Source organism: Peromyscus californicus, unplaced genomic scaffold (assembly GCF_007827085.1).
Source record: "Peromyscus californicus insignis strain IS unplaced genomic scaffold, ASM782708v3 Scaffold_3__1_contigs__length_106647218, whole genome shotgun sequence".
In the NCBI taxonomy this organism is placed as follows: Eukaryota; Metazoa; Chordata; class Mammalia; order Rodentia; family Cricetidae; genus Peromyscus; species Peromyscus californicus.
Genome location: NW_026294551.1, coordinates 70,860,739 through 71,002,814, shown reverse-complemented (window position 1 = coordinate 71,002,814; position 142,076 = coordinate 70,860,739). Strand labels below are relative to the sequence as shown.

At 48.5% G+C, this 142,076-nt stretch overlaps 2 protein-coding genes and 2 long non-coding RNA genes across 7 annotated transcripts; 2 read left to right on the top strand and 2 right to left on the bottom strand.

Moving 5' to 3' along the window:
* Window positions 1-32,266: 32,266 nt before the first annotated feature.
* LOC128122367 (uncharacterized) lies at window positions 32,267-52,964 on the bottom strand. Its single transcript, XR_008222413.1, has 4 exons — window positions 51,983-52,964; window positions 38,733-38,824; window positions 33,445-33,649; window positions 32,267-32,503 (listed from the first exon to the last, which is right to left on the bottom strand). It is a non-coding gene; the product is annotated as an uncharacterized LOC128122367 (long non-coding RNA).
* On the top strand, window positions 52,876-83,492 carry Vdac1 (voltage dependent anion channel 1). Of its 3 annotated transcripts, none has more exons than XM_052757879.1 (9): window positions 52,876-53,065; window positions 67,576-67,645; window positions 68,280-68,329; window positions 70,722-70,874; window positions 70,962-71,014; window positions 77,805-78,032; window positions 79,791-79,941; window positions 81,481-81,538; window positions 82,471-83,492. In XM_052757879.1, the coding sequence occupies exons 2-9, from the start codon at window positions 67,579-67,581 to the stop codon at window positions 82,560-82,562; spliced, it is 852 nt and encodes a 283-aa protein (XP_052613839.1). In that variant the 5' UTR covers window positions 52,876-53,065; window positions 67,576-67,578; the 3' UTR covers window positions 82,563-83,492. The 3 variants fall into 3 exon arrangements, with proteins under 3 accessions (XP_052613839.1, XP_052613834.1, XP_052613838.1); XM_052757874.1 differs by having other exon boundaries at window positions 53,020-53,065; window positions 67,579-67,645; XM_052757878.1 differs by lacking the exon at window positions 52,876-53,065 and adding an exon at window positions 67,358-67,464.
* Window positions 83,493-88,937: 5,445 nt separating this feature from the next.
* Window positions 88,938-99,277, top strand: CUNH5orf15 (chromosome unknown C5orf15 homolog). The gene is made up of 3 exons (XM_052757873.1): window positions 88,938-89,106; window positions 94,946-95,460; window positions 97,487-99,277. Exons 1-3 carry the CDS (start codon window positions 88,971-88,973, stop codon window positions 97,616-97,618), a joined length of 783 nt encoding a protein of 260 aa, XP_052613833.1. The 5' UTR covers window positions 88,938-88,970; the 3' UTR covers window positions 97,619-99,277.
* Window positions 99,278-99,312: 35 nt separating this feature from the next.
* Window positions 99,313-139,656, bottom strand: LOC128122365 (uncharacterized). Of its 2 annotated transcripts, none has more exons than XR_008222412.1 (3): window positions 139,038-139,656; window positions 101,332-101,560; window positions 99,313-101,228 (listed from the first exon to the last, which is right to left on the bottom strand). It is a non-coding gene; the product is annotated as an uncharacterized LOC128122365 (long non-coding RNA). The 2 variants fall into 2 exon arrangements; XR_008222411.1 differs by having other exon boundaries at window positions 99,313-100,214.
* Window positions 139,657-142,076: the final 2,420 nt, after the last annotated feature.

Here is a 142,076-nt window from a genome sequence, read left to right as displayed (position 1 = left end):
AGCTGCGGCCATAGAGAGAATCCTGAGGCCAAGGGAAGGTCTGTTGGCTATGGCCCTTACAGTGTCTGTAGAGACAAGGTAAAGACTTCCAAGCTTCTCCTGCATCTTAAGACAAACTCCCTTGGCTCTTGGTTTTATTGTAATGCTTTTAATGTAATGGTTTTAATGTCTGCTTTTCTTTAATTTTTTATTTTATTATTTTATATGCACAGATATTTTGCCTACATGTATGTCTATGCACCACATGTGTTCAGTGCCCACAGAGGCCAGAAGAGGGCTTTGGGTCCCCTGGAATTGGAGTTATAGACCATTGTGAGCCACCATGTAGGTGCTGGGAATTAAACCTGGTCCTCTAGAAGAGCAGCTAGTGCTCTTAACCACTGAGCCATCTCTCTAGCCCCACTTTTTTTTCTGTATTCCTTTTTTAGAGTCTCATGTAGCTTGGGCTAGCCTAGAACTCTGTGTATAGCTGAGGATGACCTTATATTCCTGATCCTCCTAAATCCACCTCCCAAGTGCCGGGATCACAGATGTGCACTACCATGCCAGCTTTATGTTGTACTGGGGATGGAATCCAGGACTGCGTTCATGTTAGCCAAACACTCTACTGAGCTCCTAACCAACCCTCATTTTTAGCTTTGCCTTGTGACCATGAACTCCAAGGATCCGAGCCTGAGGGGTTGAGGAGTGAGAGCCGCTTTAGATCAGAGAAATCAAGTCTTAAATTATATCTTGCTAACTGTGTGACTTTAGGTGAGTTACTTCACCTCTCTGGGCTTCAGCTTCGTTATCAGGAAAATTCAGGCTTCATAGTAAAAGCTCTTTAGATGTGAGTGCCACCGCCAAGTGATACAGTCTATGATTCTATGAACCGCCAGGATTTGCGTAAGTTTAATATCTTATAGGTTTCTAAGTGTTTTCAGATCGTTCAGCAGCTGCTTTGATCTCTGCCACAGAAGCTGTGGGTACTCAGGCGGGTGTGCCAAGCTTTCATATTCCCATTTCAGAGACAGGAAAATGGAGGGACAGAGAGATCAAGTGGCTAAACAGAGGAACGAACAGTGATAAGCTGGTCGATGAGGCCTGGGCAGACATATAGGGAGCTATGGACTCCTGTCTTATGGAGCAGCCCCCGGTACCACAGAGAAAAAGAGACAAAAATAAAATTTTGCTTTGGTCCTTGGCAGCTTCATGACTACAGGCATTTGGCTTAACCTTCTGAGCTGGGATTAGAACCTAGGGCTTTGAGCTGGATGGACAAGAGCTCTGCCATAGAGCCACACCCCAGCTCTGGAGCCTAGAATTTGAATTTCATGAACTTTATGATTTAACATCCCTCCAACCTACTCCTGCCTCTCCCTACTTAGCCTGGTTATTTGACCTTGAACTTTTGGCATCCTCTTGCCTCTGCCTCCCAAGTGCAGAGAGTACAGATGTGTGCCACCATATCTGGCTATGATCTGACTTTAAAAGCCCAAGGCTTTCTGTGGAGTTAGGAGGGTCAGAAGTTCAATAGCATCCTTGATTATGCGTCAAGTTCAAGGACATCCTGGAATACAAGAAACCCTTTCTCACGAGGCTGCTAAAATGGCTTCATGAGTGAAAGTGCTTGTCGCCATGCCTGATGACGAGTGTGACTTCTGGAACCCACAGGATGGAAAGGGAGAACTGACTCCCAAAAGCTGTCCTCTGATGTCTGCACATACACCACGGCATGAGCATGGCTCTTCTTCCCAACACACACACATTGGTGATAAAAATGAATTTTAAAAATTTCTCAAAGAAACCTGTCATTAATAATAAAATAAAATAATAATAATAATAATAATAATAATAATAATAATAATAAATGGAATGAGACATCAGCTCCCTCTGTCTGGGACAGGATAGGTACACAGTTAAGTGTCAGCTGCTGGTACCCCTGCACTTAACCTGTGTGGGTGCCTTACCTCTTCAGAGGCCTAGAAGTTTCTGTAGGGCCCTTCCTCGTTAATGGGTCTGAAGCTGGGAGAGGACAAGAGCTCCTGCCCCTGGTCCCTCAGGAAGCTTATGCATACACACACAGCCTTCTTGGTCCAGAGTGGACCCCAGACCTCAAATTGGGCAAAAGAGGACAACACCAATTTCCAAGGATGTTTTATGTGAATGGAGGCCCCTGGGGACTGTAACTTCAGATGCCCTCCATCTCTGATGCTTCGTCCTTATCGAGGACAACTAACCACAATGAGCAGCCTTCGAGAGGCCACAGCTCAAATGGCTTTGATGTCGCCTGGCCTGCGGCCTGCCTGCGTGGATGCATGGTTCCTTCTATACACCCTTCCACCCACTGGGCCCCGAGTCCCCTGCAAGCGACTGGAAGCCAGGCTTCAGAGCCACTGTGAGAAGCCCCACCGCAGGCCGCCCCAGCATTACTCACAGCTTCCAGTACCTGCCCAGGTTCAAACAGGAAGCCTGGGTTTTTCCTGTGTTGACGACAGCTCATGCTCTCTTTCTATTCAGCCTTGGGGCTCCCTGGTAGCGTGGGCTTCTGGGGATGAATGTTTGGATATCAGTGAGCTTTGGGGTCCTTCGAGCAAATGTCTCGGCAGAACCTCCTCCCCCAGGAAGGCTGGGCAAAGGCCTTTCTGTGGAGGTAGGAGGGTCAGAAGTTCAAGAGCATCCTTGACTACGCATCAAGTTCAAGGACATCCTGGGATACAAAAAACCCTTTCTCATGAGGCTGCTAAAATGGCTTTTCATGAGTGAAAGTGCTTGTCGCCATGCCTGATGACGAGTGTGACTTCTGGAACCCACAGGATGTGTCCTTAGGCCTGGAGGGTGACCTAGGTCATTAATTGCTTTGCCGGTGAAGGTGGACTCTGGTCAAGTACACAGTAGGCCTGCAATACACATGTGTTCAATCAGTCCACACTGAAGTTGCATGTACCAGACAAGCCAAGTTCCTGGGATAGCACCTGCTCTGTGGCCACAGTCTAGACACTGTGGAGGTATCACTTGGCTCTCCTCTTCCTCATTTCCTTCCCCAGTAGAGACAAGTCCATCTGTCTTTCTTCCTCGGTGTCCCCAAGTTCAACCCCTCCCCCTGCCATCTGTGAGGGTCTTCCTCCACTGTGTCCTCACTGCCCTGCCTCATCTTTCCACCCACAGACTGTATGGTAGTTAAAACATCTTCCTGGATACCTGAGGGACCACGTCACAAACGGACATCTTTGTTTCTCATCCTCACCCACCTTCTGTGTGGTGAGTCCAGAGCCCCTACTGTGGCCTCCCAGGCCCAGAGGAGCCTCTGTCCTCTTGGAGCTCATCCTTGTCTCTGTTTGTGTTGACAGAACCCAGCCCCTGGTGAGTTCCTAAAGAGGTCACAGTCTTGTTGGTTTCCTGAGCTCCATGCAGGGTTCCGACTGAGCCTGCTTGCCCCCATCTCTGTCCTAGCTGCCAACTCTTACCCTCTGCTGATCCCTATCTCTCTCCTCACTGTCCTGGACCCCTTGATCTCAGAGTCAGTCTCCCTCCTCTGATGCTGTTTGTTCGCTTGCTGGCTGGCTGGCTTTAAGATAGGGTCTCATGTAGTCCAGACTGTCCTCTAATTCACTGTATAGCAGAGGGTGACCTTGAACTCCTGATTCATCTGACCCTCCTTCCCAAGTACTGGGATGATGGTACATGCCGCCACACCAGGTCTGATCTCTTTTCTTTGCATGTGTGTAGTGACCATTCTACAAGCATCCTCTACAGGGGTCTCTGGCCTTAGAGAGCAGGGGTTGGATGCGGCTTCCTGTTTGAAGACCAGCCCCACCCTACTTGGTTAAGAGAGTCCTTCCCAGTTAGGGGTGGAGGGGGGAGGGTAGCACAAACCCGTACTCTGAGTATATATTGGATGACCATCTCTCTATGCCTTTCAAAACGTAAAGGGATCAAGCCCAGGCCCCAAGACCCCTCTGCCTAACTCCCTGTTGGAGCATGCGAATGCAACTCTCTCTCCTAAAATGAAGTCTCTCCATAGCCCAGCCTGCCTTGCTCTTAGCCAGATTTGGGCCTCCATGGAAACATAACATGGAGTTGAAGGAATAATCTGGCAAAAAACATTGCAAATAAGAGTCCCTCATAAATAACGTGAAGCGTTTCTTCTTTTAAGAGACTAAACATTCACCTTAAACCTCTTTATTTTCTCAATCGCAAAGTCTTCCTTCCTGGGCAAATGGGAAAATTATATGAGAAGAAAACTTCAGCCCTCCTTGAGCCTGAAACCAAATACTCCAAACACACCCAGCAAACTCCCATCCCTCCCCAGACATGGTCTTACATATCCCAAACCCGCCTCAAACTTGTTATCTTGTCAAGGATGGCCTTCAATTTCTGATCCTCCCCAGGACCCCAGAACCCCAGGCACACACCAGCCAGCCTGGCTTCGTGCATGGTTGGGGATCGAACCCACGGCTTTGTGCTCAGTGGGCAAACTCTACCACCTGAGATACGTCTCCATTCCCAACCAACCTACTAGGCACTTACTGGGTGCAGCCTTCACAGCACATCCTCACGAGAAAAAGGACAGAGTGGTCCCAAAGGTGTGGGGCCTTGTCTTCTCCGCACTGGGACTTGCACACTCTCTGCCATGCTGGTGTGCCCCAGGGTCCATACCTGTCACTGTCACTATAACATCAGAACCGACAGCCAGCCTGGTTACACGTGATGTCGTCACAACTCTCAAATGACTGACTGAGGCAGGAGGATAAGGCATTCAAGACCAGCCTGAGCAACATAGCGAGACCCTGTACCAAAAGAAAAGAACAGATGTGAGTCTCTGGATTTAGAGTTTTATGCACATTCTCTCAGTTAGTCAATGTTACAACCCTACCTGGCAGTCCCTCATCGAACACTCACTGTAGGGGACCAAGGCACAGAGAAAAACCAGGTCTCCTTTGGGCCTTCCCGGTACCCAGTCATCCTGGCACAGTGATGGTGGGGTAGGGAGCACTTTCTTCAGAGCCAAGGGAAATAAATGGAAGGTGGTTTGTCTGGGGGTCCCAAGTTGGCTGAGGCCAGATCTCCAGTTAATAGCAGAAAGGACATTAAAGGTACTCAATGAATGTCAGAAAAATTCACCCAGAAGGCCAGAAGGGACTCTGGCCGTGCTCCCATTTAAGGTTCCCATGAATTTAAGGCCATAGAATCTTCCTAAAGCAAGCTGCCAATCAGGGCCTGGTAGCACACTTCAGTCATCTCAGCCCTTGGGAAGCTACGGCAGGAGGCCAGGTCGGCTTAGAGTAGAATTCAAGCATTCCTTTAAAACAACCTGACCAGCTAGACATGGGGGTGTGTGCCTTTAATCCCGGCTTGCAGGAGGCAGAAGCCAGTGGATCTCTATACTACCTACATAAGGAGTTCCAGCCTAGTCAGGGCTGCAAAGTGAGACCGTGTCAAAAACAACAACAAACAAACAAGCACACTGGGTTGGAATTGGGCATGATGCCACATGCTTGCGATCCTAGCACTTGGGAGACAGAAGCCTGCAGGTTGAGGAAGGAGTTCAAGACTATCTTGGCTGACAGAGTGAGTTGGAGGCCAGCATTGTCTGTCACCTGGCAACAAGCTATGATACAAATCCTAAATCCCTTCCTCAGCTCCTGAACCAGACACTCGGAGTCTCTGGCTTCACCTCTACAGCTTTAAAAGCTCTCCAGATAGTTCTCATGCACAACAACGTTTGAGCATCACCAATGTGGAATGACATTTTATCTCTTACTTGAATGCCTTCTCCGATGGAGGGCTCATTGCTCAACAAAGCAACTAGCCTTTAGATGAGGTAGGCTGAGTTTAGTACAAGGACATCTGCTAGAGTGCTGTTTGTGATTGTGACAATCTGAACACAATGTGTGTATTAAACAGTGAGAGAGTGGGTACACACTTGGAATACTGTATAGTCATCTGCAAAGAGTAAATAATCCCAGCCACTTCGGAAGCCAAACAGGAGGACCCCAAAATCAAGTTCTGCTTGGCTACAGAGTGAGATGGGGGCTTACTTGGACAGTTTAGCGAGACCTTGTCTCAAATCAAACGTAAAAAGAAGGTTGGTGATATAGGTTGCTGCGGGCTGCAGGAATATATCATAAGAACTCAGCTGGTTATGGCAAAGTCACTACCTGGAGGAATCAGGGAATTCCTCCAGAGGAAGCCAAATCCCAAGGAGTTTTTGGTGTTACTTGGCTTGTTATATATCAGCTGTCTTCTGTTATGAAAATTATGTGTGCCTTCATAGTTTTCCCAATTGACTTTTCCCTAAGAAGGGCTAACAGTGTGGACTGATCACTCTCTCTGGACATACACATTCCAGGTATTTGGAGAACAGCCTCAGGAAAGGCTTTCTCTGGAGTCAGATATCTCCCTTGGCCGGGCGGTGGTGGCGCACACCTTTAATCCCAGCACTTGGGAGGCAGAGCCAGGTGGATCTCTGTGAGTTCGAGGGCAGCCTGGGCTACCAAGTGAGTTCCAGGAGAGGCACAAAGCTACACAGAGAAACCCTGTCTCGAAAAACAAAAACAAAAACAAAAACAAAAAAAAAACAAAAAAACAAAAAAACAGATATCTCCCTTGGCCACTTTCAAGGACTAGCAGTAATGACAGTCCACATGCAAGTCTCCTGATTTAAGGTAAATTCCACAAGGAGACACCGCCTAGGTCAGGTGGACGTTAAGGAATAGCTTTACACAATTCAGCTCGGACCCCTCTTTCTTACAGCCTTACTAACTTTATAGACCGCTAACTCCTTACCTAACCACTTCTAGGAATATTTAGATAACCTTCTGCGCTGACAGCTATGCTCAGCCAGAAGCCCAGTTCAAGCCTCCCTGTAATTATCATTATTGGCAGCATCCGGCCAGGTCCATCACCAGATGGAGGAAAGTACCTTATCAGAGATACCTCTGTACTCTGTAAGAACAGACTTAATCCAGGCTACCTGTCTGAGACGGCCTGGCGGATGTGCCAATTAAGCTTAACTTCCTCCTTTCCCAAATCTTACCTCCCTTTAACTATCACCAGAGGCATCTAGCTGTACACAGGTTGCCTAGCAACTGAGCACACTTTCCCCCACCCTGCAGAAAAAACGGCAGATAGCTTGGACAGATAGGAGCCACAGGAAAAAAGAAGACAGTTTTATTTTCTCCCATTGACCTAGCAACTTATAGATTCTTAACATTTTCTACCAATCACGTTTAAGATTATAGTTGAGCACATAAGAGCCCTCTTCTTAGATATTACCCGAATTTAGCCTTTAGTTAATTCATTTCCCCATTGGTCACTTCCCTTTGGGGTTGCAAATGATAATTAATGGTTATTGCCTCCCTATGTGATTCTTTTTTTTTTTTTTTTTTTTTTGGTTTTTCGAGACAGGGTTTCTCTGTGTAGCTTTGCGCCTTTCCTGGAACTCACTTGGTAGTCCAGGCTGGCCTCGAACTCACAGAGATCCGCCTGGCTCTGCCTCCCGAGTGCTGGGATTAAAGGCGTGCACCACCACCGCCCGGCCCTATGTGATTCTTATCACCCTTCCATTTGACCCTGGAAGCCTGGCTTGATATACCAGGACTTCCAGGGCACAGGGGGTCGGAGAAGAGAAAAGAGAATGGAAGAACTAGATGGGTAAGAACTTGAGAGGAACAAACTGAGATGGGGAAGAACTAGATTGAAGGCTAGAAGAGAGAACTAGAGGAACGAGATGGAAGATGAGGATGAGCCAGATGGGGAACAACAAGATGAGGAAGAACGAGATGAGGAGAGAGAAAGAGATGGGAGAAAAGATGATATGGGAAGGAACAAGATGGATGAGAACCTAGAAGGGGCAGAACTAGCTGAAGGAATTAAGACAGAACCTAGAGGGGACCGCAGACAAGTATAGAGAGAAATCAGGTTAGAAATGAGCTAAATACGAGAACAGAATATAAGCTTGTAGCTGACTCAGAAGAATAAAGTGTATGGACTAAGGAGTTTCGCGTACATAGATTCATTTCTTCTCATCAAAGATTAATTATCAGCTGGTTGTAGATTCTTCCCGGACCCTGGGAGGGGACTATCGAGGGGCTGGACCCCCTTAGTCCCCGATAATAGGTCAGTGGTAGAGTGCTTACCCACCAAAAGAGAGGCCTTAGGGTTAATTCCCGCTACAAGAAAGGAAGAAAGCTCAGTACTTGGGAGGCAGAGGCAGGTGGATCTCTGAGTTTGAGGCCAGCCTGATCTATAGATTGAGTTCCAGGACATTCAGGGCTACATAGAAAAACCCTATTTCAGGAAAAATTAAAAAAATAAATAAATAAAAGAAGAAAGGAAGAAAAGAAGGAAGGAAGGGGAAGAAAGAATGAAAGAAAGAAAGGAAGAAAGGAAGAAAGAAAGAAAGAAAGAAAGAAAGAAAGGAAGGAAGGAAGGAAGGAAGAAAGAAAGAACGAGAAAGAAAGAGAGAAAGAAAGGGAAGTGGGTGATCTTCAAGATGTGCCATTAAATGAACAAGGAAAGAGCTAGGCGCTGGAGAGATGGCTCAGTGGTTAAGAGCACCGGCTGCTCTTCCAGAAGACCTGGGTTCAATTCCCAGCACCCACATCATAGCTTACAACCATCTGTAACTCTAGTTCCAGGAGGTCTGACACCCTCTCCTGGCCTCCACAGGCACCAGGCATGCACATGGTGCCAGACATACATGCAGGGAAGGCACACATACACATAAAACAAAATAAAATTTAAAAAGAGTTGCTAAATAAATGTATGTAACTCTGATTTAAGGGCTCTGAGAATGTAGCCCCGCTGTGGAGTGCTTGTCTGGCATGCACCAGACCTTGGGTTCTATCCCCAGCACCGCAGACAAAACAAAAACTCTCAGGCTTATGCAATATTCTGATATATTAGGGTACAGTGTACTGCAAGCAAATCATCCATGCTGTGTACATGTGCATGTGTGTGTATGTGTGTATACATATATATACACATTATATATACAATGTAAAAAAAATGGTCCTGAGCTGACCAAGAAGATCCATCCATCTGGGGGCACTGGAGCTGGAGAGCTCCTATTTCTCTTGGGAGTTGCAATTATTTATGTATAGATTAGACGTCTATTTTATTTACAAGCCTATTCCTGGTCTACAGAGAGTGTTCCAGGACAGTCAGATCTACAGAGAGAAATTCTGTCTTGAAAAACAAACAAACAAAAAGCTTATTTTAGCGCAGGTGAGATGGCTCAGCGGCCCTTGCCTGGCAACCTGAATTTGATCCTGAGGAGCCACGGGAAGAGGAGAACTCACTCCACAAAGTTGCCCCCTGACCTCCAAGTATGTGCTTTGGCATGTGTGTGTGTGTGTGTGTGTGTGTGTGTGTGTGTGTGTGTGTGTGTGTGTGTACACAGAGAGACAGAGAGAGACAGAGACAAAGTCTATTTTATTATTTTGGTTTTTCGAGATGGGTTTTTCTGTGTGTAGCCCTGGCTGTCCTAGAACTCATTCTGTAGACCAAGCTGGAGAGATCAGCCTGGGAGTTAGCCACCACCACTGCCCTGCTGACAAAGTCTATTTTAAAGAATGTTGTCTGGGGATGGGGTGGGTGGGGGAGGAGGAAACAAACAACAATCCCCTCTCCAGTGGAGGCTTCAGGGTCAGCATGCCCTCTGTGCTCGCCACATGGCTGCAAGAGGTCACATTTCCCAGGTCCTTCTGATGGCTTTGGCAGCTACTTCTGCACCTGTGCAGGCACTAGCCCGAGGGTAGTCTGGTTACAGGCTGAAAGCCAGACGTGGGGTGCATTTATCTCACACCTTTGCTAAAGAGCCATGATGCCCTACCGCTCACCCGGGTCCTTGCCCCTTACTCTGTCCTTGAGCATGGGTGACCTGATCTTCAGAAAGAGGCTCCCTCTTTATTGCAGGTATCCCGCGGCAGGCTGGGTCACCTGCCACAAATGAAAAGGGAGGAGAGTTGCTCCAGTCTCCACCACTTGTGGGACACAGCTTGGATCCAGTCGTGATGCTAAGACAGTGATGTACCGGGGAGGAGGGGGGGAAACCCGTCTCTCACTGGGTTACATCTGAAGTCCTGTCTGTCCTGGATGATCTATACATGGGTGTGATCCCAGCACCTAGTTACAGACGCCTAGCAGACCCTGCTGAAGGAGTGAAGGAAGAGGTTAGGAGGTGTCTACAAGATGGGCTCAGCTGCGCAACCCCTACAAGTCAGGGCTACAAGGGACAGCCATTTAGGTACCTGAGACCTCCTTGTGCCCTACAGTGGAGGAGACTGCGTCTCATCCCTCGAAACAACTTCTGCATCCAGGCTTAACTTGAGACACACTAAGCCTCACCGGGGAAGGGCAAAGGCTTCCAGAGAGGAGTGAGGTGCGGTGGATCCGTGAGCATTTTCCAAGCCTGCTGGAGCCCAAGTTGTGTCGATACCGACTAAGGGAACGGAGGGGCTCTGTCCAGGATCCCACCAGACACCCCTCACCCACTTACCCCTCCAACTCTGCAGTAATATTGGAACTAGGGTGGGGGTGGCGGTGGCAGAAGATTTTAATCCTTTGTGACTCAAAAGCAGACTTCTCATTTCTTTCAAGACTCTCCTCTAACCCAATAGACGACAGCGGAGCTCAGGGGAATTCTGCTCAGTGGAAAAGCTTCAGGTGTTAACTTTTGGTCTGGGTGGTACAGGCCTCGGCCTTCCTTAACAGAGTGTCAGACTAAAAGCGCGCATTAGCTGGAGGGTCTGCGCATCCGACCCCAAAGGGGCTGAACCTGAGTAGATGGGGATAGTAGGGAGGGTACCCCTCAGCGGGGCCCAGGCTGGCCCGCTTCATCTGCAGTTCCCAAGTAGAAAGAGAGCTTTGAAGAGGCAGCTGCCCCAAGCTCCTCGGCTTCGTCAGCTTCAAACTGTCCGTGCCCCATCACCTCCTCCCCACTCCCCGCACCCCTCCCTGCCGCGCCAGCAGCTTTGGAGTAGCAGCCCGCGCTTTGCATAGGAATGGGTCGGCGACGCCCACAGGGCGCTCTTTGTTCTTTATGAATCCAAACCCTGGGAGTGGGACTAGGGGCTTCCCTGCAGAGTCTGCCTTTGAGTGTTAGGGTGTAGGCGTGTTCGTTTGGCATCTTTCTGGGGACCCAGAGGGGGAACTATTCCAACACACAAGGGTTTCCCTCTGGAGGAGTGGGGAGGTCTGCACAGGGCCAACGTCCCCAGATGGACCTGCGCTTGGCAGAGTGAGGACCAAGAACCGGTTTCTAGTGAAATCCCTGTGCAGACTTTTGACCTATGAATAACATTGCTGAGAAGTAAACACAGATATGTGCGAAGACGCTGAGAATATTGTTTAGGATTGGGAAACAAATTCCAGAGCAGGGGAAAGAGAGAAAATGGCTGAGCTCAGTAAAAATCACTTGGTATTAGGTTGGCCAACTTTATAAGCCTAAAGAATTGGGGTGGGGTGGGGTGATGGGGGCTTGGGGGGGTATAGACACCAAATGACTAGCAGGGGTTCTCTTTGGCTACTGGGTCAAAGAAGTCGGGACTGTTGTTATCTTAGGTTTTCCTGAAACCTTAAAAATATTTTATACCATACATTGTGTATTTGCATTTAGTTCTTTTACAAATGTTTCTCTTGTGTGTGCAGAGGTCAGCGGACGACTTTTGGGAGTTGGGTCTCTCCTTCCACCATGTGGGTTCTAGAGCTCAAACTCGGGCTAAGCACATAGGGCTCCTGCCCCCAGCCATCCTGCCGTCTTCTTAAATACTTTTTATTTCTTTCTATTTTATGTGTATGGATACTTTGCCTGCACGTATGTATGTGTGCCACATGCATGCATTGCCCAAAGAGGCTGTCACAATTACCTTGGACTGGAGTTATAGACGGTTGTGTGCCAGACATGATGTGGGTCCTGGGAGTTAAACCCAGGTCCTCTGGAAGCACAGCCAGGGTTCTTAACCACTGAGCCATCTCTCCAGCGCCCAGTTTATTTAAATAAAACTGTAGAGGCCGGAGTTGTAGATAAGTGATACCAAGCATGTGGTACACACACACACACACACACACACACACACACACACACACACAAGAAACTTCAGTTGTAGGAATAGAGGAGCTGGAGAGATGGCTCAGTGGTTAAGGGCACTTCCTGTTATTCTAGAGGAACTGGGTTCCATTCCCAGAATCCACATGGGACTTAAAACCATCTGTAACTCCAGTTCCAGGGGATTCAACACTCTCTTCTGGCCTCCTGGGGTACCAAGCATGCACGTGATCCACATACATACATGCAGGCAAAAAACTCATACACATAAATAAATCCTTAAAAAATTAAAAAGTTTAAAAAAAGAAGAGAAATAAATACCTGCCAGATTTCTTGATAACTTCTGAATTTTTTAAAATTATGTTTTGTCTGTATGTGTACCTGTGTGTGTCTGTATATGTGTGTCTGTGTGACCATGTGTGTGTGTGCATGCACATGCATGCATGCATACTACAGCATGTGTCTCTCTCCACTCTGTAGGTCCTAGAGACTGAATGCAGGTCATCAGGCATGGCCACCAGCAACTTTACCTACAGAATCCTATTACTTCTGGGTTTGAATGGCATCCATTAGAGACTCAGAACATTTTAGCATACTTTTCTATTTTATTCTTTGAAACAGGCCCCTAGAGTGAGGGGTTCAGTCTGTCTGAGGTTCAGTCGACTAGTATCTCCATTTTGTAGAAGGCTGGCTCCTGGCACTCCATCCTTCCATGGCTGAGTTCTTCCAGTTTGAGGGACATGGATGGCGTCATAGCGTGGAAGACAGGGAGAGGTAGGAGTAGAGCCTCCTGACTGGATTCCCCTAGGCTGTGCCCACTGCTCAGTGCCACTTTTAGGGCACGGCCAGGATCCAAGCATTCTTAGCTTCCCTGGTACCAACAGCACTCAGATGGCCTTGTCAGGAATGAGAGGGCAGTGACAGAGATCCACACTGCCAACCTCCTGGACTTTTAGGGACCTTGACTCAAGCCGAACCCAGGTTTGTGGCTTCGATGCTGAAAAGAATTTCAGGACTGGCCAGTTTACTGGGCTTGGCGACTTGATTAAATACATTTTAATGACTTTTTTTCTTTTTTTTTTTTTAAAGATTTATTTATTTATTATGCATACAATGTTCTGTCTGCATGTATTTCTGCAGGCCAGAAGAGGGCACCAGATCTCATTACAGATGGTTGTGAGCCACCATGCGGTTGCTGGGAATTGAACTCAGGACCTCTGGAAGAGCAGTCAGTGTTCCTAACCTCTGAGCCATCTCTCCAGCCCCATTTTAATGACTTTTTAAAACATGCATTTTATTGTACTGTGTGTATACTTGTGGGTGCTTGTGCTACAGTGTTTGTACAGAGGTCAGAGGACACACGGCAGGGGTTGGTCCTCCCTTTCCATCAGGTAGGTAGCGGGGATTGAACTCAGGATGGCAGGCTTGGCGGAAAGCACCTTTACTCAGTGAACCATCTCACTGGCCCAAAGCTGTTTTAGTATAGGCTTAAGCATGATTTAAAAGAGAGACATTCAGAAGAAAGTTAAGACATACCACATGGGTGGAATGCTTCCTAGGAAGAGGAGGGCGTTAAGTCAGACATCTCAGCACAAGTCCAAGAGAAAACAAATGGTTCATTGTTTTAGCAGTGGCCATATGAACCAACCCTTTTGGTAATTCTCAGGTTACATCCTCAGATGCTGCTAAGAACCACCTTCTCCTCTGCAACACGAATCTTAAAAGGTCTAAAAAAAAAAAACTGGAGCCAGACATTGAGGTGAAAGCTGAAAGATCAGAGAGACAGAACAAGTCAGCCACTAGCTTACCTCTACGAAATCCTCAGCCTCAAGAGAGTGAGTTCCCATTTCTTTATGACTTATATACCTTTCTCTGCCCTGACATCATTTCCTGGGATTAAAGGCAGGTGTGCTTCCCAAGCAAAGACATGAGACAAAGAACAGTGCCACCATGCCTGGCTCTGTTCCCCGTGTGGCCTTGAACTCACAGAGATCAGATCTCTGTCTCCTGAGTGATAGGATTAAGGGTGTGTGCCACCACTGTCTGGCCTCTATGTCTAATCTAATGGCTGGCTCTGTCCTCTGATCCCCAGATACATTTATTAGGGTACACAATATATCACCACATTTCCCCTTTTTTGTCTAAAATAATAAAAGTTTATAACTAATATAAGAAAAACTGTATACAATAGGTACAATAAGTATATATAATATATACAATCAAGAATTACATTAACGCCGGGCAGTGGTGGCGCACACCTTTAATCCCAGCACTCGGGAGGCAGAGGAAAGTGGATCTCTGTGAGTTCAAGGCCAGCCTGGTCTCCAAAGTGAGTTCCAAGAAAGGCGCAAAGCTACACAGAGAAACCCTGTCTTGAAAAACCAAAAAAAAAAAAAAAAGAATTACATTAACAATGTCTAATCCATTAACACTCCTCTCTGTTTTTTGATAAGAGAGAGAGACCCAAGATGGCCCTGGAGGTAACCTGGATGTGATTTCAATCTGATAAGGTAAAACCAGGTACCACTAGGGTCACACAAGAAGGTGGTTAGGACGCATCCTTTCCCTGTAAATGGAGTTTCTGGTGAAATTCCTAGAGAATTGAATGTTCACGGCTGGGAAGGGAAGCCTCAAGTACTTGTCAGTTAGTTGGGCTGGAGTTCTTGATTTTTCGTTGTTGTTGTTGTTGCTTTGTTTTTGTTTTTGTTTGTTTGTTTGTTTGTTTGTTTTTGAGACAGGTTTTCTCTGTGTAGTTTTGGTGCCTGTCCTGGATCTCACTCTGTGGACCAGGCTGGCCTCGAACTCACAGAGAGAATCTCTCTGCCTCTGCCTCCCGAGTGCTGGGATTAAAGGTGTGCGGCTGGGCAGGAGTTCTTGATCTTCTGCCAGCAAAGGTTTCAACTAGATTCCAGCTTGGCTGGTGGGGGTGGGGGGTGCCCCTGCAGGTGTCGGTCAGGGAAGCAAATGGAGCAAGGAGATGGGAATGGAAATCGGTCAGATTGACTCCATCAATCTGGGCCAGACCACGGGGCGTCTAATGCCAGGCAATTTCATTGTCAGCATATTTAAAACACAATACAATTTGGGAAAAGGTTTCCAGGCAACAATCATTCCCATTCCAGGTTTCCAGGCAACCATCTTCCCTATCCAGGTGCACGATAAAGCTTAAGGTGTGACAACTTGGAAACTCCTTTACAAAGTACATGTAGCCCTGAAGATGGGTTCTATAGCCAAAGGGCCTAGAATCTAGTGTGGTCTCTGACTGAGATAGGATAGAGGTCAGCAGGCCATAAAGTACATGTGACATCTCCTGTAAGGATGGGTAACAGTCCAGGGAGGGAAGAGACCGGGATAATCATTCTAGGGGATTTGGGTGAGGGCTGCCTCCAAAGGAAAAGGTGGGTGAGGTCTGCCTCCACAGATAGCGAAAAGGTCATTAGGTTGTTAACAAAGTCCACTCCTAGCCTTCTGGGTGGGAAAGCAGGTGTTTTATCTCCTCCATTGAGAGGAGCCCCTGTGTGTTTAACATTCCCTGTCTCCCTAGTGATCTGTGGGCACAAGGACCTTTGTGCCCCCAACACTTAGGGGCTTCTGCTGCTTCCCTACTTCTCACGTCCCCAAGATTTTCCCTGCCTTTGTACCCTGTCTCAGCCCCGGCATGTATCTTCAGAGGTGGAACTTTGAGAGACATGGTAGGAAACAAGAGTATATAACACCCCCGACTCCCCGCCCATTCCCAGCCAAGCCATCCTGTGAGACCCAGGGCTGGCTGTCACCTTTTCCCTCGTCTGCCCAGGAGGTGGTAGAACACTCCCCCATGAAGCGTCCCTCCCCAAAGGTGGTGGCTGAGCCGGCTGTGGCAAAACCCCTCCACCCTGTGAGGTCGCTCCAACGTTACCAATCCTGATTTTTAGGGGATGGTCAGTGGGAGAAAAGCATCTCCAGCTATGTTCAGAGGGCTTGGGCTACAGCCCATTACAACAGGCCCCTCATCATTTACCATAAGATTCAGAGGACACACACACACACACACACACACACACACACACACACACACACACAACCCCCTTCTCTCTGAAGCCCTGGTGAGCCTTTGAAGTGCAAACTTGGCAGTTTATTACTGTAAGTCATTCTAAACTTCTGATTTCTTTTACCATTCAGTTTTTACTTTCATCTGAGAGCAAGTAAAACCTAGTTGGGGAGATTGTGAGCAGGGGAGACTTGCTGGGGTTCCCAGGGGCACTAGAAGTAAAATCTGCTTTTACTAAATCTCTCTCTCTCTTCCCCTCTCCCCCAGCACACACACACACACACACACACACACACACACACACACACACACACACCACATACACCACACACACACCACACACAGAGACACATACATACACCACACACACACACACACACACACACACACACACACAGAGACACACACACACACACACACACACCACATATACCACACACACACCACACACAGAGACACACCCACACACCCACACACACACACCCCACACACATACATACACACAGACACACACATCCACACATACACCACACACACTCCTCCCAGGGAAGTTAATTTTCTCCTAAATTCACTTTGAAGGAATGTACCAATTAAGCCCAGAGGTTTGAGTGTGTGTGTGTGTGTGTGTGTGTGTGTGTGTGTGTGTGTGTGTGTGTGTATGTGTACATGCATTTGTTTTTTGGGACAGGATTTCATATTTTCTGGACTGTCCTCAAAGTAACAGTTCTGCCTCGGTCTCGTGAGTATGGAGATTAAAGGTCCGTGCCACCATGAAAAGATGGAGGAGAAATGAAGTGGTCCGCTTACATAGGTTGACAGAGTGCTGGATAATGTGCACAAAGGCCTAGGCTTGAGCCTCAGCATGAACTGAGTGTGGCGGTCCAGGACTGTACTCCCTGCTCTGGAGAGCTGGAGGCAGGAGGATTTTAGTTTAAGGCTTACATGACGACTCATCTAGAAAATGATTTTTTACATTTTTATTTCAGTGGGGTGGGGTAGGAGGGTGTGGGGGCCACAGCTCACATGCAGGTCAGAGATCAACTTTTTTTTTTTTTTTCAGAGCTGAGGACCGAATCCAGGGCCTTGTGCAAGCGCTCTACTACTGAGCTAAATCCTCAACCCCAGAACAACTCTTTTTCTCTCTCCTTCCACCAGGTAGGCCCCAGGGACCGAACCCAGGTCCCCAGACTTGCAGGCACTTTTACCCACCATCTTGCTGATCCAAATGGTTTTTTTTTGTTTTTCGGGAAAACATCAGGGGGAGCAACTCACTCCACAAAGTGCTTGCCTTGCAAATACTGGGACTTGAGGTGGATCCTGAGAACTCACACACAGGAGCCTTGTTGTCTCAGGGCAGAGGAACCTGAGACAGGCGGGTTTCTGGGGCTCAGCCTAGCCTAATCAGCAAGCTTATCTCCAGAGAAAGCACAAACAAAAGGATGTTCCCTACAAAGAAAGCACACGTAACATCCCTCTGTCAGTCACAAAAAGAGACCAGAAAGCGTCCTCAAAGTAAGAAGGAATCACCTCCTAAAGGACCACAGAAATGCGGTGCTGTTCCAGAAGAAGTGCCAGACAGACGTTTTTTGTTTTGCTTTGTTTGTTTGTTTTTGAGACAGGGTTTCTCTGTGTAGTCCTGGCTGTCCTGGAACTCACTCTGTAGGCCAGGCTGGCCTAGCCTCAAACTCAGAGATCCTCCTGCCTCTGCCTCCCAAGTGCTGGGATCAAAGGTGTGCACCACTGCTCAAACAGACATTTCTTTTTCTTTTTTTTTAAAAAAAGATTTATTTATTTATTATGTATACAGAAGAGGGTGCCAGATCTCATTACAGATGGTTGTGAGCCACCATGTGGGTGCTGGGAATTGAACTCAGGACCTCTGGACCTCTGGAAGAGCAGTCAGTGCTCTTAAACGCTGAGCCATCTCTCCAGGCCCCAGACATTTCTTAAAAAACAAAAACAAGGGGCTGGAGAAATGGCTCAGCGGTTAAGAGCACTGACTGCTCTTCCAGAGGACCTGGGTTCAATTCCCAGCAACCACAGGGCAGCTCACGACTGTCTGTAACTCCAAGATCTGACACTCTCACACAGACATACATACAGGCAAAAACAATGCACACAAAATAAAAATAAATAAAATTAAAACAAAAACAAAAAACACAGACATTCACAGACAGACTCACACAAAAACACCAATAGAGAACATTCCCCAGAAAGGTTAACTCTGAAGGTTGATGCAGGAGGATCCTATGTTTGAGGATACTACAACCCAGCTATGTAGTAAGGTTTAGAGAGAGAGAGAGAGAGAAGAAAAAAAAGCCGGGTGTGTGGCCCAAGTCTGTAATCCCAATGCTTAGGAGCTAACACAGGACTAGGAGTTAAAGACATTCCTTGAGTACATGAGACCGTATCTCAAGGAAAAGAGAGACAAGGCAGGGGTGGCAGGGAGAGTTGGAGAGATGGCTCAGCAGTTAAGAGTGTTTGTCTTGCAAACACAAGGACCAGAGTTCCAATCCCACCACCCACAGAACAATCCAAAATGGCCCATCACATCCCTATAACCCCAGAACTGAGTGGGGTGGAAACAGGAGGGTATGAGGTTCTGAGAGAGACTCTGCCTCAAAAGGACAAGGCTGAGAGATGGAGCAGGAACACTATGTCTTCCTCTGCCTCTGCACACATACGGCTACACACAGCAGCATACATGTGCACATACAGGTGCATACACCAGCATACATGTGTACATAGAGATGCACACACCAGCCTCTGCACACATACAGGTGCACACACCAGCCTCTGCACACATACGGGTGCACACACCAGCCTCTGCACACATACGGGTGCACACACCAGCCTCTGCACACATACGGGTGCACACACCAGCCTCTGCACACATACGGGTGCACACACCAGTCTCTGCACACATATGGGTGCACACACCAGCCTCTGCACACATACCGGTGCACACACCAGCCTCTGCACACATACCGGTGCACACACTAGCATACACATGCACAAACAGGTGCACCCACCAACACACACATACACATACAGGTGCACACATATGGGTGCACACACCAGTCTCTGCATACATACACGTGCACATACGCACTCTCCTACACGTGGAAAAAAACACAGAAGGGAACTGAAGTCTGAAGGGAGTGACATGGAAGACTAACGAGGAGGAGACAGACATGTTGGGTAGATCTAAGGAAGCCTCCTGTATTAAGCAGCCACACTGACAGCTTCTGCTTGCGAGGGCTGAAAAAAAGAAAGAAAGACGTCCAAGTAACTTCTAGGGAGAAGAAGTAACCATGAGGGAAAAAATGTAAAACATTTGTAAATTGGGGCTGGAATTACAGCTCAGTAGGACAGCACCAGCGTGTTGGAGGCCCTAAGTGTTGTGTTGTGTTTGGAGATCTCGTCTAGGCTGTGTGTGTGTGTGTGGGGGGGGGGGGGGGCAGGATAATCAAAAGCAAACCTCGGGCTCTTTAGAAGACAAAAGTCCAAGACAAACACCTAGGAAAATGGACCAATGGCCAAGGGAAAAGGAGTCACATTTGAAGCTAAGAAGTGAGTGTTGAGGCTGGAGAGAAGGCCCAGTGATGAAGAGAGCCATTGTGTCCCCAGAAACCATGTTGGGCAGCTCACAACTGTCTATGACCACAGCTTTAGTGGCATGGGAAGAACTGATGCCTTCCGGCCCCTGTGGGCACCTGCTGACGTACACATGAAAATGAAAATAAAGACAAATCTTTAAAAAAAGACTAAGTGTGGCCACACGGTGGTGGCCCACGCCTTTAATCCCAGCACCCAGGAGGCAGAGGCAGGTAGATCTCTGTAAGTTCGAGGCCAGCCTGATCTATAGAGTGAGTTCCAGGACAGCCAAGGCTGTTACACAGAGAAACCCTGTGTCAAAACCTCCCCCCCAGCAAAAAAAAAAAAGAAATTCTGTGATTAAAGAACCATTGCAACTCTTTTTTTTTTTTTCAAGTAAATTTGAAATGTCAAAGTAGTGTTTGAGAAACACGCAAGCCCCAACCCTGCTCATGATCTCTGAGGAGGCCAGTGAGCTGACTCAGGAGGTAAGAACTACACAAGCTTGATGACCAGACTTCCATCGCTGGAACCAGGAAACTACATCAACCTGGATTTGGGGATTCACAGTCTTCTGTAACTCCAGTACTGGAGAATCTGAGTCTTCTGGTCTCCTCAGGGATGTGCACATGCATACACACACACACACACACACACACACACACACACACACACACACACACACACAGTCAGACATACACATAAACAAAAATAAAATAAAAGATTTTTTTAAAAGACTGTACGGAAGAACAGAATAGTCCTATACCCTTTGTATTGATCATCTACTGCTGGGTAACAAGCCACACCCAAACACCATTCCACGTGCTTATGACTTGGGCTGGCAGTTCAGAAGGGCACTTTTGAATAGCTTGGCTGCTGTTCCCGGCTGGGGTCCTTGAAAGGGCAGCCACTTGTAGCATGTCACCCCCTCATGTGACTGGCAATTGTATAGGTCATTCCAGGCTGTTGTGTTTGTAGGAGGCCAGCAGGCCACCTATATGGCTGTTTTTAAAGCCTTGGCTGGTATCATGACTGTTAGTGTTTGATTGGCAAATTATAATAGTTCTTGGCCAAAGCAAGTCACTGATTCAATGTGGAAGAAATTGTGCATAGGATTGGGGGGTGGGGGTTGGCGTGGAATACCAGCCAGCTGTTGGGGCACACGCCTTTAATCCCAGCACTCAGGAGGCAGAGGCAGGCAGATCTCTGAGTTTGAGGCTAACCTGGTCTATAGAATGAGTTCCAGGACAGCCAGGGCTACACAGAGAAGCCCTGTCTCAATCCCCAAAAAAGAGGAGTAGGGTAGGAGGTCTTACTAGAGTATTAACCAAAACTACCAAATAAGCTAGAAAATCCACGTTGCTTCTGATACCAAAACAGGAAATGGTAGTTATTGGGAAAAGTGTTGAAATACCATCAGAGCTGAGTTCAGAGTTGGCAAGATGGCTTCATGGGTAAAAGCAGTTGTCACTGTCTGGAGAGATGATGACTCAGTGGTTAAGAGCGCTTGCTGCTCTTGCAGGGGACCCAGATTCAATTCTCAGCACCTACGCAGGGGCTTGAAACCGTCTGTAATTCTAGTTCCAAGGATCTGATCCTCTCTTCTGGCCTCCATAGGCACCAGGCTTGCCCGTGGTGCACATATATACAGGTAAACACTCATACATATAAAATACAAATAAATACGTATTAGTTAGTTGTGGTGAAACATTCCTTTAATCCTAGAACTTGGGAGGCAGAGGGAGGTGGATCTCTGTGAGTTCGAGGCCAGCCTGGTCTCCAAAGTGAGTTCCAGGAAAGGCTCCAAAGCTACACAGAGAAACCCTGTCTCGAAAGACCAAAAAAAAAAAAAAAAAAAAAAAAAGTGGAAGGAGGGAGCTGACACCACAAATACCACCTCTGACTTCCATGTTGCACCGTGGCACATGTCTTCCCCCACTGAGGAAAAGGAAGAATAGAAACCTTCAAGTGTGGTAGCCGGTTTCTGTAATCCCAGCACTTGGGAGGCTGAGGCAGGAGGATTACTGCCAACTCCAGGCTCGAACATCTGTAGTCCCAACACTGGGAAGGCTGACGGGATCACCTTGAACTGGAGGCTAGCCTGAGCTACATAATGAGTTCTGGGCCTGCAAAGTAAGACCTCTGTCTCAAGAAACAGAACGAAAAAAGGAAAGGGAAGGGAGAGGGTGTTACTTTGACGGGAGGGAGAAGGTGTAGTTTCCAGTTTTCCTGGGGGCACCCACCTCAGTGTTTAGTCCCGAGTTTCCTGAAGACCTCCCTGGTGCCAGGTACTGGCAAGTGCCTGGGCTGGTGTTTGCACTGGGATAACGTGAGTTGGGCATCCTGGCATAGAAGCCCTGGGTCAGCTGCCACTCAGTGGTGACCCCATTATTATTATGTTCATATCTCTCCTGATTTCTAAGACTTGGCACTGAGCTCTGTGCCGTGGGGGTTCAGGGCAGGCACTCTGTCAGCTCTGCTTCCTCGTATCCAAGGCACGCTCATTAGTCTGTGTTTGGCTGTTCCCTGTAGTCACTAAGGCCACCAGCCCAAGAGTGTAAACAAGTCATTGCTAGCAGAGGCCTGGGTGAGAGGGCCTCAGTGCAGCAGCCCAGGCCTTGGGGGGTCAGGAGGGAGCTTCTCAAGGAGACACACAGTCTCCCTGGGCCTCTGCCCGAGCCTGGCTTTGGTCCTCATTCCTTGCTGTGTGTGCCTTTCCGCAACCCTTTCAGCCACACAATCAAACATTTCTAACAAAAAGACAAGCTGAATGAGACAACAAATTCAGGGAATGTGTAAATTTGCTGTTGTGGAGAATGTAGTCCGGAGCTTACAGGAACATCGTTGGGGGTAGGATGCAGTTGGCTTCATTCTGTCAGCATGAAAATTCTCTGAACCTTCCAGAAGCCCCTGATGCCTTAGCTAAGCATGTGCCAGCGCTCAGAAGGCCTGCGGTGTGCCTGTTTGGCCTCAGAGGCAGTGCATTGGCCTCTGGCCTCCTGCTCTTGAACAAGGCAGCTCCAGGTCCCGGAGGCTCTTGAGGGGCGCTGGAGAGGACCTCCAGGGGCCACCCCCTGCAGTACAGAGCAGGCACTCTGGCATGGCACCCTCCGTAGTGGCAGTGGGGTAGGCGGCTCTGGCTTTGAGATTCCACTAGGCTCCGGTAAAGCCAGCCTCCTTCTGGTCTGAAGCCAAGGAAGTCCTGTGCCAGAGCATGTCCAAGGCTAGGCGTTGGCACTGCAGCCTGGTGGCTGGTAGGAGAGAAGCCGTAGGAGTGCCCTACAGTATGCAGGCCTGTCTGGGCCTTCCTTTTCCCATGGCCCCAAGCCTGGGGCTCCAGCGCTCCCTGCCAGCGTTGCCGCCTCACGGGCTGGCACGGCCCGCTCCTGTGGAAGGCCTATAATTTGTGACTCATGGCCTGTCGCCGACTAGGAGTTGGCAAGCCTGGTTTCCGGAAGTGCTGACTCACCAGGCTGGTCTGTTTCCTCAGCCTCCTTATGGGCTCCGGGAGTAGTCAGGTCCACCTGGAGCTGCTGAGAACAGCTGGTTCAGCCCCTGAGAAGGGCAAAGGTGAGAGACGGGACTGCCTGTGGGATAAGATGCCAGCCAGAGGTTCTTGTAGCCCGCATCATCGGTGCTGTGTCAGCCTCTGCCTCAGGAAGGTTCAGGAAGGCCTTTGAACCCAGGTGCCTGTGTTCCAGTAATAGTAAAATACTCATGAAAGGAATACTATTTCTTTATGGTCAAGACAATGGAAGTCTCTGGCCTGGGTTGAGATCTAACATTTAGTTAGGTAGGTCAGTCACTTGGCTATAGGGCCAACTCTCTGGAAGGTGGGGCCACCCATTAGGGAGGTAGATTTACCCTGGCCACGCTAAAGAGATAGGAGGAATAATTATGCCTTTAATGAGATAATGTGCCTTTTACAACATTTACTCTTTGATTTTGTGTATGTGCATGTGCATGTGCATGCTGCACCCAAAGAGGCCAGAAGAGGGCGCCAGATCCCTCTTCTGTTTTTTTATACATGTTGTGAGCTACTCCACTTGGATGCTCAGAGCCAAACTCAAGTCATACAGAAGAGCAGCAAGGGTTTTTAACTACTGAGCCATCTCTCCAGCTCTGAGATAGCATACTTTTCTTTCCCATAATTTTCCTACTTCCGAGTGCATTTGCTGAGGGCGCTGCAGCTGTGCCGCTGACTTGGGAAGCTGGCTGGATTTCCTGAATTACTCAGAAAAATGAACTTCCCCTTTGATCTCTTTCCTAGGCTTGCTTTCCAGAAGGGTTCGGCTTCACCCTTTCTCTAAGACTCCCTCCCTGCCCTTGGCTGTTTATCTGCCGTGTGGCTGACCGTGTCAGCCAAACTCAAGGAATAGTGTTTTTTCTCTTTATTCTCCCTCTTCTCCATCTCCCTCCTCTGGGCAGCTCTCAAGAGTTACCACTCACCTGCTTCAGAACTTTTCTTCTAAACTCAAATGAAATTGTCCTGAAGCTTCCTTTAGAGTTGGTTCTTTTGGGGGTGGGGTTGGGTTTTTTTGAGACAGGGTTTCTCTGTGTAGCTCTGGCTGTCGTAGAACTCACTCTGTAGACCAGGCTGGCCTCGAACTCACAGAGATCCACCTGCCTCTGCCTCCTGAGTGTGGGGATTAAAGGCGTGCGTCACCACCGCCCAGCTAGAGTTGGTTCTTAAATTCTTTAACTCCTGAGACTGAACCCTGAGAGTGAACCTGATTTCCCAATAACACCTGGGAACGGAAGTTCCTCCTCTTCCATCCCTCTGTGTCTGGAATGTACCGTGCCCAGTTGAGGCTGCAACACTGCTCTGCCCAAGACCTCTCAAGATGGCTTAGGAGTCAGTCACCAGCCAGGGGACATACAGCAAACTGAGCTGCTCCTGCCAGTCAGCCTCTCAGAGCATGAGCATGGAGGTCAGACCCCGAGGAACCCCTTTCTCTTTTCCTCCCTTGTTCATCTGCCTCTCTGACTGGCAGGGAAACGCGAATAAAGGACAAATGGTATCCAGCATTGAGAAGGGGAAGGGGGCTGAGTACTGTGGAGCCCAGACTGTATCTGAAGTGTCATTTGCCAAGATCTGTAAAACTCGAATTTAATTTTATTTATGTGTGTATTTATGTATTTATTTATAAATGTGTGTGTGTATGCGCGCATCTGTGTGTGCATGCACAACTGTGCACACACACTCACGCCATAGCATGTGTGTAGAGGTCAGAGGTCAACTTTGTGCAGTCAGTTCTCTGCCCTCACTTAGGTTTCGGGGATTGAGCTCAGGCGGTGAGGCGTGACCAGCAAGTGTTTCTACCTGACCCATCTTGCCAGCCCTTATTTTCATTTATTTTTGAGACAGGGTTTCTTTACATATTCCTGGATGGCCTGGAACTCACTGTGTAGACCAGGCTGGCTTCAAACACAGAGATCCACCCGAGTTTGCCTCCTGAGTGCTGGAGTTAAAGGTGTGTTCTACCACACCCAGCATAATTTTTATTTTTAGACTGAGTGAACAGGCTTTATTGAGAGGCTTAAAAGTTCAAGTCAGCATCAACTGCATAGTAAGACCCTGCCTCATAAAGAGAGAGGGCTGGGTGTCCTGCCCAGGATCCCAGCACTGGACGAGGGAGGTTGAGGCAGGAGGATCAGGAGTTTAAGATTCTCCTCAGTTATATAGCAAATTCTAGACCAGCTTGGGCTACATGAGATGACATCTCAAAAAACTAAAGGGGACACACACACACACACACACACACACACACACACACACACACACACGAGAGAGAGAGAGAGAGAGAGAGAGAGAGAGAGAGACAGAGAGAGACAGAGAGAGACAGAGACAGAGAGAGACAGAGAGAGAGACAGAGAGACAGAGACAGAGAGAGACAGAGAGAGACAGAGAGACAGAGACAGAGAGACAGAGACAGAATATGAATGAGTCATATAGGAGCACAGGCTCACCTTGAAGGCGCCAGGCTCTAATGCTACATCAGCCAGAGACTGGAAGACACAGCACAACATACTAAAGAGGACTAGAGTGAACTGGAGAGATGGCTCAGGAGCACTTGCTGCTCTCTCAGAGGACCAGAGTTCAGTTCCCAGCACGCCAGTTGGGTGCCTCACAACTGCTTGTACATCACTTCCAGGAGGGATGGAATGGGATCGCCTAGCTTCCATGAGGACCTGCAATTACATGTCACTGTACACAACAGGTTGAGTTACACACAACTCTCACAGATACACCCACAAATTAAAGAAGGGTAGGCTTGGTAGGGCACATAATCCCAGCACTTGGGAGGCAGAGGCAGTCAGATCTCTGTGAGTTCAAGGACAACCTGGTCTACATAACGAATTCCGAGACAACCTGGGCTACATAGTGAGACCCTGTCTCGTAAGTAATAAGGATAATAATGATGAAGATGATGGTGATGATGTCAATCAGAGTAAGAAAGAGGGAATGTGAGACAGATAATGCCAGTGGAATCTCTGACTCCTCCCATGTGCTCCAGTTCACAGGGTTTCTATAATAAACTGCCACTAACTGGTGGCTCGATGCTACAGGAACGTAGTGTCAATGCATTCTCTGAAATCTGGATGCTGGGAGACATCACCGCCCACCAAGACCTCATCGCGTCCCAGCAAGTCAGCCCCGCCTTGCCACCACATTGGCAGGACACCTTAAGCATTAGAAACCAAGTAATTGGTACTTCAGGGTAGCTTCATTCAGAAAATTACTGCGCTGATGAGGTGTCTCATTGAGAACCAACTTAATTAAAAGACACTTGGTGGATTCCTGTAAGAGGTGAGGATGGCGCTTTCCAGAAGTATAATGGAATGTTTTACTGCATATCAAGTAGTTATTAAATCCTTAATATCCTAATTCCTGAAGAATGCCATTGTTTCAGGGACAACTGCACACAACAAAGGAGTGAATTGTTCCCTCCTCTTGGCTCCAGAAGCCACAGGAAGTCAGAGGAGCCAGGCTCATCTGAGGTGCCCTTTCCCTGCCTCTGCTCTGAGTGGAGGAAATGCCAGCTCTGCTGGGAAACTGAGGTTTATCTGGGTATGGCAGCACACTGCTGTAATCCTAGCACTCTGGAGACAGAGGCAGGAGATCAGGAGTTCAAGGTCATCCTCAGCTACAAGATGAGTTTGAAGCAAGCCTGGGGTCTGTGAGACCTTGTCTTGAAACAACAGATTTAAAAAAAAAAAAAGTTGTGCATAATATGTTTCCTGCTTTAGGAGGATTCACTAGCAAACACTGTCCAGAGCACCGACAGTTTCTTCTCCCCCCTGTTCTTACCCAGCTCTGACACTGACTCTCTAACACACCCACTGACTCCCCAGGGCCCGTGACTAAGTTATCTTACTCGGCAAACAGAACTTGGAAGATGTAAGAAAGCCAAAGACCTAGAGAGAGGCCATTCCCGGATCATCTCAGTGACAGCCATTGCTGGGGTGAACGTCAAAAGAGACCCCGAGAGCAGAAGCTGAGTCTGAAGATGTGCTGGCCTGGGGACCAGGACGAAGTCATGAGCCGAGGAACGGCCAGCCGTGGCTTCAGGAAGTGAGGAAGGACAGTGAGAGGATTCTGAAAGGCCACTGCTCTGCTGGCACCTTGGTCCTCTTGTTACGGCAGGATGTGAAGCCAACACCCTGGGCTATACACAAATGCGCACACACACACACATGCTTGCGTATACATCTGATGGGGGTAGCATATGTCATGGTACACATGTGTAGGTCAGAGGACAACTTGCAGAAATCTGTTCCCTGCTTCTACCATGTGGCTCCCCGGGAGGGAACTCAGACTGTCGGGCTTGGTGGCAAATGCCTTTTCGTGGTGTGCCATCCTGCTCGTTAGAACCTGTAGTTTTACTCACTGTGGGCTTCGTGGGGGGTTTGGTCTGTGATCTGACTGAAGGGGACAAGGCACAGGGCTTTGCAGGGTGGACTTTGTTGGGAGATGCTGGACCCTTCCTGGTCCTGGCAGCAATTCACCGAAGCCCCAACTGCCCTCCAGTCTGGGTCTAGCCACCTGTCTAGAACAGCTGGGCTGAGCTCCCAGGAAGGTGAGCTCACAAGGACTCAGAGACCTATGAGGCTGGTCCCTCTGTGTGCTTAGATCCTGCACAGTGCCTAGGGAAGCGGTGTGGACTGGGTGGATGGAAGAGTCCCTGATGGGATGCAGTGTGGACCCCAGTTACTTCTACACACGCACACTAGCAGAGCTCAGGTACACACATGGAGTTCACACACATGAAAACACATACAAGCCGGGCAGTGGTGGTACTCTTTAATCCCAGCACTGGGGAGGCAGAGGCAGGTGGATCTCTGAGTTTGAGGCTGGTCTGGTCTACAGAGTGAGTTCCAGGACAGTCAGGGTTACACAGAGAAACTGAATCTTGGAAAACAAAAACAAAAACAAAAAAACCGGGGGCAGAGAGATGGCTCAGTGGTTAAGAGCACAGACTGCTCTTCCAGAGGATCCAGGTTCAATTCCCAGCACCCACATGGCAGCTCACAACTGTCTGTAACTCCAAGATCTGACACCCTCACACAGACATACATGCAGGCAAAACACCAATGCACATAAAATAAGAATAAATAAATTAAAAAAACCCACATACAGCTGGGGAGGTGCACACAACCTGCACAGACCATGTATACACACAAAACGGTGCACACGTAACTATACAGATAGTTGTGTAACAGAGATGCACACAGCCATGCACACTCTTGTGTCACAGAGCTGTGAGCTGAGGAAGAGAGGTGACTCTGTGTGCATTGTAGGAGCTAAGATGTCAACCAGCTGAACACGGCCTTGGAAGGCTTTGTGGATTCAGACACCTGGGGCTTCTCTGTGTGCCCAACAGCTGAGGACATAGGCAAGAAGAGTGCCTCAGGTCTCCCGCTGGTGGAGAGCAGGCCCCCGGATGTCGGCCGGCTGCGGTTGGTGGGGCCGTTAACACACACCTGTGTGATGGAAGCTGCGTGAGGGTAGGAAGGAGCAGAGCCCCCCCTGCAAAAGTCACCCCAGCAAGAGGGGGTGAGCCTGGTAGCTTAGGTCCCAAAGTACAACTCACATCAATCCTAGAGCCAGGCTCACAGAAGGGAAGGGGCAGGAATCTGGCATGTCAACATAATGAAGAGACAGGGTGGGAGGCAGAGAGCCCCTGCTTTGCGGTTGGAAAGGCACCATCCTGCTGCTTTAGCCTTTTTAGATTTTTTTTCTTTTTCTTTTACATGTTATTGTGTGTCAGGAAGCACACATGCCATGGCACATGGGTGGAGGTCAGAAGACAATTTTTTTTTGTTGTTTGTTTTTGTTTTTCGAGACAGGGTTTCTTCTAGCTGTCCTGGAATGGGCTTTGTAGCCCAGGCTGGCCTCGAATTCACAGAGATCCCCCTGCCTCTGCCTCCTGAGTGCTGGGATTAAAGGCATGTGCCACCACCTCACAGCTGAGAAGACAGTTTTGTGGAGTTGTTTATCTCCTTCTACCTTTATGTGGGTCTCGGGAATCAAATTCAAGACACCAGGCTTGGGCAGCAAACGCCTTTCTCCTCTGAGCCATCTCACCCACCTGCCGCTCTGGCTTTGTCAGCTCTGAAACGGGCTGATGAAGGTATCTCCCTTCAGGGATGCAGGGACGATTAGATGAGATTAGAGGAGAATGGAACTGAACCATGGTGGCTTCAGAAAATGGAGGCCTGTAACAAAAGCCTACCCACCCCCATCCTGGGCCAGCAGAGTAAGGGGTGTTGGTGAGAGTCCTCTGTAGTCCACCAGGCAGGAGCTACTTCCTGGCCCCGGAAGTGGTCCAGTGCTGAGCTGGCCTTAGCCTTGTGTCTGAGGCTGGCTGGCTGTGTGTCCTTCAATAACTCCCTTTGCCTTTCTGAACCGCAGTGGCCTCACCTTCTCCAGCTTAGCTAGGTGGGAAACTCAATGGAGATGGTGCATCAAAAACTATCAGCGAGGCCTGGAATCAGCTGGGAGCTGCCACTTGTTCAGGCGGTGTTGGGGTACCACTCCACAGCCTGTCACTACCCTTCAGACTCTGCTGTTCACAGATGCCGATGAACTCTGTTGATAAGCAGTCCCCACCAGCCTGTCTCCCACACCCACGCACTGTGTGTAGACCATGGGAGCCCCCAGAGGAGTGCTCTGGTCTCTGACCTACTGGGTGCACCCTCCTGGAGGCAGCAGGTACCTCAGGGATTCCAGTTTCACCAGGAAGCCCAGATCCAACAGGCTGGTGGGCAGGGCCTGACTGCACACTCCAGAGGCAGCCTGTCCTAGATGGGCTCTCGTCTCTCCCTTGGGGCAGAGCACCAGGCCCTGCACACCTAGCCTGGGCCTGGGAGCTAAGGGGTGGACATGAATTTGCACTAGGGGCCTGAACCAACCCCATCCACCCCACCTATGGTTAGGAAGTCTGGGGCCATTAAATGGGAAACCTGCCCCTCTCTGGGCCTAGCCACCCCCAATTCACATTACCTAGGGCGAGTGGGGGTGGCTGTGACCCCAGTCCCCAAAAGTGGTGAGCAGACAGCCTTGTTGCTGGGTCCCCAGCCCTGCCCTGACTCATCCAGAAAGCATGTGGCCGCAAAGAGCCTGTCCCTTTGCCTCTGGTTTCTGCTCCCCACTTAAGCAGCCTTGTTTTCAAATAAAAACCCACAGAGCGCTTTCCCTCACTCTGATCCCCCAAACAAACAAAGGATGTTGGTCTGTGTTTTGGTTTGTTTTGAAGCTGCCGAAGAGAGTGAGGGAAATGGGTCACCTCAGAGCTCCAGGGTTGGTGGCTAAGGGGTGTGTGGTGGCCAGGGTGGTGGTGCCTAGCCCCAGAAGACTGTTTGGCAAGGTCACCCTGGGTGGGCCCTAATCTTTAGGGAATGACTCACCCACCTACAGGATTGCTCTGACCTGCGGGGTGGGGGGTGGGGGGTCCTTGTGGAGGTCAAGGGCAGGGTTACATGGAGAAAGCAGTAGGCTGGGATCCTAGGCAAGGCTAAGAGGCCCTTTGCTGGGTGACATTAAGCAAAGTCTGTTTTTCTCTGCGATCCAGTTTCCAGGCTAGCAGGCTCAGCCCTGATCCTGAGCTGCAGGGCCTGGGTCCTTGGGCAAGCACTGTCAGGCCTGAGGCCAAGAGGGCTGGCTCTCCCATCCCAAACCTCCTCCTGCATCTCCCCACTGGTCAGAAGAGGCTGCCACAGTACTTGGGACCCGTGTTCCATGACTATGCCCCTAAGGGACCCGTGACTGTTCCTCAGAGGTGTGCAGGTCCTGATAGCAGTAAAGAAGAAAAGTTACAGCATTTACCTCTTTTCTTCCTGCCCATGCAGCAACCTGAATGGCAGCCAGCCCTTGGGGGATTGGTTTTTGAGACGAAGTCTCCAGGAACCAGGACTGACCTGAAATTCACTATGTAGCCAGAGATGAACTTGAACATCTGATCCTTTGCCTTCCACCATCCAAGTGCTGGCAACAAAGTCTTGCACTGTCATGCCCAGTTTAAGCAGTGCTGGGGTCCGAACCCAGAGCTTCGTGCATGTTAGGCCAACATTCCACCAACTGAGCTGCATCCCCAGCCATTTGACATAGGTCTTTCCATGTAGCTCAGGGTGGCCTTGAACTCATCCTGTTCCTCCTGCCTCAGTTTCTGCAGTGTTAGGCTTAAGGCTACCTCAGTGGTTCATGCTCAGCTCAAGTGTGTTTTGGCCTTTTCCGCTTCCTTAATCCTTCTTGTGAAAGCCACAGTCCCTCTTGTTGGGGCAAGATGCACATGCCTAATTTTGCACATTGTGTAGAGAGAATCACAGGCCTCCCGGCTTAGACCTCGGCCAGTTAAGGAAATGCACGCCTGTTTCTCATTTTAGAGTTAACACAGTCAATGCAGAGCTGCTATCAGAAGATCAAAAGATGAGGTGGACTTTGCGGGGACCCCTCCTCTGGGCCTTGTTTTGGAGTTTTCCTGCCCCCGGAAGGGCTGTGCTGGTACCATTTGCTTTTCCACTGGCCACCATAGGTATGTGGGAAGGTGCTTTGGGTGGAGAGGGCTCTGCAGCCTACCCACCCCACTGAGCAATCTAGAAAACACTCCTGGGTGGACATCTCCCATAAAATCCTGAGTGGGCGGGGAGTGGTGGAGCACCCCTGTAATCCCAGCACTGGGGGGAATGGAGGCTACATGGTGAGTTTGAGGTCAGCCTGAAATACATGAGACCCTGTCTCATAAAAAGCCAAATAGGGATGGTGAGATGGTTCAGCACACACACACACACACACACACACACACACACACACACACACACACACACCACAAACAAATAGTAATAATTAAATTTTTTAAAAAATAATTCATTTTTATTTTATGTGCATTAGTTTTTGCCTGCCTATAAGTCTGTGTGAGAGTGTCAGGTCCCCTGGAACTGGAGTTACAGACAGTTGTGAGCTGTCATGTATGTGCTGGGAATTGAACCCCAGACTCCTCTGGAAGAACAGTCAGTGAGTGCTCTTAACTTCTGAGCCATCTCTCCAGCCCCCAATAAAAATCTTAAAAAGCTAAACCAACCAACCAACCAACCAACCAACCAACCAACCAACCAACCAACCAACCAACTAACCAACCAACCAACCAACCACCCCCCCACCCATCCACTTCAAGTGGCCAGAGGCCAGGGCTTCCTTCCTTAATCTGAGGACTCCCACCTCACTGTTTCTTACCATTTTGGCACCAGGAAGAAGGGATCCCTTCTCTTTGGTCATCTTCTAGCTCCATCTGGTGGCTAAGTCTCCACATAGCAACCGAGCTTCCAATAGACTTGGCCAGAGGGAGCTTCAACAAATGCAGATAATCTCAGTCAAGGCAAAATGGTCTTTGGGGTAAAGGCCAGCGTCAGTAGCACTCCCCAGATGATATTAACATAAACCATGGTTGCAGAGTCACTAAGGCACCCATCCATTGGCTTTCTGTTTCTCTGCAAACTAGCAAGGAAGGGTGAGTGGGCTGGAGGGAGACACCCCAGGGGCCTTCCAAAGAGCTTTACTTCCCTGGTGTGGAATCGCCCTTCACTGCCTAAGGACTCAGAGGCCTGCAGATGAGCAGGCACTGACCACCAGAATGGAGTATGGTGCAGATAACCCACTGAGCCCATGACTGACCCTCACATCAATGTCTGTAGTGTTTCACTGAGTCCCAATTGTTTTGTGTCTTTATTTTTAGCCTAATGTCCTTTGAGTTAACATGTGAGTGTGCATGTGTGTGTGTGTGTGTGTGTGTGTGTGTGTGTGAGAGAGAGAGAGAGAGAGAGAGAGAGAGAGAGAGAGAGATTTATTTTGTAGCCCAGGCTAGCCTGTAACTGGTGGTCTTCTCCTTAGCCTTTTGAAGGCTGAGATAATCAATGATCTTTCCCCCCGCCCTGCTCCCCCGAGACAGGGTTCTCTGTGTAGCCCTGGCTGTCCTGGACTTGCACTGTAGACCAGGCTGGCCTCGAACTCATAGAGATCTGCCTGCCTCTATATCCCGAGTGCTGGGATTAAAGGCGTGCGCCACCACCGCCCGGCTCCACACTTGTTTCTTTATGCTGCTCTGAATCACCACAAATTTAGTGACTCAGAGAAACACTGGTTTGAGACGGGAATGTTGGTACAAACACACAATTCCACCACTCGTGAGACAGAAGCAGGAAGATCACCCCTCTGGTGTACATACTGAGTAGGAGCCCAGCCACAGCTACAGAATGAGACCCTGTCTCACCAAAACCAGACAATACTTACAATGCTACCAGCTAGGCCTGAAATGGCTTCCCTGGGCGAGAGCTAAGACATTGTCAGGCAAGCTTCCTCCCTGGTTCTTGGGGATATCCATGTGTTGTCTTCTCCAACCTGGGAGCCGCAGTTCCGGCTGTGTGTTCTCCTCCTCCCTCTCCAAAGCCAGCAGGTGACATCTTCTCTTGTTGTAGGAGCTTCTGAATAGACTCTCCTGTTTTCCAATGTGAGGACACAGTTGAGTATACACGACATCGGTCCCATAAGATAACAAGATAAAGAATTCCTATTGCTGCCGGGCGGTGGTGGCACACGCCTTTAATCCCAGCACTCAGGAGGCAGAGGTAGGAGGATCTCTGAGTTCGATGCCAGTTTGGTCTACAAGGCAAGTTTTAGGTCAGCCAGGGCTACATAGAGAAATCCGATCTCAAAAAAAAAAAAAAAATCCTGTTGCCTACAGGTAGTATATCACATGTAACACATCAATCCTGTCTCCATGGTGATGCTAGTGCAAACACACCCACTGCACCGCTAGCAATGTAAAAATAGAACATATAGGGGGCTGGAGAGCTGGTGTAACAGTTAGGAGTGCTCGCTGCTCTTGTAGAGAAGCCGAGTTTGGTTCCCAGCACCCACATCTCCTGCCCACACCCCATTACCTTTGTTAAAGTCCGCCCCTTCGATGTCATTCGGTCTTAGTCCTTCGGTGGACCCCACTACCACACCTTCCACCTTACAGAGATGTTGTCTCTCCCTGTAGCCTGATCTCCTGGAAGGAAGGCGAGGACTATGACATGCCCGGAGCCTCCAGGGTCCAGCGCAGAGGCCTGCCTGTGCCTCCTGCTCAGCACTGTCCCCTGATTCCTCATGGAGGTGGCTCTGAGGAAAGGCTGTGGGGATGCTGACGGTAAGGGAGACTGCGGAAGGCCTTTCCTGCACTTCACGGTTCACTGCTCTTGAGAGTCTGATTAATCGATGTCTCTCAGTCTTATTACTGTTGCCATTATGGGACAGACAATTCTTTGTCATGGAAGTCTGTTCTGTGCAGCCCTTTGGCAGCTCCGCTGGCCACGGCCCCAGTGACTCCAATATCTTAGCTATTTTTCCCAGTGCTGTGATGAAATCCCTCACAGATGACTGAAGGAAGACAAGGTTTATTCTGGCTAGTGATTTGAGGGTACAGTCCACGGTGCTGGGGAAGCCTTGGTGGCGGGAGTGAGAGGAGGCTGGTCACACTGATCTGCAGGCAGGACATGGGAAGGGATGCTGGCGATCAGCTGACTCTCTCCCTTCCCCCTCTTTTATCCAGTCTTAGACCCCAGCCATGGGATGGTACCACCCACATGCAGGGGCTTCCCTCCTCTGCTAATCTTCCGTGCAACCGCCCTCACAGACGCACTGGGCTGTTTCCAAGGTGATTCCGTACCCAGGCAAGCTGACAATGAAGATTAACTATGACATCCTCCTACTCCCAACCTGTGAGGATCAAAAATACCCCTAAAGGTTGCAGGGTGCTCCCCAGAAGCAAGGATTGAATTTCCTTCGGGACCGGGTCAGGGAACCATCAGACACTCCAGTGGGGCTGAGACCTTTGCATGAAGATGAGCTGCAGCTGTGAATCATTTTCTCCCCATCCCCACTTTCCTCATCAGTAAATATTGACTGGTGCAGATTCCCTGAAGGGAAATGAGAGAATTTACTTTTCAAGAGATTGCGTTGGCTTCCAAGTCATCAACCTGTGGGGGTGCTGCCACCTGTTGGTGAGTGGCTGGAAGTGCATTCTTGGATGATCAGTCCAGGAGGGAAAGCAAGTTGTCTCTAGGTGGGGTGGGCCGCCTGGTAAGGACCTTTGTCTAAGACTCAGCCAGGGAGCCCCAAGGAAGGCAGGGCAGAATGTGTAGAAAGCAGAAGAGCCAGCAGAAACAGGGCATTTTAACATCATGCTTGCTCAAATAGCGATGTTGAAAAGAAACCTGGTCTCGGTTCAACTCTTATTCCTGTGGTCGCGCACTAGGACCCTACTTCCTTAGAATCTCTGACTATAAGCTTGGCTCTGTTGTGTTCGCATCAGGGAAGGAGATGAGGAGGACGGCACAGTCAATGGCCATAGCCACCACCTTCGCTGGAACCCACCGGTCCTCCAGCCCTTCCAGCTCAGTGGAGCTGTAAACTAACTACAGCGTCAGTCCTTGAAGCCACGTCTAATCCGTCCGACCCACGGCCACCTTTGTCTTTGGGCCACTCGCATCTAAGCCAGAGGCTTCCCCGGGACTGCACTTTTGTCTCCCGTGATACTGGCTGCAGTGTTAATGGGGCTGCATTCATCTGGGAGTTTGGCTAGACCTAGAATCTTCTATGGGACCGCTATAGATTACGTACCTTGTAGCATCCCTGTTTGGGTGGAAATGGGGTTGGGAGGCTGCTGGGATCCTCTCCGCAGCTTCTTTTTAATTTTTTTTTTTTTCTTCTTGAAACAGGGTCTAATTGTATAACACTGACTGGGATAGAACTTGCTATGTAGACCAGGCTAGCCTCAAATTCACAGAGATTCACCTCTTTCTGCTTCTCAAGTTCTGGGATTCAGGTTCTGGGATTCAGGTGGGTGCCACTATGCCCAGCTAGCCCCCCCCCTTTTTTTTTTAAGATAAGGTCTCACATAGTCCAGGTCTCAACCTTTCTGTGTAGTCAAAGATGACCTTGAATTACATATCATCTTTCCTGTACTCCAGAATGATTGGATTACAGGCACATGACACCATGACCAGTCTTTTTTTTCAAGATATATTTATTTATTTAATGTAAGAGTGCTCTATCTGCATGTACGCCTTTATTCCAGAAGAGGGCACTAGATCCCACTATAGATGGTTGTGCATCACCATGCTGGGAATTGAACTCAGGACCTCTAGAAGAGCAGTCAGTGCTCTTAACCATTGAGCCATCTCTCCAGGCCCTCCCCCCCATGACCAGTCTTTGCATGTTATTTGTATGGCATTTTGAGTGAAGTCCATCTCGTCCTTTGATCATGAGGTCCATAAGGGAGGCAGCAATGTCTGCTTCTCCCACATCCCATTCTGACTCAGCTCTTAGTGCTGGGAGAGCAAGGCTTACACTGAAAACCAGGTGAGTGAAGGACCTCCGAGGGAGGGACAGACAGACAGAAGCTGAGGGGCAAAAAGACATCCAGGCACAGGTGTGCTTCCTCCTAACATGCGGGGCCCAGACCCTGAAGAAGATACGGGGCTGTGATGGTTTGAATGAGGATAGCCCCAATAGCGTGCGTGCGTGCGTGCGTGCGTGCGTGCGTGCGTGCGTACGTGCGTGTGTGTGTGTGTGTGTGTGTGTGTGTGTGTTTGAGACACAATTTATCCATGTAGCCCTGGTTGTCCTGGAACTCACTCTGTAGACCAGACTTGTAGTTGGAATTTTCTTTGGGTTGCCAGCCAGCTCCCAAATAAAGACATAGAGACTTATTATTAATTATGAATTCTCATCCTTAGCTTAGGCTTGTCCCACTAGCTCTTTTAACTTAATTTAACCTGTTTCTCTTCATCTACATTTTGCCTCCGAGCTTTTTTTTTACCTTTCTTTCATTCTGTATGTCCTAGCTTCTTGCTTCCTCTATGTCTGTCTGTCTGGCCACTGGCATCTTCCTGGTGTCTCCTTTTCTTTCTTCCTCCAGCCTAAACTCCTCCTCCTACTTACTCTCCCTGCCTAGAAGTCCCGTCTATGCCTCCTCCCTCAATATTGGCTATTCAGCTTTTTTTTTTTTTTTTTTTTTTTGGTTTTTCGAGACAGGGTTTCTCTGTGTAGCTTTGCGCCTTTCCTGGAACTCACTTGGTAGTCCAGGCTGGCCTCGAACTCACAGAGATCCGCCTGGCTCTGCCTCCCGAGTGCTGGGATTAAAGGCGTGCGCCACCACCGCCCGGCCTATTCAGCTTTTTATTAGACCAATCAGGTGCCTTAGGCAGGCAAGGTGAAACAGCAACACATCTTTATATAGTTAAACAAATGCAACACATCTTTGCATAGTTAAATATTCCACAATAAAGCTGACCTTGAACTTAGAGATCTGCCTGCCTCTGCTTCCTGAGTGCTGGGATTAAAGCCATGCGAACCACTGCCTGGCTTTGGCTCATATATTTGAATGCTTGGTCCCTAGTTGGTGAACTTTTGGGGACAAGTAGGCCTAGGTAGAGGAGGTGTGTCACTGGGGGTGGGATGTGAGATTTCAAAAGTCCATAGCCAGGCCCAGTCTCTCTCTCTCTGCCATGTGTTTATGGACAGGATGTAAGCCCTCAGCTACTCCCCCAGTGATATGGCTGCCTGCTGCTGTGCTCCCTGTCGTGATGGTCAGGGACTGAAATAGTAAGCAAGCCCCTTTTATAAGTTGCCTTGGTGATGGTGTCTGTTCACAGCACTAGAAAAGTAACTAAGACAAAGGTTATAGTTCATTGTTTGTCCTTTCCAAAAGTCAGGTTGAAACTTAACTGCTAAGGTGGCTACAGAGGCCACTAAGTCACGAGAACTGTGACCTCTTGAGATGATTAATGCCAGTGTAGCAGGAGCTACACTCTCTTGCTCACCCGACCTTTACCCCTCCATCATGTGATGTCCCCCACTACGGGAAGATGCATGCAGAAGCTCCTGTAGGTGCTGGTATGACACCTGGCAGCTTCTATGGCTGTGAGCCATCTGTTTCTCTTTATTGTAACTTACCCAGTCGTTTATAGCAGTTCTAATGAACTGAAAGATGAGTGCAAATAAAACTATCTTGGGCCAGGAAAGATGGCTCAGCAGTTAAGATTGAGCACTGCCCTTGCAGAGACCCCAAGTTCAGTTCCTAGCACCCACTCTGGGCAGCTCACAACCTTTTGTAACTCTGGCTCCAAGGAAGCGGATGCCTTCTTCTGGTCATGGAAGGTACCTGTATTCATGTGCACATTCACATAGACGCACGATTACACACAGGCTTTAAAATCCAAAACAACAACAAAAACCCAGAAACACATTCTTGGCTAGTGAGATGGCTCAGAAGGTAAAACCACCTGCTTCCAAGCCTGACACCCCGAGTTCAATCTCTGGGACCCACATGATGGAAGGAGAGGACACAGCCAACTTCAGCAAGTTATCTCTGATCTCTACTCTGTGGCTCACACACACCTGCGTGTGCACAGGCACACACACACACACCTGCACACACACCTGCACACACACACACACACACTAAATATTTTAAAATATTTATTTTTATTTTATATGTATGAGTATTTTGCTTGCATACACATAAATGTACATACCTAGTGCCCAAAGAGGCCAGAGCTGGACCACATCCCCTGGTGTAGACGGTTGTGAACCACCATGTGGGTGCTGGGAACAGAACCTGGGTCTTCTGCAAGAACAACAAATACTTTTTTTTTTTTTCAAGACAAGGTTTCTCTATGTAGCTTTGTGCCTTTCCTGGAACTCACTCTGTAGTCCAGGCTGGCCTCGAACTCACAGAGATCCTCCTGGATCTGCCTCCCAAGTGATTAAAGGCCTGTGCCACCACCACCTAGCTATAGCCACATTTTTAAAAGTGATTTTTGTTGTTGTTTGAGACAATCTCTCTATTATGTAGACTAGGCTGGCCTTGAACTCACAGGGATCCACCTGCCTCTGCCTCTGTCTCCCAAGTGATGGAATTAAAGGTGTGCACCACTACTTCCAGCCTAATTTTTTTTGAATGTCTTGAAGTTCTCAGAATGGTCATGCATGCCTGCGATCACAATATTTGAGAGGCTGAGGCAGGACAGTCTCTAGTTCAAAGCCACCCTAGAATACAGAAGGGGCCTTGTTTCCAAAGAAAATAAAGGAGAAAGAAGTTCTGGAATATTTTTAAAAACAGGTTGAGTGTGGTAGCAATGCTTGTAGTCCTAGTACTTCAGAGTTTGAGGCAGAAAGATTGTCACAAATTAGAGGCCAACCTGAGCTAAAGGCCAACCTGAGCTACAGGCCACAGGCCTCAAAAGGCTAAAGCACCATGTCCTGAACAGCAGCCACAATCTGGATTTCTTTCCTTTTCTCTTGCTAAGTGCACCCTTTTCTCTGGGCCTGCTCTTCTCGGGTGCCTTAAGGTGCTTGGGGAGAATGTGAGTGATGGTGATACTCCACAAGCAGAGTGGAGACCCCTGAGGTGGGCCAAGGTCCATGTGCAGCTCCCCCAGCCTTCCTTCCAGGACTCCCGGGGTGCAACCTGTTGAGAATCTACTTCTCTCCATTTCTCTCCACCAGGTTGGGACTTCTTCCCAGTACAGTGGCAATCTCCTTTAACTCCAGCAACCTGGAGGCAGAAGCAGATAGAGCTCTGTGGGTTCAAAGCCATTCCGTGAGTTCTAAGCCAGCCAGGGCTACATAGTGAGATCCTATCTCAGAAAACCAAACCAAACCAAAATAAAATATCACCAGCAATAAAACACAAAATTGAAATTGGGACTTTTTATTTTATGTTATTTTATATTTTTTTGGAGACAGGGTGCCCAGGCTGGCCTGGGACTCATGTGGTGGCTGAGGAGAACCTTGGGCCCCTGATTCTCCTGCCTGTACCTCCCAAGTGCTGGGATTATAGGCATGTGCTCAGTTTGTTTGTTTGTTTTTAATACAACATCTTATTCTGCTGCCCAGGCTAGCCTGGAACTCACTATGTAACCTAGGCTGGTTTAAAATTCTCTGCAATCTTCCTGCCTGAGTCCCTGAGAACTGGGATTACGGACATGAGCCACCATGCTCGGCTTCAAATTGGGATTTTTTTTTTCAACTAACTTTTCCTCTAGGATGCTGCCTTAGTTCCTTTTCTGTTGCTGTGAGGAGACATTAGGACACAGGCAACTCTTATAAAAGAAAGCATTTAATTTGTGGATTGTTTACAGTTCCAGAGGGTTAGTCTTTGATCATGGTGGGAAGCAGACAGGCATGGTGCTGGAGCAGTAGCTGAGAGCTTGACATCCTGATCCACAGGCAGCAGGCAGAGAGAGACATTGGACCAGGCGTGAGCTTTTGAAACCTTAAAGCCCACCCCCAGTGACATGCCTCCTAATCCTTCCCAAATAGTTCCACTAACTGGGGACCAAGTATTTAAACATATGAGTCTATGGGGGCCGTTCTCATTCAAACCACCACAGGGACTTAGTATCTCTCTTAGGGCCTTTGTGGTTTTAATTTTCATAGAAGGCTTTAGAAACAAGCAGCCTTCTATGTTTCCCTCTACAGGCTGGGCAGGGGGTCCAGTTTCCTCAAGCTGGGCAGGATCACATGGCAGTCATCCCAAGACTCAGTGCTCTCTCTCTCTCTCTCTCTTTCTCTCTCTCTCTCTCTCTCTCTCTCTCTCTCTCTCTCTCTCTCTCTCTCTCTTCTCTCTCTTCACTGGATAGAATTATAAAGTTTGTGTTTGGGGCTTTGTGTGTGGAGAGAAGGGTAAGTGTCCTTGACAGAAGCATCTTTGGCACAGTGACCAGGAAACTTCAGGGAGGAGCTGAGGGGCTGAGGGAGCCTCAGAGGTCTGACCTGCTTATGTAAGAGTCACAGACCAACTTGTTTTCTGACCCCCAGGCGGCAGAGCTGCTAAGTTTAGACTTGAACCTGAAACTTTTGATCCTGGAAAGGCATCCGAGGCTGGTGGCTCTGGCAAGAAGGGCTGTGTCCGGGGCTCCACAACGTGTGCCCTGCATCTGGGAAATGGTGGCTTTAGACAGAGGCTAGACCTGTGGATTTGGGGGAAGAAGTTAGAGCATGCCATAGCAAGCCCTGAAGGTCAGTCTCCTGCCTCCTTCCTCCAGAGTGCCCAGAAGCCAACCCACTTGGGTTGATTTATTACCTGCCTACTTGTCATTGCTAAGATCAGGAAGAAAGTCCTGTCCCTGCAGGGACAGAGGGTGAGGCATTGTAGGAGAGGCCGCTGGGCAACAATGAACTCCTCTATCGGAGATGCCTGAGGGGTCCAGACATGCAGCACAGTGCCTGGTCTGACATCTTGGTCAGTGTGTGTGTATGTGTGCACTCATGTGTTCTTGCACGTGAGCATGTGATATGCATGGAGGTATGGCAGCAGGGAGCTGCCATAATGGAGGTAATACAGTGGTGTTAAAATGGGAAACAGTCTATCAGGCCACACCTACACCCCTCTGTGCTGCCACCAATTGCAAATCTAGGGATCCCCAAAGTCACCCTCATATTTAAGAACTCATTGGGACCTCTGCCACCCTCACAGTCACAGGAAAAACCCACCCAGAGAAGAGTAGGGTGGGCAAGGCCAAGAGGATCCCCATGGAGCTGTCTACTGTCCTCTGCAGACGGAGTCCCAGCTGGCACCCACCACTCTGCCATGTGCCAACTCACACAGAGCATCATCCCCTGCCTTGCTACCTAGAGTGTGGATTGGGGTTTCCTACTCACTGCCTGTGAAGCCAACACCAGTCCTCCAGACCTTCCAAGGTCCAGCTGCTTATGCTTGGGTCAAAGCCCATAACCACATTGTTGATTCATCCTGTGTGGCCAACTCTCTCCCTAAATGAAAATCCTTCCCTTGGGCAGGACTTTCTGGAAGCTGGGGGCAAAGGCCAGCCCTCCCTTTGGACAGGGAAGAGCTCTTCACTTGTATGTAGATAAATTCAAGCCCCAGCCAGCATTACGCTGCTGAGTCCATTCTTCCAGGGGGACTGAAACCCCCAAGGGCTTGGTCTCCAGCTGTCCACGTGTGCAGTAGAATGAGACCAGTGGACTGGCCGCCTGCCTTCATGCTGAGGGTCACCTAGCACCCACTGGTGGTGTGTTGAACACCAGTCACATGACAGTGCTCTGAAAAAGGGACGAGGTGAACAAGTTAAAGCTAACCCTGACCCCTGGGCAGCATTCACCCTAGTAAGGAAGTTAGCAAAGCTGTGATTAGATCTTTAGTTCCCCGGAGGAAGCAAAGAGCTGAGCTAAGACAAAAAACGTGAAAGAGAGACTCTGCCTTTGACTGGAAGTGCAGGTGGCAACCCTGGGCTGAGGATACAGCTCAGCGGGATGAGGGCTTTGCTTCAAGCAAGCAGGAAGCCCCAGGTTCAGGCCACAGCACTGCACAAACCGTGGGTAGTAGCTCATGCCTATAATCCCAGCACTAGGAGGTGGAGGCAGGAGGATCAGAAGTTCAAGGTCATCCTTGGCTATTTAACAGTGAGTCTGGGGCCAGCCTGGGCTACAGGAGACCATGTCTCAAAAACAAACAAACAAAAAACAGCCGTGTAGTGGCTTACACCTTTGATCCCAGCACTTGGAAAGCAAGACCAGTCTGGTCTCTACTTAGTGAGTTCCAGGACAGCCAGAGATACATAGTGAGACTCCATCTAAAAACAATAATAATAACAACAACAACAAGGACAAAGACAAAACAACAAAAATGCAGACATGAAGTCATGCCTGTCAGCAGAGGCCACGCTAACAGGGGACTTGTTCAGGTCCCCAAGGACTTGGGTAGCTAAGTCAAGCAACAGAGGCAGGTCCAGCTTCGTCTCTAGGGCAAACCCCATGTATCTCTTCATTGTGTAGCCAGAGAAGACAATGCCTGTCCTTGCGGTAACTGGAATCTTAGCCAACACACACACACACACACACACACACACACACACACACACACACACACACACACACACACGCTGGTCAGAACATGCTGAGCAAAGGAGAAACTGGCCTTCTTTCAGGCTGGGAGATGTCATCAGCTCAAAGGTCTCTGGTAGGAATGCAGCCTCCATCAAGTCTACTCTCCACACTCAAACCCAAATCCAAGAACCTCACAGCTACCTACCAGGGCAGGCGGATGGAGGGCTGGGTTTGCTAGCCAAGAGCAGAAATGACCTCACTCACTCCAAATCAGAATCATTTTAATGCAGCAAATGTAGCAGGAACCTCTGCCTTTATTAAGAAAATATATCTGTATTTTCACTTATTACTTTGCTGCGGTCTGCAGGAATATATCATAAGAACTCAGCTGGTTATGGCAAAGTCACTACCTGGAGGGATTAAGGAATTCCTCCAAAGGAAGCCAAATTCCAAGGAGCTTTTGGCTTGTTATATATCAGCTGTTTTCTGTTATGAAAATCATATGTGCCTTCATAGTTTTCCCAATTGACTTTTCCCTAAGAAGGGCTAATAGTGTGGACTGATCACTCTCTGGACATACACATTCAAGGTATTTGGAGAACAGCCTCAGGAAAGACTTCCTCTAGAATCAGATATCTCCCTTAGCCACTTTCAAGGACTAGCAGTAATAACAGTCCACATGCAAGTCTCCTGATTTAAGGTAAATTCCACAGAGACACCGCCTAGGTCAGGTGGATGTTAAGTAATAGCTTTACACAATTTAGCTCGGACCCTCCTTTCTTACAGCCTTACTAACTTTATAGACCTCTAACTCCTTACCTAACCACTTCTAGGAATATTTAGATAACTTTCTGTGCTGACAGCTATGCTCAACCTGAACCCCAGTTCAAGCCTCCCTGTAATTATCATCATTGGCAGCATCTGGCCAGGTCCATCCCCAGATGGCGGAAAGTACCTTATCAGAGATACCTCTGTACTCTCTAAGAACAGACTTGAGCATCCAGGCTACCTGTTTGAGAAGGCCTGGTGGATGTGCCAATTAAGCTTAACTTCCTCCTTTCCCAAATCTTACCTCTAGTTCCAGATCTCCCTTTAACTATCACCAGAGGCATCTAGCTGTACACAGGTTGCCTAGCAACTGAGCACACTTTCCCCCACCCCACAGAAAAACAGCAGATAGCTTGGACAGATAGGAGCCACAGGAAAAAAGAAGACAGTTTTATTTTCTCCCATTGACCTAGCAACTTACAGATTCTTAACATTTTCTACCAATCATGTTTAAGACTATATTTGAGCACATAAGATCCCTCTTCTTAGATATTACCCGAATTTGGGCTGGAGAGATGACTCAGAGATTAAGAGCACTGACTGCTATTCCAGAGGTCCCGAGTTCAATTCCCAGCACCCACATGGTGGCTCACAACCATCTATATTGAGATCTGGTGCCCTCTTCTGGTGTGCAGACATACATACAAACAGAACACTGTATACATAAAAACTAAATAAATCTTTGCTGGGCGGTGGTGGTGCACACCTTTAATCCCAGTACTCGGGAGGCAGAGCCAGGTGGATCTCTGTGAGTTCGAGGCCAGCCTGGGCTACAGAGTGAGTTCCAGGACAGGCTCCAAAGCTACACAGAGAAACCCTGTCTCGAAAAACCAAAAAAAAAAAAAAAAAAAAAAAAAAAAGATATTACCTGAATTTAGCCTTTAGTTAATTCATTTCCCATTGGTCACTTCCCTTTGGGGTTGCAAATGATAACGGTTATTGCCCCTCTATGTGATTCTTATCACCCCTCCGTTTGACCCTGGAAGCCTGGCTTTGCACTTTCAAGGGATTACTGCTTGTAAGTGTATATGTAACAGGACTTGCAGGGCACAGGGGGATGGAGAAGAGAAAAGAGAATGGAAGGACTAGATGGGTAAGAACTTGAGAGGACAGAGAGACGGAGAACGGGGAGGAATAAGGAGGATTTTGAGCAGAGAGAACATGTGGACGAGATGAAAGATGAGGAAGAGTCAGACGGGGAAGTACTAGCTGGGTAAGAACAAGATGAAAGGGACCTAGATGAGGCAGAATTAAGATGACAGAATTAAGATAGAACTTAGAGGGAGCAGTAGGTAAATATAGAGAGAAATCAGGCAAGAAAGGAGCTAGGCACAAGAACAGAACTGAAGCTGTGTATATAGGATGTTATGCCAGAGGAATTAAAGCAAGTGGACTATAGAGCTCGGTGTGCTGAGATTCTATTTCCCAAAAATAGTCCTTGCCTTTAGTAGTTCTCTCTCCTGTGCCCCTGGAATGTATAATATTGAGGCTGAACCCGCTAATATTATACAAGATGGCTTTTTTTTCTTTTCGAGACAGTGTCTCACTGTGCAGCTCTGGCTACCCTGGAACACTTTGTAGATTAGGTTGGCCTCGAACTCACAGATATTTATCTGCCACTGCCTCCCAGGTGCTGGGATTAAAGGTGTGAGCACCACACTTGGCTAAGAAAAGATTTTAAAATACGAGTGTGTGTGTGTGTGTGTGTGTGTGTGTGTGTGTGTGCGCGCGCGCGCGCGCGCGCGCATGCATAGGAGTATGGTACCTGCTGAGGCCAGAAGATTGGAACTGAAGTTATGGAGACATGGGCCATGGGTGTTGGAAGCCAGACTCAGGTTCTCTAGAAGAGCAGCAAATGATCTCAACTGCTGAACTTTCTTCCCACCCTCTGTTCCCCTTCTGAGACAGGTCTCACTCTGCAGCACAGGCTGGCCTCAGATTTACTGCACTCCTCCTACCTTTGGTCTTTGGCTCTCAATGGCTGGGATTACAGTATGCGCCACCATGCAGGCCAACTGTCTCCTTTTTTTTTTTTTTTTTTAGGGAGCAGGGAGGCAGGGTCTTATTACCCTAATCTAGCTAAGGAGAACCCCAAGTTCCTCAATAGGCTGCTTCCACACCAGACCCCCTCTCAAGTGTGGGATTACAGGCCTGCCTCACCAGGCCTGGTGGCTATATGGTGCTGGGGATGGAATCCAGGGTATGGTGCCTGCTAGGTAAGCACTGTGGCAATTTAGCAAGCTCAAGGCCAGCTTGGGATACAAAGTGTGTTCAAAACCAGTCTGGGCAGCTTAGCAAGACTGTGTCTCAAAAAGTAAAAATCGTGGGACTGCTGAGATGGCTCAGCTCCCAAAGGGAAATCTAAGACTGCTGACCTGAGTTAAATCCCCTGGACCCATATTGGAAGGAGAGAAGTGACTCCTACAAGTTGTCCTCAGACCCTCACACATGCGCTGTGGCATGTGTGCATGCCCTCAAAAATAAAGAAATCAATTAAATAAAGATGAGGGGTGGCTACATAGCCCAGGCTGGCCCCCAACTTCTGGTCTCTGCCTCAACCTCCCAAGTTGCTGGTATCCCTGCTGTGTGCCACCACACCTGACTCTCTAAGGATCTTTGTGAGCCTACTGGGCCTACCAGATGACCCAGGATAAAATCCCTACGTCCCCATCCTTGACATGGATGTGAGAGCAATAGTAGGTTCCAGGGTCTGGGGGAAGGGACAGAGGGGTGACTGAGGATACAAAGTTTCAGTTACTCACATTACGTAAGCTCCAGAAATGTACCTGCGGCAGGGTCCATGGCTAACAGTTCTGGGATGGCTGCTAGCTTGTTTATGGAGTTTAGAACTACCTTCACATGTCTGTGAGGGAGTTTCTAGAGGGGGTTTATTGAAGGAGGAAGGCTCACCCCAATGACGGGTGGCATCACCTCATGGGCTGGGGGCGTGGACTGAACAAAAAGGAGAAGTGGAGCTGAGCCGGCAGCATCTGTCCTTGCTTGCTGACTGCGGATGCCGAGTGGCCAGCTGCCTCGGGCGTCTGCTGCCATGTCTCCCCTGCACGGGACGGACGGCATTTTCAAGTCCTGAGCCAGAATATACCCGTTCTCTCTTGAGTCGCTTTTGTCAAACACTGTGTTTCAGTAAGAAAAGTCGCTAACACAAGTGGTGTTTTTACGTTTAAACTAGCTGTGGAGATAGATTGGTTTTGCTTTTCTGAGACAGGGTCACTTGCTATGCCGTTCTAGGCTTTTTTTTTTTTTTTTTTTTGAGACAGGGTTTCTCAGTGTAGTTTTGGTGCCTGTCCTGGATCTCGCTCTGTAGACCAGGCTGGCCTCGAACTCACAGAGATCCACCTGGCTCTGTCCCGTGAGTGCTGGGATTAAAGGCGTGCGCCACTACCGCCTGGCTAAATAAATAAATCTTAAAAAAAAAAAAAAAAAAAAAAAAGGCAGAAGGTCTGGGTTGTGGTGGTGCACGCCTTTAATTCCAGCACTTGGGAGGAAGAGGTAGAAAGATCTCTGTGAGTTCAAGGCCAGCCTGGTCTACAAAGTGAGTTCCAGGACAGCCAGAGTTGTTACACAGAGAAACCTAGTCTTGAAAAACCAAACACCAAACAAACAAACAAAAATGAAACAAAAGGCAGGAGAGGTAGATGAGTGAGTAAGATGTGAGCTGTGCAAGCCTGAGTGTTTGTGTTTACCCTGCGTACAGAAGAGAACTGACCACACAATGTTCTTCATCCCCCCCACCTCCTAATGATACATAAGCAAATCGTTCCTTTTCAAACTATTTCTTTAGTTTTTTCTTGTATTTGTTTATTTCTATGTGTGTGGATGCTTTAGGCATGCCTGTGCACCATGTTTATGCAGTGCACACAGAGGAGGAGGGTGCTGGATCCTCTAGACTGGAGTTACAGATGGCCAGGAGCCACCATGTGGGTGCTGGGAGTTGAACCCAGGTCCTTTGGGAGAGCAGTCAGTGCTGTTAAACCCTGAGGTTTAAACCATCTCTCCAGCCCCAGATTCCTTTAGTTTTATGTTATGTGTGTTAGAGCTTGCATGCATGTATGTAGATGCACCACAACTTCCTTGGTGTACACGGAGGCCGGAAGAGAGTGTCAGATTGCAAGGAACTGAAATTACAGGCATTTGTGAGCCACCATGTGGGTACTGGGAATGGAACCTGGTCCTCTGCAAGGGCAGCCAACGATCTTCATGGCTGAACCATCTCTCTAGTCTCTAAAAAGTCATCACAAGAAAATGTAGGGATGTGACTGGCATCTGTACAGGTTGTTGATGGTGATGGTTTCCTGGATGTTTGTGTCTAGTCATAGAAATGCTTTCTTCTTGTTGTTGTTGTTGGTTTTTGTTTCTTTGTTTTCCCCAAGACAGGGTTTCTCTGAATAGCTCTGGCGGTCCTGGAACTCACTTTGTAGCCCAGGCTGGCCTCATAGAGATCCCCCTGCAGCTGCCTTCCCAGTCCTGAGATAAAAGGTGCGTACCACCACACCCAGCTGAAAGGTGGGAAATCTAAGTATTAAGCATGTATAACTTTTTATATGCTAACCACACTTCAGAAAAGTTAAAAAAAAATTTTTGTATTATTTATGTATGTAGATGTGTTGTGAATGTGTCACATGTGTGCAGGTACCTGCAGAGGCCAGAAGAGGGTGTCAGATCCTCTATAGCTACAGTTACAAGGGGCTGTGAGCTTCCTGATGTGTGTACGGGGAATTGAAATCTCAAGTCCTCTGCAAGAGCAGGAAGTGCTCTTAACCACGGAGTCATCTCCAGCCCCAGGAGAATAGTTTTTTTTTTTTTTGTTTTGTTTTGTTTTTTTGGTTTTTCGAGACAGGGTTTCTCTGTGTAGCTTTGCGCCTTTCTTGGAACTCACTTGGTAGTCCAGGCTGGCCTCGAACTCACAGAGATCCGCCTGGCTCTGCCTCCCGAGTGCTGGGATTAAAGGCGTGCGCCACCACCGCCCGGCTTTGTTTTGTTTTTTTTAAAGATCCGTAGCCAGGCATGGTGGGGCATACCTTTAATCCCAGAACTCAGGAGGCAGAGGCAGGAGGATTCCTGTGAGTTGAGGCCAGCTTGGTTTACATATTGAGCACCAGGTGGCCAGGAGTACATAGAGAGACGCTGTCTCAAGAAACCAAAACCAAACAAATAAACAAAACAAAACATCCTGGCTGGTGAGAGGAGATTTACCTTAGTGGTCAAGAGCACTGACTGCTCATGCAAAGGGCCTGGGTTCAATCCTTAGCACCCACTTGGTGGTTCATATCTCTTAGCATTCACATGATGGTTCACAACCATTCAGAACTCCAGGGGACCTAACACAATCTTCTGACTTCTGGGGGCACCAGGCATGCTTGTGGCACCTAGACCTATATACAGGCATCATACATAAAGTAAAATAAATGAATCCTTTTTTAAAAAAAAGCATCTTGGCTGGGTATGGTGGTACATGCCCATGATCCCAACAGTTAGGAGGCTGAGGCAGGAGGATCGCCATGAGTTAAAAGTCAGCTTCACAGCAAGCTCCTGCTTTAAGGAATATACTCACAGGGCCCCATAAATAGGATGGGATGGGCATCTCTGGACATCGTCTGGCTTGTCATAACTTGCCTGTAGTCTGTGATGTGGTCACAATAATGTGGATAGCATCATGATTGCTTTCATTAATATTATGAATGAGGGTTTCCCCACAGGAAGTCTCTGAAACACTTCAGCAGGCTGCAGATGATGGGGGAGGACAGGACTGAGGGCCCATCAATCCCCAGGACCCACATGGAGAAATGAAAGAACGGACCCTGCAAGCCATCCTTTAACCTACACACCTGCAGGGACACATGTAAATAAAATGTAAAATATAATAAAAAAAAGAAGAAGAAGACCTAGTATAAGGAAGAACTTCCCTAAGGTGATTTTTTTTTTTTTTTTGAGTCAGGGTTTCATATAACCTAGGCTGGCTCTGAGCTCACTATGTAGCCAAGGGTACATTGAACTTCTGATCTAGTGTCTAAAGTAATGGAGTAAAATAGTCTTACACTCATAATCCATTTCAGTACCTCCCTAGATGGTTTACTTTGTTCTTTGTGAAGGAGGACAGCAACTGGGTTTAGCACCTAAAAAAAAAAAAGGGGGTGGGTGGGGAGGTGAGAACCTACTGTCTCAGATAACTGGGAAGCAGCAATCGAGGCTAGATGCATGCTCACTCTAGCCACAAAGCTGATCTCTGCCTCAGCTTTGATTTTAGGGAAAGTCTATTTCCACAGCTGGAGAACTCCTCCACGGCCTCACTGGTTCCTCTCCAGAACCAGGGAAGAGCAGGACTCTGTCACATGACACTGCCCCCTGGCCCTGGAGTCAGCTCCAAGGAAGCGTGTACTCTGAAAGAAAGTGATAGAGGGTCACTTACCCCAAGAGAAACTATGGTGAGACTGACCTGTCCCACAAGTCAGCAAGACCTCTCTGGACTCACATGGAATCGAACTAGGTCTGGGGAACTCAAACTCAGGAAGGGTTCCGTGAGGAAATGGGTCCAAAGCCTCTGGCAACCCTACAGTGAGTGATCTGCTTGCTTTTCGGGGCTGACAGAGATGCCAAGCCTGCCTTGAGGACCGCCCCCCTGCTTCCCTCAGACTCTGGATTTCTTAGTTCAAATTTGCAAGGAAGAGCCTGACTGGACAGGGTTGAATCAGGTTTTCCGTCCCAGCCCAATCAGCTTTGGCAGGCTGGGAGGGGAGGCTGAGCAGTGTCCTATTAGAAAAGGTGACCTGCTGCTCCCTCTCCCTAAAGACTGAGATCAATGAGTCACCCTTCTAGTGTGGTTAGAGCCCAACCCCAGGGGCTCACTTCCTAGTCTAGCTGATTTTCTTTGCCTTTCTTGTGTAGCTAATTCCTTGGAATGGAAACTTTCTCTTCTGGAAGGAAAGAGATACATAAAAATCAGGAAGCTACCTAGAGTGCTCCAGGTCCTGGGTTCACTCCCCAGCACCAGAAAGTATAATAAAAAACCCCAGGAAGCTGTTGAAGGATACGAAGCTTGGGAAGTTCAGTTTTCAGACTCATGAGGTCCCTCCCAAGGTTATCTAGATAGACTCTGGAGAGGAGACGCTGGATGAACGGCCTGTAAGTTGTACACTGCTCTGGGGATGCACGCGGCTTCTGTGTGTCTTGAGCCATGTTGGGCTGGCCTTTTCAGCTACCTGGAGTCACCTTGCAAATACCTTAAACACCTTCATCGGTTTGCCAAGGGAGACTTTGGGTGGAACTCTTTAGTGGGTCATAAGTGCCCTCTACAATGAATAGTTGTTTATGTCCCCAGGAAAGTGACACAAACTGCTCACTGAGTCCTAGCAAGTGCTCCACTACTCTCCTCCACCCCCAGACCCACGTGCTTTATTTTAAACAAACACCAACACTCCCAAGTTGAGGTGAGAAGCCAGACTTTCTGCCCAGGGCCACACAGCCAAAAGTGGCCCACAAGTTGTCATAGTGATGTTAAATTCTACCTAGGGCAGCTGGGGAAGACAGAGACCACTGGAATTCTCCAGACTGAGGGTCCTGAAAAGGATGTTGGTACTTGGAGGGCTAGGAGGACCTTGAACAATTGGCTCTCTGCCCCACAACTGGGCACCAGGGCCCAGGGCCAAGTGTAAGACTCTTGGAGACAAAGCTTCCCTGTCTCTCAGTGTCCCCAGGTCTTGTCCTTCCAACTGTCTCGCTGCACTCCCCGTGACTCAGCAGCTTTCCCGACCTGCTTTACTCTTGGAGTGGGTTGGGTCTTTGTTGTCAGGTGGATCTGCAGACTTGGGAAGCTATATAAAAATTGTATAAGCTATATAAAAGCTTGAACTCGAGTTTTTTCGAATGCTAAGCAAGCTCTATACCACTGCCCCCATCCCATCCTGAAGGGCTTTCCCTCACAGTCTAAGTCAGATCTGGGCTTAGCCCCACACATACATTCACACGCGTGCGCGAACACACACACACACACACACACACACACACACACACACACACACACACACACACCCCTTTATCAGTTCCCTTCTTTCAGCTCACTGGATCAGCATTTTAAACCCAGAGTGGTCACCAATATCTCAGCTGCCTTATTCAGCCACAGCTGGTTGTGGGCAACCAACTGGCGCTTCCTCCACTGGACCCCAAATTCTCTTAGGACGTCTGTTAGTTGAAGGCAAACGGTGTGAGGTCTTCATTCACCCGCGATTTCAGATTCTCCAAGCCTGTTTTGATTTGGTTTGGCGTGGGCAGCTGGGAGCCGCTCAGTAGGGAAGGAGAACCTGTGCTGAGACCAGGCAAGGAGAAAGTGACCCTCCGCTCCACACTGCAGGAGAGCAGACATCTAGAACCCGCGTGACCTCTCCATGCAGTGAGACTCTGCCGCGAGTCTCACAAAACTCACTTTGCCTTTTCTAGTTTCGCAATTGCTTGGGAAATGGCGGCGAGCGGCTTTGCCACGAGGGAAAATTGCACGCAAATTTGCAGTGCAAAGCCGGGTGTCAGGGAGTTTAATTCGGAATTCATTCGCTGACGCACGCGGGCGTGTCGCAGGCTCCGGAAACCTGGTGTAGCGAGGTCGGAGCGCAGAGGAGAGGACGACAGTAGCCGCTCTGACCTATGCAGCGCCACCTCCGGAGCCCAGTGTCCCCACTGGGCATCAGGGTGACTCGCGGCCTCGAGGCTGCGCAGGAGCCACAAGACTCCAGCGCCCTTATCCGTTGAGGTCCCCAGGCCACCGCTCAGTGTGCCGGAAGCTCCCCTCCCCCTCTTCCCAAATGCTCCCAGCAGCCTGGAGGCTCCAGCAGTGACCCGCGTGTCCCCGCGCACGCACACACCTCACGCACGTCAGCCCCACGCTTCCCTATCGCCTCGTGCCCGGGTGCACGCAGGCCTTTACGCTCGGTCGCACATGGTCACAGAGCCACTGAGGGCCAGATAGCTGCTCGCGGGGTGGGACGAGGACCCCGGGACAGGTCTGGGCGCTGGCCGGGGTGGAGCCGGGGGCGGAGCTTCGGGGCCGGGCGCGCAGAGCTGGGGCGTGTCCGCGCCGCCGTGCTCCGCGCCGCCCCGCCCTCGGCCCGCTCCCTGCTCTCCCAGCTTGCTCGCCGCAGCCCCCGCCGTAGCTGCCGCTGCTCCCGCCGTCACCGCCTCCGAGGTAGGCGCAGCAGAGAGGGCCCCGGCTATGCCTGAGTCCCTGGGGGCCTCGGGCAGCGATCCTGGGGAGTCTCGAGGGAGGCGATAGAGGGAGGATCGGGCTAGGGCGCAGGGTCTTAAGAGCCCGGTCCCGGGAAGGGTGAACCAGGGAGGATCATCTCCGGCCTGGAGAGTCAGCGGGCGGGTAGTGGAGGCCTGGAGGGCGGGTGCCGAGCGGATCTCAGGAGGGAGAGATCCCAGCCAGAGCATCCAGTACACTTGCAGTTGGGAGCGAGGGGCGGTCTGAATATGCGAGCGGAAGGGCAAGGGCAGCCGCGTGGAGGCCTGGCGGGCCGCGGTGTAGGTGACCTTCCCCGGCGGCGCCCTCTGGCTCTAGATCCCGTCGGCATGGATCTGGAAGAGACCCTCCCTCGGCCCAAACCCTTCCCCGCCAGCCACGAGGGCCTGTGCAGACCCATCTTTCTCCACCGAGAGGACGAGCTCCAAGCATGGCCATGCGCTGGAGCCCCCGGCCCCTACACGCCCTAGTCGGCCCACGCCCGGAGTAGGTGGCGCTGGGTCCCTCCCGCGCATGCCAGTGCCTTCCCGGACGGAACCGGCTGTCCTGAGTGGACTTAGGCCTCAGGGACAAGCACCTGGGCCTGGACTGGAGGCGAGACCCCATAGGGAGCGATATGCCTGGCCTCCTTGGCCTTAGGGATGGATTCCGTGTTCCGTGTCGCCATATGCGACTGTGCGTTAGGGAAACTGTTTTCAGGGCCTGACGTCTGATTGGAGGCCCACAACTCTTCATGGTTTGTCCAAGGTCACACTGGTAGGAAGATTTCAAACTTCAATTTTTTTTTATCTGCGAAATAGGAGCAATTATATATACTTCACTGAGTTTGGGGGGAAGAATAAAATGATCCGATTAACACAAAGCCTTGGGGCATGCACAAGGAAACTTTGACACTTACCTAGGAGCTTTTGGGGAGGATTGAATTCACCGCCCCCTCCCCGCAGTCCTTTTGTTTCCTATGGTGTCCTGGAAGGGACTCAAATCTACAGTCCTGTTATTTTAATGCCATTGTGACTATGTTAGTAGCAAGCATTTGTGCACCACCAGCTACTCAGTATAATTCATGAAACACTGCCAGTTTAGAGACTTGACAGGCATCAGGCTGGACCACTAAGTCTGACGGTAGACCCAGATGAATTGCAGGAAGGGTCTGGGCTTAGCCCTGCCTTGTGCCATCTAAAACTCCTTCCCCTTGACAAGAGAGATGGGCCAAGAGCTTCTTTACCCAGGCAGTTTTGTCTTCGGGGTCTTGGGTGGAACCACTGGGCACACATTAGGTGGGTTAGAAAGGTCTGAGGGGGATAAATTCATTTTTAGAAATGTCTATTTAAATGTGTCTGTGCCTATGTGAATTTATGTGCATACATGCAGATGCCCTCAGAGGCCAGAAGAGGGTATTGGATCCCCTGAACTGGAATTATAGGCAGTTGTGAGCTGCCCAGTGTGGGTCTGGGAATCAAACCTGGGTCCTCTGCAAGAGCAGTAAGCACTCTTAACCCCTGAGCCATCTTTCCAGTGCCAATAAACGCATCTTTTCATGCATTTTTTTTTCATGCCACTCTTCACTACCCCAGCAAGTGACACGTGGTAGGTGCACATTAAGTCGTGGAATCTTGAATACCCGTTAGAAGACACGGGCCTCTCACTCACTTCTAGAGGCTATCCTGGTCTAGCAGAGTCACAGATGTTTAAAGATCTATAATGGCACATACTAACCTACAGCAGTAGCTATGAGAGATGAGAAGGAACTCTTAACATTCCACAACTTCCCAAGTCCTGTGGGAACTTGTCAGACGAGTGTATCTGGGCTTGAAGCAGAGTGATTGTGGGTGAATGGGATTCTGGCCAAGGCCTTCCCTTTCTGACAGGTGTGTGTGTTATGCCTTCCCTTTCTGACAGGTGTGTGTGTCTGGTGGCTTCTATGATCGTGTGGCTTTGAGTAAGGTCCCTGGCCCCAGCTGTAGCAGTGGGTGCTCCCGGGTGATTGCTTTGTTTTATTTCTGATACCTAGAACGAGGCATTAGACTGGCTGGGACCACACAGTACTCATGCAGGACCTGAGGCAGGTGTAGACTCTGGACTCTTGAGGTGGTGGTGGTGGTAAGGGCAACCCTTGAGCACCTTGAGAATTGTCAAGGTGCTCTGGGGCCCTTTGCTCTTGCTGAAATTTCCCACAGAATGATGGACACCTCCAGTAGTACTGATGGAGGGAAACTGGCTGAGAACTGCCAAAGTCGGGAGGTTAGCCTCCACAGGATTCCAGAAAGGCTGTGGTCTGTAACTTTGCACTTTCCTCGGGTTCCCGTGGTAGTCATCAAGAAAGGATGATGGATGGGGGCATGCTCAGCTGCGCCTGGGCAGGGACTGCCATTTCACTGTTAGTCAGAGGATCTAAGCACTTTACCTAGAGCTGAGCAAGAAAAAGCTCCAGAGGGCAGCCTGGGCTCTCAACCCTGATGGACTGACAAAAGCCACAGGGTCTAGCTCAGGTTAAGTAGCTTTCTTATGTCTTAGTTTCTCTGTCATAAAGTGCTTTGTTTGTTTGTTTTTAATTATTTGTTGGGAGGTAGGGAGCTCATGTGGGGGTCAGAGGACAACTTCTGATCTTACAGTCTCCACCTGAGAGTTGGGGTTGTAGGTGTGCACTATCACCCCGGGGTCTGCTGTAGAAGTGTGATTGTCACTGTTGGCCATTCTGGAGCTCGGAGTGTGTGTAGTCTGTGACTCTGCCGTGTATACTTGGTGCCTGGGTACAGGGTAGTTCTCTGCTAGTATCCCACACTGCACTGCTGCTGTGCTTTAAGGAGCCCATAGGTGTGAGTCTGTAAAGTAGAAATCACTGTCTGGTTGGGAACAGAAAGAGATATGTGGCTGGTGCTGGCCATCTGCAGTGGACAGTACCCAGAGGAATCAGTCCTGTTTCTAGCAAGGACCTTGGAGCTGAGTATTAGAAGGGCTAGTTTTCCCTGGGATGAGATGGGAGGTGCTCTTCCAGGACCTGGCCAGACAGTATCCAGTTAAACAGTACCTCTTTATGGATAAAGAGGACTCTAGACCCTGTGGTTCAGGGTGAGTCTGACAAGATGCTCAGAAACCATTATTATAATAGTAAATATGCAAAACAAGGACTTGGTTAGATACCTAGCCACAAATATAGCAACAGAAAATAGCTATTGGACGGGCATGGAGCTCAGTAGAATGCTTGTCCAGCAGGCGGGAAGCCCTGGGTCCTGTCTCCAACACTGTGGAAAGTCAGTGTGGTGGGACACACACTCTGGTGGAAGTGGAGGCAGGAGGATCAAATTCAAGGTGGCATAATGAATTTGAGACTCACTTATGGGCTACTTTATACCCTGTCTCAAAACAAAATCAAGCTGGGAAGTGGTGGTTTACACTTTTAATCTCGTCACTTGGGAGGCAGAGGCAGGCAGATCTCTGTGAATTTGAGGTTAGCCTAGTCTACAGAGTGAGTTCCCGGACTGCCAGGGCTGCATCGAAAAACCAAAACCAACCAACCAAACAAAAACATTTATCCATCTGCTCATCAGTCAACAAGTTACCTGTCGTCTATCATCTTGATGGAATTCTAGTTGTGTTTGTTTCATACCTTCCGTATTAGCCACAGTATTAAGTGCTTTACATTTATGAAAAATGGGGTCAGAGAGACTGACTCAGGGTCTTTTACCTAGAAAGGGGAGTAGGAAGTGGGCCCAGATGCTCTTGATTCCCGAGGCTGAGCGCTTAAAGAACTGCGTTGTGAGGGCTCTTGAGGGGCCTATGGCTATGCTGGAGCCCCGGTGTGCACGGCTAGACCTTAGACCCTGGAGTGCTGGTTGCCCGCATAGCCGTCTCTTCTTCACGGGTGGGTGAGTGGGTAGGCAGGCTGCCCTGAGTCAGCTAATATTCTCCCAAGCCTTGGGAAGAAGACTGCTGTTGGTGGTGGCCCAGCTTCCAGAGTGTTTTAAAATAGAAGCAGCGCCTGGAAAGCCAGGCTGCCCCCTGTGAGACTCTGTGCAGGGGGGAGGGGAGGGCAGCTGCTTTGGGAACACAGCCTGCTTCCAGAGCAGAGGGCCAGTGCCTCGCCAGCATCTGGATCCAGTGACCAGTGACCAGTGACCGGTCCCTGGGCTGCCTTTGCTTGGGAAGACAGTACTGTGCTGTTGCTGGTGTGTGTGTGTGTGTGTGTGTGTGTGTGTTTATGTCTGTCTGGTGTGTGTGTGTGTTTGTATATGTGTGTGTGTAACTCCTGAGCTGGACCTACCTTCTGCTGGGAGGTTGATCATTCACGTATACACACACACACACACACACACACACATACACACACACACACACACACACACACACACACACCACCTCCTCCCACCCCACCCTCCCCCCTCCCTGTCCCTAGGGTTGGGGGATAGGTAGTTGATTTTGCTGTGATCAAACCTGGCCTCTTTTATTTTTTATTTTATGTGTATGAGTGTTTTCCCTGAACATATGTTAGCACATCACACTCATTAAACCCCCCTGAACTGGAATTACAGGTGGTTGTGAACCCCTGTGTGGGTGCTGGGAACCAAACCGTGGTCCTCTACAAAAGCAGCCAGTGCTCTTAACTGCAGAACCATCTCTCCAACCCCGATACCTCTTTGTAAGCTTGTCCATTTTTGCTCTGGAAATCCACCCAAAACTGTTGGAGAAGCAGCGGAACCAAAGTTGTCCCATGATTCTCTCATTCTGAGGGGAATCCTGGGATGGTGATGGAAGCGTTTGGTGGCTGTGTTGCTTTGGCTCCTGACAGTATCTATGTACACTATTATCTGGTTATCCCTGCAGTATAATGAGGAAGTCATTTGCAAAGATGGGCTAGGGTATGGGGTACCTGAGAAAGGGTGTGGCTGTGGGTCTTTTCATGCCCAGAGGCTCTTCTGCCCAGCTGATGACCTCTCATAATCACCTCTAGTTACCGGGATGGTCTGGGAGATGCCATGGCAGGGTGGCTCCTGCTCTTTGGGGAGTTGTCCTGTTCCCCCCTTGCTTTTGGGGGTAGGGGATCTGAGCTCACTGGGGGTGTTACCAGTGTTCAGAAGACTCTACTTCCTGGCTAGGTGTGAGAAGCCACCCCGCTGTCTGTGTCACCCATAGGCAGAGCCTATGTTACATTTGGGGTCCTGGTGGGTGTATGGTGAAGAGTGAGCCTAGTCTTTTTCGTAGACCACTGCTGCCTGCTCCCAGGTGGCTCACAGACACTGAAGTCAAGGAGCTCTGCCCTGCTCTTGCTTTCTGGGCAGAGTGGCTCAGATGTTGGTGGTCCCTCGGAGTGGACTGGGCCCCTATGGCCTTGCCTGGTGATAGGGCTCCTGTCTCAGTTTGAATCGGTTCTTAGAAACAATATGGACACTGTCCAGACAGCTTTTCCTTCTGGCATCTTAAAAATTTCTTTTATGTCAATGGGTGTTTTTTTGTTTTGTTTTGTTTTTTAAATTTTCCGGAGCTGAGGACTGAACCCAGGGCCTTGTGCTTGCTAGACAAGTGCTCTACCACTGAGCTAAATCTCCAACCCCGTCAATGGGTGTTTTAAGTGCACGTATATATGTACACCATTTTTTATGCCTGGTATCCTCAAAGGGCACTGGATCTCCTGGAACTGGAGTTACAGATGGTTGTAAGCCACCATGTGGGTGCTGGGAATTGAATCCAGGTCCTCTGGAAAAGTAGCCATTGCTTTTAACCTCTGAGCCACCACCTCTCCAGTCCCTTCTCTTAAGGAAAAAAAAGATTTATTTTTTATTTTATGTGTCTGTGTTTGTATGTGCACCACGTGTGTGCAGTGCCTGAGAAGCCAGAAGAGGGCACAGGAGCCCTGGAGCTGGTTTTATAGATGGCTGTAAGCCACCATGTGGGTGCTAGAAACCCATCCCAGGTCATGTGTAGAAGGGACAGTGCCCTTCACCTCTGTGCCGGCTCTCTGGCTCTCCGACAGTGTCTTGACTGCAGTGACATGTTGGAACATGGGTGAATTCCACTATTTTCTGTTCTTCACAACAACATTTAAATAATGAGGTAGAATTAAAAAAACATATCTGATCTCCACATCTACCTTCCCCAAACCAAGTTCTCCCCCAAGGTAGCCATCCTGTCCAGATGGGACCCATCTTTCCTGTTCTCTCCCGCTCATTCACAAATTCATGAATGTGTAAAGAGGTGCACGTAAAAAGACCTTACATTAATGATGTGGCATGCTATTTTCTTTCTTTTTCTTTTTCTTTTTTTTTTTTTTTTGAGACAGTGTCTCACTATGCAGCTCTGGCTGTCCTGAACTACTTACTATGTAGACCAGGCTAGCTTTGAACTCAGACATCTGCCTTTTCTTTTCATTCAGCTGTACTTAGATAGTGTTCTGTGTTCTCACATATAAATCTGCCACTATTATTATTGTTGTTTTGAGACAGTCTCATAACTCAGGCCACTCAAATTCCCTATGTAGTCAAGGATGACCTTGAACTTTTGATCCTCTGACCTCCCTCTCCCAAGTGCTGGAATTACAGGCTTCTGCCACCATATCCACCTCAACTCATTGGTTTTGATGGCTAATGGTCTTCATCAGTCTGTTAGGATCCCACTTTTGGCTCATTTTCCTAATGATGAGTGTGTTGGTCACATCTAGGTTTGGTGTAACAGGCAGTGGGCATAGGTTTTGGGTGCCTAGAACACTGCAGTGGGGGTGTTCCTAGGAGTAGAATTAATGCTCAGTTAATTGTCCATCAATTGCCCTCCAAAAGGTGGACTGTGTTCACAGTTTCCTGGATCTCTGCATTGACCTTTTGCCAGCCTTGGGGTTGTCATGCTGCAGCGGCTCTTGGAATGAAATCTGTGCCTCGTTTTGAGGCCTAAAGCAGCCAGTGTTTACCCCTGAGGGTACTGGGTCCCTCAGCCTGGGCTCAGCTGTTTCCTAGTGGGGTTGCTGCTCTGGGGTCTCCTAGTCTACTCTGCTCCGGCTTTCCAGGCTTTCCAGCTGCCTTGCACGGGAAGCGCCTGCTTCCTGGTTACATTGTAATTTTCTTGTTCCTATTGTCTGACCGCAACTTTCTACCTTCCTCCTTTTGTTACAATGATACTCTTTTTACTGAGCAGGAGCTGGAATACTAGCCCTAGATCATCTAGAACTCCCCGCTTGGTGTGTGTCGTCCATCCGTTCCATCCCCCCCCCCCCCCCCCCCCCCCCCGCCTTTATTCTTTGCGCTTCTTCTTCCTTCACTTAAATTTTATGTGTGTGAGTGTTTTGCCTTTGCACATGTGTGTATTTCATGTGTCCACAGAAGCCAGAAGAGGAAGTCTAAAATTATAGGTGGCTGTGGGAGCTGGGACTCAAATCTGGGTCCTCTGCAAGAACAGCAAGTACCCTTAACTCTGAGCCAACTCTCCGGCCTCTGCTCCCCGCTGGTTTTGAAACAGGGTCTTTTGTATCTTAGGCTGGCTTCGAACTCACACTGACCTTGAATTTCTCCTGTTTTTTCTGTCTCTACCTCTTGAGGGCTGAGATTATAGTCATGTGCTACCAAGCCTGGTTTCTGCAGTGTTGGGTGGGGATAGTGCTCGGGACTCTGTGCATGCTAATGCTAGGCAAGCACTCTACCAACTGAGTCTCATCCCACCCCTTAGGCTATTCTCTGGCCTTAGCCTCTGCGGCTGCTGCAGCAAAGAGTACACAGCAAACGCAGCTTGCAATGATACTTTGGGCTGAGGAGACGGCTCAGTAGGTAAAGGCGCTTGCTGCCGGGTCTGAAGACCCGAGTTCAGTTCCCAGAACCCACATGGTGGGAGGAGAGAACTAACTCCTGCAAGTTGTCCTCTGACCTCCGTTGGTGCACCATGGCACAGGCTCACTAAATACATGTAATTAAGAGTATAATATGCTCCACTCATTACATATTTACTCATGAATGCCCATTATGGCCTTGACATCTTTATACACATTTGGACAAACATATGCTTGACAGGCTCTGAGGAGCTTTGAGTTCAGGGTGTGGTGTGGGAGGAGGAGTGGAGGGTGGGAACATGGTGAATGAGCAGCTGTCACTGGCATGTAGTTGATGAGTCAGGAAGATGTCATTGCACCCCCCTCCCCCCCAAGATGGAGGTTATGTAAGTGTGTTGTGTAGACTGCTAGGTGATATACAATCCTTCCCCTCAGAGCTTCCAGTATGGCTGGGTATCCATTCCTTAGGCTGGAGGGGTGTTGGCATAATTTGTTCAAGGTCGGCCAGGGAAGACTTGGGTTGGTAGGCTGGCAGACTGGAGGGGAAGCAGGGAGCCCCGTCTCTTGTGACTTACTGGTCCTCTTCAAAGCCGTCATTGATCATAGCTGGTCTGCCTTGCCTCGTCCTGCTCACCCTGCTGTGTTCTTGCCTCTTAACTGGCATGAAGCCCCCAGGCTGAGCTGGAGGCAGAGCTGTAGTCATGCCTTTTCAGGCCACCTTCTTTCTGACTGTGCACGGGGCTGAGTGCCTGACTGTGCAGGGCTGAGTGCCTGACTGCAGGGTTGAGTGCCCGAGTGTGCAGGGTTGACTGCCTGACTACGGGGCTGGCTGCCTGTCTGTGCAGGGTTGACTGCCTGACTACGGGACTGGCTGCCTGGCCTGTGTCGGGCTGCTCTGCTTCATGCTCAGGGCTGGGCTTCTGAAGGGATGTGGGTGATGCTGCAGAGGGTGGTTCTGTGGAGACAGCTGTGTGTCCACAGGGCATGGTGACTGATATTCTGGTGGGAGGAAGACCTAGGAGGAGGGGCTTGGGTCAGGCTGCTCCCTCCTGGCAGGGTTAAGTGAGTGGGGGCGGGACGGGGAACGCACCCCTCTCTACTCTCACTCCTGGCCTGAGGAACCTGAGCTTCATTCCCATCATGAAGGCATTTCTGAAGTGAGTTCTGAGAACTGTGTGGAAATAGGTGTCTTCTGGGTGCTGTTTATTTTTGTCGGAAGCCTGAGCTGCTCCGGAGAGAGAGGCAGAACTCTCATCTAGTCTCAGGCTGCCCTTAATCCTGCTGGATAAATGCACCACAGGATGGGGTGTGGGTGCCCGAAGGGCAGAAGGGGAAGCCACTGCAACCTAGCAACAGGCGGCATTTGATGAGAACTGAGCTGTCCTTATGCTTAGAGGGGTGTTGCCTCAGGCCCAAGAGAGGATTTGACTCTCCTACTGTACATACCCCAACCCCATAAAGGTGGAGAGCACACCTTCTTGTCTGGGTGTGGACAAGCCTGTCACCTTGTCATAACGGCCCAGACTTGGGGACGTTCTGTTCCCCTCTCTGTTCATGGGACTTAGGAAAGGGTGTAACGTGCATGTGAGGAAGCTGGTATCCACAGTGGCTGACGTAAAGCGTTGGCAGTTAAGACTTGTTTTTGTGTGCTGTGGGTTCACTTACATGCAGCAGGTGCCAAATAAAGGCAGCATGGTAGAAGAGTCAGAAGGGAGCTCCACAGAGCCTGGCCCCCTGCTCTGAGCTCCGGCATCCCGACTCTTGTCCTAGACACTAATCTCCTTAGTGCTGATGATTTAGCTGATATTTGCTGTGGGCTTTTTCTTTTTTGGCAGGTGGCTCTCCACGCTGGGTTTAGGATTAGTGTCCAAAGATGCATTTGGAGAACACTAAATAATGAGTGTCCTGCCTTTTCCTGAAGGTGGGATCTGGTCTAGATGCAAAGGTGTCTGTCTGCAGGGTGAGTCCTGGGGGCTGACTTTTCTGTGAGGCCAGGGAAGAGTAGCAGGAAAGACCTGACCTCTGACAGACTGGAGACACAGCTCAGATGGTAGACTGCAGAGCCCCAACACTGCATACACCCGAAATGCTTGGCCTCCTGCTCTGTCAGATGGAGACAGGAAGATTAGAAGTTCAAGGACATTCCTGTCGACATAGTGAGTTTGAGGCCAGCCTGGGCTATATAAAATCTAGTCTCAAAGGAAAAAAAAAAAAAAAAAAAAAAAAAAAAAAAAACCAACCCAGAAAAACAGGCACGTTTGGGTGCACTATCTAGATGGCTCAAGAACACTGCTGTTTTACTTTATTTATTTTTTGGTTTTTCGAAATACAATTTCTCTGTGTAACCTTGGTTGTCCTGGAACTCACTCTGTAGGCCAGGCCGGCCCTGGGATGAAGGGCAAGGGCGCGTTTTAACATTGGACCTGAGTATGGTTCCCGACTCCCACATTGGGTGGTTCACAACCACCTGTAACTCCAGCTCCAAGAGATTGGTGTCTTCTTCTGGTCTCTGCAGGCACACACACACACACACACACACACACACACACACACACACACACACAGATGTATACACAAAGATAAAATGAAATCTTAAAAACTGGTCAGAATTGGTGGGCTTTGGTGACCTTGGATGCTGTGGATGGGCCTGCTCCCTCTGCTCCTGCCGGTGGGGAGGGACAGCTCTGTCTCCAGATGGCTTGTTTTGTTTGCTTTGCTTTGTTCAATGTTTATTTATTTTATTTTGTATGTGTACATGTTTTCGTGTTTTGTCTGCATGTGTGTCTGTGTACCATGTGCATTGGATCCCCCAGAACCGAAGTTATGGACAGTTGTGAGTCACCATGTGGTACTGGGGATTGAACCAGGGTCCCCTGTAAGCAGCAAGTGCTCTTAGCCAAGGAACCATCTCTCCATATTCCTGTTTTTGTATTTTCACAGATAGCTCTTAATCCAGGCAGAGACAGAGAATGTTCTGGGCTCTCTGCCAAGATGTTCTGCAGGTCTGCTGGGCTGCGTTATCTTTCAGCCCAGGGTTGAATGCTGTTGACTTTTCTTAGGAAGGGTCAGGCCCATCTGGCCTGAGGTGTGTGCCACTTTTCCAGGCCTGAGTGTGAAGTCTCCTGCCTGCCCCTGGGGGTCCATGTGCCTGCGGGGTTAGTTTGAAGGAAGAGGCCAGTGGGAAGAGGAGAGTCCCCAGTTCTAGAAGAGCTGGCAGGGCAGCATCAGGCAAATCTCTGCCCTCTTCTCTATCCTGACCCTAATGTGACCCATGGTTCCAGCCTGTTTATGTTCGAGAAACAAGAACAGCAAAAGCAGGGCAGGGTGAGCAGAGCCTCTGGAGCTGTGCTCTACAGCCTGGACTGCAGACCGGTTAGCACCGAGGTCCACGGTTGGTTCTTTAGAGCGCGTACTTTGTTTGGCTGTGGACTGTCTTTCAGTTTTTTAAATGGCATTTAATTATTTGTTTATTGATAGGTTGATTTATTGTGTGGAGGGCACAAGATAACTTTTGGGAGTTGGTTCTCCCTTCCACCATGCAGGTTCCAAGGATCCAACTGAGATTGTTGGCTGTGGCAGCAAGTGCCTTTTCCTGTGGAATTATCTTTGGCCCTGCTGCAGGCTCTCTGTGGTCTTTGAAGTGAGGACTTTGGTCAGGTGATATTGGTTGTTCTCTGGGGTCACCTGAATTCTTTCCCAGGGGCCTCTCACTTGCCAGAAGCATATAAGCATATTCATGTTTGTGAATGTGTACGTGTGTCATGTTAGGTGGCATGTATGCAGATTCAGTTTGATAATTTAGGTGTACAGTATTTAAAAGTGAAAGGAACCAGGCTGGGAATTTAGCTCAGTTGGCAAAGTGCCTGCCAGTGTACACAAAGCACTAAAAAAAAAAATTTTTTTTTTAAACCACAAAGCAGCTAAAACTTCAGGATCATGGCAAATACAGATTATTTCTTCAGTGGAATAATAAACCTATGTTATAGTAAAATCTTTTTGTTTGTTTGTTTTTTGTTTTTTTGAGACAGGGTTTCTCTGTGTCATTTTGGTATCTGTCCTGGGTCTCACTCTGTAGACTAGGCTGGTCTCGAACTCACTGAGATCCGCCTGCTTCTGCCTCCTGAGTGCTGGGATTAAAGGCGTGTGGCACCACCGCCCCAAAGCCCTAAATTTGACCCCAGCAATGTACAAATGAGGTGTGGTGATACATGCCTGTAATCCTAGCAGTTTTGGGGTAGAAGATTAGAAGTTCAAGGTCATCCTTGGCTATATAGAAAGTTCCAGGCCAACCTGGGCTACATGAGACCCCGTCTCAGGAAGAGGAGAAAAAAAAATGGAACCACTCTTTTGGTTAGTGAAGTTAATGATGCTGGGACAGAATTTTCTCATCTATGATGCCTTTTCTTCTAAGACAGACGGCACAGTGTGTGCTGCCCCAGAGTAGGATTTTAATTTTTTCTATACATCTTGTCAACATAAAACCTTCCAGGAATATAATGTCATCCTTACAGCAGAGACAATCAGAGTTATTCTCTTTCTCTGACCACTGAGATGCTTAATAAATATTTGACTGACTTAGTCATGTATAACAACCAGTGCCCTCTTCTGGCCTCCCAGGGTACCTGCACCCATGTGTGCGTACTCATCCACAGACACATTTAAAAAAAAAAGAGTTTTTAACTTGGTGGTACTATTGCTGGAACCCAGGGCCTCATGTTTGCAAAGCAAGTGTGCTACCCCTGGGCTCTAGGCTAAACTCCCCAGAGAGTACTTTGAAAGTTGCTTTTTTTTGGGGGGGGGGTGTTGTTTTTTCGAGACAGGGTTTCTCAGTATATAACCCTGGGTGTCCTGGAACTTCCTCTGTAGACCAGGCTGGCCTCAAACTCACAGAGATGCCTCTGCTTCTCAAGTGCTAGGATTAAAGGTGTACACCACCACTGCTTGGCTGATAGTTGCTCTTTTTAAAATAAAGACCCAGCGGGGCTAGAAGCTGCTCAACAAGTACTTGCTGCTCTTACGGAAGTCTCAGCATCCACATGGTTGTAACTATATGTAATCCCAGTTCTAAGGGGTCTGACGTTCCTCCCTGGGCCTCCTCAGGCACCAGGCATGAGTGTGTTGCATATACATACATGCAGGCAAACACACACACACACAAAGAATAAATCTTTAAAAACTGAAGTCACACTGGAGTGCAATAAATGTTTACATCCTTGCTAGGTGTGACCGGATACTCCTGTAATCCCAGAGGCAGGAAGATGAGGAGTTCAAGGTCATCCTTGGTTACTTAGTTTCCTTTCCTGTTACAGTGATAAAATACTCTGACAAAAGCAATTTAAGGAAGAGTTTATTGAGGCTCAGTGTTCAAGGGTGCAGTGAGTAGGGCAGGAGGCCAAGGCAGCAGGGTCTTGAAGCAGTGAGTCACAGCCGAGCCACAGTCAGCAAGCGGATAGTGCTGAGTGCTACTGCTGCTCTGCTTGCTCCCTTCCTCAACTCAGACAGTCAGGGAGCTCCATCTAGAGAACGGTGCCACCAGCGGTGAGGTCCGTTTCCTAGGTGATGCTAGATGCTGTCAAGCCTGACAGTATCAACCATCACAGTGAGATAGTGAGTTCCAGCGTAACCTGGGCTAGATGAGATCATGTCTTTAAGACAAAATCGCCAGGTGTTGGTGGCTCACACCTTTAATCCCAGTTCTCCAGGAGGCACAGGCAGGCAGGTCTCTGAGTTTGAGACCAGCCTGGTCTATAGAGTTAGTTCCAGGACAGCCAGAACCGCAAAGAGAAACCCTGTCTCAAAAAACCAAAAACCAACCAAACAAAAAAATCAATTTTTTACAATTTTTAAAATTACATTTAAAAAAAGTAATATATATATATATATATATATATATATATGTTGTTATTGGTGTGCGCGCGCACGTGTGTGTGTGTGTGTGTGTGTGTGTGTGTGTGTGTGTGTGTGTGCACGTGTGCGCAGAGGTCAGAGGGCAACTTGCTGGGGGCGGGGCCTACCATGTGGGGCTTAAGGATTGAACTCAGGTAGCCAGGCTTGGTAGCAAAAGGCTAAAGAGCCCCCGAGTCATCCCGCTGGCCTCAGATTCCCTTTTGTAGCACATGCCTGGGTTTCTCTTCATGGGGAGGAGTTACTTACCTAGCTTGTCCTACAGGAAAGGTGGTCCCCGAAATGTGAAAATTCTGTGAAAAGTCGGGCTGGTGGTGGCACGTAAAAGTACTCTATTGATACTTGTTGAGAGCATGAAATCAGAGCCATCCGCAAAATACGTCGATTGCCATGGGAAACTGATTTCCCCTCAGTTACCGGCTGAACAGCCGGTGTTTGTAAGAAGATATGTCGTATTGGCGAGAGGTCTGCGGTTCAGTTAAGTGGCTGGCTCCTGGGAGTGTGTCTTTGACAGTTCATTCATTCATCAACTATTGACTGACTCTCCCTGTGCTCTGGGTGTGTGCTTAGGCCTGGGGCTGCTAAAGACAGGTTGATCACCAAGCGCCTCCAGCTCTGGCCTCAAAGGAACGGCGAGACGGCTCCCGTCACACGCACACCTGGCAGGAAAAGATGCCTGGGACTTTTGAGCTGGGTGATTTTTATTGGTTGTTTAATTATATCAAATAACTTTTACTGGTGGTAAACTAATTTTCATAATTACCAAATGCGTTCATTCATATTGGTGCTTCTTTTGTTGTGGCAGAAGATGGCTGTGCCTCCCACATATGCTGATCTTGGCAAGTCTGCCAGGGATGTCTTCACCAAGGGCTACGGTGAGTGTTGGAGGAAGGAGTCGGGAGCAATGGCGGAATGGAAGGCCCTTCACCTACAAACAGGGTTGGCATGTTTGGGACACTTGGTGGTCAGTTCCCAGCGGCAACTTATGTATCCAGTCCAAAGGATGCGCTTCCTGCAGCTCTGCGCCACCTGGTGGTGAGGCCCGGGCATTGCAGGACAAGTAGCTGATGTAGTCTCTTGCAAGCTCCAGCGTCTGCCCTGATAGAATGCCATTCTAAATTTAGCCTGATGGGCCCACCAGGCCTGATGACTGTGTCTCTGCCAGCTGCTGGGAACCTCCCCCCACCCCCAGGCCCTGCATGGGCACCGATGCGGCCTGCATTCTCTCTGTCTGCCACTGTTCCACTGGCTTCCCATAAGCAGCGGTGGAGGCCAGGTACCCCCATCTCCTAGGGCTGCGGTGAGTTTCTTTAAGCCCTTCCGGATGGCCAGGAGGAAGGCAGAGGTGGCCTAGCCTTACGTTTTTATTATTTTTCTAGTGCTGCAGATCCAATCTCGGGCCTTGAGCTTGTTAGCGATTGTTCTGTTACCGCGGACCTACCCCTCCTACCCCTCTGGCTTAGTTAGTTAACCTGTTTGTGGTTGTTTTTTTTTTATTTTTTTTTTTAGGCTTTGGCTTAATAAAACTTGATTTGAAAACGAAGTCTGAGAATGGATTGGTAAGTTGCTCAACTTGCATGGGACAGTATATTTGTTCCTGACCAGTCGGGGCTGCTGTGGCCGGGCTGGCAGGGCCAGAAGCAGCTGCCTATCTGGCTTGTGGCTGTTTGTGCTTGCTCCATTGTCCTCTCTGTGTGGCAGGTTCTCTGGGACTCCAGTAGAGTGGCCTCTGGTAAATGGTCCTTACGTTTGTCGCTTTCTTACAAGTTGTTTTGTGGTGTCGGAAGGGACTCAAACTCTAGGCCCAATCACTGTGGGCAAGTGCTCGGCCACTGACCGAAACCTCTAACCTGATCCATCCTTGATGTTTCTTTCTTACTTTAAAATTGAACCTTTCTTTCTTTTTCTTTTTCTTTTCAATAAGTATTTAACTTTATTTTATGTGCATTGGTGTAAAGGTGTCAGGTCCCCTGAAACTGCAGTTACAGACAGTTGTGAGCTGCCATGTGGGTGTGGGAATTGAATCCAGGGCCTCTGGAAGAGCAGTCAGTACTCTTAACTACTGAGCCATCTCTCCAGCCCTCTTCCCTTTTTTCCTTTCTTTTTTTCCCTTCCTTCCTTCCTTCCTTCCTTCCTTCCTTCCTTCCTTCCTTCCTTCCTTTCTTTCTTTTAGATTTTTGAGACAGGGTTTCTTTGTGTAGTCCTGGCTGTCCTGGAAATCCTTTTGTAGACCAGGCTGGCCTGGAACTCACAAAGATCCACCTGTCTCTGTTTCCCAAGCACTGGGATTAAAGGCGTGTGTACCACTACTCAGCTTCTCTCTCTCTCTCTCTCTGAGACAGGGTCTGTGTCGCTCTGGCTGTCATGGATCTCACTCTGTAGACCAGGCTGGCCTTGAACTCAGAGAGGTCCACCTGCCTCTGCCTTACAAGTGCTGGGATTAAAGGCATGCACTACCATTGCTCAGCCTCTTTTTTCTTTTTAAAGACTTGTGTGTGTGTGTGTGTGTGTGTGTGTGTGTGTGTGTGTGTGTGTGTGAGAGAGAGAGAGAGAGAGAGAGAGAGAGAGAGAGAGAGAGAGAGAGAGAGAGTTTTTTTTTTTTTTTTTTTTTTTTTTTTTTTGGTTTTTTCGAGACAGGGTTTCTCTGAGTAGCTTTGCGCCTTTCCTGGGACTCACTTGGTAGCCCAGGCTGGCCTCGAACTCACAGAGATCCGCCTGGCTCTGCCTCCCGAGTGCTGGGATTAAAGGCGTGCGCCACCACCGCCCGGCTGAGAGAGAGTTTTTGTATGCACCACATGTATGCAGGAACCTGGGGAGGACAAAAGAGGGTATCATATCTCCTGGAACTGGAGTTACTTTTACTGGGCATTGTGAACTGCATTGTGGGTGCTGGGACTTGAACCCACGTTCTCTACAAGAGCAATAAGTGCTCTAAACCACTGAGCCATCTCTTCAGCCCTATTGACCTATACTTTTATTTATTTTAGTTTAGTTTTTTTGAGACAGGGTCTCTCTACATGGCTATGGATGCCCTAGAACTCACTCTGTAGACCAGGCTGGCCTCAAATTCACAGAGATCCACCTGCCTCTGCCTCCTGGGTGCTGGGGTTAAAGGTGTGCTCTACCTACCTAGGTTTTTTTTTTTTTTTTTTTTTTGGTTTTTTCGAGACAGGGTTTCTCTGTGTAGCTTTGCGCCTTTCCTGGAATTCGCTTTGGAGACCAGGCTGGCCTCGAACTCACAGAGATCCACCTGCCTCTGCCTCCCGAGTGCTGGGATTAAAGGCGTGCGCCACCACTGCCCGGCCTATCTAGGTTTTTAATGTTTCATTATTATTTAGATACATCCTTGTTTTTAGGTTGTATCTACAGCAGTTGTTGGAAGGAAGAGTGTGGGGTTTAGAATTCTGCTGTGTCAGCTTTTGCTCAGTGGCTCTCTCTGTCTGAGGCTAGAGACAGCATGGAAGCTGGGTGGTTTCCTGTCTAGACTTCAGGGCCTTAGGGGTGGAAGGAAGCTATCTTCCAAAGAACTCCCCAGAAGGTTCCTTTTGGTAGCAGGCCTTTCACTCCTTTGTATTTTCAGTATCTAACTGAACTGTAGAAAAAGTTCTGCCTGGACATGCCAGGGACTCTTGCTTAAGGACCTGGAGAGGTGCTGAGGGCAGGCTGGACTGTGGGGCTGAGAGGTGCTGAGGGCAGGCTGGACTGTGGCTGAGAGGTACTGAGGGCAGGCTGGACTGTGGGCTGAGAGGTACTGAGGGCAGGCTGGACTGTGGGCTGAGAGGTACTGAGGGCAGGCTGGACTGTGGCTGAGAGGTACTGAGGGCAGGCTGGACTGTGGGCTGAGAGGTACTGAGGGCAGGCTGGACTGTAGGCTGAGAGTACTGAGGGTGGGCTGAGAGGTACTGAGGGCAGGCTGGACTGTAGGCTGAGACTCTTTCTCTCTCCTTTAAGGAATTTACCAGCTCAGGCTCCGCCAACACAGAGACCACCAAAGTGAACGGCAGCCTGGAAACCAAGTACAGATGGACTGAGTACGGGCTGACGTTTACAGAGAAGTGGAACACAGACAACACCCTGGGTACTGAGATCACCGTGGAAGACCAGGTAAGGCTGGCTGGCTCGGCTCATTCCCATCACAGCACCCACGGCCCTGCCCTCAGCTAACATGTACCACCTCTCTCTTCCGTACAGCTCGCGCGTGGACTGAAGCTGACCTTTGATTCATCCTTCTCACCTAACACCGGGTAAGGATCCCACCTTTGTCCCACGAGGACATTTTAGGATGCTGTGGGCCTTGGAAGTCCTTCACACCAAAGGATTTTGGTGTTAAAGATGACATCACGTGGTCTCTAAACCGGGAGGCTGGAGGTTGAGGAGGGATTGTGGGGTCAGGGCCAGTCAGGGCTGTATGGTGAGATTCCATGTCAAAGAACAAAAACCAACCAGACAACAGTAAGGCTGCCTTGGTCCGAGCTCTATACATTGTGAGGTCTGTGGTGGTGTTTTGGCCGGGACACATATGTCTGTCTGTTAATGGGCTGGGCTGTAGCAAGCATTAGGAAATGCAAGTATCTAACAAATGGTTTTGTGTGTTCCTGGGCTCATTTGGGGATTGAGGGTGCCTGGGCCAGGATGCTATTTGCCCCAGGGAGCTTCCCTTTTCCTTTTGACACAGGGTTTCTAGGCTGGCCTTGAACTTGTCACGTAGGCAAGGACGACCTTGTACTTCTGATCCTCCTGCTTCCATCTCCCAAGTACTGCAATCACAGGCATGTGCTATCATATCCAGTTTCTGGGGTAGTAAGGGTCAAAGCCAGGGCTCATGTATCCCAGGTGAGCATGCTACCCATTGAGCTGTGTTTCCAGGGTTAAGGATTGTCCTTGGTAGTGGAGAACACAGACCAACATTCTAGGATCCCACGATGCCATTATGTGGCAGGCTGCAGGCTGCAGGCTGCAGTCTTTCTGTCCCAGTTGATCTATGTTTTGTTGTTGTTATTGTTTTGTTTTGTTTGAGACAGGGTTTCTCTGTGTTGTTTTGGTGCCTGTCCTGGATCTCACTCTGTAGACCAGGCTGGCCTTCAACTCACAGAGATCTGCCTGGCTCTGCCTCCCTAGTGCTGGGATTAAAAGTGTATGCCACCACCACCCGGCCTCCCAGTTGATCTATTTTATTCAAAGATGTCAGTAACAAGAGTGGCCAAGGCTGAAGGGCAGAGGTGGCATTTGGAAGCAGGGGCTAACTGGTCACTGTCGCCGGCCTATTTTGTAGATGTGGAGGGCCCTTCTCCCAGTTTTCTGAGACACTGAGATCTCGGGAGCTTCACCACAAGGTGGCTCCTGGGGCTGCCAGGTCCTCCGGCCAGAAACAGATGAGGCCTGTTGGTTGTTGACAGATCAGAGGGCAAAGAGAGCAAGTTGGTCTCCCTCGGCTCCTGAGGCTCTACAGGACTAGAAAGAACTCTTCCCTTCTAGAATAGCCTACACTCTTGTGATTTCATACTCAGAATGGTGAGTCTCCTAAATCAGGGGAAGGTTGTTTTGCCCACTGATGATTAAGTCTAGGCTTTTACTAAATTTCTAGTCTTGGTTTTTTGGTTTGGCAGGTTTTTGCTTTGGCAAAACACATATAAAATTTACCATCTGAGCCGGGCTGGCCTCGAACTCACAGAGATCTGCCTGCCTCTGCCTCCCAAGTGCTGGGATTAAGCCAGCCTGGTCTACAGAGCGAGCAGAGCGAGTTCCAGGACAGCCAAAGATACACAAAGAAACCTTGTCTTGAAAAAAAAAACAACAAAAAAACCAACAAAACAAAATTTACCATCTGAATCATCTTTTACATCCACAGTTCAGTGGCATGTTGTTTGTGATTCTGTGCTTCTTTTTCCCCTCCTTTTCTGATTGCCTGCCTATGCCTCCCCAGTGCTGGGATTAGAGGTGTGAGCTGCTGTGTGGGTGCTGGGAACTGAACCTGGGTCCTCCACATGAGCAGCCAGTGCTCTCCACTGCTGAGTCATCTCTCCAGCCCCCTCAGTTTAACCTTTCATTTTGAAATAATTTGCAGTTTTTATATAGAAAATTGTGATAAAAGTAACATGTAGAGTTCCCTTCTGTTTCTCCCCTAGCTCCCTCTAATGTTGAAATCTTATATCATTAAAGATTAAATTAAAACCCAGTACATAATATATACCCATAATGTATATATAATATACAGCCATTTACTACATAATATTTCGAGGCACAGTGACAGTGCATTTCTTGAGTATGTGACAATTGTCATAGACGGCACCCACTCTGTTACCTCCCCATGTATAATTAGGTGCCTGTCACAGTATTTGATGATGATATGGCCTGAGTGTGTGACTGGTTCCTGTACTCGCTGTGCATTTTCCCATTAGAGTGTGTTCCTTATAAAATATTTACTGTGAACTCATGTGCTGGGTTACATTGCCGGCCTTGGGTATCTCGTGTGTGCTCTGTCCCTTGGGTGCATCAGGAGGCCATGGTTGAGTGATTAACCATAGCCATCTGGGTTTCTGTAAGTGCACCCCATGATGTTTGCTTAATGACCAAATGACCCAGTGATGCAATTTTCAGAAGGTGTCCCTGTCATTAAGCAACTGTGGCTGTAACAAAGATCAGCGCCAGTGAGTGAACGTTGGTACCACACTATTAACTGTTGCCTCGCTGACTGACATCTTCCTGGCTCGGGATCCAGTGCCAGATCCTCCGTGGCATCAGACTCCTCTGTGGTCTCTTCCTGGGACACGCTCTCCATCCTTTTCTCTTGTGACCTGGACAGTTTTGAAGAATGGCTGAGAGTTCTTGGCAGAATGTCCTTCTACTTGGATTGGTCTGCTAATGTCTCCTGATTACATTCAGGTTGTATAGTTTTTGGCAGCTGAAGAAGCAGCACCTCATTGTGTCCATGGTGCATGCCGTCAGGAAGACCGCTATCACGTATCTTGACTGGTGATACAGACCTTGATCCCGTGGCTAATGTGGCATTTGCTGGGTCTCTCCCCTGGAAAGCTGCTGCTCTCTAGCTTTGTTCTCAGTAGATATGCAGTGGGAGACACTAAGGCTGCGAATGTTCTTTCTCATCATGCTTTGGGTCAGTCACATCCTTCAATTCTATCTGGCCTCCGCCATTATTTTTGGTAGTTATTCCCATCATTCCTTTCTCACTCACGGGGTCTTACCATAGGGAAGGGCTGTCCTGCTCCCTCACTTACGTAACCAGTTTTACTTTTGTTTTTACATTTTATTTCGCTGTATTTATCTTTATGTGCGGGAGTATTTTGCTTACGTGTATGTATGTGCATTGTGTGTGTGCCTGGTGCCTATCGAGGTTAGAAGAAGGCATTGGATTCCCTGGAACTGGAGTTACAGATGGCTGTGAGCCACCATGTGGGGATGAAACACATGTCTTCTGCAAGAGTACCCAGTGCTCTTAACTGCTGAACCATCTCTCCAGCACTTTATTATTAAAAACAAGACAAGACAAAACAAAAAACCCCTACACGTATACACACACATACACACACATTTGTTCTTGTGTGTGTGTGTGTGTGTGTGTGTGTGTACACACCACAGTGTGCATGTGGACGACGTTCGAGAACAACTTACTTGCTGGGTTTGGTTTTCTCCTTCCTCCATGCTAGTCCCAGGGATTCGGCTCGGGTCATCAGGTTTGGCTACAACCCCCTCTACCTGCTGAGCCATCTTGCCAGCCCCTCATCGGTGTTTATGTTAGGATAGACTCCTGGACATTTATTCTGTGAGTTACAGTCACCTGCATCATTGATGTCGTGGCTCCGGTTGTCTCAGTTGTGACACTCTGGAGCTCCTTCAGGTTGACATGTGCTGGCTTTGGGGGGCTCCTCTCGCTTTGAGCTCATCTGTGTTCCTTGTTTTAGAAGCTGGACGAGGTTCATCTTAAGGCTCTTTCTCCCCTGGTTCCACTGCCAGCCATTCCTCCTCGGAGCCTGGGCTCCTCCTATTGGGTAGGGTGTTTCTCGGGTGTGCTGGAGGCGCTAGGTGTGCTGGGAAGTTGAGCTTTGATGGCTCTTGACAGGTTGGAAATGAAGGCTGGCTTTCCGAAGCTCTGCCGATGCCTGGAAAGCACTGGCCACCCTTAGCCAGACGTGGGCCACAGCTCGGCGGGGCGGCAGACCCCATTTAGGGATTAGTACCCCCCCCCCCCCCCCCCCCCGCGTTGCCTTTCACAGATGAAGCCGGCTTGCTAACCATCGGTGTGTCTCGTGTCTCTCTTGAGTGCTTGTCAAATTAGCACCACCACGTAAGTAGCTTAAAAAAAAATCCCAGTGACATTTGAGAAAGGAAAACCTCCCTAGCTTCATGAGGAGCGGAGACCTGGGGATGGCAGATTCACTGTGGCTGTAGCTCTCTCCTTTGTCTTTGGACGCTTGGACCCCTAGCTAGAATCCCATGAGACAGTGAGTGGGGGCACTGTGCAAACTGGTGTGGGTGGTGCACACGGTTGGTTAGAGGCTCTGCCACAGGCACTACACTTTGTGGTTAATAGCAGCTTTTCGTCGCTTTTGTCTTTTGAGAGAGGGTCTCATGTAGCCCAGTCTTGCTTTGAGTTTCTATGTAACTGAGGCTGGCTTTTTTAACTCCTGATCCTCCTACCTCCATGTCCAGGTGTGTGCCACTCATGTTTTCTTGAGGCAGGGTCTGACTATGTAGCCCAGGCTGGCCTCCAAGTTGTGATCCTCTTGCCTCAGCCTTGGGAATTGGTTCTCTCCTTCCATCATGTGGGTCCTGGGGACCAAACTGAGGTCATTAGGTTTGGCAGCAAGCGCCACTACCCTAAGCCGTACTACTGGCCCTAAACTAAACATCTTTTGATGTATTTTAGTCTATTGCCAATACTGCTCTTACCAACGCTCGCATTTTCCCATCTTTGAAGCCCCTGGGTGAGAACCTTCTTATTTTAGCAATTAGATCCATTTGCCCAATTCCTGGTAATCTCTGATAGCTTGGAAAGCTGCTTCAGGCTTACTTGGTATGTTTCCTGCCCTGGATCTGTAACTGGCCATTTCCCAAGAAACAGTGGGACTTCTGGGGAGGGAATAGGTTCAGAGCCCATGGTCTGCATGCTTTAATCTCACCGTGCATAGGGCCAGGAGCAGGCAGGTCTGTGTGGTCCTCGGCACTCTGACCAGACCTGGTTTCTGTGGTCTGGGCTGAGAAAGCCATTGGCCAGGGAATGATCCCTTTTGCAAGCATATGATATAGTTTCAATTTTATTTGATAGATTTGCTCTTCAAAAACATTTATTTTACTGCATTTGCTTGTACATGGTATGTGCACAGCTGCCACGGAGTAGCTGTGGGGTCAGAGGATGGCTTCAGGTTTGCTCTCCTCTTCCACCTTCTCGAGGCAGGATTCTGTCTTCTTTTTTTAATGATTTATTTACTTTTATTTTATGTGCATTTTATTTTATGTGTTTTGCCTGCATATATGTGTGTGTGAGAGTGTTGTATCCCCTGGAACTGCAGTTATAGGCAGGTATGGGCTACCATGTGGGTGCCAGGTCCTCTGGAAGAGTAGCCAGTGCTCTTAACCACTGAGCCACCTCTCTGGGATTTCTTCTGTTCACTGCTATATGTGCCAGGCTAGCTGGCTCCTGAGCTTTGGTGAGCCTCCTGTCTCTCCATCCCATCTCCCCAGAGAGATTTCCTGGGATTACAGATACTTTTGCTATGCATACAGCATTTACTGGGTTCTGGGGACTTGAACTCGGATCTTTAAGCTTGTCTGGCAAACACTTTATCCACTGAGCTATCTGCTCAGCCCAAAAGATGATCTATTATTCTCTGGGGTTTGCTTTGGATAAAAGTTATGACTCATCTACCTTTACTGAGGGACACTGGGGGTCTTGAAAAACAGTTGACAGACACTGAACTACCTGCTCTTAGATGCGAAGGGCCTGACACCAGGACTGCCAGGACTCTCAGTTGTGAACTCAGTGGTGTCTCACGATTATGGCAGTAAAAGCTCTCCTACTGTATTCACTAAGCAGGGAAAAGATTTATTATTTGTGTGTGTGTGTGTGTGTGTGTGTGTGTGTGCGTGTGCGTGCTTGCGTGCGCGTGCACCACATAGAAGCAGGTACCTGCAGAGGCCAGAAAAGGTGTCAGATCTTCAGGAACTGGAGTTGCAGGCAGTTGTGAGCTGCCAGTGTGGGTGTTAGAAACCGAGTACTAGTCTTCTGTATGAGCGCTTTTAACTCCCGAGCCTCCTCTCCAGCTGCAGGAATCTGCTATTTCTTTCTTTCTTTCTTTCTTTCTTTCTTTCTTTCTTTCTTTCTTTTTTTTTTTTTTTTTTTTTTTTTTTTTGCCACTTACTGGGTGAGCCACAAAGATGACCATCTCCTGCTGGGCGGTGGTGGCGCACGCCTTTAATCCCAGCACTCGGGAGGCAGAGCCAGGCGAATCTGTGAGTTCGAGGCCAGCCTGGGCTACCAAGTGAGTCCCAGGAAAGGCACAAAGCTACACAGAGAAACCCTGTCTCGAAAATCCAAAAAAAAAAATAAATAAATAAAAAAAATATATATTAAAAAATAAAAACAAAAAACAAAACAAAATAATAATAATAATAAGATGACCATCTCCCTCAAACTGCTGCTTGGGTAGCTTTGTGATATGCACCTCTCCTGTAGGTTTGGAAAACAACACACATGCCTAATAGATGCCAGTGTAGGGTGTGGGGTTAGGCATAGGGTGAGGCCAGAAAAGGAGCATGGTTGGCACTCACTTTCTGGTCTCTTCCCGTGGTGTGCACAACACAATGCTGATGTAGCCTTTTGCAGACTAGATTTGAGCTCAGGAGAAGTTGTGTCCTGCTTGTGGTTCAGCAGCTGTTTAGGGTCAACTGGTCACCGACCTCGCCTCTGTTCCCTCCCTCCTACTCAAACTGGGACCAAACAGCAGTGTTTACACAGCCCTTAGCAGGATTGGGTCAATGTGAGTTAGCTTGGCTTTAATACATTTCTTTTTCTTTTAGGAAAAAAAATGCTAAAATCAAGACAGGGTACAAGAGGGAGCATATCAACCTGGGCTGTGATGTGGACTTTGACATCGCCGGGCCCTCGATCCGCGGCGCTCTGGTGCTTGGCTATGAGGGCTGGCTGGCTGGCTACCAGATGAATTTTGAGACTGCGAAGTCCCGAGTGACCCAGAGCAACTTTGCCGTTGGCTACAAGACAGACGAATTCCAGCTTCATACTAATGTGTAAGTGTGTGTGTGTGTGTGTGGGGGGGGGGGGTTGTCTTCGTTACGTTTCTAGCGCTGTGACAAAACACCATGACCAAAGCAGCTTATCAAAGAAAGTGTTTAGAGTCCATGATGGTATAGCACAGAGGCAAGACAGCTGGGAGCTCACGTCTTGATCCACAACCAAGAGGCCGAGAGAAAGAGCGAGCAATGGGAATGGTGGGAGTCCTGGAGCCTCAAAGCCCACCCCCAGTGACACACCTCCTAATCCTTCCCAAACAGTTCCACCAACTGAGGACCAAGTATTCAATTGGGGGCCAATCTTGTTGAGAGTGCCACAGGGGTGTCATGGATTGGCTAGGGTGGTTGCTTTTCATTTTTTTCCTCAGTCATTTGGGTCAGATGAGCCAAAGGGCCTGTTAGCATTTTTGTGTCCCATCCCATGGTGGATAATCAGGAATGCATAGGATTTTCTCTGTTGATGGGGTTAACAGTTTATTGACTGCTGGATGGTGGGGTGATGGGCAGGTTGGAGCTCGTCTGTCACTGGACTTAGAGGTTGAAGGACGTTGATGATTTGAGGGAATCAAAAATTTCAGCCATAAAAATAATCTTCTTTGGGGCTGGAGGGAAGCTCGTCAGAAAAGAGCACTTGCTGCTCTTGGAGAGGATACGAGTTTGGTTCCCAGCACTCTTGTTTTGCACGGGTTCCAACCATCTGAAACTCTAGGGGATCCAATGCTCTCTCTTTTGGCCTCTGCATCCACCCCACCCCACCCCCACCCCCGCCCCATACATATAAAAAGAAAAGAAAGGTCATTTTGTATGGGTTAGTTCCATGAAGCACTAACTTGCTCTTTCCACTAGAGGACGCTAAAGAAGTAACATCTTATTCAGACCAGTAATGGTGTTGCTCTAAACAAACACTATTTCCATAGATAATAATTAAAGCATTTATTTGCGTGTGTGTGTGTGTGTGTGTGTGTGTGTGTGTGTGTGTGTGTGTGAACACCTATGTCTCCGTGTACTTGTGGAGGTTAGAGAACAACTTGCAGTGAGTCTGTTCTCTTCCTCCTTATCCAAATCATAGCACTTGCCTTCCAAGGAATGTGGGGCCTGAGCTTTCCTGACCGTTCTGGCCATGTCTTTTCTCCTTGGCTTCCCTCCAACCATCTTTGACAGAATCACTTACAAAAGTAAAGACACAAACAGTAGAAAGTAGAAAGCTCTGTAGAATCCCATTTTTCTAGTTTCTGCTTCTGTTTTTTTTTAAAAAAAGTTTGTTTTTATTCATGTGTTTGTTTGTGTGTGTGTATATCTGTGTGAGTGTATGTCACATGTGTGCGGGTGTCCATGGTGACCAGAAGGGGGTGTTGGAGCCTCTAGAGATGGAGTTACGGGCAGTTGTGAGCTGCCTGATGTAGCAGGTTTATGAACTTAGGACCTTTGGAAAAGCAGCAAGTACTCTTAACCACTGAGCCATCTCTTCAGCCCTGTCTGCCTCCATTTTTAAAGGAGCATTTGGAAACAAATTTGAGGTTTTGTGTTGTTCTGGTAGTTGTCTGGGGTGCCCTTGAGAGTTCCCAGTGATTATTGAGATGTTTTATCTTCTGAAACTTCGAGACTCTGGTGTTAGTCCCGCTCTGTTCTGGCTTTCTGTATCCCAGTCCCCGGTTTGTGAAATTTGTTCTCCATATGGCTTGGTGCTGGTGACTCTGCCTGGGTCCAGCCCATGACCTCGGACAGCTGGACATCTGTTGCTATGCTTACTTGCAGGAACGATGGGACAGAGTTTGGTGGCTCCATTTATCAGAAGGTGAACAAGAAGTTGGAGACTGCTGTTAATCTCGCCTGGACAGCAGGAAACAGTAACACTCGCTTTGGAATAGCAGCCAAGTATCAGGTCGACCCTGATGCCTGCTTTTCGGTGGGTACCCGTGAATCACCCTGAGCATGAGAGAATTCCTGTGCTTCCGCCTAGAGGTTCTCATTGGGCAAAGACCATTCTTGCGCTTAATCCCACTTGAAACAGATACTTAAAAAAATTTTTTTGTTTCTTTTTTTGGAGAGTGGGTGGGTAGGGGCACAGTCTCACTCTGTGTCCCTGGCTGGCCAGGAACTCTCTGTATAGACTTCACAAAGATCCATGTGCCTCTGCCTCTCCAGTGCTGGGATTAAAGTCATGTGCCACCACAATTGACCTTCAGGTTTTGGTTTTTTTTTTTTTTTTTTTTGACCAACAGGGTTTTTGTGTGTAGCCCTAGCCTCTGGCTGTCCTGGAACATTCTGTAGACCGGGCTGGCCTCTAACTCAGAGATCCACTTGCCTCTGCCTTCTGAGTGCTGGGATTAAAGCCATGCACCACTATGGTTCTTAAATCATCGGTATTTTTATTTTGGAGCTGAATGCTTATGGAGGTTGATTGGGTAACTTCCTGAAAGGCACACAGCACAGAGGAGGAAGTACGTTCCCAGACCTGGTTCTGAGCAGACTGCTATGCTATTAAGCCACTTTCTTTAACCTGTTCCTGTCCCATCCTGCAAACTGTAAGGGTAACTTCCCTTAAATGTTTTATTCTTATTCATGTTCACTTTGTTCCCAGTCCCTATGGTCCACATCCGGGTGTCAGTGGTCAGGATGATGTATTCTAGTGGTAGAGTATACACGTGCAAGGGCCTGGGCTTAAGCCATATTAGCAGGGAAAAAAGCAAACCAAAACAAGGCCAGGGCTGTAGCTCAGTTGGTCGAGTGCTTGCTTGGCATACGGAAAGCCTGGTGCTTGATCCCCAGCACAGCAGAAACAGCAGGCAGAAGGATCAGGTCTTTCTTGGCTATGGTGTAGCAAGAGTTCAAAGGCAACTAATGAGAGCTACATAATGAGAGCATCTCTCTAAAAAGACAGAACCAGGTAGTTGGTCAGTGAGCATCTTGTCTTGCCTACCCATGGTACTGCTCAGAGGCCCCGAACTGCACAGGTTTTGTGGTGAACCCAGTTGAGCTGGCTTCTCTTGTCACACTGGCCTTTCGGGGTGGAATGAGGAAGTGTCATGTTGCAGAATGTTTCTGCTGGTTGGTGTAACTCACAGTCTGTTTTAAGTCTCCTGACCTGGGAACAGGACTTGGCTCCCTCAACATCAGCCATGCATGTAAAACCAAAGGACCAGGGGCCTCCTTGTTGGGATGTTGGGAGCATAAAGGAATGGTTAAAAGGGACATGGCCTGCCAAGAGCGGGATTTTCCTTGCTCTGTCCTTGGGAGTTCACAGGAGCAGGAAAGCACATGCACCTGCATTGGACACATCTCATGCTGAGTTTTATGAGATGGCCATGGGCAGGTACAATGTGGTTCTGATAGCTGGGATCTGAGGAAGAAGCCATCACTTATTTTGGAGGTAGACACATGGGATGTTTTGTTCCCCAGGGTTGTGGGGCACTGTTTTCACTTGGGCTTATCTTTTTTCTTTCAGGCCAAAGTGAACAACTCTAGCCTGATCGGCTTAGGGTACACTCAGACCCTAAAGCCAGGTATGTGTTGCCTGTGTGTGAAGCTGGTTCTCTGTCTTAAAAAAAAAAATGGTTACGTTCTGCTGATTTCTTCGGGACATTATACATGAGTGTATATAAACTTTTATAGTTGAATGTTTATAAAGGAGTTGTGGGGTCATTGTCAAAAGAAAAAAAAAAGAGTGAGAAATAGAAAGCCAGAAGGAAAGTGTCTGTAAATATCATGATACGTCTCTGGTTATTTTCTTCCATCCTTTTCCTGGGGTGTGATACTTGTTACTTCCAGGCTGTTGTCAAATTTAGCCTGTCAGTCATCCCCACTGTGGAAAGACAAGGGCATAGGAATGGTGGTTAGCGCCTCTACTGTGCATAGCTGTCCCAACCACTCACTGGTGTGTGAGGGCTCCAGGGGCTAATCCCACTTTTGAGCCCTCCGAGGCTGATTATGTGATGTGAGAATCAAGTTCTTCCCAGGAAAAAGAGCCCATTCGATCTTAAATTACAAGTAAGTCCCAAGAGAAGGAGTGTATTGTTTGTGTGTGCGCGAGCATGGGTGCATACATATTATGGAGGTGAATGTGAGCCTGATACAGGATAGGGTTTCCCTCCAAGGAGGTATTGCTCAAGCAGCTTACCGTGTGCTACCAGAGGTCAAATGCTCATTGTGATGGGGGAGACATGAGGGGGAAGGAAGGTGGACGTTCCAGCCGGGTTTCTGCTCTGTGTACCGGTCATGGCCATGGCATGTCTTCATCTGAGGATACCAGCGGGCCAGCTTGTATTACACAACGCATCCTAAAGGGTTACCATGTTTGGCCACTGCCGATTTTCCTGGAACAAATTCTGACTTTGGTATTAACCTCTCTTCTCTTTCCTGTGTCTCTCTCTTCCCCTTTTCTTCCTCCAACTATCCCCCCTCCCTCCCCACACCCATGTCTCTGACCCTCCTGCAGGTATCAAACTGACCCTGTCAGCTCTGCTGGATGGCAAGAACGTCAATGCGGGTGGCCACAAGCTTGGTCTAGGACTGGAATTTCAAGCATAAATGAATATTGTACAATCGTTAATTTTAAACTATTTTGCAGTATAGCTACCTTCAGAATTTAGTGTACCTTTTAATGTTGTATGTTGGGGATGCGAGAATTGATAAATACCATGTTAGATCTCCAGGCTAAGGATGACTCGGCTTTAAGGTGTTTACCATTTCAGAGGTACAGCAAAAACCCCATTCCTGAAAGGGTCCTTTTAGCTGTAGACGTGGGTTGGGGAGGAGCCTCTCTAGAGATGTCAGGCCCCAGGTGGAAGCTGGGGGTGTGCGGGTCCTTTGTCAATCTGTAGAGTCCACAGATGAAATTGTGACTTCCTGAGCACTGGTGTCCCGATCCTAGCTGCTGAGAAGCATGCACACACCTGTGTGAAAGGGACTGTTTTAGACAGATCTCCGTGCCCTCTTCCCATCCTAGCCCATCAGTTACCTGTTTTACACCAAAAGTACTCTTCTGGTTAGCTATTTCTTTTGTGCCATTTTAGGGTGGAGAGGGTGGGCGTGATGGAGCCAGTCATTCAGGACTTAATTCTTCCTTGTGGTGTGGTTTTCTCTTTCTTTCTTCCTCTCTCTCTCTCTCTCTCTCTCTCTCTCTCTCTCTCTCTCTCTCGCTCTCTCGCTCTCTCGCTCTCTCGCTCTCTCGCTCTCTCGCTCTCTCTCTCTCTCTCTTTTTTTTTTTTTTTGCCATCGCACCAGAGTATGAAACAGCTTCCGGGATCTCCAGCTTTAAGCTGTGCAGGTGATTGCAGTCACACCATGACAACACTAGGGATCTAAAGTGACCTCTGTTAGAGCCTCACCACTCTATTTTTTAGCAGTTTAATGGGTACATTATAGAGTCTTCCATTTTGTGTGGAATTAGCTCCTCCCCTTCAAATGCTGTAATTAACATCACTTAAAATAAAACTTGAATAAAATATTGAAACCTCATTCTCTTGTTGCTTTTGTTAAGAAAAATATGAATGGCCCGGACGTCGGTTTAGGTTTGTGCTTTGTTCCTTTGCATTATGTGCATTGATACTGTTTCTTGGTGTCTAACAAATCACCAATAACCTGATGGCATACAAGAACACTCAGAAGCCTAGAGAGATGGCTCAGGGGTTAAGAGTGCTTCCTGTTTCTGGAGTGGACCTGAGGCTGCTCGCAACTATCTGTAGCTCTGGGTTTAGGGTATCTGACTCCCTCTTCTGGTGTCCTTAGGTACCCACACACATGTAACACACACATACATAAAAATTAAAAAAAAAAGTACTTGTGGTTGGGGTGTGGTGACGTATCCCCGCACCTTGGAGACTGAGGCAAAGATACATAGTGAGACTGTTAGATCTGAGGATCGTGAGGAGAAAAGGCCAAATTCATGATCTGTCTCCCAAGTGCTGGGATTAAAGGCATGCACCACCACAGCCCAGCGGCAGCTGTTTCTTAGAAGTGAATGTTTAGAATCTGTCCAGAGACTTTGCTCTGAACAAAGTGGTTTCTGGGTCCATGTAGTCAAGGGCCAAGCATAGTATTAAATGTTGTGAAGTGTAGAGAAGGCCCCCTGAGTATGATGGTGATTTAATTCACCAGTTACTTATTGAATGTCTGCCTACAGTATGCAGTGTGTTGGATGGAATATCACTGCAAAATGCCTTGAGTTCATAATATGTTATTAATTAAAAGAATTTAGATGGGGTTTCATGGCTCAGCAGTTAGAGCCCTGGCTGTTCTTGCAGAGAACCTGGGATTGGTTCCCAACACCCACATGGTGGCTCACAACCATCTGTAACTCCAGTTCCAAGGGATCTGATGCCATCTTCTAGTCTCTGTTAAGTCTCAACTCCTGGGACATATCAAAGTGGACCTGGCTAGGTTCTCCCAGCATCCTTAAGTCCTCAGTTCTTACTTGTTACAGGTGCTGGGCTGCCCTTCCCCCACAGGCTCCTCCCTATATAATCCAGCCATTTTGGCTACCTGCTCCCTCTTAGCTTACCTAACCTCTTAGGTTACCTTTGCCCTCCTAGCTGCTGCGCTTGGTCACCCTTTCTCCCTTCTCTTTCCCCTCCCCCTCTCCTCACATGGCCAGTTCAGTCTGCTTGCGGGCAATCAGGACTCTCCCAGATGTGTCTGCCTCTGGCTATGCTCTTCCTTTTAGCTACAATAAACTTTCTCCTCCACTATGCCTAGGAGCAGTCATGTCCCTTCCTTTTCATCTTTTTTTTTTCCATTCAGTCTCTGATGACACTGTACTCACATGCATAAATCCCGTAAGACAAGACACATACACATACTTCAAAATAAATCTGAAGCCGGGGCGGTGGTGGCACAAGCCTTTTATCCCAGCACTCAGGAGTCAGAGGCAGGACAGCCAGGGCCACACAGTGAAACTCATGAAGAAAACAAAACCAAACCAACAACAAAAAGTGAATCCAGCTGATCTGTCACTGAGGACAAAAGAACCCGTAGATTAGAGAGGACGACAGAGGGCATCACAGAAGTCGATCAGTTGAAAACTATCTCCACACAGGCAGAAGGTAGGATTGAGATTATTCTCTGAACACTGGTATTTCTGGACCAGCAGAAAGCAAAGCTTGGGAGACTTGGAAGGACAGTACCTTTGCGTGCTAACCTGGATGGTTTGGGCAGCATTCCATGTACATGGGCTTGCGGCAGTCTGAATCAAGATGAATGACTTCTTAGTTTTCTTAACACAGAGTCTGTGTTTTTAAGCTGTCCTGGGGCCAAATACATCTGATTTGGGAGAACACAGGCCCTTCTCTACCCTGGAGAGGCAGCTCCGCTCTCTGGGGAGGAAATCGAAGAGACGGCAGTGAAACTGGGCACAATAAATGGCAGCTCTCTGCTACACTGATTTCCCTGGAAATTGATGAAACAGAACACATAGGCATTGGAACCTATAGCTGTTTATTTAGGAAACAGTCCATGACATATCCACAGACACAAACTCTGTACCAAGGCCCTAGGCGAACTTTCTGAATTTACATTTTCATGTCCTGAGGGTTCTGTTTTCCAAAATGTAAAAAATGACAGGAGTATATTTTTGGAAATGTTGAGGCTGTTCTCAATGGCAGTGGTTTCATTCTGACTTCTGGCCAATTTTCTTGCTTTTCTTTCCTCATACAATTGCCCTGTTAAATATTATCCATTCTTACAGTGCCCCTCACAGGAAAGCAAGTCCTGCAAAAGCTGGCTCAAATTTGCTTTGTTTATTGATGCATCCTTGAGTATGGACAAGTGTCAAATACCTGATGAAACACTAAAGGATAAACCAGAGTAAATGGCTCATGCCCTTAATTCCAGCATCTGGGAAGTGGAAGGGCAGGAGTTCAAGGTCATCCTTGGGTATAAAGGGATTTCGAGGCCAGCCTGGTCTACATGAGATCTTGTTTCAAAAAGCAAAAACTAAAGGGTGCTGGAGAAATTATTCAGCAGTTAAGAGCACTTGTTGCTCTTGCAGAGGACCAGAGTGCGGTTCTTAGCATCCACATGGGGTGGCTCACAACCATGGCTCACTCCAGCTCTAACTCCAACTCCAGGGGGTCTGACACCCCCTTCTGGCATCTGAAGGCACCTGCATTTACACATAATTTTAACACTCATTTTTGCTTGGCGTGGTGACACATGCCTTTAACACATTGCATATTGCATAGAAATTTCTAAGATACACCAAGGATGGCATGCTTTTGGGCAGACTGCACACTATTTAAATCATCATAATTACAGATTATAATGCATTTTAGGTGTTTTTTCAATAATTATGACCTTTTTATTTATAAAAATAATTAAACAATTAATTAAACAATTAAAATTCCTAGTATTTTTATTTAACGTATGGTACTGCGTAAGACATTTTCCTCTATGAAGAGGGACCAAACAAATTTACTAGGAGAAGAATATCGCCTTTTCTGGAAAATATTATGTCACCTTTCTTCATTCTTGACGTTTTCATTTTCAAATTTGGCGGTAAACCTCTCCTCTCCCTAGTAGGCCCAGACTCTGGTTTTGTTCTGTAGCAGCAATTCAGCAGTAGATGTAGCATTATGATAATTATCCTTTAATATCGTGCCTTATGCCAAGATAGGGTCCAGGGACTGAAAGAACAGTTTCTGGCAATTTCTTTCCTCAGCAGTGCCTATCTCCATGTTGCAGATATAGCCACTGTCACTCTTGCACACCATCCGAACAAGTAAACTGTATTTTCTTATTTTTGCTGGGTTGCACATGTGAAGTTTTAAATGTCCTCCATGGAATCATTCACTTGTCCAAAGACAACCGTTGCTTTGGTTTGTATATTGTTTGAAAGTTATGAAGGAAATAATCCAGCACAGGGTAGATCTTGAAAAGTCTCCCTGAATGACTGGCCATTTGGCGTTATCACTGAAATGCCAGAATGTCCATATTTGCTCAAATCTATGGCAACTCAATGTCTGTGGAAATATAGGGGTACATATCAAAGGATCTGTTGACCAACAGTCTTTCAAGCTATCTTTTCTTGTTTGGCCCATCAGAATAATTAGGCCGAGGAATTTCTTGATGTCCTTCTGTGTAGCCGGAGACCACTTTAGTGTTCTAGATGGCGTTTTGCATTTCATTTCTGTTTGACTGTGATCGTTGGGCAGCTCTTTGCACATCTCAAACAATTCATCACCAAAAAAGAGATTGGTCACAGAGGGTACAGAGTCACACTGAGACGGAAATGTAGTGACCCCAGCATGACCTTCAAACATTTGTAAGTGTGCCAATTTCAGACCAACAGTTATCAGTAGCTTTGTCAGTGTGGGAATCTCTCGAAAGCATTGCCACTGCCGGTTGTGGTGGCATACTGGTGTCGTACGCCAGTAGGATTTGCTGAAGGAGGTGGAGGCAGGAGGATCACGAGTTCGAGGCCAGCCTGGGCAAGAAAGAAAAAAAGAAAAAAAAGAAAGCACTTCTTTACGTGATGGGAGAATTCCCACAGCTACAGCAGGTTTGACTCTGGAGTGTTAGCACCTAGCTTTGATCGGCCTTTTGTGATTGCTTCCCCCTGTCTGTGCACCTTCTGTTTGAAGTCTTATCTGAGAGTTTTCCTAGGGGATCAAAGCCTATGCAAACTTAGTTTAAGAACAACCCAGAACACTGTGGTATTCTTTCCTGATAATTTACATTTGGCATCATCCTTCTGGGGGGCTCAGATAAATAGTTTTGGTATAGAAATTGACTAGCTAAAGATGTGAACTGTATAGCTTAAAGGGCCCTTTACTCAGCGACAGCGGACCAGTCCATAGAGATGAATCCCTCCTGCAGCTGGGAAAGGCTAAAAAAATCATCCTGGAGGTGCCTCTGCACTTCTTTCCACGGACCCAAGTGAACCTCCACCCACTCTCGATATACAAAACTTACAGATCTAATAATTTCACTGTTAGTAGAATTGTCTCCATAATCGTCAAAACAGTCATCCACATCTTCGATCTTACTAGGAATATCTGATAAATTATCATTAAACATTTCTGGAAGTTCATCAGTTTCCCTGGCTTTCCTCCTTTTTCTGAGAAAGCACATTTCTAAAGGCGCCAGGAACTTGAAGATGGAAGACTATTCGAATGACCAAAATACAATGTAACTGCAGGGTTTTAAGGGTTCATGCAATTATATAGTTTTTCATACAATAACCTGCATGGTTTCCACCAATGAGATCGCTTCATTCGATGTGGACAAGACAGTGTGTTGACATCTAAGGTTCATAACAGATGGCACATGAAAAAATGAGAAAACTTGTGACACAGAGAAACCCTGTCTTGAAAAAGCAAACAAACAAAATAAGATTTATTTTTAGTTTAGGAATGGTTGCCTACATTTATGTATGTTCACCCTAGAGCGTAGTACCTGCGGAGGCCAAAAGAGGGTGTCAGATCCCTTGGAGCTGGAGTTAGAGGCAGTTGTGAGCTGCCTAACCTGGGTGCTGAGAACCCCGTTCTCTGCAAGAATAGCAAGTGCTCTCAACAGCTGAACTATTCCCAGCCCCATACATATAATCGTTAAAAAACTTATTTAAGTGTCTAGGTGTTTTGTCTGTGTTTCTCGGCACCAGTTGCACGCCTTCACATGGGTGCTGGGGATAGAACCCAGGTCCTCTGGAGGATCAGCTAGTTCTCTTAATAGATGAGCCACCTCTGCAGCCCTTAAAGTCAATCTCAAAGACGGCGAAGACGACGACGACGACGACAACAGATGAAAATAACCCCGCTCCCATTCACCTTTCTCAGCTCCCCTCTGCAATTCCGAGTTAACTTTCCCGGCTCCCTCCAGCTTCGGGGATGCGGCGTCATCACGTCGTCGGGACGTAGCTGCTTCGGGCGCGCGCCTTCGGACGCGTACCTGACGTCACCACGCAGACCCTAGCAACAGCGCAGGCTCGGGGCCGAGTCCGTTATGGCCGCCGCCGCCCTGGGCAGAATGAGCGGGGCTGCGCGAGAGAAGCTGCTTCCCGGGCCGGGTGCCCGGGGCCTCGGCGTGCTGGCGCGGTCGCTGGTGCTGGCGTTGCTGCTCGTGCCGGTCTTGTGCTCTGGTAATGGACTCGGGGTGGCGGCGAGGGACGGGGCCGGGCTCGACCGGGACCGAGCGCCGCCGACTCACGGCGGTTCCCACCGGCCGAGTTCCCGCGGCCGGAGCTGGGCCCCGGCGTCGGAAGCGCTCCCCGTGCCATCTCCCAGGCCTGAGAAGTGGGACCGTGAGATTCCGGGGCCCGAGTGGGTGGGCGGGGACGGGAGGTGGCCGTGGCGTGGACGGAGTCTCGAAGAATACGCTCGGGGGAAGGGCGCTCGGGGTGGGGTGGGGGTAGGGGGTCTCTAGAATGCTTGAGAATGGGGAGTTCGGAGGTCTTTCTTGCCGATTGGATGGGAGACAGGCTGGAGTGATGGCCGGGGTTGGGGAGAGTGATGTCTAGAGAGAGGCTTGAGGTTGGGGGACAAGCAAGGCTAGGCAAGTTTTTGTTTTGTTTTGTTTTCCCCTGGAAAAGGTGAGGTCAGAGATAAAGATAGGGACAGTGACCCAGGGTCCGGACTGAACTGATTATTTCAGAGTGGAAGAGGGGGGAGCTGTTTGGGAGTTCCATCTCTGAGGTCCGGGAAGTTCTGGTGCTTTTGGTACAGAGGCGGAGTCCAGGGACTCTGGACTGCTGAGGGTCTTGGGAGGTGGAGCGGAGTTTAGGAACAAAGGAGAGTCTTTGTCAGTTAGTGATACCCATCCTTGCGCTGAGAACACCTTTATTCTAATGGATCTGTAGTATTTGAGACAGAATTTCCTTTTTTGCAAATGTTACAACATAAATTAGGATAGTAAAGCCTTTATTGAAAATGAAATCTGTAAACTATGGCAGTGGCAGAGATTTAGTGGGAAAAACCTACTGTTAAGAACTTGATTAAACATCATCTTGTTGAGTAATCATATTTTTCAATCCGTCCAAGGTGCAATCATTCTCTCCACAAATGTTTATTTTTTTTTGTTTTTATTTTTTGGATGAAAAATAGCAGGATAATTTTCTTCTTTGCCAAGGGCAACTGCCCAGCCAATCACTAGTTCTTTTATTACAGTGCTGGATTGCTTACACTGTTTCCTCAGCAACACTGAAGACAGGCAACTGACTGCCCTACCTGGAGGGTTTTGGAGTCTGTGGGGGAAAGAATGGCATTTTCCAGGCTCTTTTAGTGTTGGTAGAATGTAATGAGGATTTCCCAGGTGGATGCAGACATAGTTGTTTTGATTATTTAATCATCTAAAACAAGTCTCCAGCTTTAGGAGTATCGTGACCCCTCTGGCCTCTGTGGGTACTGCACCTAAGTTTGTCACACACACACCCCTGTTACCTTTAAACTTAGAGGCAGTACTGCACCTAAGTTTGTCACACACACACACACACACACACACACACACACACACACACACACACCCACCCCTGTTACCTTTAAACTTAGAGGCAGTACCGATTTGGAAAAGGTCCAGAAAGAACATTTAGCAGTCTGTGAGTACTATACCTAAGTTTGTGACACACACACACACACACACACACACACACACACACCCCTGTTACCTTTAAACTTAGAGGCAGTACCGATTTGGAAAGGGTCCGGAAGGAACATTTAGCAGTCTCAGTGATACCTGTCTTTCTAAAGCTCAGACATGAAGTCTGGTAAGTGGGAGCTGTCTGACTTAAGTTGGTCTCAGTTCTCTTTCCATCCGACTGGATCAACTCATCTTTGCATCAGATGTTTCAGATAAAGTCTTAGCTTATTTTCTTGTGCTATACTTGTGTGTTTCTTCCACATTTTTATTTCTTGACTTACTTGGTGCCTAGGTATAGGCATTCATCAATGAGGAGGGATTTTGCCTGGCTGGGATTAAGGGAAGGGCCTTTGAAGAGGCGCAGTGGGTGTAGAGATGCTCTTTAGGGTGCAATGTGCATTGTGATGAAATTAGGTCGGATGCGAGTACAATTAATGTTCATTCACTGAATGCTGTGACCTTTTAGGTAGATAGTATGGGGAGTAGTTAGGGAAATTAGGAAGTGGTCAAAGGTAAGATCTTTTTTTTTTTTTAATGATCTATCTATCTATCTATCTATCTATCTATCTATTTATCTATTTATTATGTATAGTGTTCTGTTTGCATGTATCCCTGCAGGCCAGAAGAGGGAGCCAGATCTCATTACAGATGGTTGTGAGCCACCATATGGGTGCTGGAAATTGAACTCAGGACCTCTGGAAGAACAGCCAGTGTTCTTAACCTCTGAGCCATCTCTCCAGGCCTATAACTCACTCACTCACTCTCTCTCTCTCTCTCTCTCTCTCTCTCTCTCTCTCTCTCTCTCTCTCTTTTTTTTCCCCCAGAGCTGAGGACCGAACCCAGGGCCTTGCGCTTGCTAGGCAAGCGCTCTACCACTGAGCTAAATCCCCAACCCCGTTTTTTTTTTTTTTTTTTTTTTTTTTTTTTTAAAGATTGTTTCTTTACACTTACTTTGTGTGTGTGTGGGTGTGGGTGTGGGTGAGTGTAGGACAGGGAGTCAGTTCTTGCTTTTCCACCATGTGAGTTCCAAAGTACAAGCTCTCCGCTTGCTGAGGCACTTCTCTGCCCCTCAAATCGGATCTTGTAGACAGTTACTAAGACTGGCTTTTTAAAGAAAGGGGAGCCTGAAGGATTTTTTTTTTTAAATTGTGTGTAGCTAGAGTTTTCCTGCCTGGCCCATGGTCAGGGCAAATCTCTCTCACCTGCCAGTCCCACAGTCGCTCAGACCCAACCAAGTAAACACAGAGACTTATATTGGTTACAAACTGTATGGCCGTGGCAGGCTTCTTGCTAACTGTTCTTACAGCTTAAATTAATCCATTTCTATAAATCTATACCTTGCCACGTGGCTCATGGCTTACCGGCATCTTCACATGCTGTTTCTCATCATGGCGGCTGGCAGTGTCTCTCTCAGCCTTCCACATCCCAGCTTTATTCTCCTCCTTGTCCCGCCTACACTTCCTGCCTGGCCACTGGCCAATCAGTGATTTATTTATTGACCAATCAGCAACACGTTTGACATACAGACCATCCCACAGCAATTGTGTGCCTGTGTCAGTCTCTCTGCTTTCCTGTCTGCCTGTCTGCGTCTGTGGGTATGTGGTAGTGAGTGCCAATGGAGGCCAGAGCATTGTTGAGTTGCCGTCTGTGGCTGCCTGGTGCATCGTTGTTGCCCTCCCTTCGCTGAGGTGGGCATCACAGAGGAGGAGTGTGTGGCAAAGGAGGAAAGGAGGCGGCTTACCTGTGGCGGTTGAGTGAGAGTTCTGGTGGTTTGTGGAAGTTCTCTTCTGATGATCATTTTTCTGAGAGAAGTCAGACAGTGATGTCACCGGTGCTTTGAACAGAAAGGGGGTGGGTACCAGAGAAGGTGCTGGAAGTTTGAGGATGCTTCAGGATTAGGGAGGAAAACGGACAGTATAACCACACTGGATTTCAGATGAAAGGGAAACAGTTTGTCTGTTTCCAGCTGTGGAGATAGAGGGTTTGATTTAGCCCTTGCCAAATGAGTGAGACAACGTGTGAGCGGGAAGGCAATTGGACATGGGTACAAGAGGGATTAGAGTGCTTGGCCATTGCATTGAACACTGATAAAGAGAAGAGATTTTTCGGCAAGATTTGGTGGTGGCCACCGGGGGATGACAGAGTGAGGATGGGTGTAAGTCTTAATGGATTGAGAAGACCAGCAAATGAATCCTTCAGTCTGTGCAGGGGTGTGGGAGAGAAACCAGCTGTGCAGAAGGGCTGCAGGGCCAGCATGTTTAGAAGGGAATCAGGTTTCTGGTTCATCAACAGAGGAGCATGAGGAGAGATCTGGAGGGCCCATTGGAGGGTTTCTGTCCTGCCCCTCCTGGCTCAGGTCCTTTAGAGACTCCAAAAGGTTTCACAGAGGAAGACTGATTTGTTTGGTTTGGAGACAGGGTCTCGTAGCCCAGGGTGCCCTCTAGCTGTGTAGACTAAAGGTGACCCTGGAGCCTCCTGCCTCCACTGCCCCTTTGCCCGCCTCGTACGTGTGTGTTGCTGTTCCCGGGCTCTAATATACTATCTTCTAATATTCATTTATTTTTCTGGTGCTAAGGATCAAACTTAGTTTCCCATATATACTAGGCCACATCCTAATTCTACTGTCTTTTTAAACGATTTTTTTTTTTTTTTTGGTTAGGAAGTATTTTTCTGGGAGTCTTCTGTCCTCTTAAGACCCTGCTCCCTTTTCTCTGTACAAAGTAGATGTCAGCTGTGCTGCTTAAATGAGACCGTATTTATACGAACCCTTGTTTTCTGTACATGGGCATATTTGTGAAGGCCTGTGGCTCATTTTTATAGACTGAAGGTTTAGATCCCACATAGCAGGGTTTGCCTGTTTGAAGAGTGATAGGTGGCCCCGAAGTTCTCCAGGAGAGGCCACATTCAGTTACAGATTGGAACACTGTTCAGCTTCTTCAGCAGCTTTCCTGTAGACTGTATCTCAGTGGGCCTTTGTACTGTGCTGAGTGTTTTCTGTGAAAGTCTTAGCTGTACTTCAGCAGACCTTCCTGAGGAAGTAGAGGCCCAGGCTGGGAGGTTGTGCAAGCATTTGGTTCATTTCCATCCGGAGACTGCCTTCCTAGTCTTTAAAACAGGCTCTTGTCACTTAGCTTGTAAGTTCGAGTTTCTGGTTCCTGTCCCTTAGAATTTTGGTGTTTTGTAATTTTTTATTTTCGAAGAGTCTTAGAAATGCTGTCTATAGCTTGTTTGTAGCTTCCTATCCTGGTTATATGCTTGAAACAAGAATTTTTAGAGTAAAAGCCTGGGCTCTGGCAGCCCCAACGAACTAGACTCTGCCACCTCTCCCCAATGTGCAAATTAGAGTCAAGGAATGGTGAAGAGCAGAGAATTAATGTGGCCACATTGAGGAGAGAGAGAAACTGAGAAAGGGGTTCAGTGACCCCTAAGTCCTGTTTTCAGGATCCTGACATGAACTTGGAAGGTTATGCGTGGGGCAGGGAGGGGCAGATTGTGAATAACTGAGCATCTTGGGCAAGGGATAGTCTGGGATCCTCGTCTTTGGTTTGGTTCTGCTGTTGCTTGAGGGATTGTGGTGGGTCTTGGGGGATGGTACACTTCTGTTTCAGGATGCGTCGGTTTCCCTGCTGGGTCCCTGCTTTGTCCTTGGAGGGGCTGCTCTTCGTAGATGGGGGCCTGCAGGGTTAGGGCAGCAGCTTATTTCTCTGCTTGCAGCCTTGAAGGGGATGACAGACTCACAGACATGTCCTTGAGTGCTTGCCCTACCAACCTGCAGAGGGAAGCAGGACACAGAAAAGGGAAGGCTTTTGACCAGAGCTCTAGTTGAGGGGTCAGTGATTTTTAGCAAAAGGCAGTTTCTAAGTACTTGTTTTATAGTGTACTTAGTTCCAGATTTTGTGTGTGTGGCAATTGATTTTTGTGACCCACTTGACCCAGGATTAGCCTCCTCTCTTTCTGCTATGGGGATGAGGTGGAGCCTGGACAAGGCTGACTGAAGTCCAGTCTTTGGTAAAGGGAAACAGTAGGGGTGGGCTGGGGTCTGTGCTGACTTTGCCTGACCTGAAATCAGATGCTTACTTGCTCTTGGGGTAGCAGGCTGTGCCGCCGCCGCCGCAGTGGGTCCCTTACTGGTTCAAGGTGTTACTGAGCAAAGCGATTGTTATCTGAGATTAATTGCCCAAGAAGAAATGTAATTTAATGCTGGTCATTGAGACTTAACTAGATCTTAAGGGAAAGCTGTAGGAATTTATTATACTCAGGAGAAATGCTTAGTGAAAAATTTGATAAATACTGTTTTCTATTAGTAAAGCAAAGGTTGGCAATGTCGGGGTGCTTTTGTTTTTCAGATACTCCAGAGAACACTCCACATGACCCCACTGTTTCTCCTCCAGCTGTGCTGACAACTGGAAACAACACCGAACCTTCTATTTCCCAGATCAGCACCACTGTTTCTCCCCCAGCCAGTACAGAGAAAAATGGAGGCACCTCTGTGGCACCCACCCCCTCTGCTTCTCCTTCTGTGTCCCAGGACGAGGCTGAAAGCAATGAAGACCCCAGCATGGAGGAGGAGGATCTTCTGGCCCTCAACAGTTCCCCATCCACAGTCAAAGACACTCTGGACAATAGTGACTATGGAGAGCCTGACTATGACTGGACCACCAACCCCCGGGACGAGGAGCCTGATGATAATCTAAACCTAGAGCTGAGCAAAGCGGACAGGCGCTTCCAGCTGTTCGAGGACTCGGTGAAGGTGGTGAAGCTCCCGCCCCCAAACCGAGAGGACAGCCATTTCTTCTTTCACCTCCTCATCTTCGCTTTCTGTGCAGCTGTTGTGTATGTTGCGTATCACAACAAGAGGAAGGTGAGTTGTAAGGCTCCATCGTCTCAGGTATACCTGTGTCGATTCTTTCAGTCAGGTTGAAAGCGGTGCTAAACTGTTAGCGTGTCTAATAAAGTTATGAGGCTGGTCCACTGGGCAAATTAGGAATAATGCTACGTGTGCTTCTAGGAAATGGCTTGATTTTTTTTCCCCCCATAATGAGTGAAACCAAAGTCTAGCAAGTTATTGATTTTTCAGACAGGATCTTACTTTATAGCCCTGGCTGTCTAGAACTCACTATGTAGATCAGGCTGGCTTTGAACTCGTGGAGATCCACCTGTCTCTGTCTACTAAGTGCTGGGGTCAAAGGCGTGTTTGCATTTGTGGAGCAAGAATATTAACTTCATACTCCCTTTAATTTATTATGCGTTGACTTGGAGATTTTACAGTACCACTATTTTCTGGTTGTACAAGGCTTGGGCTGGGGTTGTGGCTCCACTTGTAGAGTACTTTCTAGCATACATGATGTCCTGGGCTCATACCCAGCACCGCATAAACTTGCACATGGTAACACACTTCTGTAACTCCAGGGGAATTCAGGGGATCCGAGATTCAAGGTTATTCGTTGTCATCTTTGATTGACTATTGAGGGTCAGGATAGCTTGGGGTATATATTTAAGACCCTGCCTCAAAAAAGAAAAAGGGAGGAGGGTCAAAAGGTCTTTATGTATAGCCGGTGTGGTGATACATGCTTGTAGTCTTGGCGTCTTGATACTTGGGAGGTAGAGGCAGGTGGCTCACTAGTCTTCAATGCCAAACTAGACTGTATGAAACCGTGTCTCAAAAATAAACATCCGGGGATTGGAGAGATGGCTCGGTGATTAAGAGCACTGGCTGCTTTTGCAGAGGGCTGGGTTTCAAGTGCCCATCCCAGCACCCACAAGGTAGTTCATAACCTATAACTCCAGTTCCAAGGGATCTGGCAATAAGTAAGTAAGTAAGATAAATAAATAAATGGATCTGGCTGTAAACAAACAAACTCCCAGAACAATACATTTAATGTAGAGAATTCAGAAATCTGAAGACTTTAGGGGGAAAAAATATTTAAGCTGCTACTCAGAGCATTAAAGTAAATTTTAGTGTATTTCTGGTCCACAGATATACACGCATGATGTAATTTCTTTTTTCTTTCTTGAGACAGGGTTTCTCTGTGTAGTCCTGGCTGTCCTGGAACTCACTCTGTAGACCAGGCTGGACTTGAACTCACAGAGATCCGCCTGCCTCTGCCTCCTGAGTGCTGGGATTAAAGGCATGCCACTGCCTGGCTTGTGTATGTTTTCAGAGCTGTTTATTGGATAACCAGTTGGTGTGTTCTTTACAGCTCTTAACATCTCTTAGTTGCCTGTATTTCTTTGTGTAGAGTTGAGGTCTCATGAGTTTTCTGCCGTCCACTTTGGCACCATAACATATTATTTAAAAATATGGTTTAATATTTGCATAATTGATTGTGCTCTGTTCCTATTGGACAGTTAGATGATTCCAAGTTTTGGTTCAGAGGTAGCACCATGATGACTATTTCTGTTAGAATTGCTTTCCTGGGTTAAAGGAGTAACCTAATAACCTAGGTATAAGCTAACGGGGTGGGGGTGTCACTTAATGCTACTGAATTCTAAAGGAACTCAAGCTCAGCTTCCTCAATGTATGGTGCTCTTGAGAGCTTGGTTCTTGTGACTTGCCTTGTGACTCAAGCTGTCTGTCTTCCTCTTCCTAATTTTCTTATCTGAGAAATGACAAAATGGACCAGTTAATTTCAGAATGTCTTCCAGCTCTGAGTGTCAGTGACCCAGTGACAGAAAGCAGCAGACTACTACGGAGTCCCTTGTTAACTGACCTGAGCTGAGTGTACTTGTGGGGCAAGTAGACTCCTGGTCTCCACCCCCGCCCACTGTCATTTTATTACTGTGATAAGCTTCTGTGTCCCCAAGCCTAAACAAGATCCTGCACTTTACATAAACGTTACCAGATACGTTTTCTCTTTGACATGTCTAATTGCTTTGTTTTATTTCAGATTTTCCTCCTAGTTCAAAGCAGGAAGTGGCGTGATGGCCTGTGTTCCAAAACAGTAGAGTACCATCGTCTGGACCAGAATGTGAATGAGGCCATGCCTTCCCTGAAGATCACCAATGATTATATTTTCTAAAGCACTGTGACTGGGGTTTGCTTCTTCTGTCATTTTTTTTGCTTGACTTTTATATGATGTCATGCAGAATTCTGCCACAGGCAAGTGGTACTTAACTAAGAGGGGGCACTCTCTTTGGCCTTGGTGCTTTGGGAACTAAATGTCACAAATAAGGAGTATCTAATTTTTTAATCTGTTCTTTAGAGCTAGATTCAATCAGGTATCTGAACTGTGAGTTAAACGTTATTGTATATTTTTGTGTAGTTGTTATTATTTCCCTTCATCGTGCCTCCGGCAGCAGTGTCCTTCCTCTTTGAAAGACCCCAGACCAGAGCTGCAGTCTCCCAGGGCTGAGCACTGCTGCTTTGCATCACTCGCTGCCATCCAAATGCCCTTTTCCTCTTTCCTTGATTCTGTTTCTAATTTTTGAGATAGGGTCTCACTAAATAGCCTAGGCTGGCCTTGAACAGTTGGTCCTCTTGCTTTGGACTCTCAAGTGCTGGTACTACAGGTTTGGCCGCCCCACCCACTTGCAAATAGCATATTTTCAAACACATTTCTTTGTGTGTGTGGTACCAAACTTTACAATGTACAAGGATATTGTGATTATAATGCTTTGCTTTAAAGTAACACATTTTCCTCTCTCTCAAAACTGCATTGGAAGATGGATGGTGAGGGGACTCAGTCAGTGAGGGCGCTTGCTGCCAAGCCTGAGAGCCTGAGTTCAGTCCCCAGGACCTGAGTGGCAGAGGGGAAGAGTGGATTCTTGCAGGTTGTCTTCTGACCTCCACATGTGTGCCATGGCATTTGTGCACCTACACACACATGCTTATACACACAGAGTAAATAAATGTAATTATTTAAAAAAAAACTGCTTTGGATGTTTTTAGGCACTTAAAACAGTGTAAGATAATGTGGCTGCTGCTTTACCAATCACACATTAAACTTGTTTAGGAATTCTTGCAAAATAGACTGCAATTCCCAGTGAACACAGCTGAAATGTTAGCTAGATATCAGTTTTTGGTTTCGATTACTGAATGAAGTTTAGGGTGGAACCTGGTAGAATATTTAACCCATAAACACTGGTTGCTTGTAGTCAGCACTTGGTTTTAGCACAAGTTCCAAGGGTTCAGGTGATGAGCAGAGTTAAAACTTAGATCAGAATTTTTCAGTTTGTTTCTTGCTGCACAGTAAATTGAGGAGACTTTAGAGGTCATTATCACTTAAATGATGCTGTGTCTCAATCCTGCAGTTAAAGTGATAATCTGAATAAAGTTTACACACAGATCTGTGCAATAGTGACATTCAGACTCCTGCCACGTTTTATTATGTTGTCCCGCCCCCAGCAACTGGAATTCTTTACTGTATTTCATGTTAGCCTGTTTTAAGAGTTGATCGGGATGTAAATGTGTGATTTGAACCATGGTTGACTACGGAGCTTCATTACAACTCTCCAGAAAGCATAGCCTTTGCTGTGTGCTCAGTAAAGCCCAGGTGAGCCAGCAGCCACTGAAGCAGCAGGACTGTCCTCCCCTTCAGGGACAGTCGACTGTCTGAGGGATGCGCAGCATAGTCACATAGACCTGGACTGTTTTATCGCAGTAGTTTTTTTTCATATCTGAAATTGTATTATTTAATATTTTGAATAAGATTTTAAGAAATAAATGGTAAAGATACAAATCTGTGCTTTCATCAGTGTGTTTATTACAGGGTTGACTTCTGATGGTTGCAGGAGGCCTGTGCTGGGAGCAAGTGCACCCCAGCCAGTTGTTGGGAGGCCTGCTCAGCCAATGAGCTCTGCTCTAGGATGCCACTTAGATTCTGATTTCTTCCGTAGGTCCACTTTGTCACTGGCTGCTCATGTCTGCTAACACTAGCAAGCTAGGATGGCAGAGAAAGGCTCGCAGGTGATCACTTTCCAGGCCTGGGCTCCTGCTCTGTGTGAGCTGCCCAGACCAGGAGAATCAGCCCTGGCGGTTGTGTTCGCTGCTGAGGGCGCTGCCTTCGGTAGCTTCTGACTTCAGGAGTACCAGGTCATGAGCAGGCTCGAAATGCTGCTGGGGGTTGACAGGCCCCTGAGCTGCTGGGTGAGGGACCCATGATCCACATTTGACCCTCAGCACTGATGGAACCAACTGGATGTGATATGCTTGCTTCCAGACTGGCCACCTGGAACCTCTGCCCAGGGTTGGCACGACATGGCTCCTCTCTGTGTTAGCTGAAAAGGCATGTGTTAAAACTTGTCAGCATTTGTGTCTGTGGGCAGACCTGTCTTGGTCTGTCTGTCTGTCTTTCATTTTTTGAGACAGGGTCTTGCCATGTGTCACCATGCCTGGCTTGGCTGGGGTTCCTTTGGGGTGAGGGCTGCTCATGTGGATTGTCCCACAGACTGAGCTTGAACAGGAAGTGGCTGTTGCTTCTCCCACTCCTCGCCTGGCAGTTCCCACATTCCTTTAAGCTTTAAGATGAAGTGTCAAGGAATTAGAAGCAAGGCAGCCCCTGGCTCCTCCCAGGAATATGTAGTTGGCATCCAGTCTGCCACAGCTGCTCCCACCCAGGACACACCTCCCTTCAGGGTAGGTGGGAACCAGCCTGCAGAGTGACAGCTGTCACACTCCTGTGGGAAGATAAGGCACACACTGATGGTGAGGTCTCAGGGGTATTTGGATATGTGTATGCATGTGTGTGCATGGATGCATGCATGCATGCATGCGTGCATCTGTTGAGGCTGCACCTCTCAGCCTGGTTCGATGCTGCAGCAGCTTGTACCCACTCTCCGATCCCCATGAAGCAGTTGAGATCTGTGTAGCCTGACTGGGCAGAGTTCCAGCCAGATCAACTCGTTGGGATCTATTCGCTTGTGTCTTAACTTTCACTTAGGAGGGGAAGTTGTCCAGACAGGTTGGAATTGGAGTGGGGGCCTTCGACATGCCTCTGTGCTGGTAACCTGCTGTCTGTGTGCTGAGGTCTGATTGGGGGCAAGCAGCAGTTTCTACCTGAGGAGCCCCTACGCCTAGTGCTCCTCCAGCCCTTGAAGAGCCCGGGCACGTTTGCTACCTGCTCACGAATGGCCTCTAGAGCTCCTCTCACAGCTCTGTCTGCTGCCCTAATACTTCTGTAGTGAAACCTAGTAGACAACTCCAGAGACGCTCCAGAGATGCTATGTTCTGGGAGTTGACATCCTGACATCCTTCTCACGGGGCTTTTAGTGCCACTTCCTGGTGCATAGGTGGGTAGCACTGACACCCGAGACTCCCCAGATGGGTAGCTCCCTTGGGTGGGAGCTCCAGTGTGCCTTGGAGTCACAGGCCTGTATTGGATTCCCCCACCGGATCTGGCCTCCAGGCTGAGTCCTCATTTGCAGTCTTAGGGAGACTTAGGGAGACATTCATGTCTGTTTCTTGGGAGGAAGAGAGGTATCTCAAGGGCTGGCTTAAATGTCCCATCCTTGTGGGAGCCAAGGTAATCCTGGTCCCCACTGTTCCACCTTTCCTGGAGCTTAGGTAGTCCTGGTCCATGCTGCTCTTAGCTCATCTGCTGGGAATTCAGACTGAAGAAGGCACAGAGGGAAAGGAGGAGTGTGGGTTGAAGCCAGTGCTGGGCGACCTTGAGCTGAGTTCTGTCTCTCAGCCTGTACTTAGTGAGATAGGTAATTGATTAGTTCATAGAGTTGTTGGGAAAAGTAAATGGGTTCATTGTTCCAAAAAGGCATTGTAGGTGGAGAAATTACTTACCATGTCATTGACCACAGAAGGGCCAGTACAAGCCTTGGACCCACCAGAGAGGGAATTCTCTAGGAAACTGTACAGGAGTGGTCTGTAGTCCTGGAGCTGCCTTCCAGGTACACAGTTGGTCGGGGTTAGGTGTGTGATGTGCTGAGCTTTCCAGGTATGTGTGACCTTGCTAGGTGGTAGGTGGTGGCTTTTCTAGAGCTTTCCAATCTCATTCTTGTTCATCCTTGTCCTGAAACAAGGCCAGGGGTCAGTGGGATGGGGAAGGAGAGAGATGGAGAGAAAGGAAGGGATGGAGAGGAGAGAAGGAGGGATGGAGAGAGGGGGAGGGATGGAGAGAGATGAGAGGAGAGAGAAACTGACTGTAGGCCCCTCCCCCTGGGGAGTGAGGACCGAGCAAGACTCAGTTTGTAGGGTTGCCCTCGGTCACACCTTCTCCCATTACCTAGGAAGACTTATTTGCCTGTAGTTCATTATTTAGGGTTGAGGCCCCGTAAGATTTTTCCATTCCATGTCAGTGTGCCTATTGGCTTGTTCTTTTTCCGGTATTGTTAAGGCAGCCATGTTGGTGAGGCTTGACAGGTATGGCTTCTCTGACATTTCTAGGAGATGCAGCCACACAGCAAACTTCCTGTTCTGGCCCTTACAACCTTTCTGCTCTGACTTAGGGTTTCTGTTGCTGTGAAGAGACACCATGACCGCACCAGCTCTTATAAAGGGAAACATTTAATTGAGGCTGGCTTACAGGTTCAGAGGTTTAGTTCATTATTGTCATGGCGGGAAGCATTGCAGAACACAGGCAGAGATGGTGCTGGAGAAGGAGCCCAGAGTTCTACGTCTGGATCTGCAGGCAGCAGGCAGAGAGAGAAAGCCACTGCGTCTGGCTTTGAGCTTCTGAAACCTCAAAGCTCATCCCCAGTGACGACATTCCTCCAAGAATGCCACCCCCTGTGAGCCTATGGGAACCATTTTCAAACCACCACGTGCACCTTTTCCACAATCATCCTTGAGCCTTAGGAACAGGAGTTGTGTTGTAGATGTTCAGGTTTATTCAGCCCCAGGGAATCTGATGCCCTCACTGGGCACCACAGGGTCACATGTTCTCCGCATTTTGATCAAGTGTGGGTTTTCTATAATGGTCCCCATCTGCTGCTGGATGTTCTTTAATGAGGGGTGAGACCTGTGCTTATCTGTGGGTATTAGGAGAAATGCTTAGAATGTAGTTAGGATATGCTGGTTTAAGAAGTGCATTTTCTTAACTGCTGATCCATTGCCCAGCCCCATTTACTGCTCTTCTGTTTAGTTCCTCCATCCATTAATGAAGTGGCCTGTGGAAGTTTCCAGTTATCATTACAGCTCTGTCTAGTTTTTGTCTGCCGACAGTTTGCCTCATACATTCTGGGGCTCTATTGTTTAGTTTACAAATGTTTATAGTTGCTATGTCTCTATTTTTAATGTTTGAGACACTTTCATTTTTGGATAGAATAACTTCAAATAAGTGAAGAAAATGGCTTTAAGAAAGGATGCAAGGCAGGCTGGAGAGATGGCTCAGTAGTTAAGAGCACTGACTACTCTTCCAAAGGACCCGGGTTCAATCCCACTGTCCACGGGGCTGCTTACAAGAGTCTGTAACTCCAGATCCAGGGGATCAGATGCCCCCTTCTGGACCCCACCAGCACCGCACACATATGGTGTACCCACATGCTGCAGACAAAACACCCATCCGCATAAAATAAAAACAATTGTTTTGTGAAAGAAGAAAGGACACACTATGCTGTTAACATCTGAGAACATCCAACCTGCCCAATACGGGAAAAATGCGTATTAAAGCTAGGAAGGGGGCTGGCCAGGTGGCTCAGCAGGGAAAAGTGGGTGCTGCCAAGTCTGACAAGCTGAGTGTGATCCCCTAGACCTGCATGGTGGAAGAAGTGACTCCCTAAAGTTATCCTCTGACCCTCACATACCTACCATGGCATTCTCCTTCCTACACACAATAACTACAATAGAGTAAAGCTACAGTGGAACACAATGTTTACAGTGGGGCGGGAGAGACATCTCAGCTGTTAAGAGCACCTACTGCTTTTGCAGAGGACCCCACATGACTGCTCACAACTGTCAATAACTTCAGCTTCAGGGAATCTGATGCCCTCATCTGAACTCTGCGGGCACCTGCCCATGCACAGACACACTTAGTTAAAAATAATACCCATAGGTTGGTTTGTTGTTTTAGTTTTTTTCAAGATGGAGTTTCTCTGTGTAGCCTTGCTTAGGCTGTCCTGGAACTTGCTCCGTAGACCAGGCTGGTCTGAACTCAGAGATCTGCCTGCCTCTGCCTTCTGAGTGCTGAGTTCTTAGTCCAGTGTGGGATGCTTTTTGGTCATTATTTCTTCAAATACTCCTTTTTCTCCTGTTTGCCTTTCTACTTCAGGGGCTTCCAATAATGCCACATGGGTCCTGTAGGCTCTGTTCATTTTCTATTTTTTTAAATGGTTTATTATTGTGTATGTGCATGTGCATGCTATGTGTGTGTGGATGTTTGTGCTGCAGACACATGTGGAGGTCAGAGGCAATTCTGTGAAGACTCTCCTCTTCCACATCTGTGTGTGTTTCAGGGATCAGACTGGGGTCTCCAGGCTTGTGTGGAAAGTACCTTTACCTGTGAACCGTTTTACTGGCCCTTGTTTTATAATTGTGTATGGTAGAAGGGCCATACTCCATCATAGTTAGAGCTCTCTCTTCCCTCCCCTCCCGCCCCCTCCCCTTCTCTCCTCACCTCCCTCCCCTTCATCTCCCTTCCCTTCCTTCTATTGAGGCAGGTACCCTAGGCTGGCCCCTATGTAGTCAAAGATGGCCTTGAACTTCTGATGCTCCTGTTTCTACCTCTGTCTCTCAAGTGCTGGCATTACAGACACATGCCACCAGGCCTGGTTTATGAGGTGCTGGGGGTCAAACCCAAGACTTTGTGCATGGGAGGTGAGCACTCTACCAACTGAGCCATATCCCCAGCTCCCCCCACCCCCTTTTGCTGGTTACTCTTGATGAAATGAACCATGTGTTGGTAGAGGTGCTGAGACAGACATGAGGCAGAGCTGGCCTCTTTCCCTGGTTCCTTGCCTCAGTCAGGTACCCATGAGCAACAGTGCAATGCCTTGGTAGGCTGGAGAATGTGTGTGCGATCTCTTGCAGTCATACTCCAAGTGAAGGCAGTTCTCCCACAGGACCTTTGGTGGCAAGATTATTTGGGATCTCAGAAGTCACTGGCCTTATTGTTGTCCACAAGGAAGTCTGCCTGTCTCTCATTAAGTTTCCAATTCTGCCTGTTTACAGCGAGGAAGCTGAGCTGACCTGGTGCTCGGGTGAGGGTGGATGAAAACACAGTCTTTTCTAAGGCCTGCTGGGATGCTTTGCTGCTGAATGTCTTCAACACATAAGTCACACTCTTGGCTTTGGGCCTGCAGGCAGAAAACCACATCTCAACAGTGTTCCAGAAGAAGGGGCCTGCAAGGGATGTCTTTGAGCTCACTAGGAAGGTGGCTCGGCCAAGCCAAACACCAGCATAGAGCCTGGCACCAAGACACACTGTACCTACATAGTAATGAGAGTGTGGCTTCTCCTTCAGCTCCAGGAACCCATAGGTGGCCCATTCATGCTGCAGGCGCTTAATGATCACGCATACTGAGCCAGGCCTTGAGCTGAGCTGCAGACAGATACGGGGCAAGGGTGAGGGCAAGATCTTCAAACCTCAGCCCTTAAACTGCTCACTGGTCAAGTCTTAGCACCAAAGAAAACTGAGAAAAAGTCTTCCAGTGAACTCCTTTTCTTTCAAGAATGCAATATATGGACCAAGTTGATATTTTGGAAAGGGACTACTGCTTTGAGGGCGGCCCTGGTTAGCCTCACCTGTTCTCCCCGACTCAGAATAGTCTCTGTAAGAGATTGGACCTAGCTACATTTCCACAGCTGAAGAGATGAACAAACTTGGAGTGCTGGAGACTCTGGTTTCCTCCCTCCCCTTCCAGAAAAGCAGCTGTCTGAGGTGGTGGAGGTGGAGCCTGCGTTAGCACTGGGTGTGATCCTGTAGCTCACACTGCTGTAGCATTGGGTGTGATCCTGTAGCTCACACTGCTGTAGCATTGGGTGTGATCCTGTAGATTACACTGCTGTAGCATTGGGTGAGGTCCTTTACATTAGATTACACCTCTGGGTTGCTCAGGCCTTCACCCTCCCTTCATGGCCTCTCAGCATTTTCAGAATCCCTCAATCTCTGGGTTTCTTTCTTTCTGTAAGATTTATTTGTTTGTTTGTTTATTGATTGATTGATTGATTGATTGATTGATTGGGATAGGGTTTCTCTGTGTAAGAGCCCTGGCTGGCCTGGAACTTGCTCTGTAGACCAGGCTGACCTCAAACTCACAGAAATCCACCTTCCTCTGCCTCCCCGGTGCTGGGATTAAAGGTGTGTACCACCACTGACTGGCTATAAGATTTATTTTTAATTGTGTGTGTGTGTGTGTGTGTGTACGTGAGTGAAGTGGCTCACAGAATCCAGAAGAGTGCGCTGGATCCCCTGGAACTGGTGTCCCATGTGAGCCACCTGGTGTGGGCACTGGGAACCAAACTCATGTCTTCTGCAGGAGCAGTATATGCTCCTAGCCACTGAGCCATCTAGCACCCTACCCCCACCCCCGTGGGTAGGTTTCTAAGAAGTAGAAAGGGGTAGTTCTCTTTCCTGTGTCCTGAGCCCCCTCACACTGGGGCAAGAATTGGTATGGGCCCTGTGGTTCTTGTGCCTGAGTTTTCCCTGAAAATTCAGTTTCTAATGAAGGGAGGGAGGTCTGAAAGGCCCTATGCCTCAGGCTTTAGGAAGGTGTTGGGTGTGCAGACACATGCTTGGCTTCCTCTAGCATTGTGTAGTTATACCCATGACTTCCTTCATTGGCCATGGTTTTTGGGCCCTCTGGCTCCGGTATAAAAAAGGAAAAGAAGGCAGGGCTGTCGTTGGAGGAGCTGCTTTGGCCGCATTGGTGAAACGAGCCAGGTTGGGGTTCAGTGTGGACCGCACCTTGGTCATTCTTGCCCTGCTGCCCACCCTTGCCCTCTGTACCTCCCGCTGTGACCCTTTTCTCCATCATCCCTGGCAGGGTGATGCCTCTATGCACGGTGCCGTCCATGGGTAAGCTGCGATTTATCAGAAAACGTATTTATTTCTAGGGAGAAAATACCTGTGACATGATAACCAGGATTAATAAAGATGACAGAAGTTTATGCATTAAAAATGAAAGGAAACAGTTAGGTCTGGAAATGACATTCCTGAAGGCCTCCAAATACAAATATCTGGACCCAGTGGGATGCTGTGAGTTGAGGGTGGAGTGGGTAACTGAACTGGGAGGCCAGCGTTGGCTCCGGGAAGACAGAGAAAATGTTGCCTAGTGCCTCAAGGGGCCAGTAGCCGTGACCTGGGCCATGGCTGCAAGGCTGCCCTGCTCTCAGCGGAGTAGGCATGAATACTGGGCTTTGGGAGAGAACACTGCTTTATTCATTGGCTTGGTACATAAAACAAGGACGCCATTTGATAATGGCCACTAAAGCTCACCAGGGAGGGGAGGCCCTGAGGTGTCAAAAAAGGTGGGGTGGGGTGAAGCTTGAGATTTTTCAGAAATGCCCCAGAAAAGGCAGAAGGGACAGGGGAGAGGGGGCAGGTCTCAGTGCCTTGGGAAAAGATGTCAGCCAGTATTGGTCACGTGTACCTGGTGTGTTTTCAGGGACCAGAAGTGATACTCGCGGTTGGTAATCTACCCTGAGGCCTGGTGGGTGCCATTCATTCCCTTTCTCTCATCTGACTCAGGGAGAGGCACTTTGGATGTAATTGGCCCTTGAAACATGACTGTAATCACTTTGAGGCCTCCTTCAGCTTATTTTTAATTACAAGGTCTATTGCATTGTTAAATTATTAACTCTCTCAATTACTTCTTGTGGTGTTTTCTTATCTTGATGGAACTGAAAACACCAAGGTCATGTTGGCTCATTTGAGATTCAGTCACTTAAGTCAAGCTGAGTCCGAGGAGCTCATGTCACAGTGTGGGAGCTGGTGGGACTGCAGAGGGTCTGTTCTGGGGATGGGGACAGAGAACGCAGCAAACCGGTGCATGTTCTGGGTGACAGGGCTGGCCAGAGCCTTGCCGTGGCAGTGGGAGGGCCCACAGGGTGGAAGTAGCAGCTTCCCATCTAAGCAGAGCCCTTGTACATTTCCTTCTGACAGGAAGTGGCGTATGTCCCTCTGGCTCCTCTGCCAGGGCCCACACCCTCTTCCCTTCAGCCTCATCTGATTCTGGCCATTTCCTAAGCTGGTTCAGGACCCCTTTATTCTTGTCTTTCTCAGATCAAACTCCGTTCTCCCTTCTCTGATGCCCAGGAGGTGCTGATGGCTAATGACTAAGCAACAAACACCGAGTGCTTACTGTGTGCTTGCTTAGTGGCGAATGTCCACAAATACATGTCCTCCTTGTCATGCTGAATTTGTCCAGCAGAGGGCAGTGTGACTACACCATTGAGTGAATTTTCTCTGCTTTGAGGAAGAAGGGAGCGTTTAGTGTTTCTGCCGGATCCTGGAATGATGTTTCTGGCTTTGACAGTGAACCCAAGTCTACAACAGACACGTATACGGAAGAAACTCCTCCACTGCCATCCTTGCTTTCCTCAAACCTGTGAGAAGCCCAGGATCCATCAATCCATCAGTTTCTCTCAAATTATCCTGAGTTTAGGCACTGGTGTTCAAGGCTCCACCAAGGGTGAAGAACAGCCAGGCGGTGGTGGCATACACCTTTCATCCCAGCACTAGGGAGGCAAAGGACAGCCTGGTCTACAGAGTGAGTTCCAGGACAGCCAGGGCTACACACACACACAGAAACCCTGTCTTGAAAAATGAAAACAAAACAGAACGAAAGGGTGAAGGACAGCCATGGGCTTGAGATGTGACTTGGCCTTAGCTGATGGTGCTGCGTGACTTCATGAAGGGAACTTGACAGCTGCTGCTTTAGAGATGGCGCAGGGAGCCGCCTGGTAGGAATCGGAGACTGAGGGTGTACTAGTACCCATGTGACCTTGGGGATCGGCACTGCGATTGAGGGACAGGCATCTGAGGTGGCTGGGTCAGCAGGCAAGTTCGGGACTGCTGGAGTTGGTGTGACCTGAAGCCCGTGGGGTGGTCCCGTCCTTCTTTCTTGGAGCCTAGGGACCCACAGTGCCCAGGCCCCGTTTTGAAGATGAAGGGAATGTGTTTTGGTGGAATGTGGTAATGCCAGGCTCTGAGCACTCTCGCCTGGTCGCCCCGCTCTGGCCCAGTTTCAGGTGTGGGTTTGTGGTGGGATGGATACCACAGAAATGTACGACAACATTGGGGCCTGTTCAGGACTCCGAAGGCTGATGTATTTTTCCATGGGGAGAGGTTTTTGGTATTTGGTCCTTAGCAAAGACAGCCTGGGCAAAGATAATGGCTACATGGAGGGAGAGGCGTTTTCTCCAGTGCTATAACCATTGTAAGTTACCCAGGCTCATGTAAACAACTCCTCACTCATGTTATTAAAAATAACACTCATTAAACTCATCGGTATGTGTCACACACACACACACACACACACACACACACACACACACACACACACACACACACACACACACACACACACCCTGCTGACCAACTTCTGTGAGGCACTCAGAGGTTCAGAACCCAGCCTTCCCAGCTCACATCGGAGGCTGTGGCTTGATGAACTGAAGCATGGCTGGTGTGCCAGCCCCTAGGTTTCAGAGGTGCCTACTGTGGTACATATGTGGGTCATTCTTTTTTGTTGTTTTTTGTTTTTGTCAAGACAGGGTTTCTCTGTATAACAGCCCTGGCTGTCCTGGAACTCACTTTGTAGACCAGGATGGCTTTGAATTTACAGATTAAAGGTGTGCTCCACCACCTCCCAGCTTTTTATTTTATTTTATTTTTAAATACCATTGAATTTATTTTGTGTTGACCATTTAAGCCTGTTTCTTTTTCTAAAAATTATTTATTTATGCCTGGCGGTGGTGGTGCACACCTTTAATCCCAGCACTCGGGAGGCAGAGGCAGGCAGATCTCTGTGAGTTCGAGGCCAGCCTGAGCTACAGAGCGAGATCCAGGACCAGGCACCAAAACTACACAGAGAAACCCTGTCTTGAAAAAAAAATTTGTTTATTTTATGTTCATTTGTGTTTTGCCTGCATATATGTCTGTGTGAGGGTGTTGGATCTCCTGAAACTAGAGTCATGGGCAGCAATGAGTTGCCATGTGGGTGCTGGGAATTGAACCTGGGTCCTCTGGAAGAGCAGCCAGTGCTCTTAAGATCGCCCCCATGTGGGTCACTCTTACAGTTGCTTTCACAAGGTACCTAAGGAAAGCTCCAGTGAGGAAGAATTCTTTTTTAATTACAATTAGAGGCAATAGTCAAATTGGCAGGGAGACATGGAGACAGGAGTGTGGCTGGTCACATTGCTTCTGCAGTCAGAAGGCAGAGACAGACAGGAAGTGGGACCAGACTCTACAATCTCAAGGTCTGCCCCCAATGGCCCAGTTGTTCCAGCAAGACAAATTCTGAAGGTTCCACAGCCTTCCACAACAGCACCAGTGGCTGGGTGGCCCGTGGGGAGCATGTCACAATTGAGGCCGCAACAATCGACATGCTCAGATTACCCACGACTTCTCTTTGTAACTTCTCCAATCCCTCCGCTGTCCTCTGGGCCCCTGCTTCCAGCAGATGCCCATCTGTCTTGGACTAGTGACTCCGAGATAAGCAGGTGCCCAGTGCTGGGCAGTGAGAGGAGACCATCCGGGAGCTGCAGGCTGGGAACTGGCAATGCCCATTGGATTAGTTACTTTTCTCAAAACTAGAACCAGATACCAGCAGGAGCAGCTGGAGGGAGGAGGGGCTTATCTTGGCTCATAAACTAAAAACATAGACAAGTTAGTTTACCAGGGTGAGGAAGGCATGGTGGAGTTCATGGTGGAGTTCATGATGGGGTTCATGGTGGAGTGAGCAGGGCATGGTGGAGTTCATGGTGGAGTTCATGGTGGGGTTCATGGTGGAGTTCATGGTGGAGTTCATGGTGGAGTTCATGGTGGGGTTCATGGTGGAGTTCATGGTGGGGTTCATGGTGGAGTTCATGGTGGAGTTCATGGTGGGGTTCATGGTGGAGTTCATGGTGGAGTTTATGACATGATTCCAGGAACACATGGCAGAGTCTCCTCACATCTTAGTAGATTGGGAACTAGACAGCTCAGACTGGAAGCTGAAATCGATATATAGCCTTTAAATCTCAGTCCTGGCACCTCACATCTCCTAGTCAGGCCACAGTCTCAAAGGGCCCACAGTATTCAAACAAAAATAAAAACAAAAATAAAACAAAAAACAATGCCACCCACTAGGGACCAAGTGTTCAAACATATGAGCCTGTGAGGGCCCATTTCACAGCAACTGGAACACCCATGGTTTAGGTCTCTGGCTGCCCATACTGAACTTCTCCTCTGGTGTGGCTCCATTGTGCTGAGTTCAGAGCTCAGGGAAGCTGCTCAGGGAAACACACACACACACACACACACACACACACACACACACAGAAGGCCTTGGGGGGTGTATGTGAGCTGCACAGGAAGTGGTGCCCCCTCCCCCACTGAGTGTCTTGGGGAGATTTGCCTTTCAATGCTTGAGATACAGGAGAAAAGATCCCCAAATTTCTGACCAGGAGGATCACTAGGCACCATTGTGTCTCTGGCTTCTACTGATACTAATATTAATATGGATATTAATACCAACAATGTTTCTTGAACACTCCAGTATGGATGAGGGTCTTCACTTGGATTAACCAACTTAATTCTCAGAAGGACCCTCTGACAACCTGAGTTTGATCTCCGGGTTCACATGGTGGAAGGAATGAGCCAATTCCTGGAAGTTGTTCTCTGACCTCCACAAAAGTGCTGTGGCATACATCATCAATTACAAATAAATTAAGTGCAACAAAGGCTAAAAAGAGAATCCTGTGATGTAGGTACCACACATGATCTATTCTGTATATCAGATCCACACAGTAGTGTGTATAGCGAGCTTTCTGTCTGTGGTACTATTTTGTAAGGTGACCCTAAGCCACAGAGAGGCTGGTTCAATGGAAGGCCTCTCAGGGACTGAGTCCTAGAGCTAGCACTTTAGGGGACAGGCTCTGAAGAGACGGGCTGGCAAGCTGAAGACAAGTTCCCCTTACCAGTTGCTGCCACCCACCTGATCTGAGGGGACATTGTCATCAAGTACAGCCACCCACACTGCACTGTCCTGTCCCCAACTCCAGCTACTGTTTGGAAGGGGGAGGAGTGGCTCTGTCCCTCAAGTTTGAGAAAGCCATTCTGCTAGCCTTTGATCTGTTAGAATTCACTCGTTGTGATCCCGAGATGGGGGAAACTGAGGCAGAAAGGGCAGATTTGCTCAGTTTCTCAACATTCATCACTAGTGGGGTTCCTGGCTCCCGGCTCTGGTCTATTATCTCCAAGACAATGCAGACCCCTGAGTTTGGGCTCTGAAAAACCTACATAAGAACACAGTCCAGCAAGATCAGAAAGAAATGGGCCATTTTGAAAAAAAAAAATCCAATTTGAGTCAGGCATGGTAGTGGTATACACCTGTAATCCTGGCTCTCAGGAACATGAGGCAGGAGGATTACTGTGAGTTTGAGGACAGTCTTGACTACACAGTGAGTTACAGACCAGCCTGGACTACACAGTATAGCCTGTCTCAAAAGGCTATATATATTTTTTAAAAATCGGATTTAAAGTGTACTACATTTTTATTTTTGGATCTGCTGAAACATGCATGACAGATTAACTCAAGCAGTACAAAATGGCAAATTATGGCAATGAACTTGCTCCCATTCTGCTGTCCCCTGGTCCTCTGCCCTGCTGTGACTGCCGATGCTGGTATCACATAGTCATGCGAATGTAATCACAGATGCATATTAAACAGGTTAACATTTTCTACATTTTTTTAATTATGTGTGTATGGATGTGAGCACACACATCTCCCAGCTTGTATGTGGGGTTCAGAGAATAACTTGTGGGAGGTGGTTTTCTCCCTCCACTATGTGGTTCCCAAAAGCTTGAACTTGGGTTTTCAGGCTCAACAACAATTTATCCACTGGGCCATCTTGCTGATCCAAGGGGTTGAGGAGAAACTTTACCTATTATTTCCTCTGAGTGTGCCAGGGCTGCTAGCCTAGCAAGGGCCCCGGGAAGACACTTGGGTCAGCTGGATTCAGTGTGTGGAGCTGGGCTGCTAGCCTAGCAAGGGCCCCGGGAAGACACTTGGGTCAGCTGGATTCAGTGTGTGGAGCTGGGGGAGGGCTGAAGAAGTGAGGTACAAAGGGGAGGGTGGGATGAGAAGCGGGGAGCAGAGAAGGGGGGGCAGAGAGGTGAGCTTGGCCCGGATACCCAAGTGTTCTTGTAGAATAGACATGGGCACTTGGAGCAGGGGCCATCCTGGATAGGAGAAGTGTGGGAGGCCAGCTCCCACCTTTTAAAAGGGGTTCCTATGAGGAGGAGAGAGGAATAAGAAACCTTTAGATAGAAAGATAGCAGAGAGGAGACAGACAGAAACACAGGATAGCTTCGGGAGGACCCGGATCAAAACCCAACGGCCCCTTCTGACTCTCAAAAGGGCTTTTTATAACAATGTCAAGGGGCGGGGCAAAAGACCTCCTCCTTGCTAGATCAAAGCACACTGCATAGCCAAGTGCGGAGCCTTCCAAACACCTGGTAACCACGCCTGTGGTCAAGTCATCCCCTTATGCAGCCCTGCCGGGCAAAGCAAGCTCTGATTCTCTGACCCTGAGTAACTTGGGCCTCCACAGAGAAGGCACCATCAGCGGGGAAGGTGACCACAGAGACAGATGGACTCTCCAATGTCCCAGAGATTGAGGAAGAAGCCAAGCAGGGAGCCAGCCAGTGGGAAATGCAACTCAGTGTCCTGTGCTGGCTTTCCAAAGAAGCCACAGAAGTGCTCACAGAGAATACCAGCTTTAAAAAAAGATAATTTCTGTTTATGTGTAAGTGTGTATCTTTCTCTGTGTGGGGGGGCCTACAGAGACAACAAGAAGAGGGATCGGATCCCCTGGGGCTGGAGTTATAGGTGCTAGGGACTGAACTCAGGTCCTCTGCAAAAGCAGACAGTGCTCTTAACTGCTGAGCCATCTCTCCAACCCATCTCCCATCTCTGAAGGTTGCTGTATGCTGGGACAAGGTATAGTATAAAAAAGTCCATATGCTGAGCAGTGGTGGCACGTGCCTTTAATCCCAGCACCCAGGAAAGCCAGGCGGATCTCTGAGTTTGAGGTCCTACAGAGTGAGTTCCAGGACAGCCAGGGCCGCACAGAGAAACCATATCTCAAAAAACAGAACAAAAACAAACAAACAAGAAATCCATGCTATCTGTGGCCCCTTACTCACCAGCCTGGCTCTGGACCACCCCTGGAAATGTCCTCTAATACTTGGGGGCGGATGTGAGGGGTGGGAATGGAAGGTGTACCACAGAGAGAAAAGTGGAGACAAGAGCCCAGACCTGCGGCTGTCTTTTAAAACATGAAAAGTGAAAAAATATTTAGCGTTTTTTGCTTTGTGTTTAATATCGTGTTATGGTTTAATTCTTCTCCCTAAACACTCCCCAGGGCCTCTGACTGTTTCTGCAGCCTCGTATTTGAAATTGCCTCTTTGTTTCCCAACCCCGGGGATAGCTTGAAGTATGAGTCAGAACTCAAAGAGGGTCACCTTCTCTCCCCCTTCTTGTTGCGGAGTCCAGTGACGGCCATTTAATGGGCTGGAAATGAGGTCCCCAGTGTCTGTGTCAGTGCCTTGAGAATCTTATCTCCTCATGCAACTCTCACTCAGAATTAATGCCCTGCTGGGGAGGGGGAGGAATCACCTCGTTAAGGGCACTAACCGATTTCCTTCTCATCACCTAACAACATCCATTGCACGACTGTGCTCAGAATAATGTCTATTCTACAAGCCAAATGGGGAAAGGCTCTAATGCATTTCCCTGCATTGGGCCCACCACAGTTATAAATTACCTTGCTTAATGGACTTAGGGATTCTGTTATCTATTTGGAAACTTCTGAGCTCCTGGAGAAGCAAATCAAGTGTCTTAGATCCCCAGGAAGGGCCGGCGGGCCTCGAAGATTTACCCTCACCAAGTGTTTCTATTTTATTTTATTTTTAAAAGATTTATTTATTTATTTTATTTTGTGTAGATTAGTGTGTTACCTGCACCTTTGTCTGCCAAACCCCACCCTGCGTCACAACCTTTAGGTATTTTTACTAAGAGCTGCTCTGCTGGGCTATTACCACCACCACCACCACCACCACCACCACCACCACCAATAGCAGGTTGAATGTGTCTTTAATCCCAGCACTAGGGAGGCAGAGGCAGGTGGATCTTTGTGATTTTGAGGCCAGCCTTCAACATAGTGAGTTCCAGGTCAGCCAAGGGTACACACTGAGGCCCTGTATCAAAACAGCAGCAACAGCTTCAGCCATCAGCTTACAGAGGGGCTCAGAGACTGATGTCATCTCATCTGATGATGCGTAGAAACCAAGGCCCAGAGATGTCACCTCATAGCGAGGGCTGGAAACGGTGGAGCCCAGGCCTCCTGACTGTCTCCTTGTCAAAGCCCTGTTTCCGTGATAGTTAATTCTATGTGCTAGCCTGACTAGGCCCCAGGGACGCCCACAAGTTTAGTGAGACATTGTTCCGAATGATTCTGTGGGGGATATTTTTGGAGGAGATTAACATTTAAATCGACTCTCATGGTTATGAAGCTGACAACTTCAAACTTTGCAGAGCTGATGTCCCAGGTCACAGGCCATCGGATTCTTACTGGAAGATGGCAGTTTCAATTCTGTCACGCCTTCAACTGATTGGCGGAGGCCCACCCACATTCGAGAGGCAATTCCTTGTAAGACATCTCACTGGTGGGCTGGTGAGATTGCTCAGCCGGTAAAGGCGCGATGTGCCACCAAGCCTGATAATCTGAATTTGATTTGGGGGGCCATGGAGTGGAAGAAGAGAATGCCTTCTGCAAGTTGGCCTCTGACCTCCACGTGACCTTCCCTTCCCCCTCCTTCCTTTCACACACACACACACACACACACACACAACACAGACACATACACAGACACTTTTCACTGGTCCTTGTGGTAAGGTACAGGTCTGAGCTTGGAAAGAGGGGACATTAAAATTGGCTGTGAAATTTAATTAATTAATTAATACAGAGCTGAGGATTGAGCCCAGGACCTCATACATGCTAGACAAATATTTGCTCTGCCACTGAGCCACACCCTCACCAAGTGTTTCTATTTTATTTTATTTTTAAAAGGCTTATGTATTTATTTATTTATTTTTGGTTTTTTGAGACAGGGTTTCTTTATGTTTTGCGCCTTTCCTGGAACTCACTTGGTAACCCAGGCTGGCCTCGAACTCACAGAGATCCACCTGGCTCTGCCTCCTGAGTGCTGGGATTAAAGGGGTGCACCACCACCGCCCGGCTTTTATTTTTCTTTTACATGTTTTGGTGTGTTGCCTGCTCCTTTGTCTGAGCTCCATGTACATGTAGTGCCTTTGGAAGCCAGGAGAGGCATCAGATTCCCTGGAACTGGAGTTATAGTAGTTGTGAGGCAGGGAATCGAACCCGAATTCTTTGGAAAATCAGCCAGTGATCTTAGCCACTGAGCTAACTCTCCGGCCTGCAACAATTTTAGTCTTTAACAACTGAGTCAGCTCTTTAGCTCCAACTTTAAAAAAAATTTACTTTTATATTTAATTTTATTTTTGGAGACAGGGTTTCTCTGTGTAACCCTGGCTGTCCTGGAACTTGCTCTGCAGACCAGGCTGGCCTTGAACTCAGAGATCCACCTGCCTCTGCCTCTCAAGTGCTGGGATTAAAGGTGTGCACTGTCACCGCCTGGCATTACTTTCTTTTGACCTTTATTTTATTTTATTGTGTTCTGCCTGCATGCATGTCTCTGTACCGTGTTTGTACAGCTCCTGTGGAGACCAGGAGAAGGTTTGGATGCTGTGGGATGGTCTGTATGTCAAATGTGTTGCTGATTGGTCAATAAATAAATCACTGATTGGCCTGTGGCCAGGCAGGAAGTATAGGTGGGAGAAGGAGGAGAATAGGCGGGGAAGTGGAAGGCTGAGTCGGGGAGACACTGCCAGCCGCCATCAGGACAAGGAAGATGTAAAGTACCGGTAAGCCACAAGCCACGTGGCAAGGTATAGATTAATAGAAATGGATTAATTTAAGCTGTAAGAACAGTTAGCAAGAAGCCTGCCACGGCCATACAGTTTGTAACCAATATAAGTCTCTGTGTTTACTTGATCGGGTTTGAGCGGCTTGGGACTGGCGGGTGAGAGAGATTTGTCCTGACTGTGGGCCAGGCAGGAAAACTCTAGCAACATTTGGATCCTCTGGGGTTGGAGTTATAGACAATTTTCAGTCCTCATGTGGGTACTGGAACCCAGATCCTCTGGAAGAGCAAACAGTGAGTGCTCTTAACCACTGGGGCATCTTTCCAGATCTGTGTTTTTATTTTTAAAAATTAAAATTGATTTCTAATTGTGATAAAAGACACACACTCCCTTCTTGAGGGTTTTGAGGTGCACCTCTCAGCGGTTGTGTGTTCACGCTGTAAAGACTTAACTGGACCCTTAATGAGCTCTTCCTTACAGCCGCAGGGACCCAAGCAGTGAGAAGAGTGATAGCATTTGGACATGAGTGGGAGAGTAAGGGAGAACGGTCTGGCTGGGTTGTGGAGCTGAGACCTGCTCAGCTGGACGGGAGCCGGGAGGACACGAGGACAGGAGGACAGGGAGCCGGGAGGACACGAGGACAGGAGGGCTGGGAACAGGTGGCGGGGAGCAGCTGAGTCCAGGGAGCGTGGGTGGTGGGAGATGGGAGGGAGAGGGGCAAGCTGCCAGTGCCGAGGCCAGAGAGAATGATGTCCCCTGGCCCCCTGTGGCCAGGAAAGCACCCTGTGTCCCAAGCCTGTCCACTTATCCCATCGCCTCAGCCAACCCCTGCCCTCCACGGCTCCGATTCTGGGGAAACTCTGCCCACCTAGCCCCTCCATAGGCCATGAGCGAGAAGCAGGGCTTTATAAATAGCCCTGGTGAAAACACCTTAAACACAGCACCTTCCCCGCCCCACCTCCTGGAGCTGTCATACCAGAGGCAGGGTTGTGTCATCTGGGGTGTGACAGTGTGGCTGGAAGGGGCCGGGGGTGGGAAGAGGATGTCCCTTTGTTCTGCTCCTTGAGCAGCCCAGGAGTGCCATGAAGAAGTGGGTTCAGAGCCCCTGGAGACACAGCCCAGGACTGCCATGAAGAAGTGGGTTCAGAGCCCCTGGGGACACAGCCCCTTCAGCCACACCCAGCTTCCCAGCTCTTACATGTGACCCCAGATTCCCTGTCTTCCATCTGATCCAAGAGAGCTGACTTTGCTTATCTGTCCTGACTGGCTTCTCAGAGGTCATTAATAGTGAGGGCATGGCCAGGGGAGTCTCAGGAGGAACCTGAGTTCAGGGTCAGGCCCGTGGTCTTGCACACATGTTCCCTACCAATGACTCAGCCCCAAGAAAGGGACACATCTCAGTCCTGGGAGTCCGAATCCTGCCCATCACCTCCTTCACTGTGTTTCCACACTGTGGTCACAGTAACCTTCTTTCTTTTTGATGCAGGGCCTCATTAGCCCAGGCTGATCTGGAACTCCCCATGTAGCTGAGGATGACCTTGTCCTCCTGACCCTCCTGTCTCCCCCTCCCAAGTGCTGTGCCACCACCCCCAGTTTATGCCGAGCTTGGGATTGAACTGGGCTTCCTGTATGTTGGGCAAGCGGTTTACCAACTGAACTACATCCTCACCCTCACAGTGGCTTTCCTTTGCGAACCCAGCTCTACCCAATGGCATCCCTTGCCTGTCTGCAATAATCTCTCTTTCCTTTCACTGGCTCCTTCTGCCCATCCTTCAAGTCCCAACTTCATTTCTGCAGATGGGACTTCCAAGCTCTCTTGGGAGGAGGTTAGGATCCTGTCATGCACTGTGAACACTACATTTCACTCATGTATCTCTGGTTCTGAAAATCACTAGGGCTCCATGGGAGTGGTGCGGGTTGAATGTGCTACACCTTTATAAGCTCCCTGGAGATTGCTGTTCCATGTCCCCAGTACCTATTAGGGGGCTTGGCACACAGTGGGTGTGCAATGAGTGAGCAAAGGAAGATAATCTAACAGCACACACTTCCTAGAACCACAAACTCACATCCCTACAACTGGGACCTTTTCCCACCTTCTAGAAACATCTGGCTGCTGGGTCCAGCTGAAGGAAGTGGGGAGGCCAGCTGAGACATTGTGCCATGAAGCACTGAGGTCAGAGTCGAATACTTGGGGCTGTGGTTTTTTTCCAGACAGGAGCATGAAGGCAGAGAGATGCTGGCTGCCCCGTCCATTTATCTCATCAGCTGTCCAAGTGGTCCAAGAGCGCAGAAAGAGAGCCCTGGGTTACTATGGCAGGTTATGAAGGGTGAGGCCTCCCCAGGTAAGGGCAATGTGGTCCTCTCAGGTTCCCAGAGGGATGCTGGAGGCTTTAACAGGTGTAAGGGGTTACACACCCGGAAAGTGACAGGTGTTTGCCTGGTTTTCACAATCTCTGAGCCGGTCCTAAGGAGTGCAGGCTTTGCGTTATGGTAACAACTAGGTAATTCAGGTCACAACCAGAGTTCTGGAACATTGGCTCCCAGGGAACAAACTACTGAGCCCCAGGTGACAGGAAGAAGGTTAGCCCCAGGGAGGAGTGTCTACCTGGGGCCATTGAAAGCTCCATTGGCTTTCAGGGCTCAGGTGTGTGTGTGTGTGTGTGTGTGTGTGTGTGTGTGTGTGTGTGTGTGTGTGTGTGTGAACATGTCGGGGGGTCAGAAAGGCTGGAGGAGACAGAGGGAAAAGGAGGAGATGAGACTGGGAGATAGGAGAAGGGGGGCAGGCAGGGAGAAGGGAGAGAATGGAAGGAGGAAGAGAGAGACCTCGGCCTTGGAGACAGGCCTCTCCTAGATGCTCCCTGGAGACACAGGGCTTGGCCTGGCAGCCACGGGCTGGAGTGCGGGGGCGGGGTTTGCCTTGAGCTCCGTACTGACAATCATCTCTGAGTGTAGACCTTGGGACTGATTCCAAGCAGGATTTTAATGTTAAAAGCAGCAATTTGTTAAGTGCAGGCATTTAAAGCATGGGTGGGATTTATAGTCCCGTCTGTGGCATGCCTTTGCTCTTACAGGCCTAACGAAGTGGCAGCGGTCCAGACCTTGGGCCTTGGTAGTCCCACTGAGAGGCCTTGGTGCTGATTGGTTTTTGTCACCTGGACACAGACTACCTGGGAAGAAGGAACCTTAATCGAGGAATTGTCTCCATCACATTAGCCTGTGGGCATGTCTATGAGGCATTTTCTTTTCTTTTTTTTTTTTTTTTGGTTGTTCGAGACAGGGTTTCTCTGTGTAGCTTTGCGCCTTTCCTGGAACTCACTCGGTAGCCCAGGCTGGCCTTGAACTCACAGAGATCCGCCTGGCTCTGCCTCCCGAGTGCTGGGATTAAAGGCGTGCGCCACCACCGCCTGGCCGAGGCATTTTCTTGATGAATGATTAATGTGGGAGGGCTCAGTCTATTGTGCCACCCCTAGGCATGTGGCCCTGGGTTGTGCTAAGAAAGCAGGCTGAGCAAGCCTCGGGGAACAAGCCAGTAAGTAGCACCCCTCCATGGTCTCTGCTTCAGTTCCTGCCTCCAGGTTCCTGCCTTGGCTTTCTTTGATGATGAACTGTAATGTGTCAGTTAAACGAAGCCATTTTCTCCTCGGGTTGCTTTTGGCCGTGGTGTTTACGACATCGATAGAGAGGTGAGCTCTGCAGCCTTCCTCCGCAGGGACACAGCCCTGAGTTGTTTCTAGTTCCCTCGTCCCATCCCCAGCACACCTGTATTTGCTGTTTGCGTCACCTTGCTGGAACTTTGCAGGTCCTCCAGCTCATCAAGCCTCCTCTGCAGGAACACCTACATGATATTGTTCAGGAAATAATGACCAGAAAAGGTCTGCCCTTTGTTCGGTACAGCTGTGTTCATTCACTTTTCCCCTGAGTACTTTCTGCCTTCCGTTGCCTGACTCTCTAGATGCAAAACCAACGAGTTGAGAGGCCGACAGACACGATTCACGAGCAGGCTGTTCTACCGTGGATGCCCACAGGTAGCCTTCGCTCTCACAGACACTCAGTATTCTGCTGTTTCAACCTGCTGGTGTGTAGCCGTTTCTCCATTGTGGGTTGTTTGGATTTTTTCCAGCTATTTTCCTCTTATGGATAACGTTGCATAAAATATCTGTGCATATCCATCTTTACGCATATTCTCTCTGTCTCTCCATCTCTGTCTGTCTCTGTATCTCTCTCTCTGGGTACACACTTATGTGCACTCGTGTGCCCCCATGAATGTTAGAGGTCAATGATGGTACTTTCTAAGTTTACCTTTTTTTTTTTTTTTTTTTTAACTAAGTTTAACTCACTTTCCAAGCTTCTGAGGAACTGTCTTCAGTTCCTCAGAAGCTCACCGACTCGTTTAGTCTGGTCGCTTATCAAGCCTGGGAGCCTCCCATCTCCACCTCCTGAAGGGCTCGGATTAGGTATGTGCCTGGCTTTTGAAATATGTTTTAAACCCCATATTCTCTTGGCCCAGTCGCCCAGAGCAAGAGGCAGGTACCTATCTGTAGTTCCCTTCCGGTCAGTGGAGGTGTTCCTGCGTGGTCTCATCTAAATCCTCTCACAGCCCTGTGAGGTGACACCATTCCCGCCTGTGGCTGACACAGTGGGGAACTGAGACACGCACAGAGGCTGATTAGTTGCTTAAGATTTTGGAGTCTATAAACATCGATACTGGGACTTCAAAACAAACAAATACAAACTGCCCAGCACAGCGTGAAAAGTCCTTGGCTCTGTGACAAGCATAGACCAGGCTGTCTGGAGTGGACTGATTCTCTGTGTGTGCCCAGGGGTGGAGGCGGTTCTTTTCCTGTGGTTCACTCTTTCTGCTTGGGCTTCATACACCCCATCTTCTGGGTGGGTGTTCTGAATGCTTCCAATTCAGGATTGTTGCACCTGACACTTCCTCTGCGCGTGTTCAGCTCAAGGCTCCTGTCCACCTCCACCCGCCACATCTGAAGTGGCGAGAAGAGAAACTCAAAATGCCATTGGAACAGGGAGGGAATGGTACATCCTCTGGTGGAGGGACTTGCTGTGACTCACAGTTGGGCTCTTAGCCACTGGAAAGTTTCTCCTAGCAAGGAGGCTGCTGCAGCCAGCAGAGCTTTTTGAGCTGCAGGCCTTGCTGAGTAGCCCCAGAAAAAGAGAATGCATCATGTGGTCTATGGAAGGTTCTTGTCCTAGTTAGGGTTCCTATTATGTGATGAAACACCATGACCAAAGCAACTTCAGGAGGAAAAGGTTTATTTGGTTTGCACTTCCATATCACAGTTCATCATTGAAGGAAGTCAGGCAGGAACTCAAACACGGCAGGAACTTGGAGGCAGGAACTTATGCAGAGGCCGTGAAGGAGTGCTGCTTACTGGTTTGCTTCTGATGGCTTGTTCAGCTTTCTTTCTTTTCTTTTCCTTCTCTTTCTTTCTTTCTTTCTTTTTTTTTTGGGGACAGGGTTTCTCTGTATAGCTCTGGCTACTTGGAACTCACTTTGTTCTAGACCAGGTTGGCCTTGAACTCACAGAGATCTGTCTGCCTCTGCCTCCTGAGTGCTGGGATTAAAGGCATGCGCCACCACACCTGGCTCAGCCTGCTTTCTTATAGAACCCAGGACCACCAGCCCAGGAGTGGCACCACCTGCCATAGGTTGGGCCCTCTCATCTATTACTAATTAAGAAAATGCCCTGCAGAATTGCCTACAGCCCAGTCTTACAGAGGCATTTTCTCAACTGTGAGGCCTCCTCTTCTCCGATGACTCTAGCTTGTGTCAAGTTGACCTAAAACTAGCCAGCACAGTTCTCATTGTCTCCCCGGGGACCAGAGATGCCGTGAGGAGAGAAGTCCGGAGTGTGGATGAGTCAATCCCGTCACCACACATACTCTGGCTCTTTGCAGGTTCAGCAGCTGGTAAAGTTTCTGTTCATTTTTTTTTTTTCCAGAATGTTTTTCCCCCTGCTAAAGCTGAGATGTTGATGAGGAAGGGGCAGAGGGGACTGTGATGCTGAGGAGAGTTCCAGGGGTGGAGGTGCTAGAAGTTGAATGTTATCACTCAGAAAGATAAAGTCCTAATTCCCAGCACTTTTGAATACGACCTTATTAGAGATAGGGCTTTGGCTAATGCACTTCATTAAAACAAGGCAGGGATGGATAAGGGTCACCTTACGTCAGTGACTGTGTGTAAGAAGGTCATGGAATGGAGGTAGGTGGGAGTTGTAGTTTGGATGTGGAATGTCCCCCTATAGTCACGTATGTCTGAATACTTGGTCCTCAGCTGGTGGTACTGTCTTGAAAGGTTGTGGAACCTTCAGTAGGTGGAGGCTTGCTGGAGGAAGTGAGTCACTGGGGAGGAAGTGAGTCATGAGGGGTGGGCCTTGAGGTTTTGTAGGCAGGTCTCACTTCCTGCTCACTCTTTGCTTCCTGACTGAGGAAGTCATTACCACTACACCTATGAGAGACTGTGAGTTAAACCCTTCCTTCCTTGGGTTGGTTCTTGGCAGGTGTTTATTTGGTCACGGCAGTGAGAATAATAGCTAATAAAGGAGTGCTGGAGCTGAGGACTGCTGGCTGTACCGGAAGCTGGGTGGCAGGTGAGGAAGGGCTCCATCTGGGATTTTATTGGCATCTTGACTTTAGACTTGGCATCCAGAACTGTGAAAGAATAAATTTCAGTTGTTCAAAGCCGCCCAGTTTCTGGGCACTAATACAGGGTAAGTGATGCTTGGCCCAAACTCAGGCACCACACTCCCGTCCTTGGAGGCTGGGAACGTGGCCTCAGGGATGAAGGAAGTGTTAGAGTTTTCCACCCAAATTCAGAGTGCAAGAAAAACGCTTTGATTGCCTGGCCCTCAACAGGCACACTAGGCAGTCTGTCCTCCAGTTCTTCATTCTGTAGCCTGTGTGGGTCCCATGGCACATGGCTGATATCTGAGGGTCTTTGTATGTCCAAACAAAAGAATATGAAGTGACTTTCATTAAATTACCTTAAACAGGTTTTTACTAGCATTGCAAGTCCATTGATCAGCACAAGGCTCATCATATTACTCTCTGCTGTTCCCTGCTTTTCTTTTTTAATGAGAAAACAAATGTAATCTGAGAGTTATTGAATGTGGGCATCCCCGATTCCCATATTCCTGCTTCCTCCTTCCCTCCTGAAGTGAATTTGAGGCCAGGAGCTGTGGGCAAAGGGGAGCACGCCTCTGTTATTTGTGACCCTGGGCTGGGTAGTGCTGATCCATAGCTGTTACCAGCAGAGCCTCCCTTGGTGTAGGCCAGAGCTGATGGTGGAATGTATCAGGCCTTGTCCTTTCTCAAGCTACAGCCCAAGTGGCCTGCCTAGGAGTCAAAGCTTTTGTCATTCAAACATCTCATCTTTCCAACACCCTCCACTCCCCTTCGAGTCTAGACCTCGGTGTTAACAGCCGCGTGTTTAATTGTGTGGGTGCTCAGTATGTCTTGTCCACTCAGAGACATAAACTCCAGGAGAACAGAGGTTCTGACCCTTCTGTCCACTGTGTGTCCCCTGGCCCTAGAAATGCCTAAGTGAGAATGAGAACCCTCAAAATATTCATCAAATCAATAAGCCAGAAAGAGATGGTTGCTTTAGGGAGACACATACTGTGTGGAAGGACAAGCTTTTTCCCTTGAGAGAAAGTAAGAATAGGACTGGAGAGACAGCTCAGCAGTTAAGAGCACTGTCTGCTCTTCCAGAGGACCTGGGTTCAAGTCCCAGCACATCATGGCAGCTCACAGCTGTCTATAACTCCAGTTCCAAGGAATCCCACATACAGACATGCATGCAGGCAAATTTTATGAACATAAAATAAATAAAAAATAAATGGACAAAATAAATAAAAATAAACAATTAATTAAAAAAAGAAAAAAAATAAGAATAATCTAGCTATGCCTGGTAACACACACAGCACTTGGGAGGGTGAGGCTGGAGGATCATGAGTTTGAGGCTGCATAAAGCGAACTCTTTTAAAAAACCCCAGACCATCTACTTAATTGTCTGCTATCAGTTATGATCTGTGTGTGTGCACGTGCATCTGTGCCACAGCACACGTGTGCAGGTCAAGAACAACTTGCAGGAGTTGTTTCTTTCCTACCGTGTGGGTCCCGGGAATTGAACTCAGGTTGTCGGTCTTGGTGGCAAGCAGCCATCCTATTGGGCCATCTTACTGTTGACTTCCTTGTGTCCTTTCTTTTAGTTTTGGATCTTTGAAGCCAGCCTCCCTCTCTTTGCCCTTCTGGTATTAACCTTTGCATAGTGGATAAGTTGGACGCCATGGTTTCTTCCATAAAGGAAAAGCCCCTGTGGTGGTTTGAAAGGAAATGGCCCCCCCCCCAAGGGAGTGGCACAGTTAGGAGGTGTGGCCTTACTGGAGTAGGTGTGGTCTTGTTGGAGGAAGTGTGTCACTGTGGAGGCGGGCTTTGAGGTCTCTTATATGCTCAAGCTACACTCAGTGAGACAGACCACTTCCTGTTGCCTGTGAGTCAGATGCAAGGTCTCTCAGCTCCTTCTCCAGCACCATGTCTGCCTGCATGCTGCCTTGCTTCCCGCCATGATGGTAATGGATTAAACCTCTGAACTGTAAGCCAGCCACCACAATGACGTGTTTTCCTTTGTACCAGTTGCTGTGGTCATGGTGTCTCTTCACAGCAATAGAAACCCTAACTAAGACAGCCCCCCCTTCACCATGCCCAGCCATGGTACTGGGTGGGGGAGGATGTGATTGGAAAATAGAGTTATAACCTAGGATCTGGCCACCAAGTCCATCTGGACTCCTGCACTTGATGGTCTTGGGATTATTAGACCTCTGTGATTGCTAATCTTCACTGTGAGCCTGACTGGATTTTGAATCACCTTTGGAAACATTCTTTTGGCTAATTCTCTGAGGATATTTCTAGAAAGGTTTAGCTGAAGAGAGAAGACCCACCCTGAATGTGGGTGGCGCCATCTCCAGAGCTTGGGTCCTGATCAGAATAAAAAGGAGAAAGTGAGCCGAGCACCAGCATTCATTTCTCTCTGTTTCCTAGTGTGGGCCCAGTGTGACTGACTGGCTGCCTCCTATCCCTGCCGCTGCCCTTCTCTCCACATCGGGCTGTACTCAGAATGACTCTTTCCTTCCTGCGCTGTTTTGTCAGCTCCCTGAGAGACAGGTGCTGAGGAGCCTGCTGGGGAAGGAGCTGACCCCTGCAGCCATCACCGTCCTCCTGGAGCCCAGTGGAGCAGCCGGTCTTTAGGTTCTTGCTGAGCAGTCCCGCCTACAGCTCCCCAGGCCTGCCTGCATTACCTTCTCCGTGCAGATTCATCTCACACTTGTTTGATGCTCCTCCAAAGAGCTCCATCTGCCTCCCGCACCATTCCTGACAGGTGGCTAACACAGCTCTCTGAGCCGCCCCCAAACACCAGGTGGCATCTTCCACAGAACCGAGTGGGCTTTTATGTCTCCCAGTCCTTATTTGCTACAACCACAGACATTTGTAGGGAAATGGAATGGATATCTGTGAAGGGCTCATCGGCACAGGTGGCCTTGTGACCTGGCGCTGGTGGAGGGGGGCTGACAATCTAGCTGGCGCTGGCACCCACTCACGTGGCTCTGTGGCTCCAGTCCCCCATGGCTCCTCTAGACTCTGGGAAGAGACAGGCATCTTCTAGCTGGGATTTATGGCCCAAGTGAGCCTCTTTGGGTAGCGGAGCAGCTGCATCAACATTGCATCCCTGTTGCTTTGGTGCCAAGCAATGTCCAGACCTGGGCTGGCCCTCCCTGTGGGCTTGTGTGGTGATCTTCTTGGGGGGCAGGGAGATCCGGTTGGCTGGGCGACTACGGATGGACAGGCTAACAGAGGTGGAGATGAGCTGGGCGGAGGACATCACGAGAGAGGGCCAAGGGCTGTGTGTGACACAAAAGCAAATGCTCGGTAGGCCGTCTCCCCCGTCATGCAGTTCTCGAGTGCTGTCCTTTGCGTTGGGTGTTTTCAGGAAGGTGCTGCGTTCTGAATGCCGTGCAGAGTCAAATGCTGACTTCTGATCCCTCTCCGTGGTGACAGTGGGAGGGGCTAGTCAGATGAACTTGTGAGGATGAGCCCCTCAGGATGGGGACCGTGCTCTAAGAAGAGAAAGCAGAGCCCCTCTCCTCCACTGCCAGAAGAAATAGAGTATAGCTGCCTGCAAGCCCGGAGAAGGTCCTGACCGTGCTGGCACCACGACCCTGGACCTCCGTCTTACAGGACTGTGAGAGATCACAGCTTTTGTATAAGCCGCTTGGCCTGTGGTGCTTTGCTATGACAGCCTGAGCTGACCAAGGCAGTGGGAAACATCTGCCCGAAGAAAGAAAGTTGGTTTGCTCCAGGTCACATGGCCCTGATCTCAAAGCTCGGAATCCCAGCCCCCAGCCTGCTTTCTTATGGAACTCAGGACCACCAGCCCAGGGATGGCACCACCCACAAGGGGCTGGGCCCTTTCCTATCAATCACTAATTAAGAAAATGCCCTACAGCTGGATCTTATGGAGGCATTTTCTCAATTGAGGTTCCCTCCTTTGAGGTACCTCTAGCTTGTGTCAAGTTGACACAAGACTAGCCAGGACAGTGGAGAAAATAAGCATGCATGCATGCATTCATTCATTCATTTATCCATCCATCCATCCATCCATCCATCCATTCATTGTTCTTGGCTTCTGACTGCGGGTGTCATGTGACCAGCTGCTTCAAGTTCCTGGTGCCTTGACTTCCCCACAGGGATGGACTGTGTAACCTGGGACTGTGAGCCAGACAAACGCTCGCCCTGCCAGGTGTTCTATCATAGCCACAGGAAATGAAACGAAGACTGTGATGTTTGATTAAAGGTCTGAAGGTGGTGGAAACAGACTGCAAAACCCTAAGGCAGAAGAAGCATTGGGTGGGAGGGTGCCAAGAGCTCTGCGGCACCTGCAGCGGCAGAGCCGAGGGGTGAGGACTTGGAGACGGTGGCAGACACACCAGCACGTGCTTCTCCACTGAGCTACATCCCCAGCCCTCTTTTTTACGTTGTGTTTTGAGACAGTGCTCCCTCTTAGTCTAGGCTGGTCTTGAACTCACTCTGTAGCTCAGGCAGGCCTTGGATGCATGATCCTCCTTCTTTAGCTTCTCGAGTAGCTTGATTCTAAGTCTGTTCCATCAGTCCAGTTCTGAACTGGTTTTTTGTCAGTTGTCACAGGAAGTATCCTGACAGCGTAGTGATGTCCCACCATGTTACCATCTACAAGGGGAGAGTCCTTCTCCTCCATCCCCAGGATTGGCCCTGGTTGAACACCTTTTCTGTGGGGACTGAGTCCTCTTTCTGCTGCTTGTCCCCCTTGTCTGCCCAGGGAGGATGGAAGAGAAAGAGAGGGAGAATCATTGCCAGGAATGATTCTTTTTTCTTGGTGGTTGATGATTGATGCTTAAAATTTGTGTATTTTATTTAATTTAATGTTTTTGGAAACAGGGTCTCACTATGTAGCCATCACTGGCCTTGAACTTGAATTAATATTGCTTCTGCCTCCTGAGTGCCAGGATTACAGATGTGTACCACTCTGCCCAGCAGGATTTACTGATTTGTTTTAAAGGGAGGGAATAACAGGACCATTTCTGTGCCGTCCACCCCAAAGAGCCATGATGGAGGTGAAGCAATGGGCTGAGTCTTGGAAAAGGGGATGGGAGGGCTAGAGGAGTCAGGAAAATTGAATGCCTGATCAGAATAGTCAGGGCGATGGGGGAGAGAGAGAGAGAGAGAGAGAGAGAGAGAGAGAGAGAGAGAGAGAGAGAGAGGACAGCAATATCTCAGGAGTCTTTCTTTTCGTGAGGGTCCTGGGGATCAAACTCAGGTCACCAGGTTTGGTGACAAGCAGTTTACTTGCAGAGCTGCCTTACTGACCCGTCACCTTATTCTCAATCTCTTTCTCTGTTTACATTGTGTGTGTGTGTGTGTGTGTGTGTGTGTGTGTGTGTGTGTGTGTGTGTGTCTCATGTATCCTAGGTTGGCCTCAAATCATTATGTAACCAGAGATAAACTTGAACTATGGATCCTCCTGCCTCCACCTCCAAGTGTTGGGGTTACAGGTATGTGTTACCTCACCTGACTTACATGTTTGCTTTTGAAGAACATTTTTTTTTCCCCTCCAGGCTTTAAAGTTACTTAATTCATTAATCCTTCAGCCGTGTGCCCTATTTCATCATGTTATAATCTTCACAGTTATTAATTTGCATTTCATTTACCTCAGTGACAGACCCCCTCCACTCATGAAAAATGTTATTGTTGTAAATACTAATACTAGTCACAAACAATCACCACGCAGACCCACTTCTCACAGCAATGGCTCCCTTTGAGGCTGGAAGGTTCCTAGAAACCATCAAAAGCAGGAGCTCAGCTTGTCCCCAGCGAAGAAGGAGAAAGAACAGGTCAGGAGCCCTCAGACAATGCTGAAAGAGACAGGAGACCAGCACTTGGTGACAGGTGACAATTGGCTCTTGTACCTTATGTTACTCTCGACACAGACCCCACAGCTCGAGCAGCTGCCTGTCTCAGAGGCTGATGAAGACAGATGGTTGCTTCCACGCCTGTGGAGGGACAGGGTGACCAGGAGGCTGGAGCAGTGGACGGGTGTGGATAAGGACTTCCCTAAGGGACAGCCACGCAGCAGGTGTGAGGTGGCCCTGGAGGAGAGGAACAGATGGGCAGTGTCCAGCCCCAAGCCTCTTGATTGCTTCTGTCCTGGCCAGACAGCATGGTGTTCTGCTGGGGCATTTGAAAGGGACGTTGTATTGCAGTCATTTTTCTACCCTGGAGATAGATGCATCGACTATGCCTGGCCCCTGAAGGGGCTGCATCTCTGTGTAGACTTGGCAAGAGACACCTGTTACTCATTAGGAAATTTTGCAGCTGTGCTGGAGTGAACTAGCCATGAAATAGGAGTGATAGGACCTGCCACCTGGGGCCCAGCACTGCTCCGGGAGGGGGAGGCTGTGAATGCTTTCCTTTCCCTGTGGGCCCTGGACCCTGCCTGGCTCCAGAGTGTCTCTGGGTCCCATTCTGAGACACTCACTAGCTCCCTTCTGCACCACACCCCGGGATAAGCTCTGATGGTCCAGGGCCTTATCTGAATGCTATCTCCAGGCAGCCCCACCTCTGTGCCTGTTCCAAGCCAGGACCCTGGTCCGGTTTCTGTCACAGTTCCCAGCCCTGTCACAGTTCCCTATGTGGCCTGGCCTTGTGGGACCCCCAGATCCCCCTCCTCTCAACCCCAGCTCATAGACAAATGGGATAGTCCGAGTTTTAGCCTTTTAAAAATTATCCTTTTATGATTCTGAGGATTGAAAGAACTATGGACTCCAGTTTGCTAGGCAAGTTCTGTACCACTGAGCTGCACCCCAAACCCCAGTTTTAGATTTTATTCATAATCCTTATTGGATCCAATTCTCCCCTCTCTCTCTTTTTGATTTTTCCCTCCCTCCTGTCCTCCATTTTCTTTCTTTTCATTTTTTCCTCTTTCTTCCTTTTCTCTTCCTCCCTTTACTTCCTCCCTTTCCTTCCTTCCTTCCTTCCTTCCTTCCTTCCTTCCTTTCTTTCTTTCTTTCTTTCTTTCTTTCTTTCTTTCTTTCTTTCTTTTTTTGTATTTTGAGACAGGGTTTCTCTGTGTAGCTTTGGAGCCTGTCCTGGAACTCACTCCGTAGACCAGGCTGGCCTCGAACAGAGATCCGCCTGCCTCTGCCTCCTGAGTGCTGGGATTAAAGGCGTGCGCCACCACCACCTGGCCCTTTCTTAGTTTTCATTTTTATTATTTTTAAATTTCATAAAATTACCATCTATTGCTTTATATTGTGGGTTAGGTATACCCCCACCCCCATACCCCCACCTCTCTTTTCCTGCCCCCGCCAGCTTCCTGGTTGTAGCGTTTCCTCTCCACGACGTAGCTGGCATTCTTAGGTACAGAAAAGATCTTCCCTCTTCTGTCATCGACTGCCCACCCATCGGAATCTCTATGGTATCGTTATCCTTTCTGATGTTAAATTTCCCAGATCTGGCTGGAAGCCCCTTGAGGTTGGTCCCTGTGTCCTTTGTCTCCCAGCCCGGGATGCTCCAGGTTGGTCCCTGTGTCCTTTGTCTCCCAGCCCTGGATGCTCCAGGTTGGTCCCTGTGTCCTTTGTCTCCCAGCCCGGGATGCTCCAGGTACAATTGTGCTGTCACTGCTTTAAGTCAGCTGCTTTACGGTTAAGCACCTTGTTCTGTCTCCTTGTAGGCTAAGGCTAGGGAAGACACTTATGCTCTTCTCTCTTCCTTTTCGTGTGTGTGTGTGTGTGTGTGTGTGTGTGTGTGTGTGTGTGTGTGTGTGAGAGAGAGAGAGAGAGAGAGAGAGAGAGAGAGAGAGAGAGAGAGAGAGAGAGAGAGAGAACGTGTGTGTGAAGAGATGATATGGACATTTATTTTGTGTATGTATGTATGTATGTGTGTGTGTGTATGTATGTATGTATGTATATCCCTATGTATATGGGTGTTTAGCCTGTACATGCACCACATTTGTGCAGTGTCCTTGGAGGATGTCAGATCCCCTGGAACTGGAGTTACAGATGATTGTTAGCTGCCATGTGGGTGCTGGGAACTAGACTCGAGTCCTCTGGAAGAGCCGTCAATCCTCTTAACTGCTGAGCCAGCTCTCTAGCCCCAACATTTGTACTCTGGTCTATGTACCTAACAAAATCAAATTATTACTCTATGTTAGAAGAGCCTAATGGAAATCTTTACCTAGAAACTGTATGATTGTGTAACAGGAGAGTGAGTTAAGTTTTGCTTAAGTGTGATGATGCCTGCTTGTTGCCAAAGCCCCTTCCTCTTGTCTTAGAGAGACAGACCCTAGGGAGAAACTGCCACAGTCCTCTGCTCAAAGTTCGTATTGTGGAACCTGTTCCTTAAGAGAGAAATATTCTAAGGACTACCTGTGAATGTCCTGTAAACATTCTTAACTATGGTGGCTACCTCCCTGGTGATCAGAAGACTCAAAGACCACTCTCAGATGATCATGCCGACAGGGGTTATATCACTGCTATCCAACCTGTAAAGGCTGTAAGGAACTGTGTGCTGTGGCCTTCTCAAAGTCTTAGCATGGGTTCTGCCCACATGTCAATAGTCCTACCCTCCTTCCCAACACATGCATAAAGAGGAGTCCTCTTATCTCTCCCAGTGCATGGTTGATTCTCTGGTGTTAAATTTCTATGACATGTGCGCATGTGTGAGTGTGTGTGTGTGTGAGTGTGTGTGTGCATGTGTGAGTGTGCTTATCTATGCAAGTGTGAAGGGCACTAGGTGTTACCATCTATTGCTTTCTACCTTATCTTTTAAAAATTATTTTAAGCTGCATGTATATGTGTCTTTGTGTGGTTGTATGTACGTGAGTACAGGCCCGTGGAGGCCAGAGGAGGGCAGCTGATGTCCTAGAGCTGGAGTTACAGGTGGTTGTGAGCTGCCCAATGTGGGTGCTGGGAATTGAACTCAGGTCCTCTGCAAGAACAGCAATCGCTCCTAACCCAGATGCCATCTCTTCACCTTATTTTTTGAGACAAGGTCCCTCACTGAACCTGGAGCTTGCCATCTACTTGGGCAGTGGTTCCCAACTTTCCTAATGCTGTGACCCTTTAACACAGCTCCTCATGTTATGGCGACTCCCAATCATAAAATTATTTTTGTTGCTACTCCATAACTGTAATTTTGCTACTGTTATAAATTGTAATGTAACTATCTGTGTTTTCTGATGGTCTTAGGCGACCCCTGTGAAGGAGTCGTTTGACCCCCAGGTTGAGAACCGCTGCACTAGGGTTATAGACACGATCATACCAGCTTTTCCATCAGTTTTGGGGATCCAAGCTCAAACCCTCGTGCTTGTGCAGAAAGCACCATCCCCAACGGGCCGTCTCCCCAGCTCCTCTCTGTGTCTTCTCTGCCCTGATTTAACTTAACAAGGCACAGCGGCTGCAGGGCCCACATTGACCATGAAGGGATGAGAAGGCGGACTTTCAAAGTCATCCTAGGCTGCTCAGGTCTATCCCAGGGGAAGCTAGCTCCCAGGGGCTCAGGGTTCAGCTCCGCACAGTCGAAGCTCAGGCCCCTTGAGAACTTGTGACTGTAGGCTTTCCTGAGCGTTTTTGCTGCCACTGTGTTTCGGAAACTTCGAGAAGGTGAGTCCTCAGATGAACTAGGAGGGGGACACAAGTTCCTGGTGGCCAAGGTCAGGAGGAAGAAGACTCCAGGGGACAGGTTTCTACAGAAACCTTACTCTCCTCTGGGACATGTAGCTGAGAAGAGGCAGGGGATCTGACCTTGGGCCTGAGTGGAGCCCTCCCTCCCCGGAACAACAAAACTGCTTTGACCCTCCTTCTCCCCGCTAAGGGCCAAACAGAACCATAAATTCCGATTAGGGAAAGATGCCGGTTGGCAATGACATTCCAAAAAGTTTGTGATTAGTGAACTGTAAAAGCTAACATGACATGCTCATAATTGGGATGTATTTACTGCATGAGAAAAAAAAAATCCCACCATGTTGCCATTGGGGCAAAGTGACTTTGAGGGAACTTTCTCAAGGGGATGCACACAAGCTCCCCTCTTTTGCTTAGCAAACAGCAATATTTATTGATGTTAGCTGTGGGGGTGGGGAAGCCGCGACTCCTTGTCAAAGCTGCTTTACGGTGTCGTAGTTGCCAGGTGGTTAAGGAGCCCTGATCATTTGCAGCATTATCCCAGGTGATTTATGAACCCTCAAAGAGCCTACTCCATTTCGATGTTTCAGGCATTTTTTTTTTTTTTTAACAACAAACCTTATTCCAATATGATCAATAGAGGTTTCTCCTCCTGGTCTGGGAGGGGAGTGCCGTGTGGGTTTATAGCAAAATCAATATGAGGATAAATGGTCAGGCAAATGAGTCCCTTGTCAGGGTGGGGAAAGGCTGGTGAGGCCTGGGCCAGGCAGGAGGGGCCCGGCTAGAGGCTTGCTTTGTGGCTACCCTGTCACCGACTTCCTCAGAGGGCCATCAGGGCAGAGCAGGCAGTGGGGGGAGGGGGAGGAGGCTCAGCCACACTTATTAAGTGTGACAATATCCCCTAACAGTTGGATATGTATTTTCTCTCCCTTCTCTCCTTCCTTTCCCCCTCCCATCTCCTCCCCTCCCCTCCCCTCTCTTCTTACACTAGCCTGGATGGCCTGGAACTCACTTTGTAAAACAGGCTGGCCTCAAACTCAGTTTTCCTGTGTCTGCCTCCCGAGTGCTGGGATTCTAGGTGTGAACTATCACTGGCTCACACCCCTCCCTCACCCTGTGACACTCCCTCCCTCACCCTGTGACACCCCTTCCTCACCCTGTGACACTCCCTCCCTCACCCTGCCACCTTTCTTTTGAAACACAGTCTAGATTTTTTTTTTCTTTTGAGACAGGGTTTCTCTGTGTAGCTCTATGTAGTTCTGGAACTCACAGAGATCTGCCTGCCTTTGCCTCCTGAGTGCTCAGATTAAAGGTGTGCACCACCATGCCTGGTCCAGATTCTAGATTCTTTTTTGAGACAGGGTTTTTTTCCGTGAAACAGTCCTGGCTGTCCTGGAATTCACTCTGTAGACTAGGCTGGCCCCGAACTCACAGAGATCCACCTGCCTCTGCCTCCCAAGTTAAAGGCATGTGCCACCACCACCCACCAGATTTTTACGTAGCCAAGATGGTCTCAAACTCCCGATCCTTTGGCCTCAGCTTCCTAAGTACTTGAATTGCATGTGTGCTCCGTGGTGCCTGGCTGAATGCGTGTTTCCTAATGTCAGTGCAAAGACACAATTCTCATGTCAAAGGAGACAAGATACAGTTTATTCTGGAGCCAAATATGAGTGACCAGGGCCTGGTAAGACTTTAGTGGAAATCTAGTAGAGTCATTGTATCTAAGGTCAACATTAGAATGTAACAATTGCTTCTCACTGTATCTAGGGTCAACATTAGAATGTAGCAGTTGTTTCTCACTATATCTAGGGTAACAGTAGAATGTATTAGTATTTGTTGAAGGTACCTAGATCTTGAAGAAACCATAGTAGAGAACAGTGACTGTTTTCTATGATTTATAGAGTTATTTTTCTGAGGAAGTTTTCCATCCATTGCTGACTTTGGTCACAAGCCTATCTATCCAGGCACACTTGGAGCATCTTGAATTATTGGTACTGAAAACATCACACAATAAGGACTAAGGCTGCGGGCTGTGATGATTTCCTTCAGAGAACACAGAGAACAGATCAAAGGGGCTTTGGTGTGGGGGACTTGTACCCCAAACACAACCTTTGTGTACACTCAATATGCTTCTGAAGGGAGGTTCGAGGTCCAGCTTTGGTGTGAGGGACTTGTTGTACCCCAAACACAACCTTTGTGTACTCTCAATATGCTTCTGAACGGAGGTTCAAGGTTCAGCTTTGGTATGAGGGACTTTTTGTACCCCAAACACAACCTTTGTGTACACTCAATATGCTTCTGAACGGAGGTTCAAAGTTCAGCTTTGGTATGAGGGACTTGTTGTACCCCAAACACAACCTTTGTGTACTCTCAATATGCTTCTGAACGGAGGTTCAAGGTTCAGCTTTGGTATGAGGGACTTGTTGTACCCCAAACACAACCTTTGTGTACACTCAATAAATACGTTTCTGAATGGAGGTTCGAGGTTCAGTTCAGAGAAACTGTTCCTTCCTGCTGTCACATTCTGGAGTGACACTCCTCCTTTGACTGTCCCATGCCACACATGAAACCCTGACATAAGACAGATTTCCCTCACTCCAAACTCCGTGTTTCAACATTGAAACAGTTTCATAAAGTTTTTTTATATAATAAGAATAAGAAGGGCTAGAGAGATGGCTCAGAGGTTAAGAGCACTGACTGCTCTTCCAGAGGTCCTGAGTTCAATTCCCAGCACCCACATGGTGCCTCACAACCATCTGTAATGAGATCTGGTGCCCTCTTCTGGCCTGCAGGTGTATATGCAGACAGAATGCTGTATACATAATAAATCTTTAAAAAAAAAAAAAGCCGGGCGGTGGTGGCGCACGCCTTTAATCCCAGCACTCGGGAGGCAGAGCCAGGCGGATCTCTGTGAGTTCGAGGCCAGCCTGGGCTACCAAGTGAGTCCCAGGAAAGGCGCAAAGCTACACAGAGAAACCCTGTCTCGAAAAACCAAAAAAAAAAAAAAAAAAAAAAAAGAATAAGTCTTAAGTCAAGGCATTTTTAATTTTTTACTTATTATTTTTTTGGGTTTTCAAGATGGGGTTTCTCTGTGTAGCCCTAGCTGTCCTGGAATTTGCTCTGCAGGTCAAGCTGGCTTTGAACTCAGGGATCTGTCTGCCTCTGCCTCCCGAGTACTGGGATTTAAGGCATGTGCCACCACTGCCTGGAATTGCCCAAAATATTTCAACATTGCAGGGGGCTGGTGAGACGGCTCAGCGGGTAAAGTGCCAGCTGACAAGGTGGACAACCCGAGTTCGAATCCCTGGGTGGATGGAGAGAACTTTCCTTAGCTGACCTCTGACCTCTACATATGTGATGTGGTATACAGCCCCCATCTACACAATAAATACCTATACACTAGTAAATTAAAAAACACATTGTGGACATCCCACTACTTTATCCCTATTTCAGTAGGCACCTGTGAAAATAAGATAATACTCATATACAATCACAGTGCCAAGATTGTACATAACAGTTTCCTGACACTGTCTAATTCCCTGTCCAACATCCCTAAACATGTCCTATAGTCTTTTCAGTCAGCGTCTGATCAGGGACCCATTGCTGCCCTTGGTTGTCATCCATGACCTTCCAAGGAGCCCGGTGACCTGGGTCAGTGGCTTCTGCACTCTAGGGGATGGCGGTGGTTGGCTGCAGGGCTGAGGAGATAATTGCTCATTATGGACAACCAGCACAGTTGACTCATCATAACATGCAGGGCTCAGCCCTGGTAATTTATGGGCCCCAATCATGGGCACTTACATCTCTTAAGTGCTTTCCATGGTTAGTTGGGTACACCAGGGTTACCTCCAGCAGAGCATGAGGAGAGGAGGGGCCGCTCAAGGGCACTGGGCTGGGGCAGGCTGAGCGTGTTCTGGGCCCTGTGCTCAGCTCCTGACAGCAAGCAAAAGCTCCTGGACCCCTCTCCAAGGGCAGAAGCTAAGGACCCGGGCACTGGGTCCAGCCTTCAAGTACCTGATTGAATCCAGCCTCTTCCCTGTTGGAGGAGCCCAGGAACAAACACAGTTTCTCACTGATATCATACCAAAAATGGTGTCAGGTCTGTTTAAACACATTAAAGAAGTTGTGCTCTGGCCTGTGAGATGGTTCAACGAGTAACGATTGCCCTAAGCCTGAGGACCTGAGTTTGAAACCAGGGTCTCACATGGCAGGAAGGGAGAACTGATTCTCACAAGTTGTCCTCTGATTTCCACACTTGTGCCCTAGCATGTACATGTATGTGCATGCATATGTACAGATATGTGCACACACAATAAATATAATAAAATATTTTTAAAATGTTTTATTCAATGTCCAATAAATCCTTCCCTAGAATAGATAATTCTTTGCCTTATGAATCATTTTTTCCTTAGTAGCTGGCATATAAAAAGCAATTACTAAATGTTGCCTGGCAGTTATTGTCATCTACATTATTTATTTTTTTGAGGTAGGGGCTCGTGCAGCTCAGGCTGGCCTTGATGTATCCAAGAATGACTTTACTTCCTCAATTCTGAGATTATAGGCATGTGCCACCATACCTGCTTTATATGGTGGTGGGATGGGAACCCAGGGCTTTGTACATGTTAGGCAGGAACTCTACCAACTGAGCTACATCCTAGCCCCAAACACTATTGATTTATTAACCAGATAAAACCGTATCAAATTTAATGAACTCCTATCTAGACTACTGAAGCCTAGAGGAAGGCCTTGTGGTGCAGTGCTCACAAGCTTGGGCTCCTGGTGGGCTGGGGAGGTCAGGCAGAACTGGGTTGTGTGGGGCTTAGGGAAGGAATCTGGGGCTGGCCCAGGCATTAGCCACCACAAAGCTCCAGAAAAGTCTCAAGCTTACCTTGTCCAAAGTCCATTCAAGACTGGAGTGTCTAAGACCAGCTCAGAACCAAGGCTTGGTCATGTTAATCTCCGTTAGCTGGTTTCCTTGTCTATCAGTTGAGTATATTAACGCTTGCTCCAGCATGGTCAGGACAGCATGGAGGTCAGATGGCAGGACTTTGCCCAGGTCTGGCATGGGGTTTGCTAGGGCTTCTCTTTGTAGTGCCAGCCTGAGGTCTAAAGCTCCCCAGAGCGGAGCTGATGAGATGGCTTAGTGGGCTAAGGAGCTTGCTGCAAACGCTCTCATGCACTGAGCCGTATCCCAAGTGCCCCCACCTCCGCCCCAGTACATTACATCTTACTTGTTGATAAGTTGTGGCTACAGTGGAAAAAAATATTTAAAATATTTTTATTCTCTGGGAATTTCATATATTGTATTTTCATCAGCTTCACCCCAACTGGTCTCTTTAACTCCTCCCAGGTCCACCCCCACCTCCCTACCCCTAACTCATGTCCTCTTTTTAAAAAACATATATATATATATATGCAAATATATATTTAATATTTTTATAAATATATATATATCTGTAAAAAATAGCCCACTGACTCTAGTTTGTTGTGTCTATGTCCTGGGTGTTGCACCATCCACTGGAACATGGTCACCCTATGAGGAGGACCCAGACCTTTAAAGAAAACCAAGTCTCCCTCCCCTAGAAGCCATAAACTGTTCATAGCTCTTCAGTTGGGGGTGGGAACTCCTGAGTACCTTCCCCTTCCATGCTCGAACACTCAGTGGCTTGATCATGCGCAGATTTTGTGTAAGCAACCACACCACAGGTGCTGAGTGGTCCGGTCATGTCCAGAAGACATGATTTCAGTCTGGTCCTTTCTGACCTCTGGCTCTTAGAATCTTTCTGTCCCCTCTTCTGCAGTGGCACCCGAGCCTTAGGGAGGGAACGGGATCTAGAGGTCCCATCTGTGGCTGAGTGCAGTGGGAGAATTTAATGGTGGAAGACAGGGGAGGGATGCTTGGTGGAGCATCCGTCTAGGAAATGACTGTTTGCTCCGAGGTACCCCCAAGCAATAAGGAAATAAGGTGGAGGTAGTTCTAGGAGTTTCTTTTGAGCTGATGGATGGGCTGTGGTCCTGGCCAGTGAGGAGCTAGAGAGCAAGTTCCCTGGTAGACCTGGATTTCCAGGTTGGAAATGTGGGGAAGGGAGATGGGGGCAGGTGCTGGAGGCATATTGACTGGAGCTGTGGGAACGTCACACTTTGAAATAAGCAGTGAAGGGAGGGCTATGCTTACCTGCTCTCACGAAGCCTTCTGCTCTTAGCACACCTGTCCCTCCGAGGCATTCAACTGGTGCCGTCTCTGTAACCTGAATGTCCTGCCTCCATGAGAGGCTTTCTTTGGTTAAAGCTGACGGAGGACAGCTCTACCCCACTTACTGTCTCCACCCAGCAGCTCACAGTGATGTCTGCTTTGCCATCTTAGGGGTCTTGGCTGTCTTTGTGATGGGTAGAAGGGTAGCAGAGTCCTTGTTCCCAACTGCCTGGGGCATGTGCGGGTGTTCTCAAGCATCAGATGTTTTAAGTGCATCTGGCTGCAGGTAGCTTTGCTGGGGAAGAGGGTCTTCAAGGTACCCTTGCCTGCTGCTCTGCGCTCTGCAGAACTTCTCCCGGTTGTCTGTGTGAAGCCAGGCCGATTGCCTGCCCAATGAGATGAAACGGGCATCTAGGTTGACAGGCACATCTCAAACCCTGCGGTTAAGACCTCCAGTTTCTCCCGAAGGGTTCGGTGTTGGAGCTGTGGAGACACTGACATGTCTTTGAATACTGATGCCCGGTGTCCCTGCAGGAGGACTTAGAGAAGCACCCTCCCAATCACAAGTGGCAGCAGGGAGACCATCGCTGTGTCTCGTTATCTTCTGCCTTCATTTACATAGGCTTTCTGCAAAGTGCTTTATAATCATTTCATTAGTCACTCATTTGCTTAATTGCATAAGCTTCAATTTGCTTAGAAAAGTCAGATTTTTAAATTTCAGTTTCCATGGCCACAGGTTTTAATTCAGAGAACTTTTAATTCCCCCTACAGGTTGGAAACTCTTGGGAGTTTTGCTAGCCCTGTCTGGTCAGCAGTGCCTGATTCTGGAGTCCAGAGTGAGAGGCAAAATTGAAAGTGACTGCAATGGGAGCTGGTGGTGAAGCTCAGTGGTAGAATGTTTGCCTAGCATGCATGAGGTCTCTCTCTCTCTCTCTCTCTCTCTCTCTCACACACACACACACACACACACACACACACACAGGCACATGCACACGAGTGGTTGTCATGTGGCCCTGGGTTTGATTCCCCAGCACACACACCACACACACACACACACACACACACACACACGCACACACAAACAGAGTGGGTGTTGTGTGCCCTAATCCAAACGTGTGATTTAAAGTAGCAGAGAAACTCTGATTGTGATCCGGAGGTAGGAAGAGGGCCGAGTGCCCACCCATCACAGCTGTTGGACAGGACTTGGTGGCTGAAGACACACAAACCCCATGGCACTGATGCTTACAAATCTATGGATTTTGTGTGAGACAGGCTGTGATGCAGCAGCAGCATTCCACAAAGGAGCTGTCACTGCAGCATGGTCTGGAAAGACTGCTCTGGATTGAGAGGTGTCTCCTGTGGGAAAGGCCATTCACCTGTTCTTTCTCTCCTGGGTCAGTGGCATGCATGTGGGATTCTCGGATAGGAGTTCTGACTGGGAGTCTTGGCAAGGGCTACCTAGATTGTGCTGGTCAGTGGTAGATTCTTACCATAGCACCAGCCTGATGGTACTGCCTTTTGAAGGCCTCTCTGAGGCCAGATGCCAATCATCCATCTCACTGTTATCAATAAATGATGCTTTTGAGCTGGTACAGACTGCCAGAAATGCCTCAGACCTGTGATTGCAAAGCAATACTATTTACCACGAAGCTTCCTGCTGTGACCAGACCCCAGCGGTGTGCAGATCCACCTATTAGACCAATAACACAGCCCAGACCAATTCTAGGCCGGCTGGAATGAACTCTACAGCTCAAATGGGGAATGTAAGTGTGAATCTGGGGGGACTGCTGGGGAGCTGTGGGGCTCAGCTAATGGGGCATAGGGCTGCCTACTTTAACCACGGCCTTATTCCACAGTAGTCCAGGCCCCAGCCTACCCTAATTTCCTGTCCATTCTTCACCTTACTCCAAATTGATTTGACTACAGCTTTACTCAGATGTAGCCACCTACCATTTTCTTTCTTTTCCTTAAAAAATATTATTCATTTATTTATTTATTGTGTGTGTGTGTGTGTGTGTGTGTGTGTGTGTGTGTGTGTGTGTGTGTGTATGTGTGTAGGTCAGAGGCCAACTTGCTAGAGTTGGTTTTCATCTTTCATAATATGGGACCCAGGGATTGAACTCTGGTCGTCAGGGTTGGCGGCAAGCACCTCTCCCTGCTGAGCCATCTTGCCAGTCCTTTTCTTTCTTTTTCATTTTAAAACACTATGTCTTGCTCCTTAATCTTGTTTACTGTTGTCGGTCCCACCAGAGTGTAGGAGCCAAAAGGCAGAGGTTTATTTATTTTGAGAAAGGGTCTCGTGTGACCCAAGCTGGCCTTGCCAAGGATGACCTTGAAATCTGGATTTCCCCCCACCTCCACCTGCTGGGATTACGGTGTGTCCTGGGGTTTGAATGAGCCTGTTGCCATCCCTGGCCGTTTCATATGTGCCGAGGATGAGCTCCTTCCTCAAACGCTCTCTCATCCTTCTCCTTCCTGCCACCTCTGGCATCACCACCCTGTCCCTCCTTCAAGAGCCACTCTCCATGAGGAAATGTCGCTTCCTCCTGGATACCTACCCACCCCCATGCTGCTTCCTTCAGCTCAAACCCTTTGTCACAGCCTCTCATAAACGTCCCCAGACTCACCTCTGCTCCCATATTGTTATTTCAGGGACCGCCTGCCTATTGGACTGTGGTACCTTGAAGGATTCTCTGACCACTCCGTGGTCACCACCACCAGACACTGGGCTACATCCTCAATGTGAATGACCCCACTTGATTTCTCAGCCTCCCCAGGAGGCAGGAACATGGCTACCTCCATTTTATACAGGGGGAGATGGAGGCTCAAAGAGGCTGGGGAGCTTATGTGGCATCACGGAGTTAGGAAGAGGTGAAGCAAGAGTCTGGCTGAGGTCCTCTTCTGAAAACCTGTGGTCTTGACCACTCCTGTTCTGCCCACCTTGTCTTAGGGTTTCTGTTGCTGTGCAGAGACACCATGACCATGGCAAGTCTTATAAAGGAAAACATTTAATTGGAGCTG

Excerpts from the sequence above, each read along its gene's own strand:
- Vdac1 (XM_052757879.1), top strand. The coding sequence starts at position 67,579 with ATGGCTGTGCCTCCCACATATGCTGATCTTGGCAAGTCTGCCAGGGAT. Across the intron at positions 68,330-70,721 it reads CGAAGTCTGAGAATGGATTG|GAATTTACCAGCTCAGGCTC; the intron begins GTAAGTTGCTCA and ends CTCTCCTTTAAG. Across the intron at positions 81,539-82,470 it reads CACTCAGACCCTAAAGCCAG|GTATCAAACTGACCCTGTCA; the intron begins GTATGTGTTGCC and ends ACCCTCCTGCAG.
- CUNH5orf15 (XM_052757873.1), top strand. The coding sequence starts at position 88,971 with ATGGCCGCCGCCGCCCTGGGCAGAATGAGCGGGGCTGCGCGAGAGAAG. Across the intron at positions 89,107-94,945 it reads CGTGCCGGTCTTGTGCTCTG|ATACTCCAGAGAACACTCCA; the intron begins GTAATGGACTCG and ends TTTGTTTTTCAG. Across the intron at positions 95,461-97,486 it reads CGTATCACAACAAGAGGAAG|ATTTTCCTCCTAGTTCAAAG; the intron begins GTGAGTTGTAAG and ends GTTTTATTTCAG.